The following is a 113,001-nucleotide window of genomic DNA, read 5'->3' as shown; positions in this document are numbered from 1 at the left end:
TCTAATGCTAATCGCTGCGCCGGCCGCCCGCACTAAAAGTACACACACTGACAGAGAAGAGAACACACACAGTCACAGATACGTAACATACAGTCAGTGCCAGTCCGTCGGCTATGGAGTGGAGTCACATGACAGATGGGGTGGTGCCGTGGTGGGGGCGGCGTTCAGACCCAGCGGACTCGCGGAGGCAGAGCGTGCAGGGCGGGCGCAGGCTGGGAGTGTGGCAGCCGCAGAGACGAGTTGACGACTTGACGTCACGGTCGTCGACACGTAAAGCTGCGCTGCTGCGTGCCTGCCCGCCCGCGCAAACGGACTTTGCAAATTGCTGCCGCCTGTCAGTGAGTACCTTGCCTTCCCTTCATGTTCTGAGTTCTCTCTGCTCCTGCTAAAAAGTTTTTTAAAAATGTACCCCTATACCCCCACTACCTCGCCTCATGGCCTGCCCTCCCTCCTACTTGGTTTGCGCCCAGACCCTCCTGAACCTATCCCCGATGATATGGTTACCCCTATAACTTAGGGTATAATTGGTAGTACATTATACAGGGGTAATATGCCACCTGCCAGTGAGTGCCTTGCCTTGCCTTCATGTTCTAAGTTCTCTCTGCTCCTGCTAAAAAGTTTTAAAAAATGTACCCCTATACCCCCACTACCTCGCCTCATGGCCTGCCCTCCCTCCTGCTTGGTTTGCGCCCAGACCCTCCTGAACCTATCCCCGATGATATGGTTACCCCTATAACTTAGGGTATAATTGGTAGTACATTATACAGGGGTAATATGCCGCCTGCCAGTGAGTGCCTTGCCTTGCCTTCATGTTCTAAGTTCTCTCTGCTCCTGCTAAAAAGTTTAAAAAAATGTACCCCTATACCCCCACTACCTCGCCTCATGGCCTGCCCTCCCTCCTACTTAGTTATATTACCCCTGTATAATGTACCCTGATACCCCTTAGTTATAATATTACCCATAATGTCCCCTGACTGATACCCCTCAGTTATATAACTGAGGGTAATCAGGGTACATTATACAGGGGGTAATATAACCAAGGGGTATCGGGGTACATTATACAGGGGGTAATATAACTTATATTACCACCGTATAATGCCTGATAGGCCTCCTGAGTAACTTATATTACCCTTGTATAATTATGTACCCGGATACCCCTTAGTTATATGATCTCGGCAGGGTCATATAACTAAGGGGTATCAGGGTACGTTATTATACATGGGTAATATAACTCAGGAGGCCTATCGGGCATTATACGGTGGTAATATAGCTTACATTACCCCTGTATAATGTCCCATGATAGCCCTCCTCAGTTATATTACCCTTGTATAATGTACCCTGATACCCCTCAGTTATATAATATAACTAAGGGGTATCAGGGTACATTATTATACAGGGGTAATATAACTCAGGAGGCCTATCAGGCATTATACAGTTGCAATATAGCTTACATTATCCCTGTATAATGTCCCATGATAGCCCTCCTCAGTTATATTACCCTTGTATAATGTACCCTGATACCCCTCAGTTATATTACCCCTGTGTAATGTACCCTGATATCCCTTAGTTATATAATATAACTAAGGGGCATCAGGGTGCATTATACAGGGGTAACATAACTGAGGAGTGCTATCCTATCAGGGACATAATACAGGGGTAATGTAAGCTATATTACCCCTTTATAATGTCTGATAGCCCTCCTCAGTTATATTATACCCAATGTACCCTGATACCCCTTAATTATATTACCCCGGCATCAGGGGTGTAGCTGCAGGGGAAGCGGCTGCTTTAGTATTTTTCAGTAGTATGATTAGCTGGTGAAAATTATTAGTGCCCCCCCATTTTTGACCGTGTATCTTCTGTGCCCCCCTATATATTGATCCTAGAGTCGCCACTGCTGATGACACAAAGATTTGTAACAGGGTTGATGTTCCTGGAGGGATACACCAAATGGAAAAGGATTTAGGAAAACTAGAGGAATGGTCAAAAATCTGGCAACTAAAATGTAATGTTGATAAGTGCAAGATAATGCACCTGGGACGTAAAAACCCAAGAGCAGAATATAAAATCAGTGATACAGTCCTAACCTCAGTATCTGAGGAAAGGGATTTAGGGGTCATTATTTCAGAAGACTTAAAGGTAGGCAGACAATGTCACAGAGCAGCAGGAAATGCTAGCAGAATGCTTGGGTGTATAGCAAGAGGAATTACCAGTAGAAAGAGGGAGGTGCTCATGCCGGTCTACAGAGCACTAGTGAGATCTCATTTGGAGTATTGTGCTCAGTACTGGAGACCATATCTCCAGAAGGATATTGATACTCTAGAGAGAGTTCAGAGAAGAGCTACTAAACTGGTACATGGATTGCAGGATAAAACTTACCAGGAAAGATTAAAGGACCTTAACATGTATAGCTTGGAAGAAAGACGAGACAGAGGGGATATGATAGAAACTTTTAGATACATAAAGGGAATCAACAAGGTAAAAGAGGAGAGAATACTTAAAAGAAGAAAAACTGCTACAAGAGGACATAGTTTTAAATTAGAGAGGCAAAGGTTTAAAAGTAATATCAGGAAGTATTACTTTACTGAGAGGGTAGTGGATGCATGGAATAGCCTTCCTGCAGAAGTGGTAGCTGCAAATACAGTGGAGGAGTTTAAGCATGCATGGGATAGGCATAAGGCTATCCTTCATATAAGATAGGGCCAGGGACTATTCATAGTATTCAGATATATTGGGCAGATTAGATGGGCCAAATGGTTCTTATCTGCTGACACATTCTATGTTTCTGACGGATCAGGAGAACGGAGAGCTAAACGGTGATTTAGCATCCCATATCAGAGTATAAGGTTATATCCCCCGACCATAGAATTTTTTTGGGAGAAGATACTTGGCTGGCGGTCATGATCATTGAATTACCGCCGGTCGTTCTACCATATATCGGGAAGTGTCCCCTGAGGAACCACTGGGGAAACGCAGCGTTGGGACTTTTTACCTTTATCAGTATTTTGCTTTTGGGACAATAACCATTTATAGGGCTAGGGCAGGTACCAGAAAAGGTTTAGCCACTAAGAGGTGGGGTTGCCCCTTTCGGGGCGGGTGCTCTGCCTGTAGGCAGGGTGATATCCAGGGTTACAATAGGGATAGGAATGTTGTTCCCATAAACCTACATGTTTTATGTCATCAAACCGTGAGTAAGAAGGACACACACTGTCCCATCTCTTGATAACCTGCCCGATACTGTGACTCTATTTATGGTGTATCTAGCATAGACTATTATTATCTATAATTTATCGATAGGGGTCTTCAGATATACTTTTAATGTATTTAATAAAAGTTACTTTTTAATAAGGGAGGACATTTATCTATGGTTCGTTTTTGGATTTTCTGTACACAAATCTGCATCCCTTAGGCCACCTTCACACGGTGCAGGTCAACCTACATAGGATCCCCATGAATTTCCATGTGGATTTATGTGCGTTTCTGCACCATATCTACACCAAAATCTGCAATGTCTAATAGCAGTTTTTGGTACAGATTTGATGTGGTAAAAGGTGAAATCTGCAGCTAAAACCACAAACATTATTGACATGCTGTGGATTTGGAGATTCTCAGCAGGTCAGTTTCCACACAGACAAAACCTGCAATTCTGGTACTGTACTACACTGCGGTTTTTCTGCACAGGAAGCCTAAGCCTCTGTCACACATCATTTTTTTTTATCTATAATTGCTGGCCTTAAGAAACAGGATTTTTTTAATACTACATACTGTACATATTTTTTGTTATATTTTTGGTATTTATAGTGTTTTGAGGTGTTTTTGCTGTGACTTATTTTCACAATTGGTGAGCTTTAGTACATGCCTTAGTACTTGTCCATTTTTGTTGGATACTTTTTTTTGTTTATGTAAGTTTTACACAATGATTTCATTTTTGAAACAAAAAAATCATGTTTTAGTGTTTCCATAGTCTGAGAGCCATATTTTTTTCAGTTTTTGGGCGATTATCTTGGGTAGGCTATAAATTTTGCAGGATAAGATGACGGTTTTATTGGCACTATATTGGGGTGTGTGTGACTTTTTGATCGCTTGCTATTACACTTTTTGTGATGTAAGGTGACAAAAATGGCTTTTTTTACACGTTTTTATAAAAAAAGAATTTACGGTATTCATCTGACGGGTTAGGTCATGTGATATTTTTATAGAGCAAGTTATTACGGATGCGGTGATACCTAATATGTATACTTTTTATTTATTTATGTAAGTTTTACACAATAAAATCATTTTTGATTTCATGTTTTAGTGTCTCCATATTCTGAGAGCCATAGTTTTTTTTAATGTTTTGGGCGATTGTCTTAGGTAGGGTCTAACTTTTTGCGGGATGAGATGACTGTTTTATTGGCACTATATTGGGATGCGTGTGACTTTTTGATCGCTTGCTATTACACTTTTTGTGATGTAAGGTGACAAAAAATTGCTTTTTTTACACCATTTTTATTTTTTTACGGTATTCAGCTGAGGGGTTAGGTCATGTGATGTTTTTCTAGAGCCGGTCGATACGGACGCGGCGATACCTAATATGTATACTTTTTTTTATTTATGTAAGTTTTACACAATAATAGCTTTTTTAAAACAAAAAAAAATGTTTTAGTGTCTCCATATTCTGAGCCATATTTATTTTTATTTTTCGGGCGATTGTCTCAGGTAGGGGCTCATTTTTTGCAGGATGAGGTGACGGTTAGATTAGTTCTATTTTGGTGGGCATACGCCTTTTTGATCGCTTGCTGTTTTACTTTTTGTGATGTAAGGTGATAGTTTTTATTTTTTACGGTGTTCATCTGAGGGGTTAGGTCATGTGATATGTTTATAGAACCGGTTGATACAGACGCGGCGATACCTAATATGTTTTTTTTTCCCCTCTATTTTTTACCAATTTTCTTTTACTTTCACAATCAAGAAAATAATGACTGTAGATCTCGAATTTGCAAATTTGCTAATTTATGGTGAATATTAGGCCAAATATTTGTGAAATATTGTGAAAACTAATATTGCCTATGCTGCTCATTGCTATTCATGTGGTCCCATGCTAAGTTTTGCTATTGGGCCATATAAAATCTGTATAGATCCCTGGGGCCACTCCACCTTCTTTAGAACAGCTATGAAATTTGCTGTCAGAAAAATGGCATGGAGTTGATATACAGTATTGCTCAATGGGGGAGATTTATTAATACTGGCACACCATGTGACACTACATTGGGGCACACCATTCTCTCTCCAGTGCATCATGCACCAGATTCATCACAGATGTGCTTATCTCTAGTATGGATAGTTCCTGAGACGCCACAACGCTACATGTCTCATTAGATAGCTCTATTCTCACACTTCTATCAAGGTTTTCACTTTTAAGGAATTAAGTCAGATTGCAGTTGATACTACTGAATTTGAAGTGGTCACATGCAATTAAATGCAATGAAGCCATCTGTAAAAACAATAAAACTCAATGCTCCTTTAAAGGGGTATACCAATTATGAACATTTATAGTATATTCACAGCACATGACTATTTTTTGGACCTGCCATGGAAATGCATGGAAAGAACCATGCATGTGTGCCCACCTCCTCTAGTCACATAGGCCACATAAATGAAACTATTTTAGGAGGAGCTTGGTGCAAACAGATTTGCAGTGCTTCCATTAATCTTAATGTTTACTGTGTAAATTCCTTTTCACTGAGCTCCCTCTAGTGGTGACTGCAGGAAGCCAGTTTTATCAACTATAGTGTGGGGAAGCAGTACATTTAGAGTGGAGTGCTAGCAATGTATTTATGCCAGTTCCCTGATTTAAATACATTGAGAAATATCCTGTTCAGAATGGACATGATATTAATAAAGCATCTGCTCAACTTTTTCTGACATAGAAATTAAAGTATTAAGTAGAGTGTGTGAAGCATGTGGGTGGTCTTTACTAAGATATTTTTCTATAGGGCCTTATGAGAACTCTGTATGCCCCTGTCACCTTTCTTAAGCCCCATCACTGGGAAGTCACTGACCGAACACTGAAGTGTGAATGAGGCATTAAACTAGATTAAGGGTACTTTCACACTTGCGGCAGGACGGATCCGACAGGCTGTTTACCCTGTCAGATCCGTCTTGCGGCTATTTCGCCGTGCCGCCGGACCACCGCTCCGTCCCCATTGACTATAATGGGGACGGGGGCGGAGCTCCGGCGCAGAACGGCGGTGCACGGCGAAAGGCCGCCGGACTAAAATTACTGCATGTCAGGCTTTTTAGTCCGGTGGCTTTCGCCGTGCACCGCCATGCTGTGCCGGAGCTCCGCCCCGTCCCCATTATAGTCAATGGGGACGGAGCGGTGGTCCGGCGGCACGGCGAAATAGCCGCAGGACGGATCCGTCCTTCCGCAAGTGTGAAAGTAGCCTAAGGCTATTTTGACATATGCGTTTTCCTTTCAGGTTTTTAGATCCGGCAGAGGATCTCAAAACCAGAGGAAAACGCTTCACTTTTGTCCCCTATTCATTGTCAATGGGAACAAAACTGAACAAACAGGAACAGAATGCATCAAAATGCATTCCGTTTCAATTTGTTGCGTTCTGTGAATGGACACAAAACCGCTGCAATTTGCGGTTTTGTGTTCGGTTTGCGAAACTGAACAAGCCAGATCTGGCACTAAAAACAATGTAAGTCAATGGTGCCAGATCTGTTTTTTTTTCTTTCCTGACAGGAAAAAACTGGGGTCCGATACCCATTGACTTACAATGGCGTTAGTGCCAGATCAGGTTTGCTCATTTTCGATTTACTACAACGGATGCAGCCGGTTGTATTAAATCAAACTGAAGCCCTTTTTTCTCCAGTTTTGAGATCCTCTGCCGGATCTAAAAACCTGAAAGGATATGTGAAAGTAGCCTGAGACGGAAGAAGGATAAACATAGTTAAATAGGTAAGATAGAAAGAGAGATGGATGGATGGATGGATCTGAAAGAGATAGATGGATAGAAAGATTGAATTATAGAAATAGTTTGATGGGTAATTCATAACGGGTATCGTCAGGCTGGCAGTATATAAAGTATAAAAATAAGGAGGTGTTACTCAATTATTCATGTGGCAGTGGTCATCTGGACAAGGCATCATCTGCTTTCTTTCATTAAATGTATTGTCTGGCTGATTTTGCACACCATATGAGAACCTCACATATGTTATTGCATTGTGTTTGCTGCCCAAGGGCATGTCTTTGCTCTTCTGAGACACTTAGATCTCCTCTTCAGCATTATTCTTTCTTCCTGTTTCATATGTGACCCATTTTTCAGTTGGATGCCAACAAACATTTCAGAAATATGCCATTTCCTTTGATAAGTGACTTTTTGGAGCATGTTTTCAGTTGTCCTAGAAAAATGTATGTGAGACAATATTGCACAATATTTCCCACAATGCAAATAACAGTAAAAATCTTAACACACGTCATACCTGGAGATGATGTCAGTACATGTTTCTTTATAAATAAATCTTATGGCTAATCACTAAACATGCCTTATGAGTCTCCTGTGCACAGACACGACCCCTACATACACTCCCTAGGGTATATGCATCTTCAGTATTAATTATTATGTATTCATTTACTTGTTCTAATGCTTTTAAAATAAAAAAGAAGCAACAATTTGCTTCTTACTCATGTTTTCATGTTAACAGGCAATCAAGCCATTTGCAGTCATATTGCCTTCTATTGGCGTTATGGAAGCAAATGTACATCCGCTGTACACCTGAACAGATTTGACTTAGAGCTACTCCTAAGGGTGTTATCTAAGTGGCTCCCATGGTTTTCAACCTTTAACACCTATACAGGGATCTGGACTCCCCTGCAGGGGATCGACCAGACTACTACCTCTTGGTCTCTGTTTAGTGGCTTCTGACCCATGAAGGGTCAAGAGACACCATTGCAGAACACCGAAGGATCAGACAAAATTGTAGTCAGACAACCCAAGTTAAGGGAAGGCAACCTAGTTACAATCCAGGAAACAATCCAAAGGTCAGGGCAGCACAGGGTTAAAACAAGGAACAGGCAGATATTAGACAAGCAAAAAAGGGCTAAATACAGAACGAGGCAGAGGTCGGTACACAGGCAGCCAAACAAAACAATGGCACACCTTAGCAGAAAATTAGCTAACTAGATTCTGCTGCTTAGGCACTCACCCACAGGCACCTACCCACAACGCAGAGCTGTTTTGGCATTGAGACCACTGGAAGGGAGCAGCAAGCTGTTGGCAGTCAAAGACTGCTGGAGAGCAAGGAAAAAGCCAGCGAGTGCTCTGGTAGGCATACACAGGGTTGCCATCGTCAATTTCAGCACCAAACTATACAGGCAAACTATAATTGGAGTATTTGGCTCAATATAGCCGAACTCACATTCATAGCCATAATTTTATTTATTTTTTGCATCAGGTCATATTGCCATAGACATAAGATTTACATTTCTATCAACTTTTGTTGTGGGTTAAGTGGGGAAGGGGGATTTTTATTTACGCTGTTCACCGATCACCATAAATAATGTGTTCACTATATTGTAAAGGTTACTGTGATTACAGGGAAGCAAAATACCGTATTGTTTTCTCATGACACATTTTACTTCATGACAATGGTAAATTTTAGTCGATATATTTCACCTTTATTTATGAAATAATCCAAAATTTACCCAAAATTTGGAAAAATTCGCAATTTTAAACATTTCTATGCTCTTAAAGCAGAAAGTGATATTTCATAAAATATTCATTACCTAACATTCCCCATATGTCTCCTTTATGTTGGCATCATTTTTTAAATATAATTTTATTTTTTTAGGATGTTAGAAGGCTTAACATTTTAGAAACAATTCTTTAAATTTTTTAGAAAATTTCCAAAACCCACTTTTTAAGGACCAGTTCAGGTCTGAAGTCACTTTGTGGGGCTTATATAAATGACCCCATTGTAGAAAATACACCCCTCAAGTTACTCAAAACTGATTTTACTAACTTTATTAACTCTTTAGGTGTTCCATAAGAATAAAATAAAATAAAAATGGAGATGACATTTAAAAATTTCACTTTTTTGGCAGATTTTCCATTTTAATCCATTTTTTTCTTTAACACATCGAGGGTTAACAGCCAAAACAAAACTAAATATTTATTACCCTAATTCTGCGGTTTACAGAAACACCCTACATGTGGTCGTAAATTTATGTAAGGGCACACGGCAGGGCGCAGAAGAAAAGGAGCGCCATATGGTTTTTGGAAAGCATGTTTTTTAGATACCATGTCCCATTTGAAGTCCCCCGATGCACCCTTACAGTAGAAACTCCCAAAAAGTGACCCCATTTTGTAAACTAGGGGATAAGCTGCTATTTGTATTGGTACTATTTTGGGGTACATATGATTTTTAATTGCTATATTATGTTTTTTGTGAGGCAAGGTAACCAAAAAATTGCTGTTTTGGCACTATTTTTATTTTTTACAACATTCATCTGACAGGGTAGATCATGTGCTATTTTTATAGAGCAGGTTGTTATGGACGCAATTATATCAAATATGTCTACTTTCTTTGTTTGTTTCCGTTTTACATAATAAAGCATTTTTGAAAAAAAATTATGTTTTTGTGTCTCCATTTTGTGTCTCCATTTTCTCAATGCCATATTTTTTTATTTTTCTGCCGATCGTCTTGTCCAGGGGCTAGTTTTTTGCAGGAAGAGTTGACGCTTTTATTGGTACCATTTTTGGGTACATATGATTTTTTGATCATTCATTATACACTTTATGCGGTAAGGTGACCAAAAATTAGTTGTTTTAGCACAGTTTTTATTTATTTATTTTTACAGCGTTCACTTGAGGGATTAGGTCATGTGACAATTTTTATAGAACAGATTGTTACGGACGTGGCAATACCTGATATGTATACTTTTTCTTATTTATTTAAGTTTTACACAATAACCTGCTCTATAAAAATAGCACATGATCTATCCTGTCAGATGAATGTTGTAAAAAAAAAAATAATCTGTGTCAAAACCATTTGTACCCTAAAACTGGCACCTTATCTCCTAGTTTCCAAAATGGGGTCACTTTTTGGGAGTTTCTACTGTAAGGTGCATAAAGGGGGCTTCAAATAGGACATGGCATCTAAAAACCAGTTCAAAATCTGCCTTCCAAAAACCATACGGCGTTCCTTTTCTTCTGCGCCCTGCCGTGTGCCCTTACATCAGTTTACGTCCACGTGTGGGGTGTTTCTGTACACCGCAGAATCAGTAATAAATATTGAGTTTTGTTTGGCTGTTAACCCTTGCTTTGTTAGCGGAAAAAAATGATTAAAATGCAAAATCTGCCAAAAAAGTGAAATTTAGAAATGTCATCTCCATTTTCCTATAATTCTTATGGAACACCTAAAGGGTGAACAAAGTTTGTACAATCAGTTTTGACTAACTTGAGGGGTGTATTTTCACTATGTAAGCCCCACAAAGTGACTTTAGACCTGAACTGGTCCTTAAAAAGTGTGTTTTAGAAATTTTCTTAAAAATTTAAGAATTGCTTCTAAAATTCTAAGCCTTCTAACGTCCTAAAAAAATAAAATAACATTTACAAAATGATGCCAACATAAAGTAGACATATGGGGAATGTTAAGTAATAAATATTTTATGAGGTATCACTTTCTGTTTTAACAGCAGAGAAATTGAAATTTTGAAAATGGCTAATTTTTCAAAATTGTTGGTAAATTTTGGATTATTTTATAAATAAAGGTGAACTATATCGACTCAAATTTACCACTGTCATGAAGTACAATGTGTCATGAGAAAACAATCTCAGAATGGTTTCGATAAGTAAAAGCATTCCAAAGTTATTACCACATGAAGTGACACATGTAAGATTTGCAAAATTAGGCCTGGTCGGGAAGGGGACAAATGGCCGGGATGTGAAGTGGTTAAAACAAATAGCGTGCAGTTGCCATCTCTGAATGGACGTTCCAGAACGTCCATTCAGAGATAAAATCCACCCATAGAATGTTTATATCCTATGGGCAGATGTGAAGTGGTTAAGAAGCAAAAATAAATTAATCTGACAAAAGGGGAGAAAGAAGCGTTACGAGAACTAGAGACGAATAAGAAGGATAGTCATAAAACCAGCGGACAAGCAGGGGGTCGAGGAGACTGGCTGCACCTGATTGACAGCCTCATTGGATTTACCTTTCTGTGTTGTTGTTGGGGATGACCACACCTCTTGTCTCAGGTGTAGCTTAAGTGGTCATTCCTTCTCCTCTTTTTAGTCCAGCCTCACTCATCATGCTATGTGGTTGATAGCTCCTTGTTTGTGGAAGTCCTTGTGTTGGTTCTCTCTGAGTTCCTGCTCGTCCGCATACTTCTGGAAGTTAAGTTTATCTTCTTTGTTGTTTTCCCCTACCTGCTGATATTAGGCCTGAGGGGGTCTCCTATTCCTTCATCTGGGAAGGAATAGGCCATCCGTGTCCTGACACTATCTGCAGGGCACTCTTAGGTTTTAGGTTACTGCGTTTGAACATTCCTACCATCTAGGTCTGCTCATACTGATAGCAGTCAGGGCTCGGTGTAGAGACTCACTAGGTGTGACCATTTCCCTTTCCCTAGGTTCCAGACCTAATACCTTTTCCCTTCCCTTCTGTGTTCAGTGTGGAGTGTTTTTACCACACTGCCTCGTGACAGGGGGGCATATAAGCTGCAATATGAAAAAGAAATGGATAGGATTCTAGGAGATCAAAGCACCTATAAAAAAATAAAAAAGCAATCCGGTAGACATATATAAAAAACAATTACAAACGTTGTTAAAAGGGGTTACAAAGAAAAAATATTAAATAGAAAAGAATACGACTATCTTAACATAAAACATCCAACTACTAGTGATGTCCCGAACTTCTCGCCGGCGAACAGTTCACGGCGAAAATGGCTTGTTCGCGTTCGCCGCGGCGGGTGAACATATGCGATGTTCGGTCCGCAGCCTATACATCATCATTGAGCAAACTTTGACCCTGTACCTCACAGTCAGCAGACACATTCCAGCCAATCAGCAGCAGACCCTCCCACCTCCTGGACAGCATCCATTTTAGATTCATTCGGAAGCTGCTTTCTTAGTGAGAGGAGGGAGAGTGTAGCTGCTGCTGATCTAATAGGGAAAGCGTTAGCTAGGGCAGTGTTCTGTGTCCACAGACTCATCTGCTGTAAGGACAGCGTCTTGACAGCACCCCAAAAAGCCATTTTTAGGGCTGGTACATCAGTCTGCTTTTTTTTTTATATATATATATATATATATATATATATATATAGCAGTTGCCTGGCTGCCCGAGTGTGAGAGGCTGCAGGCTCAGTTACAGACAGTACTGTGTGCACACCATTCATACAGGGTGTCACAGACAATACCTTGCAGATAAAAAAAAGTCAATTTATATTATTTATCTGTGATATAATCCCAGTTGCAAGCCAGTGAGTGACGGTGTGGCCCAGAGACAGTACTGTGTGCACACCATTTATACAGGGTGTCACAATACCTTGCAGATAAAAAAAAATCTATTTATAATTTTTCTGTGATATAATCCCAGTTGCAAGCCAGTGTGTGTCTGGCCCACAGACTGTACTGTGGCCACTTGCTGCTAGGCCACCACTGATACCGTTACAGGGTGTCACTCACAAATACCTTGCAGATAAAAAAAATCATTATTTTTCTGTGATATAATCCCAGTTGCAAGCCAGTGTGTGTCTGGCCCACAGACTGTACTGTGGACACTTGCTGTTAGGCCACCACTAATACCATTACAGGGTGTCACTCACAAATACCTTGCAGATAAAAAAAATTATATTTATTATTTTTCTGTGATATAATCGCAGTTGCAAGCCTGTGTGTGTCTGGCCCACAGACTGTACTGTGGCCACTGGCTAGGCCACCACTGATACCGTTACAGGGTGTCACTCACAAATACCTTGCAGATAAAAAAATTAAATTTATTATTTTTCTGTGATATAATCCCAGTTGCAAGCCAGTGTGTGTCTGGCCCACAGACTGTACTGTGGCCACTTGCTGTTAGGCCACCACTAATACCGTTACAGGGTGTCACTCACAAATACCTTGCAGATAAAAAAAATTTAATTTATTATTTTTCTGTGATATAATCCCAATTGCAAGCCAGTGTGTGTCTGGCCCACAGACTGTACTGCGGCCACTTGCTAGGCCACCACTCATACCATTACAGGGTGTCACTCACAAATACCTTGCAGATAAAAAAATTCAATTTATAATTTTTCTGTGATATAATCACAGTTGCAAGCCAGTGTGTGTCTGGCCCACAGACTGTACTGTGGCCACTGGCTAGGCACCACTCATACCGTTACAGGGTGTCACTCACAAATACCTTGCAGATAAAAAAATTGAATTTATTATTTTTCTGTGATATAATCCCAGTTGCAAGCCAGTGTGTGTCTGGCCCACAGACTGTACTGTTGCCACTGGCTAGGCCACCACTCATACCGTTACAGGGTGTCACTCATAAATACCTTGCAGATAAAAAAAAAATAATTTATTATTTTTCTGTAATATAATCCTAGTCACAAGCCAGTGTGTGTCTGGCCCACAGACTGTACTGTGGCCATTGGCTAGGCCACCACTCATACCGTTACAGGGTGTCACTCACAAATACCTTGCAGATAAAAAAAATTAATTTATTATTTTTCTGTGATATAATCCCAGTTGCAAGCCAGTGTGTGTCTGCCCACAGACTGTACTGTGGCCATTTGTTAGGCCACCACTCATACCGTAACAGGGTGTCACTCACAAATACCTTGCAGATAAAAAAAAAATTTTTAATTATTTTTCTGTGATATAATCCCAGTTGCAAGCCAGTGTGTGTCTGGCCCACAGACTGTACTGTTGCCACTGGCTAGGCCACCACTTATACCGTCACAGGGTGTCACTCACAAATACCTTGCAGATAAAAAATAATTCAATTTATTATTTTTCTGTGATATAATCCCAGTTGCAAGCCAGTGTGTGTCTGGCCCACAGACTGTACTGTGGCCACTTGCTAGGCCACCACTCATACCGTTACAGGGTGTCACTCACAAATACCTTGCAGATAAAAAAAAATGTATTTATTATTTTTCTGTGATATAATCGCAGTAGCAAGCCAGTGTGTGTCTGGCCCACAGACTGTACTGTGGCCACTGGCTAGGCCACCACTCATACCATTACAGGGTGTCACTCACAAATACCTTGTAGATAAAAAAAAATCAATTTATTATTTTTCTGTGATATAATCCCAGTTGCAAGCCAGTGTGTGTCAGGCCAACACAGACTGTACTGTGCCCACTGCCCACCACTTATATAGGGTGGCACAGTACCTTGCATGCATAGTACCACTTATCTAAAAAAAAATGACAGGCAGAGGCAGGCCACCCCGCAGGAGCCGTCGTGGTCGTGGTGCTGTGATTTCCACTGGCCCTGGAATAATGCCCAGTGTTCAGAGGCCACGTACCCTGAACCCAAAAAATTTGGAGAAAATAGTTGACTGGCTTACACAGGACACCCAATCTTCAACAGCTTCCGCTAAGAACCTTGACGCACCATCCTCCTCCAGCTCATCTTTGGTCACCTGCTCTCAAGTTACCACTCTCCCGCCCGCCGCCACCACCACCACCACTACCACCACAGCCACCACAGCCGCTTCACTTGATCCCTCAGAGGAGTTATTTACACATCAGTTGGATGAAATTAGTGATGCGCAACCATTATTGCCAGAGGATGTAGATAACAGGGATATGTCTCAGTCAGGCAGCATTACACACATGGACGTACAGTGTGATGATGATGATGATGTTGTACCCGCTGCTGCTTCCTTTGCTGAGGTGTCAGATACAAGTGAAGTGGTTGATGATGACGATGTGTCCGTGGATGCCACGTGGGTGCCTGCTCGAAGAGAAGAAGAAGAGGGGGAAAGTTCAGAAGGGGAGACAGAGAGAAGGAGGAGACGAGTTGGAAGCAGGGGGAGGTCGTCGCAAGGAGCTAGTGGCACAGTCAGACAGCATGTATCGGCACCCGGGGTCAGCCAGACAGCACGCCAATCAACGCATGCTGTTGCCACCACCAGAATGCCGTCATTGCAAAGCTCAGCAGTGTGGCATTTTTTTTGTGTGTCTGCCTCTGATAACAGCAATGCCATTTGCAACCTGTGCCAAAAGAAACTGAGTCGTGGGAAGTCCAACACCCACCTCGGTACAACTGCTTTGCGAAGGCACATGATCTCACATCACAAACGCCAATGGGATCAACACATGAGTACAAGCAGCACACAAACTCAAAGCCACCATCCTCCTCCTGGTCCAGCATCTTCAGCCACATCAACCACTGCTGTCCTCCTTGCCCCCTCTCAACCACCCGCCACTCCGCCTCTCACCTTCAGCAGTTCCATCTCATCTGCCCACAGTCAGGTGTCTGTAATGGAAATGTTTGAGCATAAGAAGCCAATGTCACAGAGTCACCCCCTTGCCCGGCGTCTGACAGCTGGCTTGACGGAACTCTTAGCCCGCCAGCTTTTACCATACCAGCTGGTGGAGTCTGAGGCCTTCAAAAAATTTGTCGCTATTGGGACACCACAGTGGAAGGTACCCGGACGAATTTTTTTCTCAAAAAAGGCAATCCCAAACCTCTACTCAGTGATTGAAAAGGAAGTCATGGCATCTCTGGCATACAGTGTTGGGGCAAGGGTCCATCTGACTACTGATACCTGTTCTGCAAAGCACGGTCAGGGCAGGTATATCACCTACACTGCGCATTGGGTCAACCTGCTGACGGCTGCCAAGCATGGAATGCGTGGCTCTGCAGCGGAGTTGGTGACACAGCCACGACTTGCAGGCAGGCCTACTGCCACCTCCTCTACTCCTCCTACTCCATCCTCTTCCATAACCTCCTTGGCTGAGTCCTCTTCTGCGTCTGGCTGCACATCAACTGAATCCCCCCAGCTCCCTAGGGGCTATTCCACATCCCGAATACGACAGTGTCACGCTGTCTTGGGGTTGACTTGCCTGAAAGCAGAGAGCCACACCGGACCAGCACCCCTGTCCGCCCTGAACGCACAGGTGGATCAGTGGCTGACCCCGCACCAACTGGAGATCGGCAAAGTGATGTGTGACAATGGAAGCAATTTGTTGGCGGCATTGAATTTGGGCAAGTTGTCACATGTGCCGTGCATGGCACATGTGTTAAATCTCATCATACAACGCTTTGTGTCTAAGTACCCAGGCTTACAGGACGTCCTCAAGCAGGCCAGGAAGGTGTGTGGCCATTTCAGGCGTTCCTACACGGCCATGGCGCACTTTTCAGACATTCAGCGCCGAAACAACATGCCAGTGAGGCGCTTGATTTGCGACAGCCCGTCACGTTGGAATTTAACACTCCTAATGTTCGACCGCCTGCTCCAACAAGAAAAAGCCGTCACGAGTATTTGTATGACCGGGGTGCTAGGACAGCCTCTGCGGAGCTAGGAATTTTTTTGCCACGTTACTGGACACTCATGCGCAATGCCTGCAGGCTCATGCGTCCTTTTGAGGAGGTGACAAACCTAGTCAGTCGCACCGAAGGCACCATCAGCGACCTCATCCCATTTGTTTTCTTCCTGGAGCGTGCCCTGCGAAGAGTGCTGGATAAGGCTGTAGATGAGCGTAAAAGAGGAAGAGGAAGAGTTGTGGTCACCATCACCACCAGAAACAGACTTGTCATCATCGCTTGCCGGACCTGCGGCAACGCTGCAAGAGGAGTATGAGGAACAGGAGTCAGAGGAGGAATGTGGCTTTGAGGAGGACGAAGACCAACCACAGCAGGCATCCCAGGGTGCTCGTTGTTGTCACCTATCTGGGACCCGTGGTGTTGTACGTGGCTGGGGGGAAGAACAGACCGTCAATGACATCAGTGAGGACGAGGAACGGGAAATGAGTAGCTCGGCATCCAACCAGGCGCAAATGGGGTCTTTCATGCTGTCATGTCTGTTGAGGGACCCTCGTATAAAAAGGATGAAGGAGAACGACCTGTACTGGGTGGCCAAGCTACTAGACCCCCGGTATAAGCAGAAAGTCGCGGAAATGTTACCAAATTACCCACAGTCAGAAAGGATGCAGCAGTTCAAAACCAAACTAAAAAATATGCTTTACACAGCTTATAAGGGGGATGTCACAGCACAACGGGAATCTAACTGGGGAAGAGGTGAAAGTAATCCTCCTCCTACCATGACCACGGTGGCAAGGACAGGACACTTTACAGATGTGTTGTTGATGGAGGACATGCAGAGCTTTTTCAGTCCTACGCATCGCCACAGCCCTTCAGGGTCCACCCTCAGAGAACAACTCAACCGACAGGTAGCAGACTAACTCGCCTTAACTGCAGATATTGACACTCTGAGGAGCGATGAACCCCTTGACTACTGGGTGTGCAGGCTTGACCTGTGGCCTGAGCTATCCCAGTTTGCGATAGAACTTCTGGCCTGCCCCGCTTCAAGTGTCCTGTCAGAAAGGACCTTCAGTGCAGCAGGAGGCATTGTCACTGACAAAAGAAGTCGCCTCAGTCAAAAAAGTGTTGACTACCTCACCTTCATTAAGATGAATGAGGCATGGATCCCGAAGGGACTGACAGTGGGGGATACGTTTGACTAACAAAAGGCCTGATGACATGCCTTGGCCTCAAAATGGTCCCCACGCTGCTGTATTTAATGTCTGCATACCAGATGACTTTTGTGAATGCTCCGCCACCAACTAGGGTTCAAGCCGCAATGTTTTAGTCACCTTTCTGCCTTGAAAACATCAATTTTTCCGGCCACTGCTACAACAGCGGCTGCAACAATAACATTATTTTTCAGGCATGTGTACATGCCTAATTTTTCTGGCCTCTGGTGCTGCACTGTGGCTGCAAAAACAAAACAAAAAAAAAAAGGCACATACAAGTGTCAATTCCCCTTCCTGATCGTTACCTTGTTGTGGTGAAGGGGCTTGCATATCACAATGAAGCGATCATCACCTCTATGAGTGTGTTGGCAATGTTGCCACACCCCAGATGATAAGGCCGTTGCTTCATTATGATAAGACCAAAATCGATCGGCTTGATAATTTTTCATAGAAAAAACATTAATTTTCTTTTTTTTTATTTAAGTTGTATGGATTTTTAATACATAACATAAAAAATCATAATAAAGTCTCTTAATAGTTTATTAGAAATAATGCAGACAATTTAAAAAATCCCCATCAATTCCAATACAAAGCAAGTACAAAGCTCAGAACTAAATTATTGCAGTATGTCGTAAGGGTTCGTTAATTCGACAATGGTTAATCAATTCGACACACGTCCCCGGATAGGGGACGTAACAGGGATTAAACTGATAGGAATAATACTAGTTAAGACACCATATAGGGTGTCACAGCACATTGCTCCGTGCACGTGCAGTGCCCCAACTTGGGAGTAAGAGGACCGACCAAGCTGCTTTTTCCATCTCCTGGTTCCTAAAATCAATTCAGTTTGGTGTATCAGAGTTTGGTCTGTCACTGTGCAGGCAGTCGAAAGTACCCGGCCTAATTTTTTTTCACAAAAGGCAATCCCTGATATGGGACGTAACAGGGATTAAACTGATGAGAATAGTACTACAGAAAATACCACTCATATCGGGTGTGACAGTAAATTGCACCGCGCAGACGCAGTGACCGTGGATTTAAACAAAGGGGAGGGAGCCAGCGTCTTTTTAACCATCTCCCCGTTCGAAAAATCTATTCAATAAATGGACCCCAGATTGGGGACGTAACAGGGATTAAACTGATGAGAAGAGAACTACAGAAAATACCACTCATATCGGGTGTGACAGTAAATTGCACGGCGCAGACGCAGTGACCGTGGATTCAAACAAAGGGGAGGGAGCCAGCGTCTTTTTAACCATCTCCCCGTTCGAAAAATCAATTAAATTCACCTTTCGGGGACCCTTGGTGTTGTACGTGGCTGGGTGGAGGAAGAAACCTTCAATGACATCAACGGGACATGGCTAGCTTGGTATCCAACCTTGTGCAAATGGGGAGTTTGCGGTTGGGCAAATGCACTGTTTGCGGTTGTTTGCGGTTCATTAAAAGGGGAGTTTGGTCTGTCAATGTCTGTGAAGCGGGCGTAAACCTTACACTACCTGATCGATAAAACATCATACCTGATCGTATACACACACTGGATGTTTTAAACCACGTTGTTCAATATATTTTAGGATTGTTAGTTGATTTATGCCCTTTATGGATTAAAATCCAACTCTGCGTCAACTATGTAATTTTCAATGGGGGTTTTGCCATGGATCCCCCTCTGCCATGCCACAGTCCAGGTGTTAGTCCCCTTGAAACAACTTTTCCATCACTACTGTGGCTAGAAAGAGTCCCTGTGGGTTTTAAAATTCGCCTGCCTATTGAAGTCAAGGGCGGTTCGCCCGGTTTGCCCGTTCGCGAACATTTGCAGAAATTCGCCTTCGCCGATCGCGAACGGAAAATTTTATGTTCGCGACATCTCTACCAACCACCCCCGTGATTTATTTTTTACCAAAGTTCACAAATATCCCGTCAATTTGCCAGGGAGACCATTAATCTTGGGGATCGATTCCCTTACTAGCAGAGTCTCAGAGTATGTTGCTTTCTTCCTCCAGAAGTATGTGCAGACGATGTCTTTATATCTGTCACGAGGGTGTCAAGAGCCACGTCTGACTCCGTTATACCCGGGGTCAGGAAGTCGCAGCGGGTGGCTGCGCGCTCTATGTCTAAAGATCACGTTGTTTCTTAGTGATTGTTTTCTGTGTTTGCCTTGCAATCCTTTTTGTCTCACTCAGGGATCCGTAGCTTCTCCTCCTCAGCTGTTTCTTGTCTGCCACTCCCAACCTCCTTATATTCTCCTCTCACACTTCTCTAGTTGCCAGTTATAGAGATTCCTGCCTGGACATCTATACTGACCCACTGGAGCTGTGAATCCTGGTTGTTGTTCCAGAGTGCTACCCTCCGGATCCCTGTTGGGCTTTTTGTTGTCTCCTGTTGTCGCCCACCTGGGATTATATGTTTAGTCTGTATTGTTTGTCCTCCCCTTGGTGTTTTCATTTAGAGCTAGTGGTGCGGACTAGTGTTCTCACCGCCCTGTTCACTATCCAGGGCTCATCTTAGGGAAAGCCAGGGTTTTAGGCACGTGATCGGCGTACGGGTGAGGAACCCGTCTAGGGACGTCAGGGCAGCCAGGTGCCAGCCGCAAGGTGAGTCAGGGGTCACCACCTTCCCTCTCACTTGGGCAGGGCCTTCCTCTTTCCCTCCCTCTGTGTCACGTATGTGATAGTCACGCCGATCGTGATATTATAACTGGCCCTTATTTTTTGGGAGAAACAAAAAAAAAAAAAAAAAATAATTCTCTCTACTTAGAATCCAATATGGATCCTATTGCTGCTTTGGCAAAACAGCTTCAAGGCCTGTCTTTGGAGGTGGCAGGATTGAAGGCGTCTGTCCTCCAACAACAGCAGCAAATGCAGCAGACCGCAAGCCCAGCGGTTGCTATGGGTAACCAGGTTGTTACAGAACCCAAGGTTGTCCTTCCTGACAGATTTTCTGGGGGCAGGGACAAATTTGTGACGTTCCGTGAGGCCTGCAAATTATATTTTAAGCTGCGCCCTTACTCCTCAGGTAATGAAGAACAGCGGGTGGGGATTGTTATTTCCCTGCTTCAGGGGGACCCGCAGTCCTGGGCGTTCTCGTTACCCCCTGGTTCCCAGGCTCTCCGGTCAGTGGAGGGATTTTTTGGGGCTTTGGGTCTCATATATGATGACCCTGACCGAGTCGCCCTGGCCGAGTCGAAGTTACGGAGACTCCTACAGGGAGATCGGCCAGCAGAGGAATATTGCTCAGAGTTCCGTAGGGGGGCTACGGATACTCAGTGGAACGACCCGGCTCTCAGGAGTCAGTTCTGCTCTGGGTTATCTGAAAGGGTTAAGGATGCGCTGGCGCTGTATGAGACCCCCCTTTCCCTTGATGCTGTTATGTCCCTCTCTATCAGAATAGATCTTAGGGAGAGATCGAAAATTCCTGAGCAATTGGTAACCTCTCCCAAGCAGCAGTTAGTCTGTACTGACTTAGATGAGCCTATGCAGCTAGGAGGAACTTCTCGTCAGGTCCGTCCTCCTGAGGTTCGCCGTAGGTGGGGGGCTTGTTTTTTCTGTGGGGGGAGGGGTCATTTCATTAATGTCTGTCCCTCCTTTCTCAAAAACAAAAGACCGTCGGAAAACTACTAACCCCAGGCTGTGCGGAGGATGTCAGCCGGGGGGTATACGTTTCCTCCATAAGAACATCTCAATTTGTGTTGCCAGCGGTTATTGTTTTTGGTGTTAAGACGGAGTCTATTTCTTTTTTTCTAGACAGTGGAGCAGGGGTAAATTTGATAGATGCCCATTTTGCCCGCACTATGGGTTTGGCTCTCTGTACGCTGCAGAGACCTATTCCCATATTCGCCATTGATTCTGCTCCTCTGTCTCAGAGAAACCTCACTCACATTGTCCATAATTTACACCTTCGGGTAGGGGACCACCATAATGAGTGTCTTTCATGTTACGTTCTGGAGGGCCTTCCCTCTCCTGTGGTATTGGGTCTTCCCTGGTTGGTAGCGCACAATCCAGTGGTGGATTGGCAGGCCAGGGAGATATTGGAGTGGAGTGAGCATTGCAGAGAGAATTGCTTAAATAACAATTGCTTAATCGCCTCCATAGCTTCCCTACCTACATTTATTTCGGACTTTGAGGACGTTTTTTCTGAAAAGGGTTGTCAGAAGCTACCACCTCATCGTCCTTATGATTGCCCGGTTAACCTGATTCCCGGTGCAAAATTACCCAAGTCCAGGTTGTATAATCTTTCGGGTCCCGAGAGACAAGCCATGAAAGATTATATCTCCGAGAGTCTGGCTAAGGGACACATCAGACCCTCTTCTTCACCCGTGGCTGCAGGGTTTTTCTTTGTTAAAAAGAAAGATGGGGGCCTGCATCCTTGCCTAGATTTCCGTGAGCTAAACCGGATAACCGTCCGAGACCCATACCCTCTTCCTCTCATTCCTGACCTTTTTAATCAGATTGCGGGTGCTAGGTGGTTCTCCAAACTTGATCTTAGGGGGGCCTACAATCTGATTCGTATCAAGGAGGGGGATGAGTGGAAGACAGCTTTTAACACCCCTGAGGGGCATTATGAAAATTTAGTCATGCCTTTCGGTCTGACCAATGCCCCTGCTGTCTTCCAACATTTCGTTAACGATATTTTTAGTCATCTCATCGGCAGGTTTGTAGTCATATACCTAGATGATATCTTAATTTATTCGGCTGATCTGAAAACACATGAAGTACATGTCAGGCAAGTACTGCAGGTCCTATGGACGAATAAATTATATGCGAAAATTGAAAAATGTGTCTTCGCCGTTCAGGAAATACAGTTCCTGGGATATCTATTATCTGCTTCAGGTTTCCGTATGGATCCTAGGAAGGTCCAGGCAATTTTAGATTGGGATCTTCCTGAGAACCTTAAAGCTCTACAACGGTTTTCTGGGTTTCGCAAATTTCTATAGAAAGTTCATTAAAAATTATTCAGTGATCGTTAAACCCCTTACTGACATGACTAGGAAGGGGACTGATTTTTCTAAATGGTCTGACGCCGCTAAAATTGCATTTTCCTCTCTAAAAGAGAGATTTACCTCGGCACCTGTTCTAATTCAACCTGATGTCTCCCAGCCTTTTATTGTTGAAGTAGATGCGTCAGAGGTGGGAGTGGGGGCTGTATTGTCTCAGGGTCCGTCTCCTGGCAAATGGCATCCTTGCGCTTTCTTTTCCAAAAAGTTATCTACAGCAGAAAATAACTATGATATTGGAAATAGGGAACTGTTGGCGATTAAACTGGCGTTTGAAGAATGGCGTCACTTCTTAGAGGGAGCAATCCACCCCGTCACGGTGATTACGGATCACAAAAACCTTCTGTACCTAGAATCGGCTAAGCGTCTCACCCCTAGACAAGCTAGGTGGTCGCTATTCTTTACCAGATTTAACTTTGTAATCACCTATCGTCCGGGGGCAAAAAATACCAAGGCAGACGCGTTATCTCGTAGTTTCCCTGGAGGGGGTAATGTTAGTGATCCGGTACCTATTTTACAAAGAGGAGTGGTTGTCTCTGCTGTACACTCTGTTCTAGAGGGAAGGGTGTTAGAGGCCCAGGGGGACGCCCCGGCCTCTTGCCCCTCAGAGAAATTGTTTGTACCGTTAAACCTGCGTCTTGAATTATTAAAGGAACATCATAATTCGGCACTTGCTGGGCACCCGGGTAGTAAAGCAACCTTGGAGCTATTGTCTCGTCGTTTTTGGTGGCCAAGGTTGCGTCAGGATGTAATGGATTTCGTGTCTACTTGTTCTACTTGTGCACGCACGAAAGTCTCTCATACACGTCCAGCAGGGTCTTTATTGCCACTTTTCATCCCCAATAGGCCATGGACACATCTATCAATGGATTTCATCATTGACTTACCTTTGTCTGCGGGTAAAACAGTTATCTTGGTAGTAGTAGACAGGTTTAGCAAAATGGTACACTTTATTGCGCTACCCGCACTTCCTAATGCTAAGACTCTTGCTCAGGTGTTTATCAGTGAAATCGTGAAGCTTCACGGGGTCCCTTCCGATGTGGTTTCGGATCGGGGAACCCAGTTTATTTCTAAGTTTTGGAAAGCTTTTTGTTCCCGTTTGGGGGTACACTTATCCTTTTCCTCAGCTTTCCATCCTCAGTCGAATGGACAGACTGAGCGTACCAACCAAAACCTAGAAACATATTTAAGGTGTTTTGTGTCTGAAAACCAAGAGGTGTGGTCATCATATTTACCGTTAGCCGAGTTTGCCATAAATAATCGCTGTCAGGAATCCACTGGCAAGTCACCATTTCTTGGTGCATACGGTTTTCATCCCCAATTTTGTACTTTCAAAGAGGGGGGTCTTCTGGGGTTCCCGAAGAGGAACGGTTTTCTTCATCTCTTTCATCGGTATGGCAGAAGGTGCAAGCTAACTTGAAAAATATGAGTGGTAAATATAAATGCATGGCCGATAAGAAACGGTCGCCAGGTCCGGACCTAGGAGTGAATGACTATGTGTGGTTGTCTACTAGGAATATTAAGTTGAAGGTTCCTTCTTGGAAACTGGGTCCTAGGTTCATTGGTCCTTATAAAATAGTAGCCGTCATTAACCCTGTGGCTTTTCGCCTGGAGCTACCTCAGACTTTTAAGATCCATAACGTCTTCCATAAGTCGTTACTCAAGAAGTATGTTCCACCTCTAGAACCATCACCGCTGCCACCTCCTCCTGTTATTGTGGATGGTAATCTGGAGTTTCAAATATCCAGAATTGTTGATTCTCGTCGGGTCCGCCGCTCTCTTCAGTATCTAGTGCATTGGAGGGGTTACGGTCCCGAGGAAAGAATGTGGGTTCCAGCGTCAGAGGTAAACGCCAACAGGTTAATTCAGGCTTTCCATGCCTCTCATCCTGAGAGACCTGGTCCTGAGTGTCCGGAGGCCCCTCGTGAAAGGGGGGGTAATGTCACGAGGGTGTCAAGAGCCACGTCTGACTCCGTTATACCCGGGGTCAGGAAGTCGCAGCGGGTGGCTGCGCGCTCTATGTCTAAAGATCACATTGTTTCTTAGTGATTGTTTTCTGTGTTTGCCTTGCAATCCTTTTTGTCTCACTCAGGGATCCGTAGCTTCTCCTCCTCAGCTGTTTCTTGTCTGCCACTCCCAACCTCCTTATATTCTCCTCTCACACTTCTCTAGTTGCCAGTTATAGAGCTTCCTGCCTGGACATCTATACTGACCCACTGGAGCTGTGAATCCTGGTTGTTGTTCCAGAGTGCTACCCTCCGGATCCCTGTTGGGCTTTTTGTTGTCTCCTGTTGTCGCCCACCTGGGATTATATGTTTAGTCTGTATTGTCTGTCCTCCCCTTGGTGTTTTCCTTTAGAGCTAGTGGTGCGGACTAGTGTTCCCACCGCCCTGTTCACTATCCAGGGCTCATCTTAGGGAAAGCCAGGGTTTTAGGCACGAGATCGGTGTACGGGTGAGGAACCCGTCTAGGGACGTCAGGGCAGCCAGGTGCCAGCCGCAAGGTGAGTCAGGGGTCACCACCTTCCCTCTCACTTGGGCAGGGCCTTCCTCTTTCCCTCCCTCTGGGTCACGTATGTGATAGTCACGCCGATCGTGATAATATCTAAAAGATACAGAAGATGTATTAAAAATAATAGGGTATGTTTTTAGTGACTGCAGATGTTACGTTCCTGTAAAGCATTATACCCATGGACATAGGCTTGAAAGCCATAGAATTTTCTCTCAGCAAGGATGAAAATATAGCATATAAACAAATAATATTTATTATAAAATGCATAGAATTTTGCTTTACCCACAATTATTTCTGGTATAGGGAAAACTACTACAATGGGAACGAAATTCACTCTGAGTTTCGCAAACTTATTCATGACATTATTAGGAAACTTTATATATATATATATATATATATATATTAAGTCTAAGGCTTTGGAAAAGATAAATCGATGATTGTCTACCGGTTAGTTTTCTGGATCTTAAAATCTTCATAGTGAAAATTTTTTAATGAAAATTCCAATGAATTGGAATGGGTACATAGTTGTTACTAGCTGCCATTAAAAACATTGGATGAAAATCATTCCCAAGGGGAAACCTGGGGAAAGAAGCTGTGATGAGATCTACATGAGGAGAGGTAAGTGAAGGGAGAGACAGAGCAATGCTGGGAGTTGTGGTTATTTAACTGGGACTGTATGTTAGGGCTGAAGGGAGGGATGTTATTTACATGGAACTGTGTGTTGGAGGTGGCTTGGGAGGGGGTCATGTTATTTACATGGGACTGTATGTTGATGGCGGCTGTGGGAGGGAGTGATGTTATTTACATGGCACTGAATGTTGAGGGGGCAATGTTATTTACATGGGACTATATGCTGAAGGTGGCTGGTGGGGGGAATGATGTTATTTACATGGGACTGAATGTTGAGGGGGTGATGTTTACATGAGATTGCATGTTGGAGGCGGCTGGGGAGGAGGTGATGTTATTTACATGGGACTGTATTTTGGATGGGGCTGGAGAGATGGTGTGGTGTTATTTACATGGGACTCTTTGGCGGAGAGAGGGAAATAGTGTTATTTACATGGGACTGTATCTTGGAGGGGCTGAAAAGAGGGGAATGATGGTATTTACATAGGACTGTATTTTGGAGGGTGCAGGAGAGATGGTGTGATGTTATTTACATGTGTCACAACCAGACAGCTGAGAAGCTCTGAGAGAAGCCTTTCAGAACCTCCTCCTTGAGTTTTCTTTGTTTTGGTTTTCAGTTCCTCATCTCGTTAGCCTCTCTCAATGTAGTTTGACTGATTGCATCCCTTTAAATTCCTCCCCATAATGCATTAGTGTGCGGTTTATACAGCTTCCTGGAGTGTGTGTGCATGCTGATCCTATTTCCCAGTCTTCTACAAGTTAAGTGTTGTACATTCATTTGTGATTTTTTCTGTTTGCTGGATCCCAGGTGACCCTGACTCCCTCCATGTCTAGTGTAGGGAGCCGGTGGTCGTGTCCCTTCACTATTGTAGGGTGTTCAGGTGTTATATAGTCGAGGTACGAGGATATGCGATCATCCACCATTGGGATTATCGCATAGGCTGAGCAGTAAGGGAGAGAGCCAGGTCTGATGCAGGGGTCTCCCTTTTTGTTCCTTAGTTTTGGATCCAGTGAGTCATATATTCATTTTGCATTGTCTTGTTTCCTGTACACCTTCCGTGACATTATAAACCGCCAAAACCGTCTCAAGCATGGATCCGGTTTCACTTTTGACTGAACGCTTCCAGGGTCTTTCATTGGAGGTAGCTGATCTCCGTAAGACTCTTTCTCAGTTTCTAGTGACCGGTTCAGCTTGCGTTCATGGAGTTTGTTCTGAGCCTAAGATCTCGCTCCCGGATACGTTCTCCGGGGGTAGTGAGAATTTTGTGCGTTTCAGAGAGGCTTGCAAACTCCATTTTCGCCTTCTTCCCCATTCCTCTGGTGATGAGGAACGGAGGGTGGGGATCATTATATCGCTGCTCAGGGGTAACGCTCAGTCGTGGGCCTTTTCGCTGCCGGTGGGGGCACGGCCCCTCCGTTCAGTGGATGAATTCTTTTTAGCCCTGGGTCAGATATATGATGATCCGGATCGTGTTGCTTTGGCTGAGTCTAGACTACGTCTGTTATGCCAGGGTAAACAATCCGCAGAGATATACTGCTCAGAATTTCGGAGATGGGCAGCTGATACTGGTTGGAATGATGCTGCACTCCGAAGTCAATTTTGCCATGGTCTTTCAGAGGGATTGAAAGATGCATTTGCCTTTCATGAGAGGCCTATCTCCTTGGACTCTGCTATGTCTCAGGCCGTTCGTATTGACAGGCGTCTTAGAGAGAGAGGAGAGATCTCTCCTTCCTGTCATACTCAGTCCCAGGACAGTGCAGCGGTCTCATTCTGTGCGCAGGGGTCTCAGTCGCTGTCAGCCCCTTCTGAGCAGGAGCCCATGCAGCTGGGGTTGATTGCCTCTGACAATAGAAGATTCAGCCCGCATGGGAAGGTTTGTTTTTGTTGTGGAGGTATAAATCATTTGGCAAATGTTTGTCCCTCTAGGAGATTCAGGCAGTTTTCTGGGAGTAATAAAGAAACAAAAAGGAAAAAATCTTTTAAAAATGTTCCATCTGTTACTATTGGCAGGGTTGAGGCGGAAATTGAAGGTTTTCCGTTTGCTTGTAGTTCCCGTTTTGTCCTGCCTGCCAGGGTGGCGCTAGAGAGCAAGAACATTTTTTGTGAGATTTTTGTAGATAGTGGAGCAGCTGTCAATCTCATTGATAATCATTTTGCGATAACTCATGGTTTCCAGGTGTGCACTTTGGGAAAGGATATTCCTGTTTTTGCTATTGATTCCGCTCCACTTTCTCAGAAATCATTAAAGGGCATAGTTCACAATATTCGTTTAATTGTGAGTGATGCTCATGTTGAGGATGTGTCATGTTTCGTCCTTAGCGGATTACCTACTCCTCTTGTGTTGGGGCTACCCTGGCTCACTAAACATAACCCCACCATTGATTGGCAAGCGAGGCAAATAAATGGTTGGAGTGACTTTTGCAGAGAGAATTGCCTCACGACATCTGTTTCTGAGGTTTCTACTAAGACTGTACCACCTTTTCTCTCTGAATTTTCGGATGTCTTCTCTGAGAGTGGAGTTCAGGATTTGCCCCCGCACAGGGAGTACGATTGCCCTATTAATCTCATCCCAGGCGCCAAGCTGCCTAAATCTCGTTTATACAATCTTTCCCAACCTGAAAGGGTCGCTATGCGTGCTTATATCTCGGAGAGTCTGAGAAAAGGACACATACGACCCTCGAAGTCACCTGTTGCCGCTGGTTTTTTCTTTGTTAAGAAAAAAGATGGTTCTTTAAGACCTTGTCTGGATTTCAGGGAGCTGAACAGTATCACTATTCGTGACCCTTATCCGCTTCCTCTGATCCCGGACCTGTTTAACCAGATTGTTGGGGCTAAAGTCTTTTCCAAATTAGATCTAAGAGGGGCATACAACCTGGTCAGGGTCAGAGAAGGAGACGAATGGAAGACGGCCTTCAATACCCCTGAGGGCCATTTTGAGAATTTGGTTATGCCTTTTGGTTTGATGAATGCCCCAGCCGTTTTTCAGCATTTCGTGAACAGCATTTTTATCATTTAATGGGAAAATTTGTATTAGTGTATTTGGATGACATTTAGATTTTTTCTCCTGATTTCAAAACTCATAAGGAACACTTACGTCAGGTCTTGCTCATCCTGCGGGAGAATAAATTATACGCGAAACTGGAAAAATGTGTGTTTGCGGTTCCAGAAATTCAATTTCTGGGGTTTCTTCTCTCCGCTTCTGGTTTTCGCATGGACCCCGAGAAGGTCCGCGCTGTGCTTGAGTGGGAGCTTCCTGAGAATCAGAAGGCGCTGATGCGTTTTTTGGGCTTTGCCAATTATTACAGGAAGTTTATTTTGAATTATTCCTCTATTGTTAAACCACTCACTGATATGACCAGAAAGGGGGTAGATTTTTCTTCCTGGTCGGTAGAGGCGCGTAAGGCCTTTTCTAATATCAAGGAGAGTTTTGCTTCCGCTCCCATCTTGGTACAACCTGATATTTCTCTACCCTTCATAGTTGAGGTTGATGCTTCTGAGGTGGGTGTGGGTGCGGTCTTGTCTCAGGGTTCCTCTCCTGCCAAATGGCGACCGTGTGCCTTTTTCTCGAAGAAACTCTCCTCCGCAGAGAGAAATTACGATGTGGGAGATAGGGAATTGTTGGCCATCAAGTTGGCTTTTGAGGAATGGCGCCATTGGCTAGAGGGAGCCAGACACCCTATTACCGTGTTTACTGACCATAAAAATCTGGCCTACTTGGAGTCAGCCAAGCGTCTGAACCCGAGACAGGCCAGATGGTCTTTGTTCTTTTCAAGGTTTAATTTTGTTGTCACGTTCCGCCCTGGGGTTAAGAATGTGAAGGCAGATGCCCTGTCACGTTGTTTTCCGGGAGGTGGGAATTTTGAAGACCCGGGTCCCATTTTGGCTGAAGGTGTGGTGGTCTCTGCTCTTTTTCCTGAATTGGAGGCAGAGGTGCAGGCAGCCCAGTCAGAGGCTCCTGATCTTTGTCCTCCTGGGAGGTTGTTTGTGCCTCTCGCTTTAAGACACAAGATTTTTAAGGAACACCACGATACGGTCCTTGCTGGGCACCCGGGGGCAAGAGCCACAGTGGATCTCATCGCTCGGAGATTCTGGTGGCCTGCGCTTCGTAAGTCGGTTGAGGGTTTTGTGGCAGCCTGCGAGACTTGCGCTCGTGCCAAAGTCCCTCATTCACGGCCATCAGGTCCTCTCCTTCCCTTACCCATTCCTTCCCGTCCTTGGACACATCTGTCCATGGACTTCATAACGGACCTGCCTCGTTCCTCGGGGAAGACTGTGATTCTGGTGGTGGTGGACCGTTTTAGCAAAATGGTGCATTTCATCCCTTTTCCTGGTTTGCCCAATGCTAAGACGCTGGCGCAGGCATTTATTGATCACATTGTCAAATTGCATGGTATTCCTTCAGACATAGTCTCTGATAGGGGCACGCAGTTTGTTTCCAGATTCTGGAAGGCTTTCTGTTCTCGCTTGGGGGTTCGGTTGTCATTCTCTTCTGCTTTCCACCAGCAGTCGAATGGCCAGACAGAGCGCGTCAATCAGAATCTGGAGACATATCTGCGCTGTTTTGTGGCGGAGAATCAGGAGGATTGGTGTTCTTTTTTGTCCCTTGCTGAGTTTGCTTTAAATAACTGTCGTCAGGAGTCCTCTGATAAGTCACCATTTTTTGGTGCATATGGGTTTCATCCGCAGTTTGGGACTTTCTCGGGAGAGGGGTCTTCTGGTTTACCTGATGAGGACAGATCTGGTGTGGTTGTCTACCAAGAATATTAAATTGAAGGTTCCCTCCTGGAAGTTGGGTCCTAGGTTTATTGGGCCTTACAAAATCCTGTCTGTCATCAATCCTGTTGCCTACCGTCTTGATCTTCCTCAGACTTGGAAGATAATGTTTTTCATAAGTCCTTATTGAAACCTTATGTTCAACCCATTGTACCCTCGCATTTGCCTCCTCCTCCGATTATGGTTGATGGGAATCTTGAATTTCAGGTCTCTAGGATTGTGAATTCTCGTCTTGTCCGCGGTTCTCCAGTACCTCATTCATTGGGAGGGTTATGGTCCTGAGGAGAGGATGTGGGTCCCAGTGACGGACATTAAGGCCACTCGTCTCATCAGGGCTTTCCATAGGTCCCATCCTGAGAAGGTGGGCTCTGAGTGTCCGGAGTCCACTCGTAGAGGTAGGGGCACTGTCACAACCAGACAGCTGAAAAGCTCTGACAGAAGCCTTTCAGAACCTCCTTCTTGAGTTTTCTTTGTTTTGGTTTTCAGTTCTTCATCTCGTTAGCCTCTCTCAGCTGTCATGTAGTTGGACTGATTGCATCCCTTTAAATTCCTCCCCATAATGCATTAGTGTGCGGGTTATACAGCTTCCTGGAGTGTGTGTGCATGCTGATCCTATTTCCCAGTCTTCTACAAGTTAAGTGTTGTACATTCATTTGTGATTTTCTGTTTGCTGGATCCCAGGTGACCCTGACTCCCTCCGTGTCTAGTGTAGGGAGCCGGTGGTCGTGTCCCTTCACTATTGTAGGGTGTTCAGGTGTTATATAGTCGAGGTACGAGGATATGCGATCATCCACCATTGGGATTATCGCATAGGCTGAGCAGTAAGGGAGAGAGCCAGGTCTGATGCAGGGGTCTCCCTTTTTGTTCCTTAGTTTTGGATCCAGTGAGTCACATATTCATTTTGCATTGTCTTGTTTCCTGTACACCTTCCGTGACAACATGGGCCTGTATGGTGGACGGGGGAATATAATTACAAGGGGCACTGCAAGGGGCATTATAAATACCGGGGGCACTTCAGGGTGACCATTATAACAGTAGGGGCAGTATAAATACTGGGGGCACTGTAGGGGTATTATAAATCCAGGGGACATTAGATGTTCTTATTACTACTGGGGGCTCTATAGGAGGGACATATAGATCTGCCTTATTTCTACTAAGAGCACTATGGGGGGGCCTTAGTACTACTGAGGGGTCTGTAGAGAACTTTATTGCCACTGGGGAAAAAAAGGGGGCCTTATTTCTACTGGGGGCTCTGTGAGGGAATTATTAATACTGGAGGGCTCTTCTACTAATGGTGGCATTCTTGGGGAGCATTATCACTGTTGGGGGCACTGTAGGGGGCAGTATTACTAATGGGGGCATTCTAGAAGGGAATTACTTTTGGTGGGACTATGAGGAGTACTATTACTATGGGGGCACTCATATTTCTTCAGGATAGTATTTGGGGGTATTGGGGAGCACAGCGAGCAGCAGAATAACACTGTGGGGACTCCAGGTTGGGGGATGATGATAGAAATGTGCGGAAGCTAAGAAGTGTGTGTCACACTCTGCAGAGAGGAGGCACAGCTGAGAGAAGTTATACAAACCTAATGGAGAAGATGATGACAGAGAAGATCTACATCAGAGGAAACGTCACCTGGAGGCCTTGGATGTGACAGGTATGTGCTGCTGTATAGCAAGTACAGCAAAATCCGGTGTGTGGGAGGAGGGGGGGGGAATAAGAGAACTGGGCCATATTCATTGGGGCTTGAGCCTTTTGAGATACTAGCAACGCCCCTGTCCGACAGTGAGAAATAAAGTAGTGCACAGCAGTCTGAATAGTAATAATGAACAGTCATCCAAAAGCGCATTCACATGGTGCAGTTTTTGCATAGCATGGAAAAACCGGTCCCAAGGGAAGAAAAAGAGGAAAACAGAAAATGTATTCTAACAATAGAAAAAAATAATATGAGATACAGAGGGAGCTAATGTGTTAACACACTGAATATGTAGAGAGGACGATGAGGAAATTAAAAACGAGAGTCCAAGAACATATCAGGAATATTAAAAAGGGCTTAAAGACCCACAGTGTGTCCCAACATTTAAAAAAATTTCATGGCAAGAACCCCAGGGGCCTCATGTTTACAGCAGTAGAGCTGGTAAAAGACAAATGGAGAGGCGGAGATCCCATTAAGAACATAAATAGGAAGGTTGAATAGATATACTATTTGAATACACTGCAGCCTATGGGTCTGAACATTGAGCTAGAGATAAATGTGTGCATTGTAGAGTAATTTCTATCACGGAGAATAAATAGATTTTACTGTTAGGTACATTAGTCTTCATAGGTGTACACAGTAAACAAGTCATTACGATGTATTCCTTCCAAATAGGAATATTAGTTGGAAACAGCATAGATTTAGAAGTGAGAATTAATGTAAAGAAACTAAGTATTCTCACTGGGGAAGGCATCACAGTTAGTAAAGGGATTCCCGGTGCTGATTGGGTGGAGTAGTCACATGCCTCCATTCATGAAGTGAGTGGGGTTCACTGATTGGTTGGAATAGTCATGTGACCCCATTTATGTAGATAGTAGGGTATTATGAATGAAATAACCGGCAACGGAAGGTGTGATTCATGAAGAAAGTAGATTCTGAACCCGGACATATCTCCTTCTTAACCCAGGCAGCCCCTCTGAGATAAGCAGCAAAGCATTTCATTCCAATGCTCTCCCTTGCCCTGCGCTGAATTGCGCAGGGCAAGGGCTTTTTCATTAGATCCAGTGATGTACCGGGCTTTCTATGGGTAAGCTAGGTGGAGTGAGCCTGGTAAAACAGGCTAGGGCAAAGCTAAATCCCACCCATCAGGGCAGGTGACGTCACCAGCAACACTGCTAGGCGGAAGCCTTCGCCTACCAGTGAAAAATGTAAACTAAAAAGTCTTTGCCCTAGTCGATACAGCGCAGGACAAGGGAGAAGATCGGAGCATGAAATGCTCAGATGCTCATCTTATAGGAGCTGCCTAGGTGAAAAAGGGGATATATCTGGTTTCAACTCTGAACCTGGACAACCCCTTGACTAACTTGAGGAAGGTGTTTTATGTTATTTATATATCCGTTTAAGTATTATTAATGTCATATGAGTATGGTCTGATTCCAAGATGGGAGTAACTACAAGGATTAGTGGAGTATATGAATACCTCCCTCTCTGATTGTTTGTGAGTTTCTGCCCCTGATGAAGCGCAGCGAAACCTGGGTCGGTCAAGGACTGAAATAAATGTTATCTACTGTTTTACAAGCTAACTTCTTGTAAGTGAACAAAAGTGGTTTAACTCTTGAATGCTGCAGTATGTCACTATGCGGCATAGGCACAGGAGAAGAGAACAAGAGAACCACTACCAACGATCAATTGCAACACAAAAGGAAGTGGAGATTGAAAGTAAAGAGTGACACCTCTGTGGATGTCTCCCATAGATGGAGTGGTTCCATAGTGTGATGAGCTTCTAACCCTTTGGACCATCTTCTGGCTGAACCTGCGGTCTGGTAACTTGTGGACATATAACTATGAAAAGTTATCGGGGTCAGGATATCACTATGAAAAGAAATAAAATGTTTTCCATATTATTTATTTTGTTTCAGTATTAAAACACAAAAAAAACTATATAAATGTGGTATTGTCGTAATCATACTGACCTGGAGAATTAAGGTAACAGATCATTTTTAGCACATAGGGAATGCTGTAAAAACCAAACTCATAAAACTGTGGCGGAATTAACTTTTATTTTCTAATTCTACCCCATTTGGATTTTTTTTTCCAGCTTCCCAGTACATGGTATGTGATAGTAAAACTTGTCCCACAAAAAACAAGCCCTTATATGGCTATGTGAACAGAAAAATAAAAAAGTTATGGCTCTGGGAAGGCAGGGAGTGAAAAATGAAAATGGCGGGGGTAGAAGGGGTTAAATACGTGGACTGCTGACAATTCTCTCTTTGCTTGTTTATAGCTACATGCGTTATCAAAAGTCGTGAATACAAAAGCTCGTCAGGATGAAAAATTGTCTTGCAAACAGTAAATACCATGAATACAGTAAATTGTCAAGCAGTTTTATAGAGTGAACAAAAGCAAGAACCCTTTTTCCTGACTAATAGTGTTGATCTTGAATATTCTAATCTCTAATTTTTATTGCGAATATTGCCACTTCGAAGAATTCGCGAATATCTAGAATATAGTGCTATATCTTCGTAATCGTGAATATTCTAGATTTTTTTTCATCAGTACCCATGATCCCTCACTGCTTCTTGCTTGTGGGCCAATGAGAAGGCTGCAGTATATTTGACTTTAGGAGTAGCGTTGATCGCAAATTTTCGTATTGAGAATTTTTATTGAGAATTTTACAATAGCCGATTTCCCCAATCAAGAAAATAATGACTGGTGATCACGAATTCTCGAGTTTGCGAATATATGACGAATATTCGCCCAAATATTCGTGAAATATCGCAAATTCTAATATTGCCCCTGCCAATCATCACTACTGACTAAGGCCAAGTTCACATCAACGTTATATTTTTCTGTTGTTTTGCGCCATTAGAGATAAAGAAAAATGGAAATAACGGAAGTGCCATATAGGGCACATAAATGACCTGAATGCAGCTGAACACACTGCAGTGGAATCCGTTCATTTTCCATTCGGAATCCTGTTTTTACTTCCTGATAAAAAAAAGTCCTGCTTGCAGGACCTATTCATCTGGTCTTTTTGAACTGAGCCTCCAACGCAGATGTGTACTCGCCCTTAGGGGTAAAGGGTTTGTTAGGTTTGAAGGATTTTATTGTTGATGGCCTAACCTCAGGATACGCCATCAATATGTGGTCAGTGTTGGTCTGACAGCCCCCATCCCCAGCTGCTCTGCACTAATCCTGGTGCCTGAAGTCAGTGCCAAAACTACATATCTCCACCTGGTGTGTAGTGGTTTACTGCAGTACTGCCCTTATTAAAGTGAATGGGAGCAGCACTCCAATTATCAGTTTTATCCACTGTACAATGAATGGAGCGGTGTAGTTCTAGTGCAGTAAATCAGGAAACAGCTGGTTAGTGGGCGTTCGGGGTGTCAGACCCCCCCCCCCCCACCCCAATAAAATACTGATGGCATTTCCTGAGGGAGGCCACCAATAGTAAAATCCTGGAATACTCCTTTAAGTCTCAGATTGCCTTCATTATCATATAACAATAATCTCAACTAGTGATGAGCGAATCGACGTCGGATGAAACATCCAAAGTCAATTTGCGTAAAACTTTGTTTCAATACTGTACGGCGCGAGTGAAGTTATTACTTTGCGAAGTCTTGCGAGACATTTCATAATAACTTCATAAATTTATTTCTACTGTAAAAAAACATTTCCCAAACTCGGGTTCGGTTCCAAGGTACCACTTGGAACTGAACCTAAGTTCGGGAAATGTTTTTTACAGTAGAACTCAATTTAAGAAGTTATTATGCAAAGTCTCGCAAGACTTCGCAAAGTAATAACTTCGGCTCATAGGAGCCAATACATTCTAATACTGTACAGAGCGCTCGCATCCGTACATTATTGAAACAAAGTTTTATGCAAATTGACTTTGGATGTTTCATCTGAAGTCGATTCACTCATCCCTAATCTCGACACCGATGCAACTATATTATAGAATTCTCTTTTGCATGCTTATTTAGGCACTTTTACATTGGCCGAGGATTGGGGCAATTATCGAGAATCATTTATCTCCATACAGACGGCAATGAACAATGAGTTCATGATAATTGCTTGTGGCTCGGTCTTTACTCCACAGAAAGTCATTGCTCCAGATCTGTTCTGCTCCATGCATGGATATTGGTTTGGGATGTTCAGTGTATTGGTGATTCCTTTATTCTTCAAGTAGGGTTAGTGGCTTGTAGAAGGTCAGGGCTCTATGCAGCAAGGTCAGATGCCTCTTTACATTGATCAATACAATGAGGCTGTGTGGGAGTTCTGAACAATGAAACTGTTAGTATGTGTTATGACAGTGACGGTTCTGTAGGCTATATGGCAGGTGCATCCATTCTTTTATATATGTCTTTCTTTTGGGGTTTTACTTCCTGGATATGGGGAGTTTATTTTAGAAAAGCACTAATATTTGATGGCTGTACAGTTTTGTGATTATTCAGAGGCATAGTTAGGCGGGCATGTGCCTTGGTTGCTGCATGCCAAGGAAGGCTCCAACAAGCCACTCTGCCTAGTTACATGCTTAAAAGGGTTGTCCTAGATTTTTATTGCCTATGCTCAGGATAGGTCCTCAATATCTGATCAGTGGGCACCCCCAATGATCAGTTGTTGGAAGAGTCTGCGATGCTCCATCCTAGGCCAGTGACATAACCGTTCATTGGTCATGTGTCCTAGGCGCAGCTCAGTCCTATACAAATGAATGGGCCTGAGCTGCAATACCAAGCACAGCCGCTATACAAGGTATAGCACTGGGCTTGGTAAGCTGAGAAGAGAACGCAGAACTCACCAGAGAACAGGCGTCTCTTTAAACATCTGATTGGTGGGGGACTGGTGGTAGTGGACTCCCAATGATCAAATATTGATGACCTATCCTGAGGATAGGCCAATAATCAAAAAATTGGGGAAAAAACCTTTAAGGCAGTAAGCTGAACCTTTGGCCCAGAGAAGGAAAGCCTAGCGGCAACTCTGGATCATGTAAGTATTTGATAATAAAGCAAACACTTCTTAGTTTTTTTTATTCCTATATATATATATATATATATATATATAAAAGAAAAAGAAAGGCAGCACCAACCTATAAACAATACTACGGGTTCAAGCTCAAAAGGGCAAGCTTACCCATATATATATATATATATTTATTTATACATTTCTGGTTTATCAATTCTATGAAACAAGCTTTACATTGTAATTGTCAGTTGTATCCTAGATTCTCTCATTTTTTCGTTCACATATTTTATTAGTATACTTTTTTGTATATTTGATAAGAATGATTTATATTGTTTGTGTTTAGACGGGTTTAACTGGTTAGTGTTTGATAACTGCTCCAAAGCAGAGCTCTGTTGTGGCTCCACAGCCTTTGTGAGCTCTATTGTCTGCCTCTACTGCTATTCAATGAAACCAGTCAGCTTGGAAGGGGCTTTCTTTCTCACGAGAAGCTTCTAGTGAAAGTGGTATTATAGCCACTTGGCTACAGAGCAAAGAAGATAACGGAACCCACAGGAGCCCTTCCTCGAACATCACTGTATCTAATTAGCTGGGTTTATCTGGACATAGTAGCTGAATGAGTGACGGAAAAAGCTGTCCTTTTCCAAACTTCTTTGGCACATTAGTGATCCAGGGGAGTGGCTTCTAAGCACCAGCTGTCCATGGTTTTACTGTCAGAGCCCATTAGCACTCACAGTTTGTTTGGGATAACAGGCACTTCCAGTCCCTGAGCATAAAGTCAGTAGTAAGGTACCAGAGACATGCAGCACCTCTTGTTTTTGCTGCCAATATCTTTATTTTTGTACCAGATCCATGATATAGGTGCAGATGACTGTGGCCCTTGTGTCAGAGATGCCTGCAGATCTGTCACCTGTGCAGCTCCTGATCTGCTCACCAAAGATGATTGTAACTGCTGTGACCGGTGCCTCAGCATAGAAGGAGAGGAATGTGGTGGACGAGATGAGACCAGAGCCCGGTGTGCTCCTGGCATGGTCTGCGTGAGTCGGTCCAGTTTTAGAAGTGGAACTTCCTCATTTTCTGATGGAACAGGATTTTGCTTGTGTGAAGAGGATGGTGCTGTATGTGGCTCTGATGGAAGGACCCATTCAAGTGTGTGCGCCCTACGTCTGCAGAGCTGGAAGACACAAAACCAAGGCAAAGGTTCTGTCCACAAGGTCCATGATGGCGAGTGCACATTTGGTAAGATTTTTCTGGATTTTATGATTGTCAAAGCCAAGAATAGTCATTACTTGCATGCTGGTTTTGGTGTAGTTTTTATGAAAATGTTTTATCCAAAGCCAAGAGAAGGTGCAAAAGAATGAAGTATTAAGGAAAGACTTCTCCCATGTAAAAACTGCTCCAAAAACTACACTTGTGAATCTAGCCTTCAGAACAAATGAAGTTAAACAAGGCTTATTTTGAGGAGCACAAAGCATGCTAAATCTTTATAATATGCTTTATTCTTCAATTTGGCCCCAAGTTATCAACCACTAATCTGAGGGATCAGGTTACAGGGGCTCCAAATGATGCTATACTGTATACCGTATGTTCATAATCCAGCAGTATATAGCTAATCCATTTCTGACTGTTTTTTCTAATGGGAGCCTCATCATATGTATCTATCCTGAACTGCCATATTTTAACTAAAAGTTTACTTGTAAGTTATAAGGAGTAAGATACAAAGCAACTTTAGGTAATAACTGTAGGTTGAGCCTTGTTCTAGATTTTAGGTTTTTCGATTTTAACAAACTGTGAGCTGCTATATTCTGAAGATGAATTCTCTTAATGATAAATTCTCTTAATAATTCTCTTCATGTAAGTGTATTATGAAGAAGAATAGGAGTTGAGGAGCAGCACCCACGAACCTTATCGACCACACCGTAATGCACCAGCCCAACCACGACCGCAGATCCTCAGCAGTCCACAGATCAGCAAACAAAAAACGGTCACGGCAGCATCTCCAGTTTTATCTGATTGATAAAGGATACCATGTAGCCGAAATGCTGCTGCTTGGCTTGTTTGTGTACACATTCTTTTAAAGTACAAAGAATAAAGATGAAACTGGAGATGCTGCCGTGACCGTTTTTTGATTGCTAGACTATTGGGTGGTTCCCTGAACAGCTTCTAAGTAGTTGGTATGATATTTTCAAAGTCAAAGAAACATGACTTGAAATGGTCGGATTAGTGGTTTCATGGATATTTCCTTAAAGGGCCTCTGTTAGCATGATCAACCCTATACCAAACATGAGCATATTGCTTATCATGGCTGATCATGCTGAGTAAAATAATATATTTCTCTTCTATTACAGGTTAATGATGGCCGGAATACATTAATTGTTATATTTATCTAAATTATCTAGTTGGAGCACCAGGGCGCTGGCCATAGCTGTAGAAGCACCGCTAACACAACACCCACTGTGCTCTCTGTACTCCCCTCTCCCCTTTGAGTAACAGGCTAGACATCTCGTCTACACTATGTTCTTGTGGCAGTGCCGAGGCTCTTGCACGCTGAATCACAGGCTGTTTTCTGAGCTTGGAAAGCAGAAGAAGATCCACTGTGTGTGCGCTAAGTCGCTCAGTGACTTGGTGCTTGTGCAGTGGGTCTGATGAGCACTGCTTTCTGAGCCCATCAGATCCACTGCACTATTGCCAAGTCACTGTGCCTCAGGGCTGCTGTGTGAACACAGAGCTAGGCAAGGTGACTAGCCCTGTCACTGAAAGGGGAGTGTGGAGTACAGAGTGGCATTGTGCTAGTGGTAATTCTAGTGCAATGGGCCTAGTGTTCCAACTAGGTAATTTACATGAAGAGAAAAATTTATTTCTCGGATATTATTAACCCTTTATAGAAAATAAAAATATTGCCTGGTTTAATAGGGTTGATAATGCTGACAGAGGCTCTTTAAATTCACATAATCATAGGGATAGTTCATAATAAAGTTTTTGTGTCTCCTTTGCGCTTTAGATACTTTTTCCTAAGGGTTCATGCAAATGGAGGACATGTGACTCCATTCTAAGAAGCCTCCATACACACTGTGGTGCCACGTGCGTGAAGCCAAATGTTGTTTGAGGGACAAAGCAATAATGCAATAATGTAAATAAAGACAAACGTGCAATAGTTAAAAAGAACCATCAGTATGCACCTCCATGCACTGGCATCGGAAATTAAGCACTGGGCAATTTAGAATCCTGTATGCAAATGAAAAACGTATTATACTGATGTAGTTTTGGAGGTCAAAATCAGGAGTGACTCATAAAAGCAGAGAAAGTGTAAAGGACAGATAGGTCTTCTCTTTATTGAATTCACCCCTGACTTTGGCTTCCAGAAGTGCACAAGACACCTGACCATGTGGCCGTACCCTTAGGCTAGGTTCACATCTGCCCTTATAATTTTCACTTTTTAGCGCTTTCATAGGAACAGGAGACTGAAAATTATAGAGAATTGTCATATAATGGACACCAGCCTCGCCCAACGGACCTCACTGGCTTATAATGGTTTAGTCATGGTGTGTGTCATTTTACAAGAAGAAATACTACGGCATTCTATGCTATTTTTCCTCCATTTATGATGGGAGATTTGATAGAGGCACCTAATGAAAGCCCCCAAAGCAGCTGTAAACCTACCCAAGTGCATGAGCAAAGTGTTAGGTGTGATGGCACCTTGACAATGGTCCAGAGCTAAAGAGTTAAAACTCTGTGTAAGGAGGAGCATAATTATTGCAGTGTGCACCTCTGTGGCAAGTTCTCTTTAAAAGAATTGCCCGGGTTCAGAGCTGAACCCGGATATACCCAGAATTTCACCCAGGCAGCCCCCCTGACAAGGAATAAAGAAATCCAGCTTCTGAAAAATGTGTCACTTTATTCCAACGTTAAAATCTCCACATACAGGAAAAAAACGTATAGGTTCTACGCGTTTCAGACATAAAAAAAGTAATGGTTCTTACTCATGCTTCTGAGTGGCCAAACGCAGGTGAGTGCTGCTTCAATTATCTTTTTCCACCCCCCTGACAAGGGCATCAGAGCATTTCACGTTCTGATGCTCTCCTTTGCCCTGCATTGAATCACGTAGGGCAAAGGCATTTTCAGGAGATCTGGTGACGAACCGGGCTCTCCATGGGGCTGCCAGGCGGAGGCTTCAGTCTAGCAGTGAGCCCAGTGATGTCACCAACATTGATGGGTGGGCTTTAGTGCTGCCCTAACCTGTAAAACATCTAGGGCAGCGCTAAAGCCAGCCCATCAGAGCCGTTGACGTCACCAAATACACTGCTGGGCAGAAGCCTCCGCCCGGCAGTGTGTTATTGTAAATAAATAAGCCCTTGCCCTGTGCTATCCAGCGCAGGGCAATGTAGCACATCGGAGCATGACATGCTCTGATGCTAACATCAGGGGGGCTGCCTGGGTGAAAATCTGGGTATGTCCGGGTTCAGATTTGAACCCAAACAACCCCTTTAATTCTCTTATAATGCATTTCAATTTTAATGACTGTACATTTTTTTTATACATCTTTTATTCTTTATATACATAATGGAAAGAGTATACTGTTAGTACTTGCAGTATAAAAAGGTCCAAGCACAATGATGTCCCATGAATTATTAGAGGTAAATTATGAGGAAGAATTACATTTGACTGGATGTGACACATTATCTTTGTAAGTGTTTTTTAGACTAGGAAAATTTGTTCCAGCTCACCTTCCTGGTCGTGTATATGGTCCCGGCTCCTGGGGCCCTGGGGAGTGTTCCCGTAGCAGGCAGTGAAAGGTTAAAGGAGGATCCCAGAGACAGAAAAGTCCTCTATCAGCTCTTCTTTATTGTTTCATAAACAGTACAGACAAAACCATCAGGTACACGGCAGGATGACGCGTTTCGGGTGAGTACCCTTAGTCGTGACGACTAAGGGTACTCACCCGAAACGCGTCATCCTGCCGTTTACCTGATGGTTTTGTCTGTACTGTTTATGAAACAATAAAGAAGAGCTGATAGAGGACTTTTCTGTCTCTGGGATCCTCCTTTAACCTTTCACTGTTTTTTAGACTAGCATTGGTTCATGGTTTCTGTTCTTAAAAGACCCATGCCCGATATGGTCCTATACATCAGTTCTTGTCATACATGTACCTTTCTTTCAAGATGTAATTGGGATTACTGTATATATAGCATTGTGTTCTCCGGACCATTTCCACTTTTATTGCAGCAGTTGAGGCTTCGTATTTGAGGGAAAGAAAACTAGAGCACATATTAATAAATGTGAACCATGAGTATATTTTCCTCTGTGTGTGCGCTTTGTATGGTACATAGAACGATTCACAGTGGCTCTCCCATAGATAAATGGTGGATCATGCCCTCAGTTTTCAGATGGCATACTTGTAGAAACTAGAACTGGTTTGTAGTATGCATGATGGACGTTTACCGGCCTACAGAATAGCCAATTTTGATTTTGTGCCACCCACAGTGCTCGCTTCTTCCGTAGTTTATCTAAAAGCTGGTTGACATATAAAGTATAGTCTGACACCATCTTGCCACTGAGAGCCGTGCAATTTAATGACAGCTGAATGCATGGCGAGGACACTGCCGGGAGAAGCTGCTTTTGTCATCACTTGCAGCACAATAACCCTTCAATGCATTGTAGTCCAGGTCCTTTGTTAGTGACTGTATGTCTGGATACAGTCTAATGAGTGTCAGTCTTCCTATAGACAAGCCCAGTGGGATTTTTTGCTATAGTTTTGCAGGTTTACATTTTTTAGACCCTAAGACCAAACATGTTACCTTTCTTTCAGATTTTTTTACTTTATACTAGCATCATGCAGATTTTAGATTTATTTTCATGTCTAACTTGAATCAGTAACAAAGACCTGCTTATGTAGGCTAATATAATGAGTGTACTCATTTTATAAGCACCCCTTGGGAGATGCGGTCAAAACAAATTGAACGTGGGGTTATGTAACATGCCATCTGCCAACGTATTAATGGCTGCAGAAACAATGACCTTCTCCCCTGGCCCTCCTATCTGATTTAAGGTTTTTGAATGACTGCAAATCCCCGGGGAAGAGAGTGAATAGTGCACGTGCTACATGTTTGTTGCTTCTATTTATGCTATTTTGGGTTCAAAACTGTTAGAAGAGCACTCTTTGACTTTGCTACTAAGGTAAAATGCTCTTGATCTTCCGCTCCATAATTACAGGGCATACATTCTGCACCATATACCCACCGTGTGAATGTGTTCTTCAGTCATCTCTCCGGACAGGTCTGTTGCGGATTTTTTTGCAGTGAAGAATCCACAGCTCATCCTCCATGCGGCTCAATTCCACAGCAGCAAAATCCACACCAAATACGGAATTCATGGTGTAATTACTGTGGAGTTTCTGCTGATTCCACCTACTGCATTGCAAATGATGAAATTCATGGCAGATATCAATGTCCGGATTTCAATGTTGATATTTTCCACAAATGTGTAGATAAAGTTTTTTTGTTAAATATTATACACTTTGCTGCTACTATTACATGTTGTGGATTTTCCACATGTAAATCCATGACAGAAAATATGCAACTTATATGCCAAGTGAATATACTGGGTCTCCACATTGCAGTGGTGTGCCATGAGGCCAAGTACTGCGTGGGAAAAATGCAACTTTTGCATTAAGTACAGATAACAATTACAGTAAACAGCTCGGGTATGCCACATGACACACTGCCATCCCATAGCTGCAACGTGGAAACCCACAAATCCCCATCACCAGTGGAATGCACTAAGGGCTCATGCTCATGACTGTCTTTTTCTTCAGTATGCTATCCATTTTTTCATGGATAGCACACTCACACATTCATTTCTAGTGATGAGCGGGAGGTGCCATATTCGATTTTGCGATATTTCACGAATATTCGATTGAATATTCGTCTTATATTCGTCGAAATCGAATATTCGTCATTATTCTATTTATCGCAAATAATATGCGATTTAATTATTCGCTTATTGCGAATTTTCTTTTAACTGTATAAGGCAACTTTCCTATGGCTATGGCTAGGCTAATATGTGTATTTTACGAATATTCTCTATATTGCTATAACTTCGTCTTTTAGAATATTACGAATATTCCAAAAAATGAAGTTATAGCAATATAGCGAATATTCGTAAAATACACATATAGACTGTAATTTAGCTGATATAGTGCTATAATCTTTTTTCAAATTTTTTTTTTGCCTCTTCTGAACTTCAGTTTTGGAAAAAATGTACACTATTAAAATAAAATACTATAGCACTATATTAGCTAAATTGCAGTCTATATGTGTATTTTACGAATATTCGCTATATTGCTATAACTTCGTCTTTTAGAATATTTGTAATATTCTAAAAGATGAAGTTATAGCAATATAGCAAATATATTCGTTATTTAGAATATTATTATTTTTTTTATTCCAATGTGTACTGTTATTCCACTTTGGCATACTGCTCCCCGACAAGCGTCCCCGTCACCATGGGAAACGCCTGTGGGTTAGAATATACAATTGGATCTGAGTTTTCACGATCTCAGGGAAAACTCTGATTAGATGGTATTTTCTAACCCATGGTGACGGGGACGCTTGTCGGGGAGGAGTATGCGAACAACTGTACAGATAGGAAAAATGTATGCAAAAATTCTAAATAATGAATATATTCACTATATTGCTATATACAAACCGGATTCCCAAAAAGTTGGGACACTATACAAATCGTGAATAAAAACTGAATGCGATGATGTGGAGGTGCCAACTTCTAATATTTTATTCAGAATAGAACATAAATCACGGAACAAAAGTTTAAACTGAGAAAATGTACCATTTTAAGGGAAAAATATGTTGAATCAGAATTTCATGGTGTCAACAAATCCCACAAAAGTTGGGACAAGGCCATTTTCCCCACTGTGTGGCATCTCCCCTTCTTCTTACAACACTCAGACGTCTGGGGACCGAGGAGACCAGTTTCTCAAGTTTAGAAATAGTAATGCTCTCCCATTCTTGTCTAATACAGGCCTCTAACTGTTCAATCGTCTTGGGCCTTCTTTGTTGCACCTTCCTCTTTATGATGCGCCAAATGTTCTCTATAGGTGAAAGATCTGGACTGCAGACTGGCCATTTCAGTACCCGGATCCTTCTCCTACGCAGCCATGATGTTGTGATTGATGCAGAATGTGGTCTGGCATTATCTTGTTGAAAAATGTAGGGTCTTCCCTGAAAGAGATGACGTCTGGATGGGAGCATATGTTGTTCTAGAACCTGAATATATTTTTCTGCATTGATGGTGCCTTTCCAGACATGCAAGCTGCCCATGCCACACGCACTCATGCAACCCCATACCATCAGAGATGCAGGCTTCTGAACTGAGCATTGATAACAACTTAGGTTGTCCTTGTCCTCTTTGGTCCAGATGACATGGCGTCCCAGATTTCCAAAAATAATTTTGAATCGTGACTCGTCTGACCACAGAACAGTCTTCCATTTTGCCACACTCCATTTTAAATGATCCCTGGCCCAGTGAAAACGCCTGAGCTTGTGGATCTTGCTTAGAAATGGCTTCTTCTTTGCACTGTAGAGTTTCAGCTGGCAAGGGCGGATGGCACGGTGGATTGTGTTTACTGACAATGGTTTCTGGAAGTATTCCTGAGCCCATTCTGTGATTTCCTTTACAGTAGCATTCCTGTTTGTGGTGCAGTGTCGTTTAAGGGCCCGGAGATCACGGGCATCCAGTATGGTTTTACGGCCTTGACCCTTATGCACAGAGATTGTTCCAGATTCTCTGAATCATCGGATGATGTTATGCACAGTTGATGATGATAGATGCAAAGTCTTTGCATTTTTTCACTGGGTAACACCTTTCTGATATTGCTTCACTATCTTTCTGCACAACATTGTGGGAATTGGTGATCCTCTACCCATCTTGGCTTCTGAGAGACACTGCCACTCTGAGAAGCTCTTTTTATACCCAATCATGTTGCCAATTGACCTAATTAGTGTTAATTGGTCTTCCAGCTCTTCGTTATGCTCAAATTTACTTTTCCCAGCCTCTTATTGCTACTTGTCCCAACTTTTTGGGGATTTGTTGACACTGTGAAAATTAGAATCAACGTATTTTTCCTTTAAAATGATACATTTACTCGGATTAAACGTTTGATCTGTCATCTACGTACTATTACAAATAAAATATTGACATTTGCCATCTCCACATCATTGCATTCAGTTTTTATTCACAATTTGTTTAGTGTCCCAACTTTTTTGGAATCCGGTTTGTATTTGTTTTTTAGAATATTGGTCATTTTATTTTCCATATGAAAACATGATTCCTCCCTGCTTAAGTTGCTTGTGGGCCAATGATTTATTGACCCACAAGAAAGAAGCAGGGAGAAATCATGTTTTCAGATGTAAAAAAATGACGAATATTCGATATAACAAATATATAGCACTATATTCGTAATATTTGCGAATTTACGAAGTTGCGATATTCACGATTAATATTCGAATATTCAAGCTCAACACTATTCATTTCTATAGGAACATCCATGCATCCGTTTTTTTTTTTGGTATCTGTGTGCCCGATCTGCAAATCTCTGCGTACTGTAGGTTCTATTCTTGTACATATTTGTAGATGAGTGTACTCCTTTCTAATGAGGGGAATGCAAAAAATATGGAATGCACATGCAAGCGATCTGTATTTTGTGGATCTGTTTTTTGCAGACTCAAATACAGTTACAGCTTAATTCCCTTTTTCAAGCACAGACATTTCCAGTAAAAAACAATTTCAATAAATTATCAGATTCAATAAATTTTTGGAATATGTATCCCTGGCTTTACATAGGGTGTCACTAATCAATTTGAAATGCACCTAAATTAGGCGTATTTCAGGTGCCGCAATCTACAACTTCGCCCCTCTTACACCAGGTCTAAAAAAAGGGGCATGGCATGGGCAGGCGTAGAAAAAGGTCTAAATGTAAGACAGCAAGGAATCTGTCTTACATTTAGAACTGGTGGAGAATCCGACGAAGTTATGAAGAGGCCAGCGCCTCTACATAACTTCTGCAGAACCACCTCCAGCTTCGGGATTTATTAAGACCTGCATCTAAAATGCCTGTCTTAATTTGCTAGTTAATTTAGAAGTGTAGGTTAGTAGTAGCCATTTTTGTTGGAATTGTAAATGTTCCTTAAAGGGAGTTTTCCTACAAATAATATTATGTTTAGTCAAGTAATTCTTATTTCTGAACATGCGTTGTATTATTTATTTCTTCTGTGTAAACATTTCATATATCTCTACCTAGTTTCAGTGTATACACCTTATGACATGTTCAGACGTGGACACGCATCTGCCCTTTCTCTGCTCGGTCTTCACATCTTCAGCAGTGTGAAGGAATCCCTAATGGTGAACAGGCTGTCCCATAATCTGTGGTGTCTTCTTTGCTGACCAGAGGAAGAGAATGCCATAATAAATGCTTAGCATTTCCTCTGACAAGCAGAGAAGAGGCTGCAAAACACGGGACCTCAGGGATCCCTCCGCACTGCCCAAGAGGAAAAGACCAAGCAGAAAAGTGGAGTATGTCCATCTCAGAACACTGTGAAAGGTGGACACCCTATATAGGGACCACTAAAATACTAGGAGGTGTTATAATAAATGTATCAATTAAATGTCTTGTCACAGAAAATAAAAGTTGTTAGTGATTGTCAATGCAAAACGTGTCAAATTAGGTGCATTTATTTGATTAAGCATAATTTTATTTGTGGGATAATGTTAGAGTCACTGTACTTTTACACAATTTCATTTTATTTAATAGAGAATGGTGTAACACATCTCTAAATCACTTAATTAAAAAAAATATGCCTGCATCCACCTGAAAATATCTGTAAAGTCATGGCCACTAGGGGTATCACGTCCACCTAATTTGCAGTCCACTGCCTGTTGTCAGGCAAGATCCGTCCCTAGTAACAGAGACTAAGTGGATGGCTCAAATGAAAAGGGGGCATGTCAGAGTTAGCTGAGATCCAGATCGTGATACAAAAAAAAAAAAACAGCTTCTACACTGCTTTTGAAGATTAAAGGAGCCTCGTGTGCACCTGTAAGTATGATTTCCCCTTCTATATCTGTTATGTGAGCTTCAGAGCTGAAAACAAACACAGTGGGACATAAGGTAAAGGATGTCACAGCAATACAGTACTGGCAGATTTCACAGAAGGGATATGTCCCCTGCTTCTGAGTGAAATGCATGTAGCTGTGCAACAGAAAAAAAAACATGTTTATTCACAGTTCTGAATCTACAATGAGGCAGAGCTATTATGTAAACTTTTTTTTTTAGAAAACTCAGGTACGCTTTAAGCTGTCAACTTGGCAAAAGTTGTCTTGTAGAGGAGACTGGCTATAAATGGTCTAGAGTTGTATTGTCATGTACAATACCACACAACAACAGATCCTCCATATTTAAAGTACTGCAGTATTGCAGTTTTAACTTTTGCTGCAACCCTGGGGACATGTGAACACAGCCAAAGGAATGGTAATTAATGATATTTATTTATGGGATTTTGAAGCTGAAGCTAAAGATGATTGATATGAGTCTTGTCTATATATTTTTGATGATTACTAAACATCAAATTATAACATAAGTTACTAACTTAGATAAGTGTCTTGGGATTTATAATGCAGTACATGATGTGGCTGCAGAAATTTCTGCAAATGAAAATATGCTCTGATGGGGTTGTTTCTGTCTGAATGGTATTCTGGGTGTCCCTATTTATGGCTGGCAATTTTATGGGGGAATGCCGTCATAGTGGCATTTACTTCCTTCTCGACAATCTGCTGCTCACTGGTGCAGTGATCACCTCCAGAGTATGGGGAGGAGCGATCGCTAATGCCATCATTCTTCCCCATACTGGCTTGTTCTTTGTCGACAGCAGATCGTGTTTACACAGCACAATCTGCTGCCAGCAAACAATGATTTTTGTGTACGCACAAATGATCGGATTACCCGATGAACGAGCGTTTCACTTGTTCACCGGGTAATCGCCAGTACATTTACACAGCCAGATTATTGCTAATGAGTGTTCCTATGAATGCTTGTTAGCGACTATCTTTAAGATTCTCAGGCTGCCTTAAGCGCCCTTAAGATCCCATTTCAGAAATATATTAGAGCTCTCATCTTGACGCAAACTAGCCCAGTGTATTATCACCGTGATGTAAAAAAGAAAGCCTGATCAGGGTCTTTGTATCAATTGAGCCCTTTGGTAGAAAACCAATATTGATGACATCTCATGTTAATAGCATAACAAATAATGTATATCTGTGTGAAGGGCACTAGTGGATGGTAATATTCTTCTTCCGATGCTGTACATTTTTGTGTGGTCTTCTTATGATGAAACAATCCAAACATTTCATGGCTTACATAAACATATTGGACGCACACTTAAAATAGTTTTTCCGCAATGGAGCACTCTGGCTTAAACAGGATGTAGCAACAGCTTGTACTCTTTATGTAGATGATGTGATATGTTTTTAATGAAAAAAAACCCATCTCCAGTGTATATATGAATGTATGTGAACCCAGGAACATATGGAGGCCCAATATCAATCATTTGTGGATATCACTTGTCCTGCTATATTGTAGAGAATCACACGAGCAAATCCTCGCTTGAATATTATTTTTTTTCGCTCAACAGCTGTTCTGGTCCCAATGGCATTTCTCTATGTTAGGGTCCATTCACATGTCCGTGTTTGTTTTGCGGATCCAAAACACAGACATCGGCGATGTGCGTTCCACATTTTGCGGACCGCACATCACCGGCACTTAATAGAAAATGCCTATTCTTGTCCGCAAAATGCAGAACAAAATTGCGGACGTGTGAATGGACCCTAAGGCTACTTTCACACTTGCGTTCGGTGCGGATCCGTCTGGTATCTGCACAGACGGATCCGCTCCTATAATGCAAACGATGGGATCCGTTCAGAACGGATCCGTCTGCATTCTATTTCAGAAAAAAGTCTAAATCTAATTGTTAGTCAGACGGATCCGTCCTGACTTTACATTGAAAGTCAATAGGGGATGGATCCGTTTGAAATTGCACCATATTGTGTCAACGTCAAACGGATCCGTCCCCATTGACTTACATTGTAAGTCAGGATGGATCCGTTTGGCTCTGCATCGTCAGACGGTCACCAAACGCTGCAAGCTGCGTTTTGGTGTCTACAACCAGAGCGGAATGGAGGCTGAACGGAGCCAAACTGATGCATTCTGAACGGATCCTTATCCATTCAGAATGCATTGGGGATGAACGGATCAGTTCGGGGCCACTTGTGAGAGCCCTCAAACGGATCTCACAAGCGGAACCCCAAACCCCAAACTCAAGTGTGAAAGTAGCCTTATTCTGTTTGGATAATTTCAAAATTTTATCATTCTATGACTTCAGTGGTTTCAGTCAGCCTCCATTACATCGGGTTTCCATTGTTTTCTACACAGTAAAAAAAGTCTGTTAAAAAAAGCTATTTTGATCTTTTAACAATGGATCCTTCAAAACAATTGAGCCTTCAAAAACTGTAGATGAATTGTGCTGCTTGGATATCTTTTTAATGTTTTTTCTTCATACAGATCATGTTACCAGAATGGTGTGGTCACCTAAAAACAACATGGACGATAAAAATAATCAGTAAAGAATATTAGCAGCAGAAATTCTCAGTTTATTTTATCCTATGTGGCCATGTTAAAAAGTTAAAATGGTAAAGAACTCTAGATCTGAAGATCTGAACTAAAATCAGAATCAGAAACTTGAGAATTCTGAGTTTTCGGCAGTGGGAATCACACCACTCAAGTATTTGTCCTACTGTATGAATTTGAATCATCTATATCAGGGATGCCCAACCTGCGGCCCTCCAGGTGTTGCAAAACTACAACTACCAGCATACCCAGACAGCCTACATATATCAGGGCATGTTGGGAGTTGTAGTTTTTCAACAGCTGGATGTCTGCAGGTTGGGCATCCCTGATCTATATGAAGGAGCTTACTGAAATAAGGCCCCATTCACACAACCATATTTTTGGTCTGCATCTGATTCGCATTTTTTGCTGATTGGATGTGGACCCATATATTTAGATGTGGACCCATATATTTAGATGCGGACCCATATATTTAAATGGAGCTGCAAAAATATATATATCCATATATCCGTTCTGCAGTCTGCAGATAGAACATGTCCTATTCTTGTCCTTTTTGCATACAAGAATAGCCATTGTTACAATGGATCAGCAAAAAAACTGGAAGCAGTACTGCCTGTTGCTCAGTGGGTCCTTCATTTAGCTAACATGGGCGGTGAGGGGGCTGGGAGCTGAACCCCCAACGATCAAATGGCCTATCCCTCTCTCACCTTCAGTACTAACACTTGATTTCTCTATACCCTTTCCGCAGATTGTTTGCCCTCACTGACATGGCCCACTTTCCTTCTGTACCAATCAGAACACTAAACACACATTTAATAAATTATACACAAATTATGGGGGTCCATACTCCTGCAAATCTGCAAATTCCCCTAATGATAAATGTCTCTCAGTATCTCTCGTCTTTCAGTCCATCCCCCCATCTTTATTCCCTTCTTATGATGTACATTGTGATGGTAGCGGTGGGCACTGATGGGGGAATTTATCATAAGGGCGATATTTGAGGTCACTTCGCAGTAGTCTGTGGTGGAGTACTTTGCACCAAATTTATCAAATGTTTTATGGTGGTTTTTAAAGTTGGTGCAAGTTTAAACCTAACATTTTGAGGGACATTTACCAAGACTGGCGCTCCCTGCGCTGGACTAAGACGGGTCTAATTTATTTAGAGACAGATGCCTCTTAATAAATTAGTCCTATCTCTGGCAGTCCATGCTCCAGCTAGGGACTAGCATAGACTTCAGCTTCAATTTACCAGTTTCTGGCATAAGTTATAGTAAATCTGGTGGGCTGTGTGAAGCCGTGCCCCTCTGACTAAGCTCCTCCCCTTTTCTTGCCACTTTAGAAAAGTGGTGAGACACTTGAAAAGTCTCAAATTATGGCGCAACTATGGCATGCTCCATAATTTGCTACTTTTTTACACCACAACACTTTAGTGAATGTCTCCTCTTTGTCTAGAAATGCTATCCCAATTTTCCTACACCACCCCCTTTAAGATTTTTTTTTTTACTTTTTAAAGCGTCCAAGTGAAAAATTTGGAGTAAAACTCATTAACATAGCTAACCACGCCTACTTTACCACCCACTTTTCAAAACTGGAGTGAGTGGTGAAAGAATGAAAAAAGTCACTTTTGCGCAAGGACCCAAAACGTTGCAATGTCCCTTTTTGTGGCCTTTTAAAGCCAGAATTCTGGAGTGCAGGGCCTGATAAATTCCTGTCTAAATCTTTAGGCTAAGTTCTGTTTACATAGCTGACAAAATGTTACTAAAAAGTTATTTATTAATGAATAATATGCTCGCCTAGGGATTTCATGGGTTCAAAAAGTATGTATGAGTAGTGTGCCATAACAAATCCTACAAAGACCGTTCTATTATAAAAGAAATAATTCTAAAATTCCAAGCTAAATGCACTATAGAAGTATTTAATTTGGTGTCCTTTGCATATGTATTTGGCAGGTTCATTGCGTTCTGCCTGCCTGACAGGATGTGTGATTTGATTAACCTCTGCACACAGGGAATGGGCCCTCTTGTAATGTTCTCCTCAGAGAGGTTCAGTGCTACTGATCCTGTCTGTTAATAGACAAAGCTTGTGCCTTCATATTGCATTACCCCTGTTGAATATTTATTTCCTGCCATCCGCACCAAGGGTTTTCATAGTCATTTTATTCCTAGAGCTCACACAGATCAGGAGGGATTAAGAAAAGCTGTGGTCTGATCGGTGGCCTGTGCTTCATTGAGGTCTATTATTCAAAGGCTGATCCACTGCTGAATAGCAAGTGTCAGGGTCTTTGAAGTGCAATTCAACCTGTCAGTGCTCAACACAACAGTTTGCAAATACACTGCTTACACTTTGCACCTGGGTCTTGTTTCATTTGTCCTTTGTCCCTTTTTGTTGTTGTTTATTTTTTATATTTCAAAGAATGACCTTGAGCAAAATGGCAATTTAGACAAATATGTAAAATACTCATAAATAATGGTTCACCTTCATGATTAAAGGGGTTTTCCAGTTTGGATTAACATCCTTTAAAATAATCATTTATGAAGGTAGCTGAAATTTTGTAATGTATTTATTTTACCTGTATTGCTCCTATCTTCCGTTCTGGGCTGTGGTCACATGACCATGTCCATGTAGCTCCTTCTTATTTACTGTGATAATTATCGGGGTGTCAAAGCAGCAACAGGGACAGTGATAGGGGAGTAACTATGTAAATAGCTGGGTGGGAGGAGCTATAAACTAGCTGGGTTGTTAGGGGCGGTGCTGGTGCTGTGATAGAGAAAGGAGAAGTGCATCATGGGTTTGGTTGGACACAGCAACAGGAAGTGCTATATACAGAGTGGAAACAAACCTGAGTAATCTATTTACATGGTTAATACGGGTCAAATTGAAAAAGAAAACATTACTATTATAATCCTGGAAAACCCTTTAAGTTCTACATTGGTTTTTGGGAATAGCCCTTTTTCCTGTGACTGAGGACTTCTTCTCCCACTTCTTAACAAATTCAATAGAGCATAAACGGGATGCTGGCAGTGCTGATTTCTATGCCCCCGACAAACAATTTTGGTTTTAGTATAGGACTGTGTACTGTCTGGATCTCTCCCTATGAGAAGATGTGGTTTCAGTACACCCCTTTAAAAGGAATCTGTTACCACCCTGTTGGACTATTATCACTTATAATGTATGAGTAGTACAGCAGATAAGGAGTGGATTTTAAAACTGTGTTGACATACACTGTCGGGACTGCTGTGCATGCGTACAGGAGTCCTCTCTGTTATGTTAGCACAGCAGTCCAGACAGTGGGGGAACGAGGGGCAGTAGGAATTTTTTTTTTCCTGAAGATAACAGTCCAAAATTGTGGTGACAGATTCCCTTTAAGCTTGTGCTTCATTCAACTCTATGAGAGATATGGAAACAGCCACTTTTTATGGAGCTGCAGTGCACATGCTTGACCAATGCATATGGTTCCTCACTGTGGACATGCTGGTGAGTAGGAATAGGGTACGGAGGTCCCTTGTAATAATAATCATGGGGGCCTCAACAATCTAAAGTTTATCACAAATTTTGTGGATAAATGTTATTAGTGAGTAAACCCCTTGAGCTCAAAATTGAGGGCTCATGCCCACAAACGTAAGGGCTCTGTGCCCGTGCTGTGGACAGCAAATAGCAGTCCATAATGCACGGGCACTGGCCGTGTACACTCCATGCTGCAGATGCAGACCCATTGACTTGAATGACTCCTTGATTTGCAAAATACGGCCAAAGATAGGACATGTTGTATCTTTTGCGGAGCGGAGGCATTGATCGGAAGCCCACAGAAATACTATGAAGCGCTGCTATGGGCTCTCAGGTCCTTGCCTCCACACGGCAAAAGATAAGACATCCTATTTTTGCGGTATCTTGCAGATCGTGAACCCATTCAAGTCAATGGGTCTGCATCCGCAGCACGTAGTGGACACGGCCAGTGCCCATGAATTGCTGACCGCAATTTGCTGTCAGCAGCACAGGCACAGAGCTCTTAGGCTTGTGGGCATGAGACCTAAGAGGTACGTAATAGATTAATTAAGTGCCATAATGCATATGCCATTCTCTCTTGTTATGCTATGTTAGTATACAAGTGAGAAGGGTAGTGGTGGCATTACCCTGTGTCCTGGAATTGAGGGTTTGGTGGCATTAACAAGTTTTAGGAATGAGGTCCTGTTTTGATTTTTTCTATGGGGCTTCCTCTTATCTATCTAATGTGTTGACAGGCGTTTGCACTTTATATTGTAGGTACATGATACAGTACATTCCAAACTTGTTCTAGCTATATAACGAAGATAGAAACCAAGACTACTGGTATAAGAGCAAACTCTGGAGTTATAATGCAGATCGTTGTCTGGTAGCTAGTGAGAAAACCAGCACCACCATTTCAGGGAAAACGGATTCGTTACCACTAAGCACAAGGAAATTTAGCTTTGCATTGAAATTTGGTTTGAGGTCAATTTGTTTGATATTGAATCGCTCAACACTAATTATTATACATTTTCAGACAGTAGTAACGTAAATGCTGCAATCCTAGTATTTATTACTAAAGGGTAAAAATCAATATAGGAATATGCAATGTGTTTAGACCAGAAGATTTGCATCAGTGAAACCAATCATTTTACAGTATAGACATAAAAGAAATAAAATATAATCTTCAACCTGATAATTTGGTCAGTTAGAGCTGTCTCTGCATTCATTATTATGACAGCTCGTATCCAATATATAGGGTGTTTTTCAGTGGCGTACACACAATCCATGGGGCCCGGTGCGAAACTGATCCATGGGGCCCCCTCCCAACCTGCCTCCACCCCCCCCCCCCCCCCACTACCTCCCCTACCAGTGGTGTAACTAGAGTGTTATGGGCCACAGTGCAAACATTTTTACAAAGAAGCGGCAGATTTTCTTACTAAGGGCTCTTTCCGTGCGGGTAATCCGCTGCGTGACTGAGTGCCAAGCCCCATTCTGGACAGCAGAGACGCGGAGCAGTAACATGATTGACTGTGATATTTTTACTACAAAATCACGGTGACAACTTTATCTCACCGTGATTTTGTAGTAAAAAGATCACAGAGAGGCACAGAGCATTACCAATCATGTTAATGCTCTGTGTCTCTGCTGTCCGGAACGGGGCTTGGCTCTCTTTCATGCAGCAGATTCAACGCAAAGGATCTGCTCGTGTGAAAGAGCCCTAAGCCCAATGCATGGATACACTCACCCAGTCAGCATAAAATCTGGTTCTACCTCATCCAGGGTGTCGCTGGTATCGGTGTGATGTCCTCTGGATCCAGAACAAGGTCCCTGTGGGGAGAAAAAAATGAATAATCACATAAGGAAGGGATGGTGACTGCCCCTGTGAAATCACCAGCTGGCCTGTAAGACTGAGCCATGCCAATGTGTAGCAGGGTAATTTATGGCATTTCCCCTAAGTGCAACCACACAGTACTAATGACCACCTTGTGGCCCCTCACAGTAGTTATGTCCATATATGTGCCCCATCATAGTAGTTATGCCAAATATGTGTCCCCTTACAGTAGTTATGCCCAGATATGTGCCTTCTTCACAGTAGTAATGCCAGATTATGTGTCCCCTCAAGTAGTAATGCCAAATATGTGCCCCCTCACAGTAGTAATGCCCAGATTATGTGTCCCCTCACAGTAGTAATGCCAGATTATGTGTCCCCTCACAGTAGTAATGCCAGATTATGTGTCCTCTCACAGTAGTAATGCCAGATTATGTGCCCCTCACAGTAGTAATGCCAGATTATGTGCCCCTTCACAGTATTTATGTCTAGTTATGTGCCCCTCAAAGTAGATATGCCCAGATGTGCCCCCTCAGAGCAGTTATGCCAGATTATGTGTCCCCTCACATTAGTAATGCCAGATTATGTGCCCCCTCACAGTAGTTATGCCAGATTATGTGCCCCCTCACAGTAGTAATGCCAGATTATGTGCCCCTCACAGTAGTAATGCAAGAGTATGTGTCCCTTCACAGTATGTATGCCCAGTTATGTGCCCCCTCAAAGTAGATATGCCCAGATATGTTCCCCCTCAGAGTGGTTATGCCAGATTATGTGTCCCCTCACAGTAGTAATGCCTGATTATGTGCCCCTTCACAGTATTTATGCCTGGTTATGTGCCCCCTCAATTATGTGTCCCCTCACAGTAGTAATGCCAGATTATATGCCCCTCACAGTAGTAATGCCAGATTATGTGCCCCTCACAGTAGTTATGGCAGATTATGTGCCCCTTCACAGTATTTATGCCCAGTTATGTGCCCCCTCAGAGTGGTTGTGCTAGATTATGTGCCCCTCACATTAGATAGGGGCACATATGTGGGCATATCTAATGTGAGGGGCACATAATCTAGAACAACCACTCTGAGGGGGACACATAACTGGGCATAAATACTGTGAAGGGGTGTAACTACTGTGGTTATGCCAGATTACGTGCCCCCTCACAGTAGTTATGCCTTCATATGTGCCCCCCTCACAGTAGTTATGCCAGTTTAGGTGCCCCCTCAAATTAGGTATGGCAGATTAGGTGCCCCTCAGTAGAGATGCCCACTTTTGTGCCCCCTCACTCTAGTTGTGCCCATCAACCCCCCCTTCCCCGCCCCCTGCCTGCAGCGTTAGAAAAAAACAACACATACTTACCTTCTTCCCTGATGACAGGAGGCAGATTGCCGGGCTTTCAGGTCTCCTCCCACAGCCAGCAGCATGATGTGAGGCCAGCAGGGGGAGCTCCTGATCTCTGAAGATCAGTGAAGCAGGGAGGAGAGAGGTTTCCCTGCTTCACTATGGAAACGCTCCCTCCCCCATATTATACATGTAATGGAGGCAAGAAGCGCTCTGATGGGGCCCGAAATTGCCACTGTAATTCATGCTGGGCCCCATCAGAGTGCTCCACAGGCGGCTGGGCCCTCTGGAGTGCCGGGCCCGGTCGCAACTGCGACCCCTGCATGTATGCCAGTGGTGTTTTTGTACTTTATTTGGATTTATGTTTCTGTTGGGCTCCACTGATCATGGATTTTAAGATTGTTTAATGAGTTTGATACCAGGTCTGACAAGGACTAAAATATGAGGGTCCTACAAGTCTATTCCTCTGCCCCTATTTGCCCTATGCTATGTCATTATCACATCTAGAATGTCATTTCTATTAAAAGGTATGGCAGCTTCCGGATCTGTATTTCAGGAACAGAGTCATGCCAAATTAATTTAGACATTAAACTGAGAGGCATAGGGCAGCGATATTGAATGTCACTCTTTCAGTTACCAGTCATATGAGTACAAGGTTTATAAAGATATATGGGGACATTATTATTGTGCGTCATTTATTAAATTACCGCTAGGTGCACCCACACAAACCAGACAGATTTAAAACTGACACAACAAACACCCCAAATTATACATTCCCTTCCCCCCATAATTCTTACTTTGGTTGTTCCCAATATTTGTATCTAAACCGGGAAAATGGTTAGCTGGAGGTAAGTAGGAAGAGGGTTCTCATCTGTCTGCCCTCTACTCACCATACTCAAGACTTGTAATGAAGATTTCCAGACCACTAGACATTACCTACACCCCTACTATGTACGCTATAAATAGGTACGCTATAAATTACACTTTTGTATATGTTAGACTAGTTTCACACTGTCGGCAGGAGTCCGTCAGGCTCTTCCAGCAGAGAACAACCTGTCGGAGCTCTCTGAAACCAGCATTTCCAGATAGTACTGGAAAGCCTGCCAGCCCCATTGAATATAATAAGGTCCGGCAGAGATCCGCAAATATGCCAGGATTTGGCTGGATAAACACTGCTGCACGCAATGGTTTTTGTCCTGCCGGAGAGCCCAGTCGCATATAGTAAGAAACCTAATATCACTATTCACAAATAAGCATTGGATGAAAAACTTTCAGTTTACATGCCCATACCCCTTCATCTTCTGTATGGGAGGGAAGGTTACAACCCATCTTTGCATGTTTTGATTACCTAATGAATGTTTTTACTATTATAAATATATTGTGCTCAATTAAGTAATCTAAAGTATTCATCTCAACCTAATTAAACCATTATGATCAATTACATGGACCCATTTAGTAGCTGATGTTGAAAGAGATGTGCTAGCACTACATGTTCTACACTGCCCACACAGAGTACTGCCCTGACCACAAAGAGTAATGACACGACATATCAAAGGTTGAGATCCCACTGTTTGCTAAAACTGAGCATTAGAAACCCTCCGCTGAGCATGGTCTCTTCTCACTGCTGAGGTCAACCTCATAGATTTTCTACTGGGCCCATGTTCATTTCGTCTTCAGCAACTGGCAGGGGTCTCAGTGCTCAGACTCCCAAGGAATAAAACCGTTGATATAAGTACTCTATAATGTCTTATATCAGGGGTGTCAAACTCAAATTCATCGGGGGCCGCATCAGCAGTTTGGTCACCCTCAAAGGGCCGGTTGTATCTGTAGGACTATGTGTCCACTCTTTATTATCATAAATTATTGTCACTGCATTCAATTATTACTGTTTTTTGTAATAATGTAAGTAATAACTAGCTCTGAAAGCTTGACCTGCAAGCGCTGACTGGGGTCACATAGCATTATACTGATTTATGATGCTATGTAACCCTTACAGTTCTGGAATGTGTTGGATAACACTGACATAATGCTGTCAGTGTTATCCAACACATTCCAGAACTGTAAGGGATACCGTATTTTTCACCCTATAAGACGCACCGGCCCATAAGACGCACCTAAGTTTTTGAGGAGGAAAATAAGAAAAAAAATATTTTGAACCAAAAGGTGTGCTTTTGGTGTATTTTGAACTAATTGTGGTCTGTGGGTGGCACTGTTATGGGGGATCTGTGGATGGCACTGTTATGGGGGATCTGTGGGTGACGCACTGTTATGGGGGATCTGTGGGTGACGCACTGTTATGGGGGATCTGTGGGTGACACTTATGGGGGATCTGTGGGTGATACTTATGGGGGATCTGTGGGTGACACTTATGGGGGATCTGTGGGTGACACTTATGGGAATCTGTGGGTGACACTTATGGGGGATCTGTGGGTGACACTTATGGGGGATCTGTGGGTGACACTTATGGGGGATCTGTGGGTGGCTCTTATGGGGGATCTGTGTATGACAGTTATGGGGGGGATCTGTGGATGACACATATATAGCATCTTATGCTATGTGTCATCCACAGATCCCCTCCATAAGTGTCCCTGTAGTAGTGAATGACCCTCAATACACGGGCTAGGGGCCGGCATCTGCTTTTATAATGACAGCGGGGCCCGTGCAGTGACTATTCAACTACACGGCCCCACTCACTGTATAATCGTATCTCTAATAGTTAATGGTTACCGTATGTATATAATCGCATAAGGAGCGCTGTGTATTACCAGTACTTACAACTACAAGCGCTCGCCGAGAGGAGGGAGGAGGCAGGCCGGGAGGACAGGCGCTGGCAGCGTGAGTCATACGTTATGCGCCCACGCCGCCTGCTCCATTCATAAAGTGGGCGGCGCAGGCGCGTGACGTATGACTCACACTGCCAGCGCCTGTCCTCCTGGCCTGCCTCCTCCCTCCTCTCGGCGAGCGCTTGTAGTTGTAAGTACCGGTAATACACAGCGCTCCTTATGCGATTATATACATACGGTAACCATTAACTATTAGAGATACGATTATACAGTGAGCGGGGCCCGTGTAGTAGAATAGTCACTGCACGGGCCCCGCTGTCATTATAAAAGCAGATGCCGGCCCCCAGCCCCTCCTCCCTCACAGCTGATACACCCGATACAGGAGCCGGGAGGAGCGGGGGCCGCCTGCAGGAAGTAACATAGTAACATAGTACATAAGGCCGAAAAAATACATTTGTCCATCCAGTTCGGCCTGTTATCCTGCAAGTTGATCCAGAGGAAGGCAAAAAAAAAAAAAGGTGAAGGCTGGCGGCCGGCGGCGGCTACGCGGGCCACATGACGAGGTCTGGCGCGCCGGATTCGGCCCGCGGGCCTTGTGTTTGACACCCGTGTCTTATATGGTGCTTCTAAGTGAGTGCAAGACAGTTAGGAAGAGGAATCTGCAGATACCCTTGTAGCTAGTCTCCACCCACCAGCTCGGAGACCTCTGAAAAGTAGAGCTGTAGCCTGCAGAGAAGAAAACTGCTAAAAAATGCCAGATATGAGTCATGTACTATTCAGATATAGTGCTATCATTCATGCATACACACAGCTTATTCTGAAAAATGATCTTAAAAGTGTAGGTATGCTTCAGCTTCCTCTCACTTAGCAGTCTTTGTCAGACCATCAGACAGATCAGGCAGGAGCAGTGACTCAGGGCAATATTTTGTATTTAAAGGGGTTGTTCGGGTTCAGCTCTTTCTGCTACTTCTAAACAAATTCCATATCTTTCATGCTCCGATGATCACCTTTGCCCTGTGCTGAATTGCGCAGGGCAAAGGCTTTTTTAGGAGATCCAGTGGCATACTGGGCTCTCTATAGGGAAAGCTAGATTGGAGGCTTCCTCCTAGTAGTGAACCCGGTGACATCACCGGCTCTAATGGGCCAGCTTTAGCACTGTAAAACGGAGACAGAATCCAGACAGGCATATAGACTTTCTATTGAGTTTGTCTTTCTTCCTCTACTCTGCAGAAAAAGGAGTGAGATATGCGAGCACTTCTCTCCCCTCAGCCTCAGCACTCAGACCCCCATCGACCAAAACCTTTGCTACATCTCTATGACATATCAAAAGTTTTATGAAACCTCATTGACCCACCATCCATGTGGTAATTGTATTTGTACTTGTAATGTGAGAAATGTAAACGCTAGGTTAGAATCTGTGTGGATTCAGTTGATGACCTCTTATATTTATGGGTCTTGTTTTGTAACAGTAAAAGCCGGCAACCCAATATCAAGCTTTTTCCTTACTCCTAATGCTATATATTCTCGTTTAACTGGGAGACTATTGAGAAGACACTGAAAAGATTTCTGCTGCCATTCTCAGATGTTGTGTGGATCTTATTAAGGAGAGCTTAGCTTCTCTAGACTGGTGACAGAACAATGAATGAGGCTTTTCTTCCAAGAAAATGGCTGACCCCTGACTGTTTACTGGTAATTAAACCTCAGCACTACTGAGGATTAGATGAACAAGAAATTAGCCTTATGAAATGCTGGTTGAATTCTAATGATCTAAATGTGTAGAAAAGCCACAAGTAATTGGAGATCATTAAATGTGGCAAAGGATTGAAACGTCCCCAATTTTAATTTTTCACAAGGTTCGTAGTAGAGCGCAGGACATAGGGAGAAGAGTGCAGACACCAGTAATGGGCTCTACATTGTTATGTGGAAATCTGACAACGGCAAATGAATGCGCAACGTCTTCTTTCCCTGCATATAAATGTCTTGACTCTGACACTGTGTCATTTAATGGCATGAATATTTCCATGCTTCAATGCATATTATAAAAACCTACTATCCTATACTGGGCATGAGCCTAACTGTCACAGCTTAGCTCAGTAGGTTAATTCGGCAATACACCAATACAGATTTGACGCAAAACAGTAAAAAAATACAGTAGACAATGAAAACAGCATCTAAATTCCCCCAAACCCATTCTTAAAGGGTTTGTCCAGGATTTTGATATTGATGGCCTATCTACAGGATTGTCTAATTAGTAGAGATCTGACTCGGGATCAGCTGTTTGACATCACGTTCATTAGTCACGTGGCCTAGACACAGCTCATTCCCATACAAGTGAATGGGGCGCTATACCAAGCACAGCTACTATACAATATACAGCTCATTACTTGGTAAGATGTGAGGAGGCCGCATCACTCACCGGAGGACGGCAGCCTCATTAAATAGCTGATCGGCAAAAGTGCCAGGAGTAGGACCCCCACCAACTCCAGTGGGCTTCACATGCAGACTGTCAAAAGAGACAGCTGCGTTAATAAATTCCCTCTTATGTTTTGCATTTTTAACCCCTTCTGAAGCTCTATAAGGTTCTAGGGTAGTAGCATACATGCTATCTTGGGAAAAGGAGAGGGTGTAGAATATTCATTTATCAAGGCCAGCGTCTGTTACACCAGCCTTGATAGGGCCTGCACTGCCACAGGAGGCATGTAATGTATGTCAAGGCGCAGGCCTCTTCGTAAATGACTTGCCTTCTCCGCCTCTGTGCGCTGGAATGAAAATCTTCTGTAGATTTCTGTTATTTTTTCCGCCAGTTTCTGACATAAATAATGATGAATTAGCTGGGGCTGATGTCCCTGCCCTCAAAACACCCCCTTTCTGTAGAATTGTTAAGGGAGGTATAAAATGCAGATTGTGAATAGAAAAGTCGCAAATACATTGAATGAATGGATTTGCCACTTTCCTACGCCAAAAAGAGACTAAGGGGAAAGATACATTGCCCTAATATTTTGTGCATTTACATCATTCCAAAGAAGGAAGCGGATGGTGGGGGCAGATTCACAAAGTCTTGGCAAGAAGACGCAAAGTCTTTCCCTTAATTCAAAAGACCTTTGTGAGCTTGTTTCTATGAAGACTCCTTGAAATGCACATGGTAGTGTCTGGTCAGGACAAGAATAAGAATAAATACAACAGTTTGCACTTTTTGTATAGTTGACTATGTATAATAATACATGGTAATTAGTGTTGAGTGAACCTGAACTGCAAAGTTCGGGTTCGTACCGAACTTTGCGAGTTCAGGTACCCGGACCTGAACTTTGCAGCAAAAGTTCGGGTTCCAGTTCGGTGTTCGGGCATTTAATAAAGCTTTTTGAAAGGCTGCAGGGCAGCCAATCAACAAGCCTTTAAGCTGTGGGCACTTAGAAGCCATCACAGCCATGCCTAGTAATGGCATGGGTGTGATAGGCTGGTGCATCATGTGACCCAGCCTCTATATAAGCTGGATCACGCGTAGCACCGCCCATCAGTGACAGGAAAATGAATATAGTTAATCCATCTGTTAGATCGGTGGGTGACATATACCCATTTTTGGTGTGAGGTACACCTGCACTGCATGCGTGACAGGGAAAGGAATATAGTTAATCCGTCTGTTAGTTTGGTGGTTGACATATACCCGTTTTTGGTGTGAGGTACACCTGCACTGCATCCGTGACAGGGAAATTAATATAGTTAATCCGTCTGGTACATCGGTGGGTGACATATACCGCCTCTTCTGCTGCAGTCTCGGCCTCTTCCTCTGGAGTAACAGTGGCACCTGCCAGCCCGCAAACAGAAGATGTGTCAGCGACACCACCACCGTCACCATCACCAAGCATCTCTACACTGTCCCATGGAAGCGTTCAGAAAGAGGTAGTACCCCCTACCCACCAGCGATCCCTGGTCCTGAATGCCAGCATTTCAAAATTCCTGGCCTTTGAAATGCTGTCATTCCATCTGGTGGAGATGGAGACTTTTAAAAACCTTATGGCGGCGGCTGTCCCACAGTACGTGGTTCCCAGCAGCCACTACTTTTCCAGGCAAACCATCCCTGCCCTGCATAACCAAGTGGCGGACAAAATCAGGTGTGCACTGCGCAATGCCATCTGTGGCAAGGTCCACATAACCACTGATACATGTACCAGTAAGCACGGCCAGGGACGTTATATGTCCTAACTGCACACTGGGTAAATGTAGTGGCGGCTGGGCCTGAGGCGGATAGCAGTTTGGTGCAAGTCCTTCCTCCACCGAGGATCGCAGGACATTTCTCGTTGCCTTCTGTTGCCTCCTCTTCCTCTACCGCCTCCTCATTCGGTCAGCGTAACAACAGCACCACCAACTTCAGCACAGCCAGGGGGAAACGACAGCAGGCTATTTTGAAACTCATCTGTTTGGGGGAAAAAACCCACACCGCGCAGGAGCTGTGGACGGGCATGGAACAACAGACCGATGAGTGATTGGTGCCACTGAGCCTCAAGCCCGGCCTGGTGGTGTGTAATAATGGACAAAATCTCGTAGCAGCTCTGGGCCCGCACTTTCTGATGCACATCCCTTGCCTGGCGCGTGTGCTGAATTTGGTGGTGCAGAGGTTCCTGAAAAATTACCACGATATGTGAGAGCTGCTGCAGAAAGTGCGGGCTGTCTGTGAGCGCTTTGGGCTGGTAGACGTGCTGCTGATGGCATTCCCACCTGACAGCGGGGGCTAAGTGGAAGCACAAGGCGAAGGTAGAGGGAAAGAAAGAAGTCGCCAACGCAGCTGGGGCACCGCCAGCACTTCAGAAAGGAGAGTTAGCATGGCTGAAATGTGGAAAAACATGGTGGAGCAGCGTACTGACTGATGGGTCCGCCCCATTCAACTTCCGGGTCTCCAAATTGGGCACATGGCCTGAGCTTGCCCTTTACTCCTTGGAGGTGCTGGACTGCCCTGCGGCCAGTGTATTGTCTGAACGTGTGTTTAGCACGGCAGGGGGCGTTATTACAGACAAGCGCAGCCGCCAGTCCAGAGCCAATGTGGACAAACTCACGTTCATGAAAATGAACCAGGCTTGGATCCCACAGAACTTGTCCGTACCTGGTGCAGAATCTATCTATCTATCTATCTATCTATCTCATCTATCTAATGTTTATCTATCATCCATCTATCTATCTATCTATCTCATATCTATCTATCTCATATCTATCTATCTCATATCTATCTATCTATCTATCTATCTATCTATCTATCTATCTCATATATATCTATCTATCTCATATCTATCTATCTATCTCCTATCTATCTATATATCTATCTATCTATCTCATATCTATCTATCTCATATCTATCTATCTCATATCTATCTATCTCATATCTATCTATCTATCTATCTATCTATCTATCTCATATCTATCTATCTATCTATCTATCTATCTATCTTTCTCATATCTATCTATCTATCTATCTATCTATCTATCTATCTCATATCTATCTATCTATCTCCTATCTATCTATATATCTATCTATCTATCTCATATCTATCTATCTCATATCTATCTATCTCATATCTATCTATCTCATATCTATCTATCTCATATCTATCTATGTATCTATCTATCTATCTATCTATCTATCTATCTATCTATCTCATATATATTTATCTCATATCTATCTCTCTCTATCTATCTATCTATCTATCTTTCTCATATCTATCTATCTATCTATCTATCTATCTATCTCATATATATCTATCTATCTCATATCTATCTATCTATCTCCTATCTATCTATATATCTATCTATCTATCTATCTCATATCTATCTATCTCATATCTATCTATGTATCTATCTATGTATCTATCTATCTATCTATCTCATATATATTTATCTCATATCTATCTCTCTATCTATCTATCTATCTATCTATCTATCTTTCTCATATCTATCTATCTATCTATCTATCTATCTATCTATCTATCTATCTCATATATATTTATCTCATATCTATCTCTCTATCTATCTATCTATCTATCTATCTATCTATCTATCTATCTTTCTCATATCTATCTATCTATCTATCTATCTATCTATCTATCTATCTATCTATCTCATATATATTTACCTCATATCTATCTATTTATCTATCTATCATTGTTCTAGCCATTTTAAAGAGACATCTCAGATGTTTTTAGATGGCTGTACGTTTCAAACAGTCGTATAGACAACAAAGGAGGCTAGCAGGCACTTGGCAGGTATTAATGCTGTGTCTCAGGGGGAATAATTTGGGGGGGTTTGTGTGAGCTGCATAATCTTCCAACACGGTCAATTAGGCACTTACACATGCAGATATACTTGTTTCAAAGGTAAATTTGCAGAAGGCATGTCTTTTACCAGATGGTCCTTTTCTCCGTCACATCTATTTTGGAGAAATGATGTGACCTCTCGCAGCTGCCAAGGTGTCTGTGGGAGTCCTGGCTCCTATGTGGATTGCTCATTATTCCATGTGCATACAGTATACCAACAGAATATGCCATACTGAGCTATTGTCACTCCCTAGTATAATAGATGAGCACCAGGGGTGACCAGTAATGGTTTCCTCTGCTATTTGTATCGACTGTGTTTGTTATCATGTCATAATTATTTCATGGTGTTCTTTTTTTTTTGATTTTGAGATCATATAGTGTTTTCATTATTACCTGTGTTTTTTTTTTATTTACCTTGATTTCATTTTTTGACATCCTTTTTTTAAATACATTTGGTTTCCAGGACCAGACATTGTTTAGCTCTATAATGGCAAACCCATTTAGATTTTTGCAATGAAGCCCATTTCTTTTATGTACCTCACTGATTTTAAAGGCTTACTCTACCTCCATCCACTATCCATAGCTATAGTATGTTGCCACCTAACTCCATTTATAACTTGAAAATTCAACAGCATATGTGAAGATACGAGATGTGCAGCACCTGAAACTACGGATACTGGAAGCCTGTGCTAGCATTTCTCCTGCGGTGTTGCTATCAGTGTGTGAAGAGTGGGAGAAGAGGGTTGCATTGAAAATCCAACACAATGGGCAGCACATTGAACACATTTTATAAGTGGTCAGAAACTTGTAAATAACTCATGAAAGAATAAAGTTATGTTAAAACCAAGCACACCATTGTTTTTCTTGTGAAATTCCCAATACGTTTGATGTGTCACATGACCCTCTTCCTATTGAAAAAACAAAAAATGGATTCAAAATGGCCGACTTCAAAATGGCCGCCATGGTCACCACCCATCTTGAAAAGTTTCCCCCCTCACATATTCTAATGTGCCACAAACAGGAAGTTAATATCACCAACCATTCCCATTTTATTAAGGTGTATCCATATAAATGGCCCACCCTGTAGATATACCTTTTAGGCTGCATTCACACGTCCGTGGAACACAGACCGTGTTATACCGGCCTGGATTTCTTCAGAGTGCAGGAGCACACAGCGTCATTGGTTGCTATGACGCCGTGCGCTTCCTGCTGCCGCTACAGTACAGTAATACACTGGTATGATCTATACCAGTGTATCACTGTACAGCGGCAGCAGCAGGAAGCGCACGGCGTCATAGCAACCAGTGACGCTGTGTGCTCCTGCACTCTGAAGAAATCCAGGCCGGTATAACACGGTCCGTGTTCCACGGATGTGTGAATGCTGCCAAATATATATAAAAATTAGTTTCTGTCTGTCTGTCTGTCTGTTCTTTATGCGCGACCAAACAACTTGACCTACTGTATCTTCACCAAATTTGGCACACAGGTACATCAGGTGTCCGGGAAGGTTTTAGACCGGGGTTCAGCTCTCTAGGACGTACCGTTCCTGAAATATTCCCAAAAAAATGCAAATATGGCACATCACATCACCTATATTAGCCAATGGAAGCCGCAGATCTTTCTCTTCATATCCCAACTGCCATACACACGGTCACATGTCCCTTATCAGCCAATAGAAGCTCGCAGGCCCTTAGTCTCCACATACACATAGTTTTACTCCAGGTTTCCATAACAACCCAGCCATTTTTCTTTACTGCTGTAGGTCAGCTTTAGGCTAGGGCTACACAACGACAATAAGTCACACGACACATAGGGCACAACTACACTGCTACATGCATCCATCTTGGATGGATTTTTTGCAACTGTTGTGTTGCAGTCGCAGCATGTCGCAGTGCGACACCATAGCGTATCATTATAAAATTTTTGCGTGACATCGGTACAACAAAATGTCACGCAACATATGTCGTCATGTAGCCCTAGCGGTAAGGGAGCAGGGCGCTGTGGAGGTCATTGTTAAGGGGGCATGGGCCACTATTAAAGGGGCAACTGCTGTGGAGGTCCCCGTTAAAGTGGCGGGCACTGTGGAGGTCTCTGTTAAAGGGGCGTTCACTGTGGATGTTACTGTTAAGGGGGCAGGCCGCTGTGGAGGTCACTGTTAAAGGGACGGGCACTGTGGAGGTCACTGTTAAGGGGGCAGGGGCCACTATTAAAGCGAACGCTGCTGTGGAGGTCACTGTTAAGTCAGCAGGTTACTGTGAGGTCACTGTTAAGGGAGCGGGGTACTGTGGAGGTCACTGTTAAGGGAACGGGGTACTGTGGCAGTCACTGTTAAAGGGATAGGTGTTGTGGAGGTCTCTGTTAAGGGGCAGGGAACAGTGGAGGTCACAGATAAGGGGATGGTCCCCTATGGAGGTCAGTGTTAAAGGGCAGGGTGCTGTATAGGTCACTGTTAAGGGAACGTGGTACTGTAGAGGTCACTGTTATGGGAGATGGGCTGCTGTGGAGGTCCCATTTTAAGGACGCAAGGCACTTATGGGGCGTATTTTTCGCCCCATAAGACGCATTTCCCACCCCCAAAAGTGGGGGGGAAATGCCCCTGTGTCTTTTGGGGTGAATACTAATCAGTGCTTCCATTATGGAAGCACTGATTAGTACCGGAAGACCGGGAAGCGGTGAAAGCTCTGTACTCATCACCGCTTCCTGGTCCTCGGCTGTTGGCTGCGCAGGGCTGCGCACATGTGACCTCACGCTGTGCTCAGTCTTAACAGCCGACAGTCGAGGACCAGGAAGAAGACAGAGAGAGCGCTGGCGGTGAGAAGCGGCGGCGTCCAGGAGCAGGAGAGATAAGTGGTTTATTTATTTTATTTGCGCTGATGGATGGAGGCTGATATATTAGGCTGGGGGGCTGACATATGAGGCTTGGGAGCTGATATAGGAGGCTGGGGGGCTGATATATGAGGCAGCGGGTTTGATATATGGCATTGGGGGGCTGATATATGAGGCTGGGGGGATGATATATGGCATTGGGGGGCTGATATATACCGCTGGAGGGCTGATATATGGCATTGGGGGGCTGATATGAGGTCTGATTGAGGGTCTTATTAACATTGGGGGTCTGATTCGTGGTCTGACCTGAGGTGTAATGGAAAATATTTTTTTCTTATTGTCTTATGGGCCGGTACGTCTTATAGGGTGAAAAATACGGTATATATATATATATATATATATATAAGCTGCTTACAGTATGTCCTGAATTCAGTGTTCACACATGGCTTTTCCCAGTTTTCTGCCCACGATGGCATATACAGTACTACAAATGAGCTTTCTAATTAATACCAGCTATTCTACTTAGCAAAACACAATATTCACTTCCCAATCAAATGATTTTGTATTAATAGGTAAAATAAAGATGAGTTATTTAGTTTTTTGCACTCTCCATACACTGCTGTAGAGTTGTATACAGTTCAAAATATAGAGGAATATTAGATCCTAAAATATTACAAAAACATATTACTTCCACTGCTTGAAAAACATGAATGCCAAATGGCAGCTGGCAACAAGTGTTGCACAGTGATCTCCCTTTTTATCACTCCTCTGCCGTTGTTGCCAACAGAGGCGTCTGCATTCACATCCGCATCACAGGGCCCCCAATTACAGCTCCCATCAAAAATACTGAAACAATAGGACAAATTCATATGACCAGAACACAACGGACCCCATTATAATCAATGGGATCGGTTGAAACGCCAAATGTTCACCATGTGACAAATCTTGTATTTCCGTTGTTCTGCTCCTACAGTGGAGATGAAGAATGAAAATACAGTTGCTGATGTTAATGTGGCCTAAGAGTATTATTAAATGAGCCTGTTTCACGTTTTTCCTAAAATCTTTGGAATTCCAGTCTCCTGGTGTCATATAAATATACTGTATCCTTACCTTCTAATGTGTAGATGTGTAAATAAGATTAGAGTTCAGTATGGGTGCAATCATTTTCTTTCTTTTTCCCTTTAGCTCCTGTGATTACTGTGGCACCTAAAAAGATTCACAATGTGACTGGAGCCCAGGTTTATCTATCTTGTGAGGTAAAGGCAATTCCAACTCCAAGCATCTCCTGGAGAAAGGTAAAAAACTCGATTTTGGACCACAGTGCTTGGTGATGAAGTGTGACCACTTGTTATAATTTAAAGATGTAATTAATCAATGTAAAATATTTAATTTTAGAAAATGTACATTTCTTATTTCACATTAATCCCAAATTACAACCTGTATAATTGTCCAGAGCTGCATTAATAGTTCTGCAGGCTTCAGAGCTGAAATCTCCCAGTATTTCTTACTGGGAAGTGCAGGATTTATATCAGTTACTGTATAGTAGAGATGAGCGAATCGAAGTTGACGAAGTGGAATTCGATCCAAATTTCAGGAAAAATTCAATTCGCATCGAATCCGAATTGCCCCACGCTTCATGGTAACAAATCGCATTTTTTCCTAAAATGGCTGCTGCACATGTTAGGACATGGAGCAAAGAACTCTGGGAACGAGGGATCACCCATAATGCCATGAATACAACCAATCAGCAGCCAGCCAGCCCCTGTGATGTCACAGCCCTATAAATAGCCTCAGCCATCTCGGATTCAGCCATTTTCCAGTGTACTTAGTGCAGGGAGAGAAGTCAGCAGGCACTAGGGACAGTGCTAGGAAAGACTTGAAAACTTTTATTTTGCTGAATAGAAGTTCAGGAAAAGAGCATTTGGGAAAGGATAGGGAGGAATCATTACACAGTATTGAAGCAGAACAGGGTCCAGTAGGGGAGTGTACAGCCTGGGTAATAGGAGCAATCCTATTATTACACCTTGCTGCACTGACTGGGGCTCCAAATTGCCATTATACTGCTGCTTTCAGGTTTGCAATAGATGATACCTCTTTAAAGGGCTTCTGTCACCCCCCTAAAGTCATTTTTCATTTTTGGGCGACTTAAAATCCTTATACTGCGATTTATCAATATATAGTGTTCATACCCTTTTTCGTTCAGTAGTTTCTTCAAAAACCGCACTTTTATAATATGTAAATTACAGCAGCCGCATCCTCCTTTCAAATAAACGCCCCCTCCTCCTGTTGATTGACAGGGCCAGCAAGCGCTCTCGTCTTCTGGCTAGCCCTGTCTGCCTTCTAAATCTCGCACCTGTGCCGCACCGGTCTTCAGTCGGCGCAGGCGCGCAGAGAGGAGGACGCTCGCTCGGCCGCTCCTTCCTCAGTGCGCCTGCGCCGGGTGTAGATGTGACGTCTTCGGCGCAGGCGCCCTGAGGAAGGAGCGGCCGAGCGAGCGTCCTCCTCTCAGTGCTACTGAACGAAAAAGGGTATGGGCACTATATATTGATAAATCGCAGTATAAAGATTTTATGTCGTCCAAAAATGAAAAATGACTTTAGGGGGTGACAGAAGCCCTTTAATTCCAGTAAACCTTTCTTGTTATTGGGGTGCAAGTTCTCTGTGATACAGCCATTAACAGGGTGTTTTACTAGGAAATATTTCTACATTTTATTTGACATTGTGCGGTGCAGTTATATGTTCTAAAGCCTTTTTTGGAGTGTATTAGTGGGGGGAAAAAAGGCTTATTAGCCGTTGTGTGATGAAGTGAGAAAATTACAGCTCTTTTTGTCATGTATTTGTGGCAAAAAATATATTATTTGCCATTGAGTGGTGCAGTTATATATTCTAAAGCCTTTTTTGGCATGTATTAGTGGCAAAAAAAAGTATTATTTGCCTTTTTTGGGTGTATTAATTTCCTTTTTATTTATTTGATCTAACAGTATGTCAGACAGAGAAGTGACAGGCCCTGCACAGGGGAGGGGCAGAGGCCTAAATGTTTATGGAGCAGGCACAGGTCGCAGCATAGTAAGGGGGCCTGGCAGCAGGGGTCACTTCGAGAGGCTTGAGCTCCTGGTGTCATCTAGCGGTCAAGTCTTGACCAGCAAGCCAGCGGTTCTTGGATGGTTGACTCGGTCATCCACTTCCATCCAAGTAACATCACACATGCCCAGCCAAGAGTCGGTGGGTTCGTCAGACACAACCCTTAGTTGGCATGGCCCGGGAGCAGGCCCTGTGCCCTCACCTGTCCTCAACCTGCCTGATGTCCAGCCAAGATGTGGAGGAGACTTCTTCTGCTTCCGCTGGTAGGCGGGCAAGTAGTGATGAGGAGAGTGGCGTGGGAGCTGGTGTTGCGAGTGGTCAGGCTCCTGGCTCAGAGACTGTTGAGGAGAACATCAGTGACATGCTGTGGACTTTTCAAGCTGTTCCCACCCTCCCCACCCCATGACTGGGCTACTATTTTGCCTTTTTGGCCTGGTTGACATCATCATTTATTTGAATCTTCTTCTGATCTGTTCTGATACAACAGGTTCTGTAGACATCTATATGGAATCAGCTGACGACGGTGTAAAAGGAGTGCGGTCTTTCATGCTATAGTAGAATCTTGGGCCACTGCACAGTTATTTATACCTGGCGCTAACATTGACCTGTAAGGCTGAGTTCGCAGTTGTTATTTGGTCAATTTTGGACCCGTAACTGCCCAAATAAGTGAAGTGTGCAGTGATTTAAAGAGCGACGCCTGTCATGTGCATGTCATACTGACTTATTATTATTTCACTACCACAGCAGACTCCCTATGCGTGTCCCGGAAATTGGATTTCCAATGAACATCTGATGACCAATTGAAAGGGCATACTTATCAAAGTCCCTGAGAACCTCTTTCAACACATATCACCCACCTGAAAATGTCACTTTTGAACTTATGTCTGCAATATAGTTGGGGCACAACTCGCGTGACTTAAAGAGATTGTCCAATCTCAACCTTTCATGGCTGAGATGTGATAAACTCACAGTAAGCGCCGGTCTGGAAAGTAATTGAAACAGGTGACCAGCCTGCACTCTGGTCTATCTATAACAACCATAGCAGTAAGGCTACTTTCACACTAGCAGCACGGACCTCCAGCAGGCTGTTCCATCGGGTGAACAGCCTGTTGGGTCCGTCCCTCCGCTAGTGAACGTGTGCCCCCGGACCGGACTATAATGGGGGCGGAGTTCCGGTGGAGGCACGGCAGCGCACGGTGAGAGGCTGCCGGAATAAAACTACGACATGTCCAACATTTATTCCGGCAGCCTCTCGTCGTGGCTCCGCCGGAACTCCATCCCTCCCCCATTATAGTCAATGGCGGCACACAGTCACTAGGGGCAGGACGGATTAAACAGGCTGTTCACCCAACGGAACAGCCTGCCGGAGGTCCGTGCCGTGAAAGTAGCCTAAAAGGGAGCTGCTCAAACATTGTAGCTGGAGAAATTTCGGAATCCATTTCAAATGGCCGTATATCCAGTTTTATAACGGGTAACACTGCAAAGAACAAAATTGCAGCTGTAGCTCAATTTTAGCCTAAAAGAGCCAAATTAGCCCACTCCAGCCACACAGCCCAAAAAACATTGGGACAAAACAGTATTGTCCTTTCTTTCCTGTCTGAACAATGTTTGGGAAAATTAGTGGGTCGATGGGCAGGGGTTAAACTTTGAAATTTCCATTAATTCGCACAGTATCAATATCCTATGCCTCTAGAACATTTTATAGTATACCTACATATTTTTGTCATTAAATTAAATCTGTCAGCAGTTTTAACCATGCTAAACTGCTGACAGCACTACGTAGGGATTAGTTATAACAGTACAAACATACCTTTTGTGAAGTATTTATTATCAGTACTGAGTACTTTTTTCTGTCAGATTCTGCTCCTTAAAAGGGTTCTCCAGGAATTAAGAATATAAAATTACTGAAAATACCTAAATCTAACTTTATTATACGCATATTTCAAAATACCTTTCATTATTTAAAATGGCTTGTTTTGTCTAGGGAGCAATCATCAGGGAAATAAAATGGCTGCTGTCCTATTAGTGCACACAGAACCTGTCCTAATCACAGAGCATGACGAGATACATCAGAACACTGAGGTAAAGAGCTGCCTCAGCCCCCTCCCTGCTCTACCCAGGTATTATAATCCTGAATACAGCTAATAAGATCTTCAGCTGAATCTCTGTAGGATTGGGGGTCATGAGAAGACATGAAGTACAGAGAGGAGGGAGGGGGTGTGGTAATGAGCCGCAGCACTTGTATGCAGTCTCCATTACCACAGCCACACATCATCACAGTCTGTCCTGTCTCTCCTCTGTGTACTTCATGTCTCCTCATAAACTCCATTCCTACAAAGATTCAGATTAAACCGTATTCAGAATAATAATCTCTGACAAGTACAGCAGAGAGGAGGATGAGGCAGCACTCTAGCTCAGTGTTGTAAAGTAACTTGTCCTCCCGTGAGATTAGGACAGGTTTTGTGTATACTAATAGGACAGTGGCTATTATAACTAATGAAAGGTATTTGGGAATCTGCCCTAAGTGACAGATGTAGTGGTCTCCAGGTTGGATTCTATCGCTGTCACAGAGCAGAGATCGCAGGCTGTGTAGTAGCTCAATACAGAAAGTTTACAGAAACTTTACAGTGAAGCCTTGCCTCCTAGGAATTTGCAGGAGCAGAACCTGGAAGAATAGAATTTTATATTCACACAATTCCTGACAATAGAAGCTCAATGAAAGGTATATTTTTCCTGCTCTCCCTGCCCTCTATCTAGTGCAGTCAGCAGTTTAGCAAGGCCAAACCTGTTCCCTTTAAGAAACCCTTGATTGTATCACAAAAAAATGTATTTTACTGTAAACTGCTACAGTTTTCTGGTGCGGAATTCATGCAGAAAATCTGCAGATTAGGCCCGTCATCACGTCTGGCATTTAATGGAGGTTAGATGGCACCTCAATGCAGGGATGTGGATGTCAGGAGATGGTTCCCAAGCCAAAAAAAAAATCATGTCTGGCAATTACAGTGCAGAGGGCATGGCAGAGAGCTGAGCCTCTAGATGTTACAGCATTGCCCCTGTTTCTCCTAAAGGCTCATTTGCATATATTAAAATTTCATGCGGGCACATATGAACATGGGACCAACTCAGATGCCTTCAGCTGCCAAGCGCACATGTAACAGGTCAGCCAGTTTCATAGGTACAAGTCTGCTGACAGATGCTCTTTAAAGTGGTGGATGATATATGATATCTGTCTGTCCATTTCTCGTCATTTGGCAATCTTTCCATTCTCATCCATACACATGCAAGTTTGGATAGACCAAGTATACATGCTTTTTTTTTAAAGGGCAAGGGATAAGGTGTTTCCCTATTACCCTATGAAATGTATGATCTATATCATTCAGTGTGTACAGGCCTTTGTTACATATTTATTATTTTTGTAGGTTACGGAGTCTCCAAAGGGAATAAGGCTGTTTGAAGAGCTTCCTGGAGACAGAGTCAATGTTGCTGTTCAAGTTCGTGGTGGACCCTCTCGTCATGAAAGCTCTAGCTGGGTTATGGTGAGTTCACACAATTTGATATATAAAGAGAAACATGGTCAATGCCACAGTAGTAATTATGTGATTAATATTCTGTGATAATGTATGTCATTTGAAAAAAAAAATCTGGCATTTTCTTTAGATAAAGCCATTGACAAAAGAAGATGAAGGAAATTACCAGTGCCATGCAACTAATATGGTTGGCGATGCCTTTGCTGAAGGGTCAATCAAAGTTTCAGAACATAGCATACGCAGGATGAAGAAGAACCATCATTCTAGCTCTGAGGTCATTGTTTAATCAGGTATTTGGAAAATTCTAAATACATTGTCAAAAATTCTTAAAATGAATGTCTAACAGATCATTTTATGATTCCCTTTAACACCAATATCTAACTTCCTTCTAAACCACAGACAAAGAGGTCCAAGTAGCTTGTGCAATGAAGAGTTACTTTTACTATTTCTGTATGTCCATAAAGTACTTGGAGTTATTAACGCTGTCACCATAAATTTTATTATCTCATTAACAAAATATTTTCTCTCTGTGGCAAAATATATTTTACCTTGGAGAGCTGCACTTTTGTCAGAGAAGGAAGCTGAAGTTTTTTGGTGGAGTGAGGCTTTAAAGCTGACCTATCAGGTTAAAAGCAATGTAAGCCCTGATATGACTCCTATGAGTGACAATGAGAGTCCTGATTACCCAGCCCACACAGGATGAGTAACAGCTCTCCTTATTTCATTGCCTGTACAATCATTGGCTGTCCTTCATCCTTTGTGGACGGGGTAATCAGGACTCTTTACAATCTCTCCTAAGAGTCCTGTCAGGATTCACTATGCTTTTAAATCTTGTTCCAAATAATATAATCCTATATATCACAGGGCTCAGCTTCTCTCTATTATATCCTGTTCTCAGATGGAGGTGCATAAAACGCAAGACAGGTTCCATTTAATAGTGATTCTGTCATTTGAATATAACTAATTAGTAATTCTTCTTGCAGTAACTGAAGGGCAATACTGAGTCAGTTAACTGACCCCTTCCCGACCTCCACTGTAAATATACAGGGAAAGTCGGGTCTTTAAAGATGGTACCCACTCAGAATCTGCACGGTCACTATAGCCGCCAGGTGCCTGCTGTTTTAGACAGCAAACACCTGGATACATTGTCTGTGATCGGCGATAATGTTGATTATGGACTTTTATCCCCTCAGACGCCATGGTCAATTGCAACTATGGCATCTGAGAGGTGTTTCCTTGGGAACGTTGCACTCTCGGGCCCAAACAGCTTCACCGGGCCAAGCTTTAAGGAGTTGTTCGGTTAGTATGGCAGCCTTAGGCCTTTGGAAGGCTCTGAGGCCAGCCACAGCAATGTACCTATGGACTCCTGCCTGTACCAGGGCTCCAAAGGAACACCGTGAATCTCCCATAGGCTGCAATCTTAAGTCATTGCAGTCTATGGGACAAGTGATCAAATGATCACATGTTAAAGTCCCCTAGGTGGACTTTTACAGTAACATAAGCCACCTGACAGAACTGCTTTTTTTTTGCCTGGTGGCCAATGATAAGTAAATTTGCTTAGACAAAATCTGTAGCTGCATGTATTTAGCGTACCTCATTTGTCTATCACTTTAACTATACATTTTTTTTTACACTGCATCTGCAGATTATGTCCAAGGCTTTCTGTCAGGAGGATTCTGAGGTATCCATCACCCATAATGCCTCTGTATAGAGTAGTGCAGTGTTTGCTGCACTATTCCATACAGTAGAAAAAATGTAAACCCTGAAGGATTCTGTCAAATGAAGGCTAAAAGAATACTCTTTTTACCTTACCCTCTTCCGATAATGAAAGGCTTACGGGAACATTTAAGATATTTTATGCGCCTGGTACAGTCTGAAAAGAAGCTTAGACGTGTTTTAATATTCTGATCCAATAAATATTTTGGGGACGTCTCTAATCTTAGTTTTTTTTTTTTTTTCTACAGGCTTGAAGAGCATTTCTACAACATTTTAATGGCTTCATTATGTATAAGACATGTAGAAATAGTTTTATATTGTTGTCCTGATGTTTTTGTACAATCTTTTAAATAGAAAAATGAGTTTAATAAAATTTCATTACTAAAAACCATTGGTGTAAAGAGGACAAAATAGTGGATGAAATAAAAAACTAGTGTTGGGCGCGAATATTCTAATCGCGAATGTTAATCGCGAATATCTGCACTTTGAGAATTCACGAATATTTACAATATAGTAATATATATTTAGAATTTTGAATAGTCTAGAATTTTTTTTTTCATCAGTAACCTCCCTTCTTGCTTGTGGGCCAATGAGAAGGCGGCAATGTCTTTGTCTGAGCTTAGCAACATCCCTAGCAACCAATGGGAAAGTTGCCTACCCCTTACTATATAAGAAACTCCCCAGCAGCCATTTTCTGCAGTTTTTTAAAGTTCTGAGAGAGACAGCAGTGTCGTTGCTGTGCTCTGTGCTTTCCACACTACAGTAGATATATAGTTAGATAGCTTATATATATATAATACAGATAGTCAGTGTAGGTTATATCCTGATATAGTGTAGCTGTTGCAGTGCAGTCCATACATACATGCAGACCTGCTATAATGTGATGTTTCACGTATTGTGCCAAAACATTCGCATCATTAGTGCCGATTAGAGCAATCGCGAATATATTGGAGCACTCTAACTGCATATAAAGCCATTTTTAATTTTCTGCCGTGCCAACCATTTTCTCCAGTCTCAGGAAACTTCTAGCAGCTTTGAAAATGTAGCAAAAGTGACCCACTCCTGTATTTCGCGCCCATTACGCGAATATTACATTGCCGATTTTTTGCAATCAAGTAAATAATCTCGAATTCGTGAATTCACGAATATATGACGAATATTCGCCCAAATATTCATGAAATATCGCAAATTTGAATCTAGCCCCTACCGCTCATCACTTATATCAACACATTGCAGAATTTTCTGTGTCTGAAAATGTCATTCCATATTTCAGATCTGTTTCTGCACCTTGTGCATGGCTTTCTACAGCCCTCTTCAGATGAATGTGGCAGTCACACAAATTTCTGCAAATCTTGCACCTGTGAATATACCCTTACGCCACAAGATTAAGCAAAACTAACAAAGAGCACTCGACTCTGTTCACTCCACGTTTTTGGCATACAGTAAACTGGCTTCTATTGTGCAGATAAATGTCTAAAGCATATCATTCAATGTACACTATATAGAGAAAAGTATTGGAGCGCCAATCTTAATGTGTTTCATACAGTCCCATTGTCACAGGTGTATAAATTCCAACCTCTCGCCATGCAGTCTGCCTTTACCAACAAACCATAAAGTTACAAAGTTGGGTCCCACACTGCCCTGAAGAGTTCCAAACCTCCTCCTTGACCGCAGCACAAAAACTGCTTTATGGCCGTGCTGCTGCATGCAAGCCTTACATCACCAAGAACCATGCCAAGCGTCAGATGGAGAGGTGTAAAGCATGCTGCTACTGGACTCTGGAGCAGTGGAAACATGTTCTATGGAGAGATATATATCCCACTTTTCTATTTGGCAGTCTGATGTTTGGGGAATGCAAGGAAAATGTTACCTGCTTGATTGTGTGACAACTTTAAAGTTTGGTGGAGTAAGGATCACTTGGGCACTATGGATTTATTTTCAGGGGTTGGCTTAGGCCCCTTAGTTCCTGTGAAGGTAAAACTTAATGCTTTAGCATACCAAGACATTTTGGACAACTGTATGCCTCCAACTTTGTGGGAACAGTTTGAGGAAGGCACTTTTCAGTTCAATCATGATTATGCCCCAGTGCACAAAGCAAGGTCCATAAAGGCATGATTGGGTGAGTTTGGTGTGGAAGGACTTGACTGACCTTCACCTGCTCAAAGCCCTGACCTCAACCTTATTGAACACCTGTAAACTAGAACATAGATTGCACCCCAGGTCCTCTCATCCAAAATCAGTATCTGGTCTCACATTGTTCTTCTGGATGAATGGGCAAAAAAATCCTCCAAAATCTTGAGAGTCTTCCCAGAATAGCGGAACCTGTTTTAGCTGAAAATGGGGGATAAAGCCAATATTAATGCCTATGCATTTAGAATGGGATGTAAGGTGTAATATAGTTGTCCCAATACCTTTGTCCATATAGTCTAAAGGCTGATGCACTTCCAGACCAGAGATTTTTTTATAACTTTTTATTTCTGATAGTAAGCAGGTTATAACTCAAGAATATAGAAGCATAGGCTAACCTAGAACGGAAAAACATGTTTCCTTTGTTTATTCAGAGACTCTAGACATGAATAAAATATCTAGGTTTCTGTTGGATAGTTGACATTTCTGTGTTGCTAGGTGATGTATCTTCAAGTCGTTATATGCTTTTACTTTGCACAATATATACAGAATGTAAGGTATTTTAGCATTTTCACAGTTGGCCCAACTATGAAAAACATTTCTTGTTTATGTTCTTCATGTAGACTACAATAACTACTTTTACATTTGTGTTATTTTTTGCTATATATTATGGCAGTGCTTTTCATAGCGACATGCAGTATTTTGAGCACTAGAGGACTATAAGAACTGATGTGATGTTCCAGATGAGATGAGTGACGACGTAACTACAAGTTACTGGGCTCCACAGCACATTTTTGAATGGGGTCCCCACAACAACCTCTTCGCAAACTCCTCCTCCCATGCAAACCCCACACCTGTGGCTAGTCAGAAGAGGCCCAGCAGCCACTCTGTTCCATTTCTACACGTACAGTATATACTGTGTCATGACACTGTATATACTGTCACTGTATATGATGTCATTGTATAACACTGTGGAGGGGACACTGACAATAAAATCTTTTAGTCCTCCTCCAGGGTGGTCCCCTTCTGAGTTCGGCCCCAATGCAGCTGCTTCCCCTGCTTCCCCTATAGCTACTCCCCTGTAGGAGATGATTGACACTCTCTGTTTTTCTGGCTCTCCCCTGTTTCTCTTTTTACAACAAAGTACTGCTGTAACCTACAGTATATAAGACATATAAAGTCATTTGGAATAGATTAAAAGTATAACTCATTGTCCATTATTTATTAGCTATTGCGTGTTTCCCAGAGAAATTACCTTGCAAGGCCACTATGTTGTCAGTGTAAGCACCATGGGAAACATAGACTCCAGAGAGTATGACAATACGCTGGGGCATTTGGAAGCTGCATCTCTATATTATAATTTATAACGCACTGTTGCTACATTTACATATTATTATTTTTTAAATAACAGAAACATAAGTAAAAAGGGAAAAGGCGTTGCAAGCTTGAAGCATTACTCCCCACCTTGAGCCCCCCACTGTTTGGGGACATACTATTTTTTTCCCTGTATAAGTCACTAGTTAGATTTTGTAGGTCCTAGCAATGAAGAGGTTCCATGCGAGGAGAACCTGTAGTGTAAATTCCTTTTAGTGGAGCAGAACTGCACACTCTGCGGCTGACAAGGTGTCTCAGTTGCTGGCCCTGCTATGGTGACACTGTGGCTGATACTACATGGAAGCTCTATGGCTACTGTTATAGGGCAAGAAAAGCGTTGGGGGCACTTGCTGGCAAGTGTATGTGTAACACCCTAGAGTGGTGTTACCACTTCTGCACCTTGCTACTTACTATCTTTTATGGTCTAACCTATATGTCACCTATATATTTATTTCTAGGTCCCTCAAAATGGTGCATTCCTTATAATGTTATGTAACTGCTTATTACATGTAATGTGCCTGGTTCACCATCAGGTGGCAGCGTAAATGTCAGAGCTTTCCTTAGAGTGAATGAAACTTACCATTCCATTCTCCCCCCCTTTGGGCAGAAATGGGCGAGTCCTGCTAGCTACCAGAAGGAGGTGGGGCAGTTCTGGTTTCTTCTGGTTGAGACTCCATGTTGGAGCTGCCAAGTTATCCAGTCAGCTTGTCAGTACAGCAGAGTGAGAGAAAGATATAGCAGAGTTGAGTTTGCCTGCCAGTTTAATGCTAAAGCCTGCTGGAACCAAGACAAAGCCAGTAAAGTGTTTGAAGAAACGTTTATTCAAAGTAAAGCTGCCATTGAACTTCATCTCAAGGTCTGGACTCAAGTTATTATTTCCAATCCCTCAATTATTCCCCCTATTTATTGCTTCAGAGCCAAAGCCTGGGGTCCAGCTGTATCCAGGTAGGAGCACCGTGACACACATAAAGAGATATTTAGGCCGCACTACACGACTTGGCATTCCTACACCTGGGACACGCGATATAGAGGGCCCTAGGGGGAGGCACCCGTTGCATATGCATATACTTGTTCTCACATGTATGTATAGAGACCACATTTTTCCTGTTAACAGGTAAGTACAATATTTCTCTGTGATGATTTTGTTCATTTCAACAAATCATATTCCTTAAACCTCCACATCTTCTAAATTAAATTTAACAGTGTTTTATTCACGTGTATGGTAATTGTAGCTGCCAGGTTGTCAATTTGATAGTATGAAGTTCATGTAATTTAGAGATCTGCATACCGTAAGTATACATTTAAGAGTTTTATAACCCCGCTATAATCCTTCTGTTTTATGGCCTTATCCACACTACTGTGTCTGATTTTCTGTCCCCAAAAAATAGATGTGTGAAAAACGTGAAGGACATGGATGTGTTTTTTGAGAGGCATGCAATATTCACGAAAATGAGCAAAATGCCTATGCTAAAATCGTGTTTGACATAATGCATCTAAAGTAGGAAGAGACATTGCACATAAGCTTAGCAATTTAATCAACACAATGAATATGCTATTTAACAACCTTAATGCCTTTATTGACCAGCCATTGTTACTGGTCATATGGTCTCACATCATTCCAGTGTGACTTATTTGGGAAGTATTTGACTATTGCCATTAGAGATGAGCGAATTTCTCAAAAATTCAATTCATCTGGTTCGCCGAATTTCCCACAGTTTTCCTTTTCCGATACGAGTAAAAAAACAGCAATTTCCTGGCTGCAGAGAGCCTTTATAGTGGTGTAGAACACTGTACCTTGCAGTAACACGCATTGGGAGTCTGCTGTGGTAGTGAAACAATACTGTGAGTCAGAATGACACGTAGATGACCAAAACTGACCAAATAACTCAAGTGTGAACTCAGTCTTACAGCTCAATGTTAGAGCCAGGTATAAAGAATGTGGAGAGGCCCAAGATCCAACTATAGCGTGAAAGAGCGCACTCCTTTTACACCAATTCACTGATTCCATATAGATTTCTACAGAACCTGTTCTATTAAACGCTTATACAAGTAGAGCCCCCTGACAGAGTAAAGCGGGTGTCAGCAGTAAGTTTGTGTTGACGTCACTGATTATTTTGCCCTTCCTCTGATTCATCAGAACAATAACCCCCAAAAAACTGATTCTGTCTGTCGAGCATCCACCTTCACTCGGTCAGCATTTGGTCAGTAATCCATCAGTATTGCTAAAGCCAAAAAAAAACAGGAGTGGATCCAAAACAGAGATGACACGTGAATGTAATATTTGCATGTCTTCTGTGTTTTGTACCCACTCCCGCTTTTGGCTACCAAATCATAAACCAATTCTGATGCAAAATAGGGACCATTTCATGCAGGCCTTACAGCTGTTAGATAGGATCCGTTGTGTGTCTCATTTTTCCTTCCTTCTGACAGATCAGAAGAAGGGTCAAATAAATGATGATGTCAGCCAGGCCAAAGGCAAAATAGTGGCCCAGTCGTGAAGGGTGGGAACAGCATGAGAAGTCCAGAGAGTGGCCCTATGACATAGTGGTGAGGTGGAAGCAGCATCCGGAGGCCACAGAGTGGCCCAGTAACAGATTCTGGAGGTGACAGCAGCAGCATCAGGAGGCCACAGAGTGGCACAATGCCAGAGTGTGGAGGTGGCAACAGCATCAGGAGGAGACCACAGAGTGGCACAATGACTGTCACGGACGTTCCCACGACAGGTGGCAGGAGATCGGTGAGACTGACAACACGTGGTTTGATCTGACAGAATTTCCCTTTGGATCAAGGTGTTTCTGGTATGGCCACACCCCTTGCCTCAGGTGTTACTAATGTGGTCATTTTACCTTACTTATTTATAGTTGGTTTTCTCTCACTATGCTGTGCGGTTAATAGCCTCAGTTTCAGTTGTGGATTGCTGGTGTATTGATCTCTTCCCTCTTATTCTCGGTGTGGTGTATTCCTCCCCCACGCATGACAATGACAGTGTGAAGGTGGCACCAGCAGCATCAGGAGGCAAACAGAGTGGCACAATGACAGAGTGTGGAGGTGGCAGCATCAGGAGGCCACAGAGTGACACAATGACAGAGTGTGGAGGTTGCAGTAGCAGCATAAAGAGATCACAGAGTGTGGCAGTGGCAGCAGCAGCAGCAGTATCAGGAGGAGGCCACAGGGTGGCATAATGACAGAGTGTGTAGGTGGCAGCAGCATGATTAGGAGGCCACAGAGTGGCAAAATGACAGAGTGCGGAGGTGGCAGCAGCATCAGGATACCACAGAGTGGCAAGGTGACATAGTGTGGAGGTAGCAGCAGCATCAGGAGACCACAGAGTGACCCGGTGCCAGAGTGGGGAGGTGGGTGGCAATACCAGTACCAGCTGAAGATGGTGGGTGAAAGAAAGAGCACTTGGTATCCAATGTGTGGCATCAAGCGGGTAGCAGCATCAGAATAGTAGTTGAGGCAGGTAGCCAGAAGAAACCGTTTTGGTGTTGGTGGGGCACCATGGATTATCTAGTCTGATGCATCAGGCATTGGTGGGTGGAAATCCTGGATGATCCACGCCTGATCTTCTGATCATCTTGACAATTGTCAGTCTCTCCACATTTTGGGTGGACAGGCGAGTTCTTCTTGGGGTAACTATGGCCCTCGCCGCACTAAACACCCGCACACCAATGCCACACTACTGGCCAGACAGGACAGCTTTTCCAGGGCAAACTCTGACAGTTGCAGCCACAAATCCAGTTTGACTGCCCAGTAGTCCAGTCGATCTTCAATGTGGGGTGGCAGGGTGCTGTCCAAGTATGCCACCACCTGCTGGTTCAGGTCCTGCTCCAGGTCTAGCTGCTGCTGCTGGTGAGTAGTTTCTTCACTAGGTGGGTGAAGAAAGCTGCTCATATGCGACTCTAGACTCAAGTTGCTGCTGATGGAGCTGGAACTGCTCCTACCCCCCACCCTGCCACAGCAGCCATGGCAGATGAACGTGAGTGCAGAGGGCCCCCCTGGTCAGACCTGCAAGAGGATGGATGATGGTGCAGATAGGCAGTGACTAACTGACTACATAGGATGTCTTTATAGTAGTTCAGTTTATCATCCCTCTCAGCGGGTGTAAAAAAGGCCCCCATTTTGGACCCACCGAGGGTCCAACAAGGTGGAGAGCCAGAAGTCATCCCTCTGCGAATGGTGACAATTCGGCTGTCACTAAGCAAGCAAGTGAGTATGCATCGAACCATTTGTGCAAGTGACTCAGAGGGACTCCCTGCCTCCATCTCCACTGCATACTGCCATGGCATGTCTGGGTACTCTGCCTCATCTTCCTCATTGCTCTGTAGCTCGTCTGGCTGCTCCTGCTCCTCCTCTCCTGTTACCTGTGTATACAAACCACCCATTTCGCTACATATTGCTTGTACTCCAATGTCCTCCTCCTCCAGTTCAGCCCCCACAAGGCTCGTGTGGCCGTGAGATGGTGCCAAGTCTCCAGTGCCCTGGCCAGCCAGATGTACCAGCATCTGTTCCAGGATATGAAGCAGTGGAATCCCGTTGTTCATCCCGTAGTTCTGGCCAATGACAAATAATGTGGCCTCCTTAAAGGGCCTGAGCAAACGGCAGGTGTCTCGCATGAGCTGCCACTGGCTGACATCGAAGTTACATAGGGGAGTACTCCTGTCCGCTTGGATCATCAAGAAATCGTTTATGGCCTTTCTCTGTTCATATAGCCCAAGGATGGCCAACCTGCGGCTCTCCAGCTGTTGTAAAACTACCATTCCCACAATGAATTGCTCTAGGCTGATTGTTGTAGTCAGTCTGGGCATGCTGGGAGTTGTAATTTTGCAACAGCTGGAGAGCCGCAGGATGGACATCCCTGGTATAGTCGGTCCAACATATGGAGGGTGGAATTCCAACGGGTGGAAACGTTGCATATCAGCCTATGTTGGGGGATGCCGTTCTGCCGCTGCAGTTCAACGAGGATGTTAATTGCGGTGTACGAGTGGCTGAAGTGCATGCAAAGTTTCCTGGCCATTTTTAGGATGTCTTGCAGATGGGTGGAAGACTTCAGGAACCACTTGACAACAAGATTGAACACGTGTGCCATGCAGGGCGCATGGCTCAGCCTTCCTTGACGCCGACACCATGTTATTCCCATTGTCAGTCACCATGGTTCCGATTTTGAGTTGTCGCGGAGAAAGCCAGGATTCGATTTCTTGATGAAGGACACGGAGCAGTTCCTCCCCTGTGTGACACCGTTCGCCCAGGCAAATGTGTACTGCACATGTGGTATGCTGTAGGGGCACTGTAAATTGTCCCTGCAGTGGAGGCTGAGGACACAGTGGAGGAGGCAGAGGCGGACATTGTCGCAGGACCAACGGCGTGACAACGTGGAGGTGGAAGCGGCGTTGCCTGGCCAAGTTGCTGGTGTGGCTGAGCAGGAACCACATTCACCCAGTGGGCCGTAAAGGACATGCATTGTCCCTGACCGTGGTTACAGCTCCACACGTCGGTGCTGCCGTGCACTTTGGCAGACACCAACAGGCTTAAGGACTGGCCCACCTTCTGTTCTACATACGTGTGCAGAGCTGGTACTGCCTTTTTGGCAAAGAAATGATGGCTTGGGACTCTCCACCTCGACTCAGCACAAGCCATCAGTACTCTGAAATGTGCAGAGTCCACCACTTGGAAAGGGAGTTACTGCAGCACCAGCAACTTGGCCAAGAGCACATTCAGCTTCTGCGCCGTTGCATGAGTGCACACATACTGTTGTCTCTTGGCAATCGCTTCGGTGATCAATTGCTGACGGAATGACTTTCGAGGAGTAGGAGGAGGAGCAGGATCATCAGGACCAACAAATGATGGGAAGGACAGACAGTTTCCTTTGGCTGAGGTGTTGTAGCCTTGACTGCCTGAAATCGGGTGCGTACCACTGGTTGCTGCAGCAGGCTGGACCACCACATCGGAGCCACAGTTCTCCCAGGCCACTTTATGGTGACGCTGCATATGTTGACTCAGCGCCGTGGTGCCAACATTGGCACCTTGGCCACGCTTAACCTTCTGCCCACAGATTCGGCAAATGGCCATGTTCACCTTTTCCGGCAGCTTAACAAAAAACTGCCACACTGCCGAGTAGGTGATTTTACCTCCAACACTCAGCACTGACTGGTACAGCCGCTGCCTCCGTGAACCCCTGCACCACTACTTTCTGGGCAGATAGGTTCCTGTGAAACAGATGGTCTACCCCGGGCATGTTTGACTCCCGACCTCCTACTGCTGCCACCCTGCTGACTCCCGGCCATGCTACCGACTTGCTGGCTCCGCCGCTGCCTCACGCACTAGCTGCCACCCTCTTCTCCCAATGATGATGAAGACCCTTTTGGCTCCCAATTGCGATCGGATCATCATTAAGTACTGTCTGCACATCACGGATGTCCTCCTCAACGGTCTATGAGCCAGGAGCCTGACTGCTTGCAACACCAGCTCCCACGCCACTTTCCTCATCACTACTTGCCAGCCTACCGAAGGAGGCGGCAGATGTCTCCTCCAGAACTTGGCTGGGCAGTAGCTGCTGACTGTCTTCTAGTAGTGTCCTCGCTATATAGTGGAGCTGAGCCCACAGCATATAATACTTCTCTGGAAGAGGGAACAGAAAAGGACAGAGGCAGGTTAAGGACAGGTAAGGGCACAGGGCCTGCTCCCAGGCCATGCCAACTAATGGTTGTGTCTGACAAACCCATCGACTCTTGGCTGGGGGTGTGTGATGTCACTTGGGAAGAAGTGGATGACTGAGATAACCATTCAAGAACCGCTGGGTTGCTGGTCAAGACACGACCTCTAGATGACACCGGGAGCTTAGGCCCCTTGCTGCTGCCACACCCCTTTACTCTGCTGCGACCTGTGCCTGCGCCAGAAACATTTAGGCATCTGCCACTCCCCTATGCAGGGACTGGCACTACTCTGTCTGACATACTGTTAGGTCAAATAAATAAATAAATAAAAAGGAAATTAAAACACCTAAAAAAGTCTGTAATTTTCTCACTTCACCAGAAAACAGCTAATAAGATCTTTTTTTTCAAATAATACACGCCAGAGAAGGCTTTAGAACATATAACTGCACCGCTGAATAGCAAATAGGCCCTTACTTTATTCCACTTATTCATAGAAACATAGAAACATAGAATGTGTCGGCAGATAAGAACCATTTGGCCCATCTAGTCTGCCCAATATACTGAATACTATGAATAGCCCCTGGCCCTATCTTATATGAAGGATGGCCTTATGCCTATCGCATGCATGCTTAAACTCCACTGTATTTGCAGCTACCACTTCTGCAGGAAGGCTATTCCATGCATCCACTACTCTCTCAGTAAAGTAATACTTTCTGATATTACTTTTAAACCTTTGCCCCTCTAATTTAAAACTATGTCCTCTTGTATCAGTTTTTCTTCTTTTAAATATTCTCTCTTTTACCTTGTTGATTCCCTTTATGTATTTAAAAGTTTCTATCATATCCCCTCTGTCTCGTCTTTTTTCCAAGCTATACATGTTAAGGTCCTTTAATCTTTCCTGGTAAGTTTTATCCTGCAATCCATGTACTAGTTTAGTAGCTCTTCTCTGAACTCTCTCCAAAGTATCAATATCCTTCTGGAGATATGGTCTCCAGTACTGAGCACAATACTCTAAATGAGGTCTCACTAGTGCTCTGTAGAGCGGCATGAGCACCTCCCTCTGTCTACTGGTAATGCCTCTCCCTATACACCCAAGCATTCTGCTAGCATTTCCTGCTGCTCTATGACATTGTCTGCCTACCTTTAAGTCTTCTGAAATAATGACCCCTAAATCCCTTTCCTCAGATACTGAGGTTAGGACTGGGATGTTAATGTACAAGGTTACAGTCTGTTTAGAAAGGATCGTCAAAACCAGAGAGGGGGAGGGGTCTGCCTTTATGTAAGTCCTGTTTAAAGTCCACAGTCTGAGAAGATATAAGTGAAGGACATGAACATGTGGAGTCACTGTGGGAAGAAATACATGGAGGCAAAAATAATAATAAATTACTAATAGGAGTTTATTATAAACCACCTAATATACCAGAGTCCACAGAACATTTACTACTAAACGAGATAGACGAGGCGTCAAATCATAATGAGGTGGTTATTATGGGGGACTTCAACTACCCAGATATAGACTGGGAAACTGAAAGCTGTACATCTCATAAAGGAAACAGGTTATTGGCAATAAAGAAGATTACCTTTCCCAACTGGTTCAGAACCTGACTAGAGGGACGGCCATACTGGACTTAGTATTAACCAATAGACCTGACAGAACAACAAATGTGCAAGTTGGGGGATACCTGGGAAATAGTGACCATAAAGTAATAAGCTTCCAATTATCCTTCAAACTAGCGTTTCTACAGGGAGGAACAAAAATACCAAACTTCAAAAAAGCACAATTTAGCCAACTAAGATAGGCCATAGGCATAACTAACTGAGACAAAGTCCTCAAAAATAAAAATACTGCCACAAAATTGGATATTTTTAAAAGCATCCTAAAATCTAATTGTGAGAGATACATACCTTATAGGAATAAAGGGTTAAGGAACAAGAAGAAACAAATGTGGATAAATAGAACTGTAAAGAAAGCAATAAATGACAAAAAGAAAGCACCAAAACAGGAGGGTAGCGAGGAAGCACTGAAAAGCTATAAAGGAAAAAAAATTGAATATGCAAAGAACTAATAAAAGCCGCCAAACTAGAGACCGAGAGATTAATTGCCAAAGAGAGCAAAACTAAACCTAAAATGTTCTTAAATTATATAAATGGTAAAAAGTATAAATCTGAAGGTGTCGGCCCTCTACAGAGCAATGAGGGGGAAGTTGCAGAGAGCGACGAGGAGAATGCAAAGCTATTAAATATTGTTTTATCCACTCTATTCACTAAGGAAAATAAACTGTCACATGAAATGCAGACTGTAAAAGTAAATTCCCCATTAAAAGTGCCCTGTCTGACCCAGGAAGAAGTACAACAGCGACTTAAAAAGATTAAAATAGACAAATCACCAGGACCCGATGGCATACACCCCCCATATCCTAAGAGAATTAAGTAATATCTTAGCCAGACCCATATTTCTGATATTTACAGACTCTATACTGACAAGGAGTGTTCCACAGGATTGGCACATAGCAAATGTGGTGGCAATATTTAAAAAGGGTGCAAAAAGAGACCCCGGAAACTATAGGCCGGTAAGTTTAACATCTGTTGTGGGTAAACTGTTTGAAGGTTTTCTAAGAGATGCTATCTTGGAGGATCTCAATGAAAACAAGCAAATAACATCAAATCAGAATGGCTTTAGGAAGGATCGATCATGTCAAATTAATTTTATCAGTTTCTATGAGGAGGTAAGTTTTAGACTTGACAGTGGCGAACCAATGGATGTCGTATATCTGGACTTCTCTAAAACATTTGACATTGTACCAAATAAAAGGTTAGTATAAAAAAAAAAAAGAGAATGCTCAGACTGGGAGAAAATGTCTGTATGTGGGTAAGTAACTGTCTCAATGATAGAAAACAGAGGGTGGTTATTAATGGTACACACTCAGATTGGGTCACTGTCACTAGCGGAGTACCTCAGGGGTCAATGATAGAAAACTGTCTCAATTATAGAAAACAGAGGGTGGTTATTAATGGTACACACTCAGATTGGGTCACTGTCACTAGCGGAGTACCTCAGGGGTCAATATTGGGCCCTATTCTCTTCAATATATTTATTAATGATCTGGTAGAAGGCTTGCACAGTAAAATATACATTTTTGTAGATGACACTAAACTGTGTAAAGTAATTGACACTGAAGAGGACAATATACTGCTACAGATGGATCTGGATAGATTAGAGGCTTGGGCAGAGAAGTGGCAGATGAGGTTTAACACTGACAAATGTAAGGTTATGCACATGGGAAGGAATAATGCAAATCACCCGTACATACTAAATGGTAAAACACTCGGTAACACTGACATGGAAAAGGATCTAGGAATTTTAATAAACAGCAAACTAAACAGTAAAAACCAGTGTCAGGCAGCTGCTGCCAAGGCCAATAAGATAATGGGTTGCATCAAAAGGGGCATAGATGCCCGTGATGAGAACATAGTCCTACCACTTTACAAATCACTAGTCAGACGACACATGGAGTACTGTGTACAGTTCTGGGCTCCTGTGAACAAGGCAGACATAGCAGAGCTGGAGAGAGTTCAGAGGAGGGAAACTATAGTATTAACTGGAATGGGGCAAGTACAGTACCCTGAAAGATTATCAACATTAGGGTTATTCACTTTAGAAAAAAGACGACTGAGGGGAGATCTAATTACTATGTATAAATATATGAGGGGACAGTACAGAGATCTCTCCAATCATCTATTTATCCCCAGGACTGTGACTGTGACGAGGGGACACCCACAAACATAGAAGAGGATTCTTTACTGTAAGAGCAGTGAGACTATGGAACTCTCTGCCTGAGGAGGTGGTGATGGTGACTACAATAAAGGAATTCAAGAGGGGCCTGGATGTATTTCTGGAGTGTAATAATATTACAGGCTATAGCTACTAGAGAGGGGTCGTTGATCCAGGGAGTTATCTGATTGCCTGATTGGAGTCAGGAAGGAATCTTTTCCCCTTAAGTGGGGAAAATTGGCTTGTACCTCACAGTTTTTTTTTTTTTTGCCTTCCTCTGGATCAATTTGCAGGCTAACAGGCCGAACTGGATGGACAAATGTCTTTTTTCAGCTTTATATACTATGTTACTATGTTATCACACAACGGCTAATAAGCCTTTTTTCCCACTAATACAAGCCAAAAAATGCTTTAGAACATATAACTGCACCGCACAAGACATAGAAATATTTCCTTGTGATAAACCCTGTTATTGGCTGTATCAAACAGCACTTACACCCCAATAACAAGAACGGTCTGCTGGTATTACAGAGCTGTATAATGGCAATTTGGATCCCCAGTCAGTGCAGAAAGGTGTAATAATAGGATTGTTCCTATTACCCAGGCTGTACACTCCCCTACTGAACCCTGTTCTGCTTGAACACTGTGGAATGATTCCTCCCTATCCTTTCCCTGAACTTCTATACAGCAAAATAAAAGTTTTCAAGTCTTTTCTACCACTGTCCCTAGTGCCTGCTGACGTCTCTTCCTGCACTATGTACACTGGAAAATGGCTGAATCCAAGATGGCTGAGGCTATTTATAGGGCTGTGACATCACAGGGATGGCTGGCTGCTGATTGGCTGCATGCATGGCATTGTGGGTGATCCCGAGTTCCCAGAGTTCTTTGCTCCATGTCCTAACACGTGCAGCAGCCATTTTAGGAAAAAATGTTATTCGTTACCACAAAGAATGAGGAAATTCGGATTCGGTGCAAATCTAATTTATCCTAAAATTCAGATCGAATTCTACTTCGTCAACTTCCATTCGCTCATCTCTAATTGCCATGATAAGAAAAAGGTTCAGAATACACATTTCTTACACCGTTAGACACAGGTTAGGAATTTATTAAACACGTGCATCAGTTTTCTGAAAAACAAAAGTTGAGAATCTTTTGCTCACACTTCAATGTCTTGTTGTTTTGTACTTTCCTTGTCATTTATAGCAGGCATAGATTTGCATTTCTGGTGTTCAGATATCCCACAGCATCCAGTAGATTACACTGGTCCTAATAAATCTCTGCTAGTAAATAAAATATTCATAAGAGCAATGTAATATTATTTCTTTAACCCCTTCCCTACAAGCTCTGTACATGTACAACGCAGCGGCAAGGAAATTAACGACCAGCGCCATACTACTATGCTGCGCTGATTAGGCTTCAGCATTGGTGAAAGCACCAATGCCGACGGTTTAACCCCTTAAATGTCACAGTTAAGGCTGGCAGCAGCATCTAAGAGGTTAACAAACAGCAGGCTTCCTCTCTCAACCCACAGGCTCCCCGCGATGCGATCGTTGGGTGCAAATGGTTGCCAATGCAGCCGGAATCCTTATAAAAGCCTCCTACCCTGACAGCTATGGAAGCCTAGGAGGCCCATCCTCAGGCTGTGTCATAGGTGAACTGTCAGTGTGAAACCTACAGTTTCAATGAAGTACAATACATTTAGATCTGTTATTGCTTTTTGTGGGGGTACTAGAGGTGATTTTAATTGGTGGGAGATTCCCCCCCCAAAAAAAAATGTGAACCTTTTTACCATCTGTTTTGAAAATTAGTAAAAATAAAGAAACATATATATTTTAATATGACATTAAATTATTCCAAATGTCCCCACTATATGAATCATACACATAAGAAAAAGGACAGTAATACAATTTTATAATAATAGATAGGAAATGAAAATTACACAAACGAAACAAAGCAAGTACAAAGCACCACGGTGTGAAGACATAATTATATACTGGTCATCATAACAGAACCACAGGTTACAGAAAATTAAAGAGTGTGTGTCTCTCAATCATTTTGTAATTGCTCCGTCATTGCTTTCACTGTTCTCCATTTTGTAATACAGAGCTTCAAATTCCACGTATAGTGTTGAACTATAAAATTCTAGCTGCCTCTAGGGGGCGCTTAGGAGACTCTGATGCATTATTTAGTGTAAAGACATATAATCAATCAGATGAGATAGAAAAAAACATTAATATTCAAGGATGGATAATATTTAAGTATTGCAAACAAAACCTCACTTGCTGGCCGTCACAAAGCTTGAATCTGTACCACTTCACCAGTATAAAAGCCCTTTAGATACAGAGCACGTGCCTCCAACTGGTTCAGAATTCACATGCTTCTTCTAAGTGATGGTCAACACTTTATTGCTATGGAGTTGTTCATTTATGGTAGTTAACTGGGAATATATCGTATATCATTATTGCATTTATGTGCTTATCAAATAATGTCAGAGTGCGTAATATCATAGCTTTGGTAACACCCAGCTGTCAATGTATTCATGGAGTTGGAGAAGGAATAATATTGGAACAGCACAATATGAAGAGCTAGTAAAAGGTGCATCATCACAGTTTTTTCATATAGTTCCATGATATGAGATGTATTTAAATATTCCATAATTACTTATAGATTCTGTACAATCCGTGAGGAAAAAACCTATATGTGTGTCTGTCTACAAAATCAGTAGCAGATAGAGGTAAAGTATGAAACCAAAGTCGGTTAAAGGGGTTAACTGTTGTTTTTAGCAGATATGCTCATGTTGTTGCTTACTGCATGTGCATCCTCTTTTTTTTTCAATTTGGACCCTCCTGACTCATATGACTTATATGACAGCCTATATATGTAGCATTTCTAGTTGCTTTATCCGACCAAACTTCTCCTTTCTCTTACACAGCTTAAGCACCGCCCCTAGCAACCCAGCTAGTTTATAGCTCCTCCATGCCGCTATTTACATATATATATACACTTCTCTATCACTTGCTGCTTTGACACGCCCATAGACATGACATCACAGGAAATAAGAAATAGCTGGGTGGACATGGTCATGTGACCACAGCACAGAACGGAAGATAGGCGTGATGAAGATAAAAGAAATGCATTACAAAATTATTTTAATGGAGGTTGTTACACTCTGGAAAATCTCTTTAAGGTAGTTATATAAATTTGAATAATGGTGATAGTAAATACAAATAGAATATTGGTATTAAATCTGAATTATTTTGATGAATTTTACGTGTTATATATTGTACATTTTTGCACATTCTTTCTAGTCTTTCAAATTGCTAAGAATTCTTTTGTGGAATTTTTATTGTCACACATTTCACTTCTGTGTAAGCTTTAAGTCCATCCTCTCCAAGCTCTCTTCCATTTCCCGATTCTTTATAGCCACCAAATGGTGTCTGACAACCCACAATATTATAAGTATTGACCCACACTGTACCGGCTTGTAATGCTTGAGTGAAACACATTGCCTTATCTAAGTCTTTAGTGAATATACCCGCTGCCAGTCCATATTTCGAGTTATTTGCTCTTTCAATAACTTCATCTATCTTTCGAAATTTAAATACTGATTGTACAGGGCCAAATATTTCTTCCTTTGCAATCCTCATGTCATCCTGGACATCAGAAAAGACGGTTGGCTTGATAAAAAAGCCTTCATTCCCATGACGCTCTCCACCACACATTAGCTTGGCTCCTTCCTTTTGACCACTTTTAATGTAGTCCAAAATTTTATCAAATTGTTTCTTATCTATTTGTGGCCCATGTTCTGTGTCTAATTCAAAGGGGTCTCCAGTTCTTCTTGATTTGGCTTTCTCAATGGTCCTTTCTAAAAACTCATTGTAAATGGATTCTTCAACGTAGGTTCTGGAGCCTGCAGAGCAGCACTGACCCATATTAAAAAACAGAGCTTCATGACATTGCTTTACTGCTTCGTCCAGGTCAGCATCTGCAAGGACAATACATGGGCTTTTTCCACCAAGTTCCAGTGTTACTCTTTTAAGATTTGATTCCCCAGCTGCTCGTTGAATTAGTCGGCCAACTTTGGTGGAGCCTGTGAAGGCAACTTTGTCAACGTTCATGTGTCTTGATATTGCTTCCCCTGCAGTAGGCCCAAAGCCAGTTAAGATGTTCACCACACCAGGAGGGAATCCAGCTTCCTTTATTAAAGAAGCTACATATAAAGCAGAGAGTGGTGTCTGCTCAGCAACTTTCATGACAACTGTGTTTCCAGTGGCTAGTGCTAGTGCAAGTTTCCAGCTCTGCATTACCAATGGGAAATTCCATGGAATAATTTGACCACAAACTCCAACTGGTTCATGCCTGGTATAGCAAAAGTAATTTCCATCTATAGGGATAGTCTTTCCATGCCATTTGTCTGCAAACCCTGCAAAATACCTATATATCTTGATTGTTTCCCCAACATCCATATTATAAGACATTGAAATGGGTTTACCATTATCCAGACTTTCCAAGGAGGCCAAATATTCTCTATCTCTCTCTATAAGATCTGCAAGACGATTCAAAAGCTGACCTCTTCGTGACGCATCCATACAGCGCCAGGGAGATCCCAGCTTGAAGGCCTGCTTTGCAGCAACAACCGCAAGATCTACATCAGCCTTGTCTGCTTCTGCCACTTCAGTAATGATAGTTCCAGTAGATGGGTCCACAGTTGGAAATGTCTTCCCACTGACTGCATTATGCCACTCATTGTTTATGAACAGTTTTGTATAATGCACTTTGTCCAGTGGCTTCTCTATTTTTTTAACAGAATAATGAGCTACAAAATTAAGTAAAGCTGAAGCATGGCAGCGAGCCTGGAAATGGAGCATGGTTTCTCTAGAAAAGAAATATGTTACTAAATACAGCATATATAGTTTAAAAGATTAATAGCTACAAAGCGAGTGATAAACATCCTGCCATATATGCTACCTTATATGATGGATGTACATTTGTATGTGCAGAAGCAGTACTTCTTTTGATAATGTGAATGGATCCTTTTTGCCACAAGTACACTATGGATAACTATACGGGTACTGCCACACACGGTGGAGTTTCATTAGCTAATATTAAAGGGTTGTCTCACTTCAGCAAATGGCATGTATCATGTAGAGAAAGTTACTACAAGCAACCATATTGCTTCTTTTGCTGGTTTGATTAATTTTTCCATCACCTTATACCCTACTTGTTTCCATGGTTACGACCAACCTGAAATCCAGCATCGGTGGCAGTGCTTGCACACTATAGGAAAAGGCACCAGCCTACGAGCACTCTCGTGGGCCTGGCCACCAGAGAGTCCGGCACTTTTTACTATAATGCACAGTCACGGCCACCATTGTTGGAATGTAGGGTGGTCATAACCAGGTATAGGATTCAGCCGGTTCGCTCCGGTTCACCAGATCCGGTTGTAAAATTACAGCCGGATCGGAGAACCGTGTTGCTGACTGAATCCCGATCCGAAGCTCGGCAGCAGCAGCAGCAGGTCAGGGGAAGATGCAGCAGAGCAAGGGAGAGGCGTCTCCCTTTCCTGCTCTTCTGATAGGCTGCAGGCACTAGGCTTGAGCCAAGATTTGTACCGCGTGGGACACAGGCCGGAAGAGGCCTGCAACGCTACCAGCATGGAGGTAAGTATTAGTGTGTTTTTTTTTCTTTTATGTGGCGTGCTATGGGGGCATCAACTGTGGGAGTTACTGGCACATGATGGGGAACACTATGGGGGCATTACTGGCACATGATGGGGAACACTATGGGGGCATTACTGGCACATGATGGGAAACACTATGGAACATTACTGGCACATGATGGGGGACCCAATGGGGAGCATTACTGGCACATGATGGGGGATACTATGGGAGCATAACTGGCACATGATGGGGGACACTGTGGGGGCATTACTGGCACATGATGGGGGGATTACCGGCACATGATGGGCAATACTATGGGGGCATTAGTGACACATGATGGGGGATACTTTGGGGGCATTACTGGCACCTGATGGGGGATACTATAGGGCCATTACTGGCACATGATGGGGGAATCTATGGGGCATTACTCGTACATGATGGGGGAAATTATGGGGACATTACTGGCACATCATTGGGGACACTATAGGAGAAAGTACTGGCACATCATGGGGGACACTATGGGGGCATTACTGGCACATCATGGGGGACCCTATGGGGTATCTACTGGGGGGCACTACTGGCACATGGGAGACACTATGGGGGTATCTACTCGGGCATTGCTGGCACATGGGGGACACTATGGGGGCATCTACTGGCACATCCTTGGGGACACTATGGGGGTCATCTACTGGGGGCATTGCTGGCACATGGGGGACACTATAGGGGCATTACTGGCACATCATGGGGACACTATGGGGGCATCTTATACTGGCACATTATGGGGACACTATGATGTTGGAGGGGGGGCACACTATGGGGGCATATTATGGGGGCACTAAGACGGGGCATTTATAGTGGCACATTCTGGGTAACACTATGGGGGAATATTATACTGGCACATTATGGGGGCACTATAGGGAAGAGGAGAAGAGCACTATGCGGGCATTTACTGGGGACATTATATAGGAGTATTTTATACTTGCACACATTATAGGGGCACTATGGGGACATTAGCTCAACTGGGGGGCACTGAGGGAATTTTTTTGTACTGGCATACAGAACGGGAGCATTTTTGAACTAGTGCACATTATTATTATTGAAGGTGGCAGGTGAGTTGTTAAGAAGGTAGGAGGATGATGAAAAAGTAGGAACCTAAGATGTCTTTTGTCAAACTGCAGAGACGAGAGATGGGTGAAAAATCATCATGGCGGTCTGGTCTCAAAGGAGAAGATGAAGAAAAAGAAGGTCTGCATCAGAGGAGAAGCTACTTGATGTAAGATGTATGTGGTGCTGTATTCTGGATAGCACAGAATATAATATGTCTGCAAATATGTCTTTAGTGCTAGGTACAAATGTGTATAAAATGTATATGGTGTAGGTAATGCTACTGTAAGTGTAGCCTAGGTGTCATTTATATACTGTATGGTGTATATTGTATATGTGATTATATGAGTGTAGTGTCTATATAGTCTGTTTATGTATGCATACCTCCCAACCATTCCAGATCTGGCATAACTACTGTGTGGGGGGCACAATGGAGACTAAGCAGGGTTGGGACATGTACAGATAGACATTGGGAGGAGTTAGAGGTGTGAGCCAGTGCTGTAAAAAAAAAAAACTTTGTGCGACACTGATAGTTTAGCTCCTTAGGCTTTTTAAAAGTTTTGTGGTATGTGTGTGTAGTGTATACATGGTGTATTTATGTATGTATATGGTGTATTTATGTGTATGTGTGTTGCATATATATGGTGTATATGTAAACATGTGTCGTGACGCGGCGTGTCTGCCGTTGAGTAGGGAACCTGTTGCTAAAAATTTGAATCCCACCCGTGGTCATAACCCCTGGAAACGAGCAGTGTATAATGTGATGGAAAATGAATCCAGCCAGCAAAGGAGACAATATGGACAATCACAACACATTAGTAATTGTCTTGTATTGTCTTGCTCTACATGATAAATACCATTTTCTATAGTGAGACAGCCCATTTAAATGGCTTCTAAGAGCTTGCTGTATAATCATGACGTAGAAGAGTCACGTGCTGCTGGAGAAGAGTCACGGTTATTCATGAGCTACCTGATTATGATTGGAAGTTCTATCCTAAGTTGTCCCCCAATCATCAGCAGGTGATGAGAACTGGCAGCGCGTGATTATTTTCCACCATGGTCTGCAATGATTATACAGCAAGTTCATGGCATCCAGTTAATATTAACTCATGAGTGACCGAGCGCTGAAATCAGTGATTCTGTCACTACTTGATGTTGCCCTCAGTGAAGACTGCATAAAGTTGATGACAGGTTTCTTTTAAGAAAAGGCTGGAACATTGTCTTTGGTTTCTTTGTCAGGATGATTACCCAAACTATTCTTTTATGACAGCGATATATACAAGGATAAAAGCTGTCCTTATAGTAATTAGCATTTTATTTGTTTGAAAATTCCTTTGAATGTGAAGAATTAATAAATGTTAGGATCATGTACGTAAAGCCTGTAGTTTATCATATCATGTCTGGCACTTTGTATTAGGCTACATTCACACAATGAAAAACGGATGTGTGAGGGACGTTTTATTAATGGCCGTCACATGACCATTTTAAGAACAATGGTATTCTATAGGTTATGCATACTGCAGGTTTTTTTTGATGGCCGATGAATAACGGACATCAAAAAATGGAACATGTTCTATCCTGTCCGTTTTCACTGACTGACAGCCCCCATATAATTGAATAGGACCGTTTTTTAACATGCGTTTCTCAAAAAGGCACCAGTGAAAAAATTTTCGTTCAAAACTGACAGTTAATTCGTCTTTCACTTTGTGTGAATGTAGCCTTATGGTATGTGTTGGAGCATTTATTTTTAGTAAGCTATATCAGATATATTCATGAATGTCTATGTTGCAGCCAGTGATACAAATGCTAAAACACTTCTGGGTGCAGGTAAGAAATAATGCTCAGACCTGTAGGCATTCCATATACAGCCATGAAGTGGCTCCATTTACTTAAAGCACACCTTTGGCATTATGGGGGAGATTTATCAAAACCGGAGTAACGGAAAATTGGCTTAGTTGTCCACAGCAACCAATCAGATTCCACCTTTTATTTTTTTTCAGAGCCCCTTTGAAAAATGAAAGGTGGCAACTAAGTCTGTGTTCCTTTACAATCATTTTGATACATCTCCCACTCCTATATCTTTATGGGAAGCAGCTATCAGCGTATGCACAGTGAAGTGAGGGGTGCTGGCTCCGGCTGGCTGTGCCCTGCTGTGGCATGGATGATATACCTGGCCTTTGGGCCATCAATCAAACCTGAAGAGGGACCAACCAGCCTGACTCTTCTGAGGAGCAGCTCCAGTATTGTACTGCATGGACTGTCAGTGTATTACACGGTGTAATACACTGATAGTTTGCTGGCTGGGCCTCATAGGCCTCCGTACATGCCGGTCCCCAAGGCCTTTGAATGGCTTGGGGCTGCCATGGCAACCATCAGGTCCCTGCCAGGATAGATGAGGAGAGGGAGCGCAAACCTTCCATATGCCACGGTCAGTGCTGAGCGTGGCATATGAGGGGTTAATCCACTGGTTATCAGTAACAGCCGGATTCGTGCTGCTGATTGTGGCCCCGCACATGGGGAGGGAAGGACCACAGGATGAGAATGCTCATCCTGGGGCACAAAGTACCGGCCATTTAGGGTGAGCATTCTCGTCCTGGGTCCTTAGGGGTTAAAAAGAATTTAAGAGAGGAATCCGAAGTGGGCTTTGGTACTTATGACCATACAGGTTATTTAAAGTGGTGCTGAATCTTCCACTCTATGAATGAACATCGATATAAACCTGCCACCTTCCTGAGTAATAGACCAGTAGCAGGTTTGGGGACCTGAATTCACAATACAGGTTTCATTTAAATAAGCCAATTCAATTTTCAATGCCATGCTTGGAGGGGAATCTGTTTTGTCCTGTGTTGTGCCTATATAATAATTGTGCTATCCATGATGTGCGGAGATAAAGATGGAAACGCTGGACTCGATATAACTCACTGCTTCATCCATCGTTACTGCTGAGTACATAATAGCAAGGCTCATCACTGCAAGGCAAGTGAAAAACGCTGCTTCCTCCTGCTCTGAAAATGAGATTGCTGCAGGTTCTTAAAATATGAGAAATATTACCAGAAAGCGCCTATTGTGATAAAAATGAATACTCACCATGTACCAGTCTAGTCACAGATAAAAGCCGTCAGGGAGCCCTTTTATCTCCTGCCTCATCTCGCTGGTTCTTCTAGTACAAATTATACGAGGGAGGAGATCCTATTCTTTGTCCTCTCCCTCTTTATGTCAATAAGCCAGTAGGATACATCAGTGACTGTAACCAGCTTTTCCAGCACAGAGAGAGAAAACCCAACCTAATCTGTAAATGTGTATGTACAGCTCTTGTCTGTATAATCAGATAGTAGTTCTCTATGTACTGATCTATGACTGTCTTAGCCCACAGGAGAAACCTTTTGACATATTTCTATTTAAAAGTTGCATAGTTTATAAGGTGGAAAAATTACATGTTAACCAAGAATAAACTATAATCCTACTGTGTTGACCCAGAGGAGGTCCAAAAAATCCTATCAGATGGTTGCCAGCAGTGATGGTCAGTTTGCAGTGTTCACCAGCGAACACATGCGGGCTGCCATCTGGACTTACCCGTCCGGTGATGCACAGGTAAGCCCTTACCTGTGCCGCGAGCTGGTCTGAAACAAATGCAGTCACCGGGAGCAGGCAGTTCAGAGAACAGCCCGATGAAGGCCCCCCGGCGCCTGTTCTCGGAACTGCCTGCTCCCGTTGACTGCATTTGATTTCAGACCGGCTCCCGGCACAGGCACAGGTAAGGGCTTACCTGTGCATCGCCGGACGGGTGGGTCTACTTTACTAAAGATGGCAGCCCACATGTGTTCGCTGGCGAACACTGCGAACTGACCATCACTGGTTGCCAGTTGCCTTTTATTAGGAGGAAAATTTCTTCTTGACACCAATTCTGGCAGTCAGAATAAATTTGTGGATCAATAACTTATCTATAGTAATATAGTACTCATATTATGAAATCTTTCAAGAAGAGCAGGTAGGAACCACTTTAACTTGCGCAATGAACCAATCATCACAATGTCCTGTGGCAATGAGATCCCTAATCTCACTGCTCTAACAGAAAAGAATCTCCTTCTAGAATGATGTTGAAACCTTCCTTCCTTTATATATACATTGTGTCCTCTTGTGTTAAATACAGAACTGGCTATAAAAAGATCGAATGATCTCTGTATGGGGCATGGCCTGGCCAGCAATGTGATCAGATGCACACTGTGAGAGGTCCTACACCTATCCTGATAAATATCCAGATCATGGGCTTAATATTTGGATTTTGGTCAAAATAAGGTTATTACCCTTGGAGGATCTTTCAGGTGTCAGAGCAGAATGTGGACACACTATGACTGCATCAATAAGGCAGCTGGAGGCCTGGAGCAGGAGGCTCATCCTAGTAGCCACATTTTCCAACAGGAAAAAAATTGAACATGTCCTAATCTTGTCCGCAATTGCGGCCAAGGATAGGCAGTTCTATGGGGGTGGCGGCCGGGTGTATTGCGGATCCGCAATACTCTATGGACGTGTGAATGGACCCTCAAAGATATATGTATTACAATTGCATTCTTTTCTTGAAGCATGGAATACAGAAAGTTTCCAAGCGTACAACTTCAGTTGAAGGGTCAATTAGTGACCTGGAGGATAGAGTTGCTCCAGTAATGCATGATGTCAGAATGCATGATCAAGCTATAGCAATGCTAACGGCCAAAGTAGACAACCTTGAAAATAGATTCTGGGACACATCAATGTATGCTTGGTGGGGCCGTGGGGGGTCCTGGAATCGGTGGAGCAGGTTAACCTCACAGATTATTTTCAGACATGGTTGCAAAATATTTTTGGTAAAAGGCCCTGACACTTTTATATTCAGTGGAGTAGCTGCAGGTAGTGAGGAGACAAATGCTGGGCACAGGAGCTGACAGAGGAGTTCTGAAGAGCATTGCACGACAGGTAGGGGGAAGATCTTGTGTGTATCAGCAGTGTCATTGTACAGCTTGGATCTGTAGTCCTACACATACAACATGCTTCTGGGTCTCCCAGAAGGCAGACATGTCAATTAGGGCAGACTTATTCACGCCCCTTGCAGAGCAGGGGGAGGGGCAGACAGGGGCAGACTGACAACTCATGGGGCCACTGGGCAATAGGAGATTATGGGGCCCCTGTGTCCCCGCCCACCCTCAAGCCACACCCACCCACATATCGCTCCTACATCACCTACACTTGGTACAAAATTTCTCTTTACTATGTTCAAAATAAATGTTTACTATTTTTTTTTAAAAATCACGCCCTCCACCACAACACAAGCGTATCTCAGACTCAGTGTATCACACTGCTCCACAGCAATACAACTCACAGTAATGTGTGATGTGCAAGTACACAGATCACATCAGCAATAAAATGCATAGAAAAGTGCAGTGTGTGAGTATCGCAAGCTCTACAGCAATATAAGTCACAGGAATGTGCAGTATGTGAGTGTATTACAGATCACCTCATCAATACAATGCACAGGAATGTGCAGTGTGTGAGTATATCATAGCCAACCCACTGCTTTCCCATAGGGAAGCATTGGGAGGCTATTGCGCATGCGTGGCTTCATAGAGATGCTTTGAATCATTGCATTTCTATGAGGAGTATTGTCACGACCCTTGGTCATGGTCGTGACTCCTTGGGAGCCGCATGCAGTTGCCCGTGGTTTGGTGTTGTGTCAACCGCAGCTGGGGACACTTAGTTGATTGCCTCAAGTGCGGTTTCCGCGGACAACAGGTATGCATGCGGTTGCCCTTGGCAACGTGTGTTTGTGTGCACGGGGGTGGTTGTGTGTATTTCCCTTTAAGTTGCTGTCTTCCCTTCCCTGGTGTGTGAAGGGTTAACTTCCTTCCTAGTGTGTGTGTGCACTGGGTGTGTCTGACTGTGGGTGTGGCTACTTGGCCCTATATAGCCTCAGTGGAGGGCAGTAGTCAGAGAGGGTGCTTCAGCCATGCTTGCTGGAGACATCCTCCTGGTTACTTTACCATCTGCCAGTGGGGGCCACCCTTCTGGTCATACTGTCACGGCTGGGGATGGGGGAAACCCTCAGCCGTGCGGTACCCGTAGATGTTTGGTCGCTGCTTGGCCAGGACCACAGGATCAGGGAGCAGGTCACCTCCTAAAGCCTCCCTAATCTGACCCTAACTCCTAGCGGCATGAGCCGACCTTAAAGGTAGGAGGACTCATGCTCTGGAACCTCGGGTCCCTACTAACCCTCCGCAGGTCCCTAAGCTAGGAGCTGGGTAGACTACCTGTTCCTCCTGGACATGGAGGAACAGGAGCCTAGAATGGCCAAGCTGTAAATAAGGGGAATCTAATACAACTTATGGCAGTGGCAGGTACGTGGAAACTACAACCTCACCTACCTGCCACAGACACACACAGTCCACACCCACAGTCAGACACACCCAGTGCACACACACACTAGGAAGGAAGTTAACCCTTCACACACCAGGGAAGGGAAGACAGCAACTTAAAGGGGTTGTCCGGGTTCAGAGCTGAACCCGGACATACCCTTATTTTCACCCCGGCAGCCCCCCTGAGCCTAGCATCGGAGAATCTCATGCTCCAATGCGCTCCCGTGCCCTGCGCTAGATCGCGCAGGGCACAGGCTCTTTTGTTTTCAATAACACACCGCCGGGCGGTAACTTCCGCCCGGCAGTGTGTTCGGTGACGTCATCGGCTCTGAGGGGCGGGCTTTAGCTCTGCCCTAGCCATTTTACTGGCTAGGGCAGAGCCAAATCCCGCCCATCAGTGCCAGTGACGTCACCGGGGTTCCTGTCAGCCCCATGGAGAGCCCCGGTACGTCACCGGAACTCTGAGAAAATGCCTTTGCCCTGTGCAATTTAGCGCAGGGCAAAGGAGAGCATCGGAGCATGAACTGCTCCGATGCTCATGTCAGGGGGGCTGCCTGGGTGAAAATGGAGGGCTGTCCAGGTTCAGCTCTGAACCTGGACAACCCCTTTAAAGGGAAATACACACAACAACCCCCGTGCACACAAGCACACGTTGCCAAGGGCAACCGCACGCATACCTGTTGTCCGCGGCAACCGCACTTGAGGCAATCAACTAAGTGCCCCCAGCTGCGGTTGACACAACACCAAACCACGGGCAACTGCATGCGGCTCCCAAGGAGTCACGACCATGACCAAGGGTCATGACAAGTATTTAGCGTGAATGCCAGTGTTGCAACACTGGACTAGGAAGCACCTCCCGTTTGATGAGTGGCCGTCTGATGAGTGACCACTAGAGGTGTTTCTTGGCAGTAATGTAAATATTGCCTTTTTTCTGAAAAGGCAGTGTTTACATTAAAAAGCTTGAAGAGACATGCTATAGACACCAGAACTACTACGTTTAGCTGTTGTGGTTCTGGTGACTATAGCATCCCAATCAGCACAAAAAAAATCAAATACAATGGCTATATCATTATTAAAAAAATTAAAAAAGCACAACTTCTGACACAAATATATAGTATTTTGCAGATGACTTTTTTTTTTACAATATGCAGATAGTACTGTACCCCTCCAATCCCCCCTCCCCCCCCCCCTTCTTCATCCCCCCACCCCCTTCTCCAACCACCCAGCACCCTTACTCACATAAAACAAGTCATTTATACAAACCGGATTCCCAAAAAGTTGGGACACTAAACAAATTGTGAATAAAAACTGAATGCAATGATGTGGAGATGGCACCACAAACAGGAATGCTATTGTAAAGGAAATCACAGAATGGGCTCAGGAATACTTCCAGAAACCATTGTCAGTGAACACAATCCACCGTGCCATCCGCCGTTGCCAGCTGAAACTCTACAGTGCAAAGAAGAAGCCATTTCTAAGCAAGATCCACAAGCTCAGGCATTTTCACTGGGCCAGGGATCATTTAAAATGGAGTGTGGCAAAATGGAAGACTGTTCTGTGGTCAGACGAGTCACGATTCAAAGTTATTTTTGGAAATCTGGGGCGCCATGTCATCCGGACCAAAGAGGACAAGGACAACCCAAGTTGTTATCAACGCTCAGTTCAGAAGCCTGCATCTCTGATGGTATGGGGTTGCATGAGTGCGTGTGGCATGGGCAGCTTGCATGTCTGGAAAGGCACCATCAATGCAGAAAAATATATTCAGGTTCTAGAACAACATATGCTCCCATCCAGACGTCATCTCTTTCAGGGAAGACCCTGCATTTTTCAACAAGATAATGCCAGACCACATTCTGCATCAATCACAACATCATGGCTGCGTAGGAGAAGGATCCGGGTACTGAAATGGCCAGTCTGCAGTCCAGATCTTTCACCTATAGAGAACATTTGGCGCATCATAAAAAGGAAGGTGCAACAAAGAAGGCCCAAGGCCAAGACGATTGAACAGTTAGAGGCCTGTATTAGACAAGAATGGGAGAGCATTCCTATTTCTAAACTTGAGAAACTGGTCTCCTCGGTCCCCAGACGTCTGTTGAGTGTTGTAAGAAGAAGGGGAGATGCCACACAGTGGTGAAAATGGCCTTGTCCCAACTTTTTGGGGATTTGTTGACACCATGAAATTCTGATTCAACATATTTTTCCCTTAAAATGGTACATTTTCTCAGTTTAAACTTTTGTTCCGTGATTTATGTTCTATTCTGAATAAAATATTAGAAGTTGGCACCTCCACATCATTGCATTCAGTTTTTATTCACGATTTGTATAGTGTCCCAACTTTTTGGGAATCCGGTTTGTATAATATAGCTTACAGTGAATTACTGTAAATACTTACAGTTCTGAAGACTCCAGCAGGCTCAGGATCAGTGCTCTGGGCAGTGGACAGCTGGGCTCAGGGCTGGAAGTAGGCACCGCTCTGCAGTTCAGAAAGGAGACCTATCGAAGACGCACCTAGGTTTTAGAGGGGGACAATAAGAAAAAAAAAAATTCATTACACCTCAGGTCAGACCACCAATCAGACCCCAATGTTAATCAGACCTCAGCTGACAGCCCCAATCAGACCCCCAATGTTAATCAGACCCTAATAAGACCCCTGCTCAGACCCCAATGTAAATGACCCCCAATCAGACCTCAGATGAGAGCCCCATGCCTCTCATCACCCCCATATCAGCCTCCATGCCTCTCATTAGCCTTCATAAACTGCCCTTATGCCTCTCAGCCCCCATTATCAGCCCTTTTGCCTCTCATCAGCCCCCATTATCAGCCCTTATGCCTCTCATCAGCCCCCATTATGCCGCTCTTAGCCCCCATTATGCCTCTCAGGCCCCATTATGCCTCTCAGCCAGCCCCCATTATGCCTCTCAGCCAGCCCCCATTATGCCTCTCAGCCAACCCCCATTATGCCTCTCAGCCAGCCCCCATTATGCCTCAAAATGGAAGCGCTGATTAGTATTCACGGTGAGTTCTTCACTATGTGAGCCATGCCGCTTGCATAGTGAAGGATAGGATCGGGACATACACGGAGCCGGCGGAGCGGAGGCAGTGGTGAGCTGGGCCTGACGGGGTCCCCTAGTGGCCGCGGGCCCTCGGTCCATGCCCGAGTGGCCTAATGGTCAGTCCGCCCCTGGGGACAGAGATTGTTGTTATTGCAGGTAAACAAAGGGCCAGAAGAGAACCAGGGAAATTAGGAAAAATATTTGTTTTTTACCTACAACTTGCTTAGCTCAGTTATATATTGCTGCCCATCCGATTTACAGTGCTATATATTTTTTTTTTCAGAACTCGGACAACCCCCTTAATGGATGTAAAATAGCATTTTACCCAGATTTTTCTGCAGAGATTTAAATGAGCGCAGTATCCTTACATTAAGAGGTGGATATGAAAACTTCAATTGTCCTATGTAATGTTATATCCTGCTAAGCTACAGTGCATTTGGAAAGTCTTCAGACCTTTTAGCTTTTTCACATTTTATGTGGCAGCCTTGTGCTAAAATAATGAAAGATCAAATGTTTCCTAATCATTCTGCACTCAATACCCAAAATAAGTGAAAAAAGCATATTAGAAATCTTTGCTAATTTATTGAAAATGTGGATCTAAAATATTGCATTGGCATAAATATTACGACCATTCGCTCAGGACTTAGTTGAAGCACCTTTGGCAGTGATTATAGCCACCAGTCTTCATGGGTATGATGCCACAAGGTTTGCCCACCTGGATTTGAGAATTTTCTTGGCCATTCTTCTCTGCAGATCCTCTACCTTGTCACGTGCTGGAGGCCCAGGGCAGACCTCCAAAACATCTTGCAAGTAAGACACCGGCAGATACAGACCAGGGACCAACAGCTTACACATGTAATAAGTAAACATGACAGTAACATATACAGGTTAGGCAATAGTGGTAGCAATACTACAGAACCAAGTGCACTGGCAGACCAGAGGCAAAACCCAGAGGGCGGAGAGCCAGCGAGCCCCGATCTTCACCGAACCCCTGGTGGTGGGGATGAACTGGGCCAAGGGCTCACTGGTCGCACCTCTAGGATGGTCCTGGTACACTTGGCTGCTACCTGCAGAGAACCATGCTGGTGAAACCACCAGCAGAAACAGACAACAGAACTGGAACCCAAGCAAACACAGGACATGGATCAGAAAATAAGACAAACGGTAACCAGCACTGAAGCAGGTGCCTGGACCCCAAACGAAATGGAAGCATGCCGGTCTCAGGCAGAGCTGCACACAGACTAGAGATCCTCCCTCCGGAGAGCCCAGGGGCCCTATCACAAAGGCAAGACAGACACAGGAATAGAAGCAGTAAGGCACTGCAGGACAGACAAGGAACAAACTAGATCGGAAGCAGTAGGCACTCCACTGCCAGGCTGGACATAGGACAGGATCAGAAGCCGTTTGCACTGCCAGGCTATCAGACGCAGTTAGAGCACTGCTAGGCTAGACATGGAACAGAGGGGATCCAGACAAATAACAGGTAAGGCATGGACAAGGAAAATAACATCAATACAGAGCAGGTACAGAAGATCAGGCAAGGAAATAACATAAACACCACCAACACTATACCAGGCGACACCACACAGAATGGCCAATGGCAAAATTGCAATGAGCTGTACCGGGGTATTCACCCTGACGCCAAATTATGCAATGGGTCAGGATATGGGTATAATAGTCTATAGTTTTGTTTGTGATGCCAATTGCAGCGTGCGCAGGGTACTGTCACAGGGCCCTTTAAAGGTGTTATAACGCACGTCCCAGGTAAGGAATGCCAGAGTGGTGTAATGTCTCTGTATGGTGGTGATAATGGTGTCAACGGTGTCTCCTACCTGGGTACGGCTGGACTCCTGGATCCGGGCTTACTTGCAATAATAGAGGAATTTGCAGCAGGAATTGAGATCCAGACCTTGGGTGAAGTTCAAACTTGTCTTTACTGATGGTAACTTTCATCCAAGCAAGGTACAGCTTTTGTCTTAGGTCCCAGCAGGCATTGGCAATGGTTGGCAGGAATTTATCTTCTGCTCTATCAACCTGGAGCTTGCAGGAAAGGACGTCTGCTTTGTAGCTCTATACTGTGGCAGAAATTTGGCTTCTGCCCTTTCTATCTTCTGCTGTCTGTGAACTGACTAGCTGAGGAGGAATATGGCTTCTCCTGGGTCTCTGGACTTTACTCACAGTTCTCTTCACAGGGTATGCTTTCTTCCTGGAGCTGGAGTTGTCTGCTTGCTTCATCCAGCCAAGGCTTCAGGGCTCAGGCTGGGGATGATGATCAATGTCTCAGCTGAGACACGATCCTGGCTTGGTTCCCTATGCAGGGGGACTCCTAACACACACAGTCTTCCCCAACAGGCGTGGCTGGCAAACTGCCTCTAACTTCTTTCTCTTAACTCCTTACTAACACATTGCTGCCACCTGCTGGTGAACATGGAAATTACAGCAATATACATTTAACATGGTTTATGATGCACAGTTGTGAGGATATAATATAAAATTACATCAGATGACAATGTAAAGGCTCTTAGGAGATTGTAGCAGGGTAAAAGAGTTTAGTAACACAACTCTGGGGTGTTACAAAACCCCCTGGGTCAGCAGCAAGGGGCTACACCCAGCAAGACAAAAGACAGGCTGACCAAAAGCCCCACAGCTCACAGATAGAAATAGCTGCATAAGGAGGGCACCTGATAAGCCACACCCAGGAAAAGGCCAGGGAAATTTAACCCCATCAGAACCAGGATAACCAGAACCATAGAACAAACGATACAGGCCACAGTTAACACACAAGTCTGCAGCCAGCATGCATCGCAGAACCATCATACATGGAAATGCCCACAGCATGGCACCAGAGACAGGAACCACAGATGCAGACATAGAAGCCACAAACACACCCCACAGTTCATACACCGCAGTCCCAAGCAAACAGCATAAACAGTTGTAAGCCTGCAGCCAGTATGCGAGAGAGCCTGTAGCCAGCCTACATGGCAACAGTGACAAGAACCGCACAGAGATGCAGACATGGGAGAACGCACATACATAGGCAAGTTCACACAAGACACCACAGCCAGCATACAGCTGTCAAAGTGAACTGCACAGTGACATACCTCTGTAAGGTTGGATGGGCACCGTAGATGTACAGCCATTTTCAGGTCTCTTCAAAGATGTTCGATTGGGTTGAAGTCAGGTCTCTGGCTGGGACACGCAAGGACTTTCACAGGGTTGTCCCTATATAATTCCTGTATTGTCTTGTCTGTGTGTTTAAGGCCATTGTCTTGCTGGAAGGTGAACATTCTGCCCAGTCTGAGGTTTTCATTAGAAATATATATGTACTTTGCTCCAGTTTGACCAGTCTATTAGCCCCAGCCTCTGGAAAACACCCCGCAGCATGAGGCTGCCACCACCATGTTTCACTGTAGGGATGGCATTGGTCAGGTGATGAGCAGTACCTTGTTTCTACCAGACATGATGCTTAGAATTTAGGCACAAAAGTTTAGTCTTTGTTTCATCAGACCAGAGAATCTTGTTTCTTGCAGTTCAAGAGTCCTTTAGGTGCTTTTTTGCAAACTGCAGGTGGACTTTCATGTTTCTTTTACTGAGGAGAGGTTTCTTTCTGGCCACTCTGCCATAAAGCCCAAAAGGTTGGAGTGCTGCAGTGATGGTTGAACTTATGTAAGTTTCTCCAATCTGCACACAGAATCTTTGGAGCTCAGCCAGAGTAACCATTGGGTTATTGGTAACCTCCCTTACCAAGGCCCTTTTCCCCCTGATTACTTAGTATGGTGGGTCAGCCAAGTCCTGGTTGTTCCAAACTGTTTCCATTTAGGCATTATGGAGGCCACTGTGCTCTTGGGAATTTTCAGTGCAGCAGATTTTTTTGTATCCTTCTCCAAGTCTGTGCCTCCACTCAATTCTGTTTCTGATTTCTAAAATTCAGTTCTCACTTTGTCATTATGGGGTATTGAGTGCACATTGATGGGGGACCTTTTTTTTCTTTTTTAACTTTAGCACAGCATAACAAAATGTGAAAAAAGTGATAAAAGGGTCTGCGGCCTATCAAAAGAACAGGGAATGGAGATGCCTCTCCCTCCCATGCCCTGCCGCAGCACAGCCATCTGTATCACTGTCCTGAGGATGGTGACACAAAGGAATATGGAGATGAGTGCTTCCACAATGGAAGCGCTCATCTACTACTGCCCCCCCACCGCAGCCGTGAACTAGAACCTGGGCCGTGATCTAGTGGTGATCGGCGGTGCGGCCCTGAGTGATAAAAAATAATTATTATTCACTGGTTGTTCTAGGGTGGATCCAGACCCCCTGAACCACCCCTGTTGGTGCGCCACTGCTAGGCTGATTTGTTTTCTAGAATCAGATAGCTGATAGAAAAGGAAAGTATGTGAATAAATCAAAATACCATATATAATATCAATTCTTAGACCATGGATAACATGCAGATACTTACTACAGGAGCATAATGGCATGACCCTGGACCTGAGGAGACACAAGTGACGTGTGACGAAGAAAGCTAATACTAGAATACTTTTCCTGAACTATGACATTAAACATGAGAATTATCAGTTTATTCTGAGGAACAATTACTGAATGAATAAATGTTGTAAATATTAAAAAATAAAAACGGTTCCAAAACCAAAAGCCCTTTTTTGGTTACCTTGCCTCACAAAAAACATAATATAGAGCACTTAAAAATCCTATGTACCCCAAAATAGTACCAATAAAACTGGCACTTTATCCCCTAATTTCCAAAATGGGGTCACTTTTTGTGAGTATCTATTGTAAGGGTGCATCAGGGGGGCTTAAAATGGGACATAGCATCTAAAAATCAGTCCAGCAAAATCTGCTTTCTAAAAACCATACGGCTCTCCTTTTCTTCTGCGCCCTGCCGTGTGCCCTTACATCAGTTTACGACCACATGTGGGGTGTTTGTGTAAACCGCTGAATCAGGGTAATAAATATTGAGTTTTGTTTGGCTGTTAACCCTCAATTTGTTAAAGAATAAAATGGATTAATATGGAAAATCTGCCAAAAAAGCTAAATTTTGAAGTTTCGTCTCC

The 113,001-nt window shown here is 43.4% G+C and overlaps 2 protein-coding genes across 3 annotated transcripts; one reads left to right on the top strand and one right to left on the bottom strand.

Annotated features, from left to right (window-relative positions):
- Nucleotides 1-37,982: 37,982 nt before the first annotated feature.
- IGFBPL1 (insulin like growth factor binding protein like 1) lies at nt 37,983-96,659 on the top strand. 2 transcript variants are annotated; one of them, XR_006388266.1, is made up of 7 exons: nt 37,983-38,480; nt 70,671-70,780; nt 75,986-76,102; nt 76,224-76,383; nt 78,058-78,145; nt 94,321-94,323; nt 96,649-96,659. XR_006388266.1 is itself a non-coding variant. In XM_044286169.1 (5 exons), exons 1-4 carry the CDS (start codon nt 38,042-38,044, stop codon nt 76,377-76,379), a joined length of 822 nt encoding a protein of 273 aa, XP_044142104.1. In that variant the 5' UTR covers nt 37,983-38,041; the 3' UTR covers nt 76,380-76,383; nt 78,058-78,293. The 2 variants fall into 2 exon arrangements, 1 of the variants encoding a protein (XP_044142104.1); XM_044286169.1 differs by lacking the exons at nt 94,321-94,323; nt 96,649-96,659 and having other exon boundaries at nt 78,058-78,293.
- Nucleotides 95,013-101,682, bottom strand: ALDH1B1 (aldehyde dehydrogenase 1 family member B1). Its single transcript, XM_044286156.1, has 2 exons — nt 101,587-101,682; nt 95,013-96,610 (listed from the first exon to the last, which is right to left on the bottom strand). Exon 2 carries the CDS (start codon nt 96,601-96,603, stop codon nt 95,056-95,058), a length of 1,548 nt encoding a protein of 515 aa, XP_044142091.1. The 5' UTR covers nt 96,604-96,610; nt 101,587-101,682; the 3' UTR covers nt 95,013-95,055.
- Nucleotides 101,683-113,001: the final 11,319 nt, after the last annotated feature.

Source organism: Bufo gargarizans, chromosome 1 (genome assembly GCF_014858855.1).
Source record: "Bufo gargarizans isolate SCDJY-AF-19 chromosome 1, ASM1485885v1, whole genome shotgun sequence".
NCBI lineage: Eukaryota > Metazoa > Chordata > Amphibia > Anura > Bufonidae > Bufo > Bufo gargarizans.
Note: the sequence above shows the minus strand (reverse complement) of the source record. Positions and strands in the feature narration are given on the sequence as shown.

Bases quoted from the DNA above. Each gene is read 5' to 3' on its own strand.
- ALDH1B1 (XM_044286156.1), bottom strand. From the start codon at position 96,603: ATGCTCCATTTCCAGGCTCGCTGCCATGCTTCAGCTTTACTTAATTTT.
- IGFBPL1 (XM_044286169.1), top strand. From the start codon at position 38,042: ATGCAGCACCTCTTGTTTTTGCTGCCAATATCTTTATTTTTGTACCAG. The intron at 38,481-70,670 runs GTAAGATTTTTC...TTTTCCCTTTAG, and splicing joins TGATGGCGAGTGCACATTTG to CTCCTGTGATTACTGTGGCA. The intron at 70,781-75,985 runs GTAAAAAACTCG...TTATTTTTGTAG, and splicing joins CAAGCATCTCCTGGAGAAAG to GTTACGGAGTCTCCAAAGGG.